This window comes from Bombyx mandarina, chromosome 02 (genome assembly GCF_030267445.1).
Source record: "Bombyx mandarina strain Sakado chromosome 02, ASM3026744v2".
NCBI classification, from domain to species: domain Eukaryota; kingdom Metazoa; phylum Arthropoda; class Insecta; order Lepidoptera; family Bombycidae; genus Bombyx; species Bombyx mandarina.
The window spans coordinates 2,551,534-2,663,293 of record NC_143209.1 but is presented as its reverse complement, the minus strand read 5'-3'; the positions used below and the strand labels follow the sequence as shown (position 1 = coordinate 2,663,293).

The window sequence follows — 111,760 nt, the reverse complement described above, 5'->3', positions numbered from 1 at the left end:
CACAGCCCATCAGGTGTTAAGTGGTTACATTACCTTGAGACATGAGTTCTAAGGTCTCACTTATTACCACCAGTAAATTGTAATAGTGCAAATTGTTGTTTGAGGACTATGAATTTCAGTTGTATTACCGCATGATTGCTTTTGAAATTATAAATTCGTGGTACCTATTGACGATTACGTCGCTTCCATGAGTTTACAAGATTCTTAAAAACTAGTCCCAAGATTTAGTTATGCAGTGCAATCTTCTAAAATTAATGAATAAATCAATATTAAGACATAAAAAAATTGTTTTATTGTTCTAGACGCTTCCATCGAGACACGCATCAATGTATAAAGAAAACTCATATAATTGCTCTAATATTGCAATTTCATTTCGCGACTTAACCTTGTTCGTAACAACCACGCGTATTCGGAACCAAAACGGCAATAGGCGTTTGAAAAAGTCATAGCACTTTCGACGTTTTTCTTCTGACACCGATGTCGGTTAAGACTTTTCGTGAACGGAATCAATAAACAACCCAACTTAGGTTACTCGTTTTAACCAATCACGTGTCGCGTTGTTTTTTCGTTACAGCCAATAGCGTTGCAGAAATAAGCGCCGTATTACGCTCGGGCTGCTGTACGTTGCAGGAAAACCGAGGAACCGTAACGCGCAAGCGATTTTGAGCCTTACGACCGCGTATAATCAGCCATCATGTTGCCCAAGGGTGATTCGACATTTTCAGTACCGGAAAAGCGACCATCGCTCGTCTCTTACAGTGCGTTAGAAAGGGACGCAGCATCGACGGGTGCTGGTGTTAAAGTGGGAGAGAAATGTAGGGCGGTTACGACGTTTTCGAACCGTTGTTCGGTGAAGTAATTTTCCCGCGCACATTCAGCTTAAAACGTGTTTTTAACTATAGTACGTAATTTGCTTGTCTTTTCTTTTAATTATATTTTTGATAGTTGCTGAATACGATGCTATTATAAACTGACAATTACAATGTAAGATCTTCTGACCAATAACAAAGCCATAACAGGGAAGGTTCAACAGATCAGCAACCTGAGATTGTAACTATACTGAGACCTTAGCACTCTATATGTCAAGGTGGGTGGCGGCATTTACGTTGTCTACGGGCTCCGGTAACCACTTAACCCCAGGTGGGCTGTGAGCTCGTCCACCCATCTATGCAATAAAAAAGTGGTTAATGCTGCTACTTACCTTGATACACTAGATCGGAGATTCAAGTGTATTGAGCAACTGCTATCTCATCCTGTGAACTGCAGCGTGAATACTTCGCGGCAGAAATAGGTAGGAAGAGTACCAAAAGGGTATATCTGGGGCCTTACAAAACCCCTTCCTACCTGGTCAAAGTCGGTTCGCAATCGCGGTGCGTTGATATAATACTCAAAAAACACTGCTGATAATTATTTAGATATTTTTTTCCTACCTATGCTGATAGCCTCTCAAGGCTATTTATTCAGGTATGTAATTACCGGCGGCCACGACAAGAGGGTTTTCGTGTCGTGCTGCCTTTTCAAAGTGGCGCAATAATGCCGACTGTAGATACTTACTGACTGAGTCAAGCTACAGGTCATCATGGAGACGGTCACGTTCCTTAAAAACCATGGTGCTCCAACGGTTATCCTCGAAAAACGGGTTTGAATGACTTGAAGTGGTTTCAAGTTGGTGTGGGCCACGTGAGCGAACACTATTTAGTAAGCGCTTTTGTAGCCCTCACCCAGGAGAAGAGTTGGATTGGTTATATTCCACGCGACAGATCCGTCATCACCTATCTACACAGGGTAACTCGTTTTCTTTCTATCGTCTCAAGCCAGCAATGAATAGGCACAATATAACTATTTCTCATCAGACTCAGAGAAGTGTTTAGTTGAATTTTAAATTGAAGACACGAGTGGATGAAGGGGATATGAAACGATTTGAAGTTGAGAAAACGGGCAACAAACTTTTGTTACTTGTTCTTCTTGTACTTTTTCTTCGTACATAGCTCCTTCATCACATGCAATTTCTAAAAATAGCCTTAAAGTCCGGAGTTTTAAGGTCTAATATGGTTTATAGGCATTTGACTCTTCATCCACTCATGTCTTCATTTCTGAAACGCGAATGTGTTTTTCGGGATTAGTGGCGTTGTGAGGTTCTTTTTGCGAGTACTTTAGTCTTTACAGGCTCTTTAAAAAGGTGACGATTTTGCCGCCTATTCGTAACGTAGTCAGGACGGGATATAATCGTTTTTTTTTTTTTGTCATTAACGTCTTCATTATCATCATCACTGAACTGCACTGCTGGAAATAGGTATCTCCTACTGCAAGCCACTGAGCACGATCCTTGGTTTCTCTCATCCAGAACTTGCCAGCCACCCAGCATAGATCCTCACCGATAACATATCGAGGGGTGAAAGGCAATTTGGTTTAAGCGACATTTACGAGCTTGATACGCGACATTTATCTTTGTAGTTAAAAGTCCGTTTTATTTGGTATTAGCATCAACAATACGATATTTTTAATGCAACTTCAATTAAATTTACCCCATTCAAATAGCTGAAGAAGTTTTTTGTTAGGTATAGTATTTTTTTAAAATTTTAATCTTTAAATTACCCATGAAGTCGTCGTGGCCTACCGGATAAGACGTCCGGTGCATTCGTGTTGAGCGATGCACTGGTGTTCGAATCTCAGGCGGGTACCAATTTTTCTAATGAAATACGTACTCAACAAATGTTCACGATTGATTTCCACGGAGAAGGAATAACATCGTGTAATAAAAATGAAACCCGCAAAATTATAATTTGCGTAATTACTGGTGGTAGGACCTCTTGTGAGTCCGCGCGGGTGGGTACCACCACCCTGCCTATTTCTGCCGTGAAGCAGTAATGCGTTTCGGTTTGAAGGGTGGGGCAGCCGTTGTAACTATACGTGAGACCTTAGAACTTATATCTCAAGGTGGGTGGCGCATTTACGTGTGGATGTCTATGGGCTCCAGTAACCACTTAACACCAAGTGGGCTGTGAGCTCGTCCACTCATCTAAGCAATAAAAGAAAAAACCCTCCTGTAAAGTTGTAAAAATGTCGCGTAAAACGAAAAATCTTTCACCATTCGACATCAAACTTAAATTGTGCAAAATAAATTGAAACGTAATCATTAACGTTCTACGTCTAAAGTTTTAAGCATTAATAGGAGGCATAATAAAACAATATCGCAGCGTTCCCAGCTCAGGGGCCTCCCGGCTCAATTATGGCCGTTCATTCGCGCGGCGAACGTAAAACGTAGATTACGCGAACGAAAATCTGCGGTGGTTCCGTTTTCAAACGAGTGCGAGCGAGAGAGCTATACAACTTAATTTAGTGCCTCGCATTTATATCGTCCTGGTACTTTTGGTTAATCGTTTTTTTTTAACGCCTGGACTTTATTATTCGTGGTTCATCTGGTAGGAGTGGGTGGACATCACTCTCGAGCTATGAGGTTGAAGTCTCAATAGCGGTGCTCGTGCCCCTGAAATCTTGCCCCCGAATGCTGATAGCCTTGAGAGGCTATTTCAGTTTCGCCCTAACGTGTAGGTGAGCTCACGGGGCTCAAACCGGAGTGTTGCTAACACTGACCCTAGCAAGAGCAGTGCTTTGCAGAATCTACCACCGGGTCGGAAACGCGACCCACTGAGTAGATCCGGCGAGAAACTCAGTGGGCTGGTCCCCGAAATCAGAAACCCACCACAGCACACAGAGTTGCGATCCGGTGGTAAATTCTGCGAAGCACTGCTCTTGCTACGGCTGGTTTTTTTTTTTTTTATTGCTTAGATCTGTGGACGCGCTCACAGCCCACCTGGTGTTAAGTGGTTACTGGAGCCCATAGACATTTACAACGCAAATGCGCCACCCACCTTGAGATATAAGTTCTAAGGTCTCAGTATAGTTACAACGGCTGCCCCACCCTTCAAGCCGAAACACATTACTGCTTCACGGCAGAAATAGGCGGGGTGGTGGTACCTACCCGTGCGGACTCACATGAGGTCCTACCAACAGTGGAAAAAAGTGTGGTGGTGTTAGCAAAAAGAGTGGTGTTAGCAAATTCTCTCAGATTTTCACCCAGGAATTTACAAGACAATTGATTCGAATTTCCATTAACTAAGTTAATAAACCGACAGACATTTACCGAAGTACCGCTAATTGTTTATTATTTTACGGCCAAAGTAATAAATATTGAAGGCGACACCAATAAAGTAATTTTTCGAATGATTTTACAACCTGACCGGTGTCGTGGAAGGTACTAAACACAAAAACAATATGTTTACGGCTTTCTGAATACCGACTTTTGAGTTTAACTTTCTAAGCGATTCCCGAAAGGACGAGATGTGGTAATGGATTTTAAGGTCTCCTTTATAAAGTCGAATCAGGACAGTAATAGGTTTAAATAATCATCGCTTTTTAAATTATTTTTGGTTTCCTTTTTAATAAACATAAACAATGTTCTTCCAATTTGTTATTCAAATTTCTAGAACATTCTAGAGTTGAGGTCGCCCTGTCTACGGAACAACACACTTTTATTTGTAGTTTGTCTTGTAGTGGAATCTTTGATAGTCAGTTTGACAATTTTACTGGTGGTAGGACCACTTGTGAGTCCGCGCGGATAGGTACCACCGCCCTGCCTATTTCTGCCGTGAAGCAGTAATGCGTTTCGGTTTGAAGGGTAGAGCAGCCGTTGTAACTATACTGAGACTTTAGAACTTGTATCTCAAGGTGGGTGGCGCGTCTACGCTGTAGATGTCTATGGGCTCCAGTAACCACTTAACACCAGGTGGGCTGTGAGCTCGTCCACTCATATAAGCAATAAAAAAAAAATCGCACATGCGTCGAGGACTGATGACCATACATTAATTTTATAACTTGGCTCCTAATACCTTGACCGGTATCAGTAAGATAAAAAAAAGATGAAACTATTAGTTAGTTCGGTTTGCATGTTCCCTTTGGAACTGGAAGCTACGACTGCGTCAAAGTTCGATGTATAAAAATAGGCAGCGGCTTGACTCTGCCCCTGGTATTGCTGAAGTCCATGGGCGACGGTAACCACTCACCATCAGGTGGGCCGTATGCTCGTCTGCCTACAAGGGCAATAAAAAAAAAGGAACCGTCTTGTCAACCCTGGCAACTAGGGTTGTTGACTTTTTTAGACAAATCATTGCAAGATGTCCTCGTAAAGTCTAAACGTTTTTTTATATATGCAACTCACCTCGTATAAACAGTTACCGTAGCCCATAGAAATCTACAACGTAAATTCCTCCACTCTTCTTGAGACATGAGTTCTAAATCTCAGATTCCGTAAATCTCATACTCAGTACAACGGATTACTTTTTTTTTTTTTTTTGTTATTGCTTAGATGGATGGACGAGCTCACAGCCCACCTGGTGTTAAGTGGTTACTGGAGCCCATAGACATCTACAACGTAAATGCGCCACCCACCTCGAGATATAAGTTCTAAGACCTCAGTATAGTTACAACGGCTACCCCACCCTTCGAACCGAAACGCATTACTGCTTCATGGCGGAAATAGGCGGGGTGGTGGTACCTACCCGTGCGGACTCCCAAGAGGTCCTACCACCAGTGATTACGCAAGTTATAATTTTGCGGGTTTGATTTTTATTACACGATGTTATTCCTTCACCGTGGAAGTCAATCGTGAACATTTGTTGAGTACGTATTTCATTAGAAAAATTGGTACCCGCCTGCGGGATTCGAACACCGGTGCATCGCTACATACGAATGCACCGGACGTCTTATCCTTTAGGCCACAACGACTTCAAAGTTGTCTGCCCACTGAGTTTCTCGTCGGATCTTCTCAGTGGGTCGCGTTTCCGATCCGGTGGTAGATTCTGCGAAGCACGGCTCTTGCTAGGGTCAGTGTTAGCAACGTCGTCAGGTTTGAGCCCCACGAGCTCACCTACTAATTCGACGAATCTAGAATAACCCTGCGAGGTTACTAGAATAAGTAGGAAAAAAAAGTGATTCACGGAATAAAAAGGCAGGGCGGTGGTACCTACAAGACATCTGGGTATACCGCGAATTTTTACATGAAGTTTCACAAGATAATACGCCCCCGACTTAGAATTTGAATATTTTTAAATTTTGAAGTCGTCGTGACCTGAAGGATAAGACGTCCGGTGCATTCGTATTGAAGCGATGCACCGGTGTTCGAATCTCGTAGGCGGGTGCCAATTTTTCTAATAAAATACGTACTCAACAAATGTTCACGATTGACTTCCACGGTGAAGGAATAACATCGTGTAATAAAAATCAAACCCGCAAAATTATAATTTTCGTAATTACTGGTGGTAGGACCTCTTGTGAGTCCGCGCGGGTGGGTACCACCGCCCTGCCTATTTCTGCCGTGAAGCAGTAATGCCTTTCGGTTCGAAGGGTAGGGCAGCCGTTGTAACTATACTTGAGAACTTATATCTCAAGGTGGGTGGCGCATTTACGTTCTAGATGTCTATGACTTAACACCAGGTGGGCTATGAGCTCGTCCACCCAGCTAAACAATAAAAAAAATATTTACACTAACAACGAGCACCACAATGCATTTACCGAAAACAAAACCAGAACATTAACGCGCCAAACATTTTGACGTTTGGTAAATTCAAAATGGCCGTTTTACAATTCGTGCCCGGGAATTGTTCAAAAGATTTCGTGTTTTCTAGTTTATTGTACACAATAAGTACGCGTTATGTACGGTTCCCCGCTGTCGTTATTTTGTTTATTTAGCTACCGGTAGCCAAATAATTATATTCGGTGGCCATTACAACGTTAAGGATTTTGTTAAATCATTCTCCAAGACGTCTAGCCGTGACGACATGTTTGCTATTGTCTTGCGATTTGTGTTTTATGACCTTCAGTTGTTCGTTTATACTCGGTGAATTCATTTTGAACAATGATAGTTCGTTTTTGAATTCGGTATCTCGGAATTTGTACTCGAATTTTATATGGAAGGGCGTGGATAATTGACGTATCAACATTTCTCTTTGCTTGTTCTTCCAACAAAGCATGCGACCGTAATGGCGTTGAGATCTTAGTCGATAGTCCCAAGCGAGTGCAATATGATTGTGGTGGGTGCTTTGATTGTAGCCCTATAAATTGTGTTAATCCACACCTTAGCTTTCGGAAGGTATTCGATTGAGGATTGCAATCCTTTTGCCATAAGACTTTAAGAACAGCAAGCGGTATTTGGCGTGCCACTTTATCAGCCGATTTTCAACGAAATAAATACTCCCTAACTCACAGAAGGCCACTGAAGCAAGAGAACCCTGATTGTCAGACTAAATCGCACTTGTACCAAACGCAAAACAGAAATGTTACACAGAATAAAACAAATATCAAAGGACCGTCCTCGCCCCGCGGGAGTGATCCGCTATCCGGGAGAAATAGTGGAGATGCCCGGATTATCGCGCCGGTATATCCGTGATGCCCGGCCGGCCCGCGTTTACGACCGGGCCGGATTAAAAAATAAACCGGTTAAAGTAGAGCGAGCACCGGTATTATTGTGCTAAGACTGTTACTTAAGTTTTAGGGTAACTATGGAGGGATTTTTGCAGGGAATTTACTTTTTTGTGGATTTAAATTCGTATGCTGCGCGTTATATGATCCAAAATCTGTATTAATATATTATAATCTGTATTAATATAATCCAGTAACCACTTAACACCAGGTGGGCTCGTCCACCCATCTAAGTAATAAAAAAAAAATTGTCCTGTAGGTAATTGGCTCACGTATCATCCAACAATTGGTCCCCGGACTTATCTTAACCATCACGCGGCTAAACAAATTAGGTTTGTTGTTTGAAAATTTAGTGTCGTAATTTGAAAATGGCGAAAATGTGTAATTTTTTTTCAAATCAAATAAAAACAAAAAATTTCAACATAAATGAAAGTACATACTTGTTGAACGTCAAAAGAACTACCGCCAATTCACAAGAACTAGCCTCCGTCCTGAGAAGAACTGGCAAGAAACTCAGCGGGCATGTCTTTTTTTTTTTTAATATTAGTTATTTTTTTGAATATTCATTTTTACAATGAGTATTATAACGTAACAATTAATTAATTAAATTTCATTATTAAGACGAGTGTATGAGTGAGTTACCGGAGCTGGATATCGATGGAAAAAACAAAATAAAAGCATGACACGTCAGAATGTCAGTTTGGTGGAAATAGGGCCCTTCAACGCCTTGATTGCTACACACGAAAAAGATACAAGAGGATACTACCTACCAGTTAATAAGGCGATGTTCTTCGTCTTATTTTTTAGAATGACAATAGGCTTCTTGCGATTTCATTGTTGCCAGTGTCGAGTTAATAAAGTTCTTCAATTATTTTATTAAGAAACATTGAGGAGTAAAAGTCTATTTGGCTTAATCGACATTTTTGCAACATTACAGGAGAGTCATCTAAAGTTTGAAATATGGAAAAAATATCATAACGAAAAAAGCTTCTACAGCTATTTGAATGGGGTAAACTTAGTTGAAATTCAATTAAAAGCATGGAATTGTTGATGCTAATCTATATAAGTTATATCTATATATGTATATAAAGATGAAATGCTGTTCGTTAGTCTCGCTAAAACTCGAGAACGGGTGGACCGATTTGGCTAATTTTGGTCTTGAATTATTCGTGGAAGTCCAGAGAAGGTTTAAAAGGTAGATAAATATGAAAATGCTCGAAATAAAAATAAAAAAAACTATTTTGTTTTTCCTTTGATGTATCCCCAGTCGGACCGATTCCTTTTGATTGTTTTAAGTTAATTTTATAGAAAAGCTTAGGTCTTTTATTTATCGATTGAGGCACTACGAAGTCTGCCGGGTCAGCTAGTACCAAATAAAACGCACCTTTAATTACAAAGTCGCGTACTAAGCGAAACAAAGGCCGTTGCAGACTCTACATGGAAGAGGAAATGCCACGATCGGGACTTATGACAAGATTTGGGGGAGGCCTTTGCGAAAGCAAAATCTTTGACGATGTCAAATGGTTAAAAAAAAGGATGTACCTAAATATGAATTAAGATTGTTAATAAAAGTTTCTTTATCTTTTTATCCTTATTAAGCGAAATGTCGCTTAAACAGAATAAATAAATAATAAAAATAAGTATTTACTAACAATCACGCCACGTTAACTGGTCCCGTGATAAGTTCGTAAAGAACTTGTGTTACAAGTACCAGACAACGGAAATAAATGTAAGATTTTTATTATACACATACATATATTTAATATAGCCTGGAATATAAATAATCCATAACCCTTGAAAAGACATTTATATTTATCATACAAATATCTTCCCTTGGCGGGATTCGAACCCGCAACCCCCTTGTGTAGTGGCCATGTCACTTACCACTACACCAGACGGCCGTTAATAATAGCCTTTTATTCCTCGATATGAAAAATGAGAAGTCGATTTACTTCGGACTGTAATCAATCGATTTATTGAGGATTCAATAAAACGAGAACAGATGAAATCAAAAAAGTTGACGGTAAAAAAAACAATTAAAAAAAAATTATAAAATATTAATAAACATATTTCTAGACAACAAATGATCTAAGCAAAGAAAAATCGTCGTATTTCGTTAATAAATCCATTTATTATTAATGTTTTAGTTTCAACCCTTACATCTGTTCGGTCCCGGGGCGCTCGTGAAAATAAAATCATGGCGTCGACCCGCGCAGATTGAATTCAAAATTGGAATCAAAGACAATACGTTTTTTTTTCTTCTTTTTTCTCGGCTTTCTTGCCTCTTGTTTATTGCGACGGATTGCGATCGCACGCGACTCACAACCAGGTCGGCCATCTTTGAATATTTTATGAATATTGTATATCGGTTTTAGGGGTCCTTTATAGGGTTGAGATTAGAAAAATAGCGACGAAAAACCTTATTAAGTTAGAAAAACGATTATGGGGTTAATTTTTTCGAGGAAAAAAGCGGCGCGGTTCGATAGCCCTTTGCAGTAAGGCAGGAAGCACCATCCTGTTAAAAAATTAAGAATCTTGATACTTGAGTGACGGACTAGAGGGCAAGTTAGGGAAAGAAATAATTCAATACGTACCAAAAAAACCAAACCGATCTGAATAGAAACAGCATGCAAATCGTTGTTATGAAATGTTTATATTAATATTTTAATTGATTTGTCCTAAATCTTTTATTTATAGTATTGAGCAGGGCCCTGAAACTGCGATACTTTAAGACAAATATATTTTTGTATGGAAACTAGCGACATCTTGTAGCAGATGCCCCTAAAATTATATGCTGTTAAAGTTAAGGCATTCAATTATTGTATAACGAAACACAGAAAATAAAAAAATAATAAATCATACAATTCTTTATTTGTTGTAGAAATATACAAAATCCTTCATTAAAAATAAAATATAGGATAGGTAATATTATGTTACTGCTATCTACAGGAGCAACGAGAGACTAATCGAAGTGAAGCCATCTAGTGGCCGACGCCCGTATACATTTTTGTTGAGTGCTTGAGTTGCTTATCTATAACTAATTCATATGTATTATCTATGGTATTGAAGGTAAAGATTAGGAGTACAAGTCACGTATAGGCGACAAATTGAAATACCTAAATATCGCTAGTGTAGAAAGTGGAAATGGTATGAATATAGCAGTTTTAAGTAAAGTGGATTGTTCTGAAGTGTGGTAGTTTATGGCAACAACTGCCCCACCCATCAAACCGAAACGCATTACTGCTTCACGGCAGAAATAGGCGGGGCGGTGGTACCTACCCGTGCAGACTCACAAGAGGTCCTACCACCAGTAATTAGGCAAATTATAATTTTGCGGGTTTGATTTTTATTACACGATCCTTTACCGTGGAAGTCAGTCGTGAACATTTGTTAAGTACGTATTTCATTAGAAAAATTGGTACCCGCCTGCGGGATTCGAACACCGGTGCATCGCTACATACGAATGCACCGGACGTCTTATCCTTTAGGCCACGACGACTTCAATTTTTTTTATTACACTGAGACAGTGCTCCTTATTACCTTCTATAGTTAATAGGTTAAGAGTCCACAGACAACAGAAACGTCACCAATATTTAGACACTAGAACGAACTATCAAAAGGTTTATGAGAAAGAGAAAAATTGTAATATCCATTCGTAATAAGAACAATCAAGATGTTTTGTCATTTCTTTGACATAAAGGAGTTTTTTTTTAAATATCGAGCTCAAAACCAAGATGTACACGTTTAAAGCCCATGACTAAATTGACAATGGGCACTGGCGTTTTTGTGAACGAAAAATACAAATAAAATATAATAGCTTTATTACTACATTCTCGATTTACGGTAGTAACATTACTACATTTTTACCGCAATTTCTGGTTATGGGAAACGTTTTGAAACAGAACCTTTTTTGTCTTTTGGTCTATCTATGCTCGGCCGGCATTCTGTCATATTTATGACATTTCTGCTTTCTATAATAAGTTACACGGGCAAAACAATCGGCCAGTTTCGCCTCTATTCGATTTGTGAGATTCTGTTGTCCTTAAAAACACAAAATTACGGGTAGTTTGTATTTTATTTTAAAACACGTCTTAATTAGCTTCGTGTGTTTTTTTGTTTTGTTTTTAACGATATCTTTAAGCGTCATAAATTTTTCTATTGCCTTAATGGGTAAAGATCTCGCGGTCCACCTGGTGTTAAGTGGCTACCGGAGTCCATGGACATCTACGACGTAAATGCCGCCATTCACCTCGAGAGATGAGTTCTAAGGTCTCAGTTTTTACAGTACAACAGCCGCCCCAACTATCAAACCGAATCGTAATACTGCTCACGGCAGAAATAGGCAGGATAGTGGTGCTTAACCGTGCAGACTTACAAACAATAAAAAAATATATAGCAAGAGTCTGTATAATAAAATATATACATCAAAAAAACTTAAGGTACGTCCCAACAAAAAGGCTCTTAGTTTGAATAATCGACTAGAAATTGACAAATAACCCGTTTCCGCCGATAGTGATTAATTAACTTTATATATCCTGTACGCTTTTCTTAGACCATAAGGTCTTCAAGACTATCGTAGGCATCGCGATCCAATAATGAAGTGTTCCATATCAACCTCCATACGACCGGGACGGGGCAATGCAAAGCCGCCATCGCCCGAAACATGTCTTGTCGGATCCCCAGGATTCACTCTCGGTGCTTTTAGGTCTTTTAGGGCTCTCAAGCACCGGTCACCGTCTTCGTCGAACCCGTCGCTTGCGACGAAGGACTCGACGAGTGAATTAAGCCATAGACACAGCCCACTGAGTTTCTCGCCGGATCTTCTCAGTGGGTCGCGTTTCCGATCTAGTGGTAGACTCTGCCAAGCACTGTTCTTGCTAGGGCTAGTGTTAGCAAATTCTCTCAAGTTGAGTCCGTGAGCTCACCTACCTTTCCGGGTGTATCTGGAATAGCCTCTTAGGCTACCAGCGAATATGTAGGAAAAATATATATAAGTTTCGTAAAGCTACAGTGCTGCAGAGCTTCCGAAAGCGCAAACGAAACACCCGATCCAAAACGTATACCGGACTCAATAAAGATCACTTAACTAAGTTTCCATTAATGGAATTAAAAAAAAAAACTTTCATTAACAGGAAAATATTTCAAAGAGCAAACAATTTAATAGGAGACATTCATCTTTGGAAGTTGGGATCGTTTAGAGGCGGGCTGCGGATTCGCGTGTACCAGAGCGAAATGCGACATATGCGTTAGTAATTATTTTTACTACCTATTCCTAACCTATTCTAGCTGCGCGTGACGGGTAGGTGAGCTCACGGGCTCAACCTGACAGAATTTGCTAACACTAGCCCTAGCAAGAGCCGTGCTTCGCAGAATCTACCACCGAATCGAAATCGCGATCCACTGAGGCGATCCGGCGAGAAACATAGGATTACTGGTGGCCCGGAGGCCTTTCCAATTTCACCAGGACAGGTGGGTGAGCAAAGGCTCAGCCAGGAGGGGTGGGATTTGCTAACAGCTACTCGAGCGCCTCCGAAGGAGACCTAACAGCTCAAGAGTAGCTGCTTCTCGAATGGATCTACTACCGTATCGGAATCGCGACCCGCTGAGAAGATCCGGCGAGAAACTTAGCGAGCTGATTCATGGGTTAGGTTGCACGGCGAACTCTTTGTCGAGTTCGACGAGTACGGTTACCGGGGTCCCTAAGCCTGCTCCTAGTGTTAGAGCTGAAGGCGTCTAATGCAAAGGTTATTGGATCTGATGGATCCGTAAGGACGTGAGGCGAGAAACTCAGTTGGCTGTGTCTGTGGACTAGCTCGCTGGTCCAACTCTTCGTTGTAATTTCGTTAATAAGAACCTGTATTAATTACAACTTATGTATGTATATTAGACCGTAATAATCTTATTCAATTTTCATGCAGTATTTTCGTAGTTATAAACAAAAAACTGAAGATCATCTAATTCAAATTTACTAAATATTACGGTTTATTTTTTTCGTGTGTGTTTTTGACACTATAATAATATTCTTTCTAACATTGCAAATACACTATTGTTTACTTTATACAATTTGAATCCCATAATTAATAGAAATAAATTTAAGGAAAATACTACTTTGGTTTTATTCTGACTTGGAGTTCGATGAGAGATCGGATTGACGCTAAATGAGTTAAATATGTCGTAGTCTGATAATTAGTTAGAATAATTCCGAAAGGTTCTAATCTAGTCAGGTCTTCTTGTGTGATCCCAAAGTGAATGCCACTACCCACCATTAGGCAGATAAAATTTGGAAGATATGTTACGCATGTCTTAAGGTCGATGGAGGCATAAACACTTAACCTCAGGTGGGCCGTGAGCTCGTTTCATCCGCATATTCAAATAAAAAAATAACGTTATCCGAAAAGTTTTGTGAACACAATTTGTTAATAACTGGATTCAGCTAAATTACGTTAAGAAAAAAATCCATTCACGCCGTTAAAACGCGTGGGGTGCTTTTCAGGATATTATCAAAATAACCCTTCTACTCATATCTGCTCATAAAATATTTATAACTACCGATACCATGCACTCCACGCTATTTTTTACAATAAAATCATTTTTCCTTACACTATTTTTAATTCAAATTTATTAAAATTTATTTTCTATTTTTTAGTTGTTTTTTTTTTAAATATTGAATTGTCATCGGTCCTTAATAAGTATACCAAATTTTGAGTTAATCCGACGTTTTGATAGTCAAAATCATGTTCAAAGATTCCGTTACATACTAACATACGTACGTGGTGGTAGGACCTCTTGGGAGTCCGCACGGGTAGGTACCACCACCCCGCCTATTTCCGCCGTGAAGCAGTAATGCGTTTCGGTTCGAAGGGTGGGCTAGCCGTTGTAACTATACTGAGACCTTAGAACTTATATCTCGAGGTGGGTGGCGCATTTACGTTGCAGATGTCTATGGGCTCCAGTAACCACTTAACACCAGGTGGGCTATGAGCTCGTCCATCCATCTAAGCAATAAAAAAAAAAGCTAATAAAAGCGTATTAAAATAAGCCGGAGCGGACCGTGGCGGCTTAATGACCGCCGAACTCAATTCCCGGACACAGTAGTAGATGTCAGAACATTTTAACAGTGCCACTTAAAATAGTCAAAGCATGCCCCATAACCGCTTCTAATACGTCACGTCGAATAGAGATGTCCATAATGTTATTTTAGGGATAAAATCGACGGATATTTCGTCTATAAATTATCCGCGATGTAGACAAATTAATTTTTAGTGCTTTTTACTGTTTCACCGGTGTTTGTGTTAGTTTCCGTTTATTTGAATGCAAAATCTAATGGTTGTTTTAAGAGACTAGCGGCCCGCTCCGGCTCCGCTCGGGTCTCTATCAAAAATTTCAACGATATTTGACGTTGTTTTATGTTTTTAAATATAAGAACACTTATTGCGGCGTAACTATAATAGTTAGACATATGCTGTCGCGACACTTTTTTGTAAATAATTATGTGTTCTACAAAGTCGTAGTACATTATTTTATTCTATCATCAATAGTTTTCGCAGGGCACGCGATGTAAAGAATATTTTAGGTAATTTTTTTACACCTTAGGTCACATTATTGGAGTTTTAGTAAGGATCACTTTTTTTTTTTTTTCAAAAAATATTATTGCTTAAGAAACTCGGGAACAGTGTAGCTTCCAAACAGTGAAAGAATTTTTCAAATCGGTTCAGTAGTTTCGGAGCTTATTCAATACAAACAAACAAACAAATCTTTCCTCTTTATAATATTAGTATAGATTCATTGTTACGGCGTATATTGAGCCTGCACGATCAGTAACGAGTATCCTGATTACTTTAACCACGAAGCAATTAGCTAATTCAATTTTGTAGTGCATAAAAAGAGCATAATTTCCCCTGTTAACAGTTCAGTGACATTGTCAACAATGTAAGCCGTACCCCTTAAAGGGCCGTGAGCAAAAAAAGTTTTTCGATGAAAAAAAATAATACACTGTAAAAGTATCTCAATCCCGTCCCTATTAAAATAAAATAAAAAAAAAGTTAACCAATAAACAGACAATTAGTTTTCAAGAGTGTCGTTTTTTTTATAAACGCAAATAGAACCGGGGGGCGGTGTAATGTATAAAGCTTGTTAGTTAGAAAACCGACAAAAAACCACTTAGAAAAAATTTTAGATATAAAAAAAAAAGAGATTCGATATTTTTTGTTGTGCAGTGTATCATCACTACATTGTATAAAACAAAGTCTCTTTCTCTGTCCCTATATCTGTCTGTCCCTGTGTATGCTTAAATCTTTAAAACTACGCAACGGATTTTGATGCGGTTTTTTTTAATAGATAGAGTGATTGAAGAGGAAGGTTTATATGCATAATAACATCCATTAAATAGTGGAGAAATCAATAATAAATTACAGTTTCCGAAGCGAAGCGAGAGCGGGTCGCTAGTTTTAATTAAAATTTAAGCACTTATCTTTTTGTCTTAACGCAATGTAGCGAAGATTATTTTAGGTTTGGACCGATTTTCTCTTAATAGATTTGATTTGTTAATAGTTAATAGTTAGTACACCTATACTACGTATGTATATAGGAAACTTATTTTATTGCTTAGATGAGTGGACGAGTTCAAAGCCCATCTGGTGTTAAGTGGTTACCGGAGCCCATAGACATCCACAACGTAAATGCCGCCACCTCCTCCTCCTCGAATCGTGTTCCTCATGTCTGAGGGTCGTGACCACCATCACCTATGAGCTTCAATCTTAAGATGTTTTTCCACTTTCCCCTGTCCACGGCGTCATGCAGCGCGCTGTACACTGTACTGTCCAAAGCGGTGCGGATCTGATCGGACCAACGAGTATGGCTGCGGCCTCTAGATCTGTTGCCTTCAACTTTCCCTGTGATCATAAGTTTTTCCAGGTTATCGCCGTCTATGCCGCCACCTACCTTGAGTTAATAGCTCTAATGTCTCAGTTTTACAGTACAAGGGCTGCCCCGCCCTTCAAACCGAAACGCATTACTGCTTCACGGCAGAAATAGGCAGGGCGGTGATACCTACCCGCGCGGACTCATAAGACTATCACCAGTAAACTTCAAGTAGTGATCTGTTAATCTTTATGTGTTTTTTTTCATCGCCTCCATAATACAGTAATTATTTACTACTTGTTTTGATATTAATTTTATTTCCTTCAGGAGTTTATTATTTGCGATTGCGAGGAATTATTTAAGATACTTTAATATGGTGTCCGATTTTAGTACAGAGAGAGTCCTGGGACATCACCAGATACCGCTGCCCCCTTGGAGACAAGAGTATTTCTATATCTATGAGCCACAATTTTATAGTATAAAGACTCTTGGTTTTAATATCTATATATTGTTTATTATTACATATTATATATAGGCGTATAACTCTATGCATGTGACCAGGTAATGTTTGGAAATGGTAGTGCAAGATAGAGAGGGAAGAGGTCGAACGAAGAAGACATGGATGGAGGGTGTGAATGACGATATGAGAAAGAGAGGAGTGAGTGTAGAGATGACGGCTGATAGAAGAGAATGGAATAGAAAAATTCGCTGTGCCGACCCCACCCAGTGGAACTTTTTTCCTACCTATGCTAATAGCTTTCAGAGGCTATTTCAGCTTTGTCCTAACATGTACGTGAGCTCACGGGGCTCAAACCTGAAGACGTTGCTAACACGAACCCTAGCAAGAGCCGTGCTTCGTAGAATCTACCACCGGATCGGAAACGCGACCCACTGAGAAGATCAGGCGAGAAACTCAGTGGGCTGTGTCTGTGGGTTAATTTACTCGTCGAGCCTTTCGTTGCAAGCGACGGGTTCGACGAGAACGATGACCGGTGTTGTGGTACCTCAAAGCACCGTTAGTGGATCGGGAGAATCCGAAAGGACGTGTTTTGGGCGACGTCGACTGCTTTCCATTCGGCCCACAGGATCGGGCATGCCAGTGGGGTAAGGTGGAGATAAAGAGAAGATTATATTTTATTATATAAGTGCGGGGACGAAATCTCGACTCCGGCGTTCGAGGAACTCCTCGTAAGAGACAGGTGTAGTTCTAAAAAATAAAACATCATCACTTAAACATATCATCACTGATAAATAAACTGTTTAGAGGCGCTAATATTACTGAAGTCAGGGATGAACGCCAAAATAAACAATTAAGCCGCCGAGAGCCGCTTTAATCCACCCTAATCCGGTTCGAACCTGCTAAATCCGGATTAATAGTCTGTCAAATTGACGCCGGGGGTGCCGCGTGCCACCTGAGACCTCCCGCCCCTAGCCGGAACCCTTCAGCGATGCGCTTTTGCCAAAACATACACAGTTAATTGTTGGATTAAATTTTTAATATTTTCAATACGCTTCGAATGTGTTGATCATTTTTATGTTCGTGGATAATTTATTGTATTGTCGATTCTATGAGATGATGAGTCCGTACTATATTAATACACATAAAAGTGGTACTGTCTGTCTGTCTGTCTGTCTGTCGCGTTTGGACGAGCAAACAGCTGAACTGAGTTTTTTATTCGATATCATTTTTATTGCTTAGATGTGTGGACGAGCTCACAGCTAGTGTTAAGTGGTTACCGGAGCCCATGGACATCTACGACGTAAATGCCGCCACGCACCTTCAGATATGAGTTCTAAGGTCTCAGTATAGTTACAACGGCTGCCGCGCCCCTCAAACCGAAACGCATGCTAGATAGGGCGGTGGTACCTACCCGTGCGGACTCACAAGACGTCCTACCACCAGTAATATGTGTATTTACGTTCTACCTAATTTGAACACTCTGTGGTCGATACGTAATAGTCTAACTACAACCAGACTCCATCTATCTCCTTCTCACATCCACTTTCCTTTTCTTATTCCAAATACCCTCTCTTTCCTTTTTCGGCGCCTCCCCCCAAACTCATGAACTGCGGCCGTGGAGCCGAAATTATATTTTAATGCAATAATTCTGTGATCATGCCGCGTTTACGAGATGTCGCTGATGTAAGCGATATTATGATTCAAACATTCTATCTTAAGATATATCTTAAAATAATACGATACTAGATGATGACCGAGCTTCGCTCGTTTTTTTTTTTTGATAACGCCATCTTGTTGTGTTATTAAAGCGGTTAGTTGCCCTCAATTAAGAAAAATAGTATTATTATTCGCCAACAGATGTCGGGAATAGTAGATTATTGAAAACACGAATAAAACAACATTTTCTGAAAATAAATCGTAGCTAGATCGATTTATCGCCCCCGAAATCCCCTGTATACTAAATTTTATGAAAATCGTTGGAGCCGTTTCCGAGATTCAGATTATATACATATACATTAATACTAGCTGACCCGGCAAACGTTGTTTTGCCATATAAGTCGTCTATTATCAAAGGTGGCAATCTGTGCATTTGGACAAAAAAAAATTATTGATATGTCAATACAGATTTATTTGAATATAATGGTCTCCTTCAAAGAATACGGTTCAAAACCTGCATTAAATAAAGGTTAATAGTTAACCTGTTATCTAACTAAGATGTCGTTCCGAAGAGTTTTGTGACTGCCAATGGAATACAAAGTCAATAATTCGTTTTTCTGATTTACCAATCATTGTCCAAAAGTCAGATTGCCGCCTTTGATAATAGTCGACTCATATATAAGATTTCTAGGGAATTTCTAGTGTAGAAAAAAAAACTAACTTATTGTAAGTGTGTAAGAATGTGGTAAAGGAGTGAAAGAGGCATGTAGCGCTGTGAACGATGAAGGAATATAAAAATAACAATACCTCATTTAACCACATACTGTCTCATTATACCAAAAAAAAAATTGTCCAAAAAATAAAAAAATAAATCTTAGGGGTGGACAACCCTTATCACTTAAGGGTATGAAAAATAGATAGTAGCCGATTCTCAGGCTTACTGAATATGCATAAAAAATTTCATGAGAATCGGTCAAGCGGTTTCGGAGGAGTATGGGAGCGAACATTGTGACACGAGAATTTTATATATTAGATATAAGAATTGCTCGTTTAATGGTATATATAAGATTAGTAGTTTAAAAATTAAAGAAACACTTTTATATAGCAAATGGAACTAAAAATTGATTTATTATTTTCTTATCCTGGTGATACCGGTCAAGGTATTAGAGCGAAGTTATAATATTACTAGCTGTACCCGTCCGCTTCGCTGGGCATTTAAAATTAACATTATTATTTCTCACCTCTCACAAAGATTCTCATCATTAACGCCCCCGCAACTGGTGTAGGGAGTCCAACACTCATATAAATATTAGCCTATCCATTAAGTACATGTATTTTCTACATGGATACAAAGTTTCAAGTCAATTGGATGCACGGTTCAGCAGTTATAACGGAACATCCGTAAAAACACTATAGATTTATATATTAGTATAGACTATAGACTATAGATATTGTATAGTCATCGTTCCTTGACGCGTGAGCGAATTGTCAAGTTGATCGGATGTCTACAAGTCCGTCAAAATTACGTTTTTTTTATTGCTCTTAGATTGGTGGACGAACTCACAGCCCACCTGGTGTTAAGTGGTTACTGGAGCCCATAGACATCTACAACGTAAATGCGCCACCCACCTTGAGACATAAGCTCTAAGGTCTCAAGTATAATTACAACGGCTGCCCCACCCTTCAAACCGAAACGCATTACTGCTTCACGGCCGAAATAGGCAGGGTGGTGGTACCTACCCGTGCGGACTCACAAGATGTTCTACCACCAGTAAAAGATTACGTTCAAAGATTCCGTTACAAACAAACAAACATACACGACGACCTAATAAACATGTGGTAAAAAGGATAAATTGGTGACAGCTGAATCTTACAAGCGGTTTCCATGCAGTATCTTCTTTGCGCACCGGGGAATTTCACCCGGATCAAAATTATTAATTTAATGAAAAACATTATATGTATTCAAAACATTTTGCACTTTCCCGGGATAAAGAGTTCCTTGTGTCTATAAGAACGGTTGCTCTTCATCTGTTACCTACCCTCATCCGACATCTTTTGAGGTCGGGGCAATGTGTCTTATCATGCTATATGGTTTGGAATGAGTCTTACGACCCCCCCCCCCCGATCCATTCACGGTGCTTTTAGGTACCACAAGGATCGGTCACCGTCCTCGTCGAACCCGTTGCTTGCGACGAAGGGCTTGACGAGCGAATTAACACATAGACACAGCCCACTGAGTTTCTCGCCGGATCTTCTCAGTGGGTCGCGTCTTCGACCCGGTTCTGAGAAGCACTACTTTTGCTAGGGTCAGTGTGAGCGTCACTCCGGTTTGAGTCCCGTGAGCGCACCTACTCGCTAAGGTTACATTGAAATAGCCTCTCAAGGCTATCACCTTAGGTTGATAAAAAAAAAGACCACCCGCCTCTCTGACGTAAACCCTCCTTGGCGATGCTAGCGTTGGCATAAAATAGTATCCAGTAGAAGTCCTTTAGACGCTTTTCAGGACGCGCAAGGCGTATATATCATCATTATAGTCTTTAACACCAAATTTAGTCTAATATAGACTATCTAAGAGAGAAGATATGGGGGTCTGGAGGTTGTCAATAAGAGAAACGGTAGGGCAAAGCAGTAATGCGTTCCAAAGGCTGAGACGGCCGTTGTTCTTTAGAACTGACACTTAGAACTCTAGCCCGGCGATGGCATTTACGTTGTAGATGTCTATGGGCTCTCGTAACCACTTAACATCAGATGATACTGTGGGTTCATTCACCTGTTAAATACCATGAAATCCTAACTACTATTTTTATATTAAGAATCAGATGTTGTTTAGGTTGTGTGTGTGTGTGAGATATTTAGGCATTTATTTGTTCAGTTGTTATATTTATTTCTATAAGCACCTGTTTTGAATTGCAATCCAGATTGTTATGTTTCATATTTAAACTTATAATTTCTTTTAAAAAAAATGTACCTGGAGACTTATGTTCGAGATAATATTGCCGTGTGCGTCAGATTCGTTCGCATCGTATATAGATTAAATTTTCTCAAATCCGCGCCGAGCGTACATTTACTGTACAATGGAGCGAACAGCTTTCTCTCTTTCGTGACATATACAAAAACAAAACATTTATAACAAGATTTATGCTTAAATTGTTTTAAAAAAAGAATGGCATGCTAATTCGTGAATAATTGAGGAAATAAGTGATAATAAAAAAAAGAATTATTTAATCACAATCTGCCACAATCACCTAATCACAAGATGTCATGTGCTTTTTGTTTTTAGTATGAAAAGTAATTAGAATGAGATAGAGAAATAAATAAATAATTGCTTAAAAAAATTAACAAAAAACGCTTTTATAGAAAATCCAACTAAACGCTTTCTTTACAATAAAATCATTTGTCTTACATTATTTTTAATTCAAATTTATGAAAATTTATTTTCTATTTTTTTAGTGGTATTTTCTATAAAAGAGTATTTTGTTAGTTTTTTTAAACTATTATTTATTTTTCATCTTTAGAACAATTAAAAAATTGTCTATTTTTTTTCTTTTTTTTAAAGATTGTATTGTCATCGGTCCTTATTAAGTATACCATATTTCGAGTTAATCCGACGTTTTGTAAGGGGTCAAAACCATGTTCAAAGATTCCGTTACAAACATACATACGTCTGAAGCTAATAATAGCGTATTAAAAAGGATGAAAGAGCTATAGGCACTACAAAGGCTACTTGCGGTAGGCAGCGGCTTGGCTCTGCCCCTGGCATTGCTGAAGTCCATGGGCGACGGTAACCACTCACCATCAGGTGGGCCGTATGCTCGTCCGCCTACAAGGGCAATAAAAATAAAAAAATATCGCAAAAAGTATTTTATTTAAAGCTGTTAAGAAAATGCAATCGATGTCTCCACGTTTTACTACAGCAATAATTTTAGGTCATATTGACGAAATTAGTTTGGACTACGTAGACATGTGAGGTCTTGTATATTACACTGTCACTAACTACTCTAGTCATTAAATATATATAAATTTCCCAACTTAGCATACTTCAATCACTTAAAAACTGCTCAATTCATAACATACCTACCCTGTGCCTATGCTAGCGCCATTCTGGAGGCATTCCGATTTGAGCAACCGACGCGCGTGGACGTGCTCATTGTTTTGTCGGAAGTGACTACCGGTGATAATAGATCATTGTTCGTGGCACATCTGTGGCCCAAGTGTTTCTCGGAATTTGTACCTGCGCCTAATTGCAAGGCATTGCCGCCCGGGAACTGTGCAGTGGTTCTATTCACTCTAATTCTATTCTACTTGTTCTATTCACTAAAATTTCTAAAATTCCTAGAATCGCTTCGGCCAATTTAGTGTTACCGACGCAGGGGCCTCGCCGCAAGGCGAGCGCGTGTTTAAGTCCCGGGGCCGCCCCCCCCGGGCGAAAATCACGTAAAGATGGAGGAAAAACTTTTCATCGACTTCATTCGGGAAAAATATCCGTCAATCGCGCCCGAATTCGAAGCCTATAGGGCCTCATTTGGTAATTATTCTCCCCCCGCATCTCTCGCCGCCGTCGCCAAACATGCCTCGCAGGCATGCCTCGCGTGCCCCGCCGCCGGTCCGTGTTCAAGCGCACGTACGCACGCCGCCGCCGTAGCGTCTAACGCCCCCGCCCCCGCTACCCCCGCGCCCGCGTCAATCACGTCAGTTTCGTCCGTCGCGACCTCAATAGCGTCTAGTTCAGGCTCCGATACCGAATCGGAGATGGACTTCGAGTCCGCGACTAGCCCTCAACCCGGAACCTCGGATGGGTTCCAAACTGTAACGCGCGGTAAAAAGCGTACTCGCGTCGTGGAGTCCCGGAGCTCCGTGACGAAGCAAACCAAATCCGCGACCGCCTCCCGACCACAGGTAGTCGTGACGCCGGAGTCGGACTCCGCCCGCCGCGTAACCCCACCGCCGCGCCCAAAAACCGCGCCCGCGCCTAAAACAGTTGTCCCGCCCCCGCTGATACTCCAGGAGAAGTCAGCGTGGAATCGCGTATCCCAGGCCCTTCAGGCCAACAAAATTAATTATACCCATGCGCGTAACGTCGCGCATGGGATTCAGATTAAGGTCGCAACGCCGGGCGACCATAGGGCCCTCTCTGCTTACCTCCGAAAGGAGAACATAGGTTATCACACCTATGCTCTTCAGGAGGACCGCGAACTCCGCGTAGTGATACGTGGAGTCCCCAAGGAACTCGACATAGACTACGTAAAGGAGGATCTGATCGGTCAGTCCCTCCCAATAATTAGTGTGCACCGGATGCACAGCGGACGCGGCAGACAGCCGTACAATATGATTCTCGTCGCGCTAGAATCAACCCCGGAGGCAAAGAAAAGAATCTCATGTCTCAAAACGATATGCGGCCTCTCCGGGGTCACCATCGAAGCCCCCCATAAACGTGGTACTCCCGGGCAGTGCCACAGGTGCCAGCTCTATGGCCACTCAGCGCGTAATTGCCACGCGCGCCCCCGCTGCGTGAAATGCCTCGGCGATCACGCAACCACAGAATGTTCGCGTGTTAGGGAAACCGCGACGGAACCCCCAAGCTGTGTCCTATGCCTTAAGCAAGGGCACCCGGCAAACTACCGCGGATGTCCTAGGGCTCCGCGTAAACGCCTGAACCACCCAGCCTCCCGAACCGTCGACCCAAAGACTTCGGCGCCTTCAGTGCCGAAACCAGCCTTCGTACCGGCTGCGGTTCCCACCGTCTCGGCGTGGAAAAAACCGCTGCCGTATACGAAGGAGGGAACACAAAACGTACCCCAGCTCCCGCCTGCGACACGTCACGCGCCTCAGCCCCTGCTCGCACCTCGCCCCGCGCCCGCGTACCGCCCCCCGCAACCCTCAGACGTCAACGACTTCGCGCTCGTGCGCGACTTCGTCACCGCGGTAAACTTTGACCGTCTGCGATCGTTCGCAGATGCTATCCGTAGGTCGGTAACCCCCGAACAGCGGCTCGCGGCCGCTTTCGATCACATGGACGTCTACGAGTCCGTGTCTCGCACGTTATAAAAATTCTTTACCGGTAATCAATGGCGCAAAAAGGTAGAGAAAAACCGTATTCCCTTACGTTAGCATTCTACAATGCTAACGGACTCGCGCGGCAACGCGATCAAATTTTCGAATTCCTCCGCGATAATCTTGTAGATATTTTGTTAGTGCAGGAGACCTGTCTGAAGCCCTCGCGTCGTGACCCGAAAGTCGCGAATTACGTCATGGTTAGGAATGACAGACTCACCGCCTCCAAAGGCGGGACTGCCATTTACTATAGGCGGGCTCTGCACGTTGTTCCTCTCGATACTCCCTCGCTCTTACATATCGAGGCGTCAGTGTGCCGTATCTCGCTGACGGGACACCAGCCGATCGTCATCGAATCCGTTTATCTCCCCCCGGACAAGCCCCTCCTGAGCAGTGACATCGAGTCACTGTTTGGCATGGGAGACTCCGTCATCCTGGCAGGCGATTTAAATTGCCACCACACTAGGTGGAACTGCCATCGTACGAACGTTAACGGTAGGCGTCTCGACGCGTTTATAGACGACCTCACTTTTGAAGTAGTCGGTCCCCCAACTCCAACATGTTATCCGTATAACATCGCGCTCCGTCCGAGCACTATAGACCTGGCATTGCTTAGGAACGTAACTCTGCGCTTACGTTCCATCGAAGCACTGTCAGAGCTCGACTCAGACCACCGACCTGTCCTTATGCAGCTCGGTCGCCCTCACAACCCAGCCACTGTTACGAGGAACATGGTGGATTGGAATAAGCTGGGCACGTGCCTAGCCGAAGCCGCTCCGCCAATCCTCCCTTACGGCCCGGATTCGAATCTATCCCCCGAGGACACCGTCGAATCCATAAACATCATTACCGATCACATCTCTTCCGCGATCATTAGATCTTCAAAAGAAGTCGATGTGGAGGACAGCTTCCACCGCATCAGACTGTCCTCCGAACTTAGGAATCTCTTAAGAGTTAGGAACGCGGCAATCCGGGCCTACGATCGTCTTCCCACGCATTCAAACCGGATTCGGATGCGTCGTCTACAACGCGAAGTCCACTCCCGCCTAAGTGACGCGCGTAACGATAATTGGCATAGTTATTTAGAACAACTCGCGCCCTCCCACCAAGCATACTGGCGACTAGCTAGGACTCTCAAATCCGAAACTACCGCTACTATGCCTCCCCTCGTACGCCCTTCAGGCCAACCACCGGCATTCGATGACGATAACAAGGCTGAGCTGCTGGCCGATGCACTGCAAGAGCAGTGCACCACCAGCACTCAACACGCGGACCCCGAACACACCGAGTTAGTCGACAGGGAGGTCGAGCGCAGAGCTTCCCTGCCGCCCTCGGACGCGTTACCCCCCATTACCACTGACGAAGTTAGAGACGCGATCCACAACCTCCAACCTAGGAAGGCACCCGGCTCCGACGGCATCCGCAACCGCGCGCTAAAACTCTTGCCAGTCCAACTGATAGCAATGTTGGCTACAATTTTAAATGCCGCTATGACGCACTGCATCTTTCCCGTGGTGTGGAAAGAAGCGGACGTTATCGGTATACATAAGCCGGGCAAACCGACAAACGAAACTTCTAGTTACCGTCCGATTAGTCACCTCCCGACGATAGGAAAAATTTACGAACGGCTCCTTAGGAAACGCCTCTGGGATTTTGTTACCGCGAACAAAATTCTCATAGACGAACAGTTCGGATTCCGCTCTAAACACTCGTGCGTACAACAAGTGCACCGCCTCACGGAGCACATCCTGATAGGACTAAATAGGCGTAAACAAATCCCGACCGGCGCCCTCTTCTTCGACATCGCGAAGGCGTTCGACAAAGTCTGGCACAACGGTTTAATTTACAAACTGTACAACATGGGAGTGCCAGACAGACTCGTGCTCATCATACGAGACTTCTTGTCGAACCGTTCGTTTCGATATCGAGTAGAGGGAACTCGTTCTCGTCCCCGTCAACTGACTGCCGGAGTCCCGCAAGGCTCCGCGCTCTCCCCGTTATTATTTAGTTTGTATATCAATGATATACCCAGGTCTCCGGAGACCCATCTAGCGCTCTTCGCCGATGACACGGCTATCTACTACTCGTGTAGGAAGATGTCGCTGCTTCATCGGCGACTCCAGATCGCAGTAGCCACCATGGGACAGTGGTTCCGGAAGTGGCGCATCGACATCAACCCCACGAAAAGCACAGCGGTGCTCTTCAAAAGGGGTCGCCCTCCGAATACCACTTCGAGCATCCCACTCCCTAATAGGCGCGCAAACACCTCCGCCGTTAGCCCCGTCACTCTCTTTGGCCAGCCCATACCGTGGGCCTCGCAGGTCAAATACCTAGGCGTCACCCTCGACAGAGGGATGACATTCCGTCCCCATATTAAAACGGTACGCGACCGTGCCGCCTTCATATTAGGACGTCTCTACCCTATGCTTTGCAAGCGAAGCAAACTGTCCCTCCGTAATAAGGTAACTCTCTACAAAACTTGCATACGCCCCGTTATGACGTATGCAAGCGTAGTGTTCGCTCACGCAGCCCGCACCAACTTGAAGCCCCTTCAGGTTATTCAATCCCGATTCTGCAGGATAGCCGTCGGAGCACCATGGTTCCTGAGGAACGTGGATCTCCACGATGACCTGGAGCTTGACTCTGTCAGTAAGTATCTACAGTCGGCATCGCTGTGCCATTTTGAGAAGGCGGCACGACATGAGAACCCTCTCATCGTAGCCGCTGGAAATTACATACCCGACCCAGTAGACCGAATGGTAAACCGTCGACGTCGCCCAAAGCACGTCATTACGGATCCTCCTGATCCATTAACGGTGCTCTTAGGCACCACAAGCACCGGTCACCGTCCTCGTCGAACCCGTCGCTTGCGACGAAGGGCTCGACGAGCGAACTAACCCATAGACACAGCCCACTGAGTTTCTCGCCGGATCTTCTCAGTGGGTCGCGTTTCCGATCCGGTGGTAGATTCTGCGAAGCACTGCTCTTGCTAGGGTCAGTGTTAGCAACTCTCCGGTTGAGCCCCGCGAGCTCACCTACAAACGTTAGGGTGAAGCTGAAATAGCCTCTCAAGGCTATCAGCATAGGTAGGGAAAAAAAAAAAAAAAAAAAAAAAAAAAATCTGGAGGATTTTGAACTGTTATTTAGTGCTAAAAGTGGGACTTTTTTCAAGCTTCTCCCATAGAGACGGTTCTCCTTACCCCCACCGTCCATTTTTGAGATCCCTACGTGAGAAATGATATAATCTGTGACATTAAATTACCGCCGAAAAAAGATGAAGTGAAAAAAGGTTAATTGCAAAAAAAAAAAGCGTTATATTAAAAAATAAAAGTGTGTGTGTCCGCTCCGACGCACGACTGGAGTTTACTGGATATAAAAAATTAAACGAAACAATACGAGAAATAGTTCTATATTACGACAACACGATACACTACAGATTATTAACAAATTAACGAGACACAAAACAAACGACTAACAAATATATGAAAATACAATAATAAGAGAAACGCGCGATCAGTACGAGGCTTTGTGGCGGACTGCCGGCGCATGTACTAGCATGTCACACGAAATGCGCATAACGCATTTCGTGTGACATGCTAGTACGATTTTGGTCCCCATAATTTTCATACCCCGGGCCTATATATGTAAATCGATTCTAAAGGAGTAAACTCCAAAAATCTTAATCGTTAATCATTTGTAGTTCTATAACTGACTTGTTGTTGCTTGACATTGTATTGACATTTCTTCTTTTCTTTTTGATATGACATGACATTTATTAGACATTTTTATTAATATTTCATCAAAAAGTACTGTTTTTTTGGAGTTTACTCCTTTAGAATCGATTTACATATATAGGCCCGGGGTATGAAAATTATGGGGACCAAAATCGTACTAGCATGTCACACGAAATGCGTTATGCGCATGTCACACGAAATGCGCGCCGGGCTGCTGCGCCGGCAGTCCGCCACAAAGCCTCGTACTGATCGCGCGTTTCTCTCATTATTGTATTTTCATATATTTGTTAGTCGTTTGTTTTGTGTCTCGTTAATTTGTTAATAATCTGTAGTGTATCGTGTTGTCGTAATATAGAACTATTTCTCGTATTGTTTCGTTTAATTTTTTATATCCAGTAAACTCCAGTCGTGCGTCGGAGCGGACACACACACTTTTTTTTTATTATTATTGTATTCCATCTTCGAGCCGATGAATTGCCAATGTTATGTACGCCATTGTTGTCACATGCATCAGGCCATAAATTAAATAGTTTAAGTTTCTTTTCAATGTTAGATTTTTTTTGGAGTTTACTCCTTTAGAATCGATTTACATATATAGGCCCGGGGTATGAAAATTATGGGGACCAAAATCGTACTAGCATGTCACACGAAATGCGTTATGCGCATTTCGTGTGACATGCTAGTACATGCGCCGGCAGTCCGCCACAAAGCCTCGTACTGATCGCGCGTTTCTCTCATTATTGTATTTTCATATATTTGTTAGTCGTTTGTTTTGTGTCTCGTTAATTTGTTAATAATCTGTAGTGTATCGTGTTGTCGTAATATAGAACTATTTCTCGTATTGTTTCGTTTAATTTTTTATATCCAGTAAACTCCAGTCGTGCGTCGGAGCGGACACACACACTTTTTTTTTATTTTTTTTTTTATTGCTTAGCTGTGTGGACGAGCTCACAGCCCACCTGATGTTAAGTGGTTACTGGAGCCCATAGACATCTACAACGTAAATGCGCCACACACCTTGAGATATAGTTCTAAGGTCTCAGTATAGTCACAACGGCTGTCCCACCCTTCAAACCGAAACGCATTACTGCTTCACAGCAGAAATAGGCGGGGCGGTGGTACCTACCCGTGCGGACTCACAAGAGGTCCTACCACCAGTATAGACCACCAGTTTGTTATGTGGCAGTACTTTTTTAAATAAATAAATTAAATAATATAATCAGTGAGTAGTCTCCCCTGTTTGAAATCGAGCCCATTGATCTTCTCGCCGCATCTTCTCAATGGGTCGCGATTTCGAACCGGTCGCAGATACTGCGAAGCACTGCCCTTGCTAGGACTAGTCTTACAAACTCGCCAGTCTGAGCCCCGCGAGCTAGCTTACACGTCCTGTGACGCTAGGAAAACCACACGAGGCATAGGTTTTCCATATAACCACGATCACCATCAGCATTGTCATTCGCGATAATTTCCGAAAACACACCGACGCTTGAAAGGCAAACGTGACTAAGTGACAATAACTGCTTTGTACATAAATGATAGGCAATAACCATATTCGATGCGCAAAAAAAAATATTTCCAGGTCTATTAAAATCATTTCAATCCTACAGCTACTAGCTAGATTCTATTACAGCTAGATTCGTTAAAATAAATTTTGTTTACAGGTATTTCAACTTTAAATTAGTCTATTGTAAAGTTCACTCATTGTCGCTTAGTCACGTTTGCCTTTCAAGCCTTTAAAGCAAGAACTTGAATTTCTAAAGCGAATCCAAAACGTTCTAATTAATAAATAATAGTTTAAAAAAAGCTAAGAAATTACGCTTTTGTAGAAAATCCAACTAAAACATAGAAAACAAATTTTAATAAATTTGAATTAAAAATAGTGTAAGAAAAAGTTATTTTATTGTAAAAAAGCGCGGGATGCTTTTCAGGATATTATCAAAATAGCCCTTCCACTCATATCTATTCATAAAATATTTATAACTACTGATAGCATGCATCGGTCTTTAATAAGTAGGTATGCCAAATTTCGAGTTAATGCTCCAACGTTTTGAAGGGAGTCAAAATCATGTTCAAAGATTCCGTTACAAACATACATACGTCTGAAGCTAATAGCTATATATATAAATAGAAGCCAATAAAGCGTCATGCAGTTTAATATGAAACTGCAAGAACTAGCATTTAAATTCATTAAAACAAAAAAATCGCTTTTGTAATAACAATTTTGTTTGACATTTAGGTCTAAAGCACCTAAATAATTCTAGTAATACTAAACAATGACACAATATAGATTTATAGATTAGGTATTTTATGTTTTGTAATTCGGCCGAGTGAATCCGAATTTAACAGCTAGTTTTAAACTTCAAAGCAAAACTTAAGAGTTGCGCTGTATCACGGTCGAAGAAATAATATTCAATTATTAATGTATAATCCTCGTAGACCCTACAGCGCCATCTAACCAGCTGAAACTAGCAACTGAGAATTCAGCCACTAAAGCGTTTATTATTTTTGATTCACTGCGTCTTCCTTTTTAAACATATTCATGGTTGGTTTTAATTTAAATCAATGTTTTCAGTAGAGAAGTGTAGTTTAATATAGTTTTAATAGTTTCAAAACGTTTTACCGATTTTTTCCTGCTAGCTCTATTTATGAAAGTTGTGTAAATTTTTTTTTTTCGTATAGATGCTAATAAGGTAAGAACTCAAACTAATTACTACATACTAATTGAAACATATTTTGTTAGTGATAAGCTTTGTGGTACTGCCATCTAGTGTAGAATAATTGTTAATAGAAAAAAATCTGATAGTTTTTCTATTTGTCGCTAGATGGGAGTAACAAACTAACAAGTTTACATACAGTCAAAATAAATTGTTACATTAATATCTTACGTTTTATGTAAATGTGTTATTTGTGTAGTAAATCTAATTAAATTATAAATATATTTTGATATTTTTAACCTAGTGTTTTTTTCAACATTTGCTTTGTTAATCTAGAAGTATGACATTTTGACATTTGACATTTAAATCAAATTCCAGCATGTATTAACGTAACAATGTTTTGATTATTTTCGATAAGCAATGAATAACACTTCCGAAATTATGTAATGGAACAAAAAAAGAACGAAGTGTAATAAAATTATGATAATTTAAAACAAATATAAGTTACAGAGTATTCCCGATGGAGCGATTATATGCATTAGGCGTGTCCTGTATTGAATTTGTTCAAGATTGGTAAAAATATAACTTGCTTATAAACTCTGCCGCATCATTGCTAGAGCCATGATTACAACCACCCATTTTCTTAAATCATCAGCACTTAATTTGAACAGAAAAAACCGGATAGTTTTTGTTCTATTTTCACGAACAAACTACAACTTCATGTTTTATTGACATTTTTATTCGGCGTCTCAAATACTGAAGGCTGAAGTTAAATAATCTGTCAATATTTAGACTAGATAGTAAAACGCACTAAGGCTAAATCATATTTTAATGTAATATAAATATTCATATCATATTTTCAGTTTTTTGATTTATGAAATTTAATCTTAATATAAATAAACATTAAAACTTCTTTTGTTAATAAAAAATAAAAAAAATCGCAAATCATGTCAATAGTAAAGTACATTGCATCACAAAACCATACAATATTGTTATAAGTAGGGAGAAAAAATTCAATATTCATCTGGTTGCAAATCAATTATGAAAAGTTAGCTGATGTAGCTATTATTCTAATAAGATTTTTATCTTTTTACTTTTAGTCAGTATTGGGATCACTAAGGAGGCTTTGATCTCATAAATAAATTAGAATATTCAATTAAAATAGCAGTTATATTGATTCCTGACTTGATAAACTTTAAACTGTACTCAGGTTTCACAGCATTCAAGTTAATAAAAAAAGTATAGCCTTAATTTACAATATTTTTCTTGGTATTTGATCTTTTTTATTTCAATACCTAATTTTAGCTGTAAATGACTTAGTTTGTTATAAATGGTTACCAATGTCTGACTTGCAAACAATCAAATGCAGAGGTTTTAAGCTATTTGTGAGACAGTTTCTCTTCTATGCAACACATCCTTGTTTTACTTTGCTCTACATTTCCAGGTTTGAAGGTTCTGAGGGTTACTTTAAACTAGTCAACCATGTCTCAAATCCACATCATATGACCGAGATACTATTCCCGCTGCTCTCCATCGTGGACTCTGTGTTTGCTGCTCAACTATTGCTCTGCATGGCCTTCGGTGGTTGGCTGAACGCTGTTATGAAATGGTGAACAATGATAATGTTTTAATGATACAGTGTAGGAAAATGAGAATGACCAAAAAACTTTTTTTATTTTTTTATTGATTGGATGTGCTCACAGCCCACCTGGTGTTAAGTAGTTACTGGAGCCCATAGACATCTATAACTAAAATGCGCCACCACTTGAAATATAAGTTCTAAGGGCTCAACTATAGTTACAGCAGCTGTCCCACCCTTCAACCCTCATTTGAGAAAGAGGTTTATGACCTACTTGGTGTTCAGTGGTTACCAGAGATCAGAGATCATACAATGTGAATGCATAAAGCTAAGCAATAAATAAATAAAGTTAGAATAATTACTTCCAAGTCATATTGAACATTCCCCTCTGTCATTATTTAAACACATTGAATATGTTTTTTTTATTGCATGCACTAGTGAACAAACTAATGGCCCATCTACTGTTAAGTGATTACCAGAGCACATAGCCATACACATTTTTTTTTGTTTTTTTTTACAATTTTATTCTATAATTAGATTTATTATTAGAACACTGACAGGTGTTGTTCAATATAAGTATAACAAGAGCCTTATCCTTTGGGTTAAGGCGTCTTCTTTGACTTTGATGTGTTCTTTGAAATGAATTATTGCATGCTGATTATACTGTGGGACTGTGTGACAGTTCAGGAAGGTTATCCAGAACAATAAAAATGTGTTCTATACTCTTACTTGTTTGTGTGAATATAATTTAAGTACTTTTTGGTGTAAATTATATATACAGTGAATCCATAGAACTAATATCCCTAAATGGTGGCTTACTGGTGGTAGGACCTCTTGTGAGTCCACGCGGGTAGGTATCACCGCCCTGCCTATTTCTGCAGTGAAGCAGTAATGCGTTTCGGTTTGAAGGGTGGGGCAACCGTTGTAACTATACTAAGATCTTAGAACTTATATCTCAAGTTGAGTGGCGCATTTACGTTGTAGATGTCCATGGGCTCCAGTAACCACTTAACACCAAGTGGGCTGTGAGCTCGTCCACCAATCTAAGAAATAAAAACAAAAAATTGATTTACTGGTTTTAATTATTTTATACTTTTCCTATTTGCAAAGGTGGCTTCTAGAAGACCGACCCTATTGGTGGGTGAGGGAGACTTCGTTCTACGATGGTATCCACCGTCCAAGACTGCGACAATACCCACAGACTTGTGAGACGGGTCCGGGCAGCCCCTCAGGACACACAGCGACCGCTAGTGCTCTGCTTGTACTCTTCTTAATGTGGGCAGAACATTTCATGAATGACAGGTATGATTTCAGAAGGATAGACTGATAAGTGGTGGTAGGACCTCTTGTGAGTCCGCACGGGTACGTACTACCGCTCCGCCTGTTTCTGCCGTGAACCAGTAATGTGTTTCAGTTTGAAGGGTGGGGCAGCCGTTGTAACTATACTTGAGACCTTAGAACTTATATCTCAAGGTGGGTAGTAACCACATAATGTCTAAAAAAAAACTTGCTTCCAGAAAGTTCCGCCTCTGGTGGTGGAAATACGTCGGCTACACGTTGTTCGTGGTGGGTCTTGGGTCCGTGATGCTGGCCAGGATGTACGTGGCCACCCATTTCCCGCACCAGTGTATTCTCGGGGCGCTGATTGGTGAGATGTACTGCTTCTACTAGATTGTACGGGTGGTTCTGAAGGTCAGAACCAGCCACCTCCTCTTCCTCCTTTTTTTTATTGCTTAGATGGGTGGACGAGCTCATAGTCTACCTGGTATAAAGTGGTTACTGGAGCCCATGTTGTTGTAGTCCTAGGGTACCCCGCTGGTACATAGGGCCCTCACAAGTTGTCTCCACTTTACCCTGTCTTGCGCTTGCTCCTTGACATCCCTCCAGGTCACGTTGGCAGTCCTCATCTCACTCTCTACTCTGGAGCCCATAGACATTTATAACGTAATGCCGCCACCCACCTTGAGATATGAGTTCTAAGGTCTCAGTATAGTTACAACGGCTGCTCCACCCTTCAAACTGAAACGCATTACTGCTTCACGGCAGAAACAGGCAGGACGGTGGTAGCTACCCGTGCGAACTCATAAGAGGTCCTGCCACCAGTAATTACGCGAATTATAATTTTGCGGGTTTGATTTTTATTACACGATGTTATTCCTTCACCGTGGAAGTCAATCGTGAACATTTTTTGAGTACGTATTTCATTAGAAAATTGGTACCCGCCTGCGGGATTCGAACACCGTTGCATCGCTACATACGAATGCACCGGACGTCTTATCCTTTAGGTCACGACGACTCTAATAAGTAATTTCTAATAAATAATTAATCTATTTACTAATTGCCTAATGTTATTATTAATTGTCCGAAGACGACGAGATATCGATGGTTAAAACACACTAACTATCCAGGTTCGTTCATGGCCCCGGCCCTCTGTCTGTACGTGTCGGACCCCTGCGTCTGGCAGTGGGGGGGGCGCGCGGGGACCGAGGGGGGCGCGCTGGTCCGCCGCCACGCGCTCGCCGCCGGCATCGCCACTGTCATTGCCATCCTCACCTACTACGGCCTAGTGGCGTGCGGATGCGATCCCCAGTACACCATCAAACTGGTAATGGGACTATGTGACCTTTCTCGTTGTCCAGAGATATTTAGTGATTGTCATTGTTGGTGAGCACACGGCCCAACTGATGGCGAGTGGTTACCGTCGCCCATGGACTTCAGCAATGCCAGGGACAGAGCCAAGCCGCTGCCTGCCGTCAATTGTGAAGTTTATCCTGTATGATGTATCAATTTGCGGTGATACTCACAACGCGAATCGCTACTTGCTCTGAGATCCTAGCAAGTCTTCATTATTTTCAACAACCCGCTTCTGTTAGCTTTGTATAGCTGTATCTAACGGTGTATTTGAAGGTCATTTTCGCCGACTTCTAAATGTCTGATCAACTTGACAATTTTTGCACACGCGTGAAGGACTGACCACGATGCAATAGTTTTGAAACTTCTAATGTACCTCTAACGTCCTCCAGGATCAAGATCGTTTGGTTGGAGTAAGGGGTGTCCATTAATTACGTGAGGTGATCTAGGGAAGGGGGGGGTCAAGCTAAATCTTTCCAAATCTCATTTACGGGGAAGGGGGGTCTTAGAAGTTCTTTTGGGAGCAAGTTTTTTTTTCTCAATAATCCACCACGCGTACCGTCCAAATAGAAGTTTTGAAGAATCTTGCGTGAGATTAGAGGAGTTTTTTTTTTTATTGCTTAGATGGATGGACGAGCTCACAGCCCACCTGGTGTTAAGTGGTTACTGGAGCCCATAGACATCTACAACGTAAATGTGCCACCCACTTCGAGATATAAGTTCTAAAGTCTCAGTATAGTTACAACGGCTACCTCACCCTTCCAACCGAAACGCATTACTCCATCACGGCGGAAATAGGCGGGGTGGTGGTACCCACCCGTGCGGACTCACAAGACGTCCTACCACCAGAGTGGGGGAAGGGAGTTGAGAAAAATCTTACGATATCTCACCAAGGAGGGAGAGGGGGTCAAAAAATTCTCAAAAACGCCTCACGTAATTAATGGACGCCCCCTAAGTAATCAAAAGAATGACGTCACGGTTTTGTTATTGCGCAATGTTTGTTTCCTTCGTACGGGAGTTTCGTAGTTGAAATAGTCAGGACCGTGGAACCTATCCGTGCGGGGTCCAGTTAACTTCTTTTTTTTTTTTTATTGCCCTTGTAGGCAGCCGAGCATACGGCCCACCTGATGGTGAGTGCTTGCCGTCGCCCATAGACTTCAGCAATGCCAGGGGCGCAGCCAAGCCGCTGCCTACCTAACTCAAGAGTAATCTCGTAATCAAATTTTGCAGGCTTTCCGTTGGTGCGAGACTCCTGAAGATATCCACGTTTCCACCACCCCGCTGTATGCCCTGGTCGAATCGACAGCTTACCTCCTCGGCTGGGCGCTGACTGTGACGCCGGCCGTCGCAAGGTACGGCGTTCGGTTCCACTCAATTTATGTTTTTTTTTAGCTGAGCAACCGCCGTTATCGGTCCATGGACATCACTAGGTGGATGCGGTGCGGTTTCCTATACTTCAAAATCGAAACTTCACACCCACTTTGGGTAGCAGTGTGCTCTACCAAAACATTGGAACCTCTAATGATAATAATGATGACCAGGGACAAGTCTCGTACGGTCGTCTGGCCCCAATACGTTTTAATGTATACATAAATAGCAGACAAAGAGCAAAGAAAAGTAAATCATCACAATAATGTTTTTTCAATGTGAAAATCGAAGCCACGACCCTCGGTCAGGTAATTAGAGACGCTAATCACTGCGCCATCCAGTCAATAAAAACTTTATACCATATTTAGGTACCGTAACTTTAAAAAAGTTTAAACAGTAGTTTTCTTTTTCCCAACGCAGATATCGACACAACTCTAAAGACAGATCGATACTGATATCGATATTCGCGACATCCCTAGTCCTCTACGGCTATAAGCACGTGAAAGACAACATATGCACGTCGAATACTCTCCAGTATTACGCTGTGCATTACGCGCTGTGTTTCTTTAAGCCCATGCTGTTGCTCAGAGCGGTCCCGGCGATCGCCATGTGGCCATTTACGAAAAGCAAAAACGATTGAGTGAAGAGATTGAGTTTTCATAATTCGACGCTTGAAAGGCAAACGTGACTAAGCGACGATAACTGCTTTGTACATAAATGATAGGCAATAACCGTATTCGATGCGCAAAAAAATATATATTTCTAGGTCTATTAAAATAATTTCAATCCTACAGCTAGGTTCGTTAAAATAGATTTTTTTTTCAGGTGTTTCAACTTTAAATTAGTCTACTGTAAAGTTCACGCATTGTCGCTTAGTCACGTTTGCCTTTGAAGCGTCGATATGAAAACATGGCGGCCGGGGAATCCCCTATAGCAAAGGAGAAGAAAAAAAACAGCCATTAACATTAAAAAAAAAAAAAAGTTATATTTCATCGGTAGAGTTTAATTGCTTAAAACCCTATTTTCAAAGTTTACTCTCTTTATAAATAGTATTTCGTTTAACACTAAACATACTATAACGGGTCAAATGACCCATTTTGACCCATTTTGTTATTGCACTTTTGACTTCACGACTTTTCTACTACAGTTATTATACTTTTTTGTTTGTTTTGTTTTGTTTATTTTGAGTACTACTTGTCGTATACCGTTATCTACCCGTTATGGTAGAAATAGGTACCAGTAAGTGTTGGTATGATTAGTGTTAAAGACTCAGGAAAATATGATGGTGTAATAAAATGGAGTGCAAAATAAATCTTAATTAAAATTGAGTGCAATTATTATTAATATTAGCACATTTACGTAATAATTATGGAGGGTAGAGGTAAGGAGAACCGTCTCTGTGTGTGAAAAAGTGTCCGTTAAAATCTGCTAAATAAGGGTGGCGCTACGGTAGCAACCGGGTAAATTTTAAAAAAGGCGTTCAAAGTTATTTGAATAAGATATAGAAATAAAAAAGGGCGAAAGAATTGTAAGCACTACAAAATCACAAAAAGTATTTTATTTAAATCTGATAAGAAAATGCAATCGATGTCTCCACGTTTTACCACAGCAATAATTTTAGGTTATATTGACGAAATTAGTTTGGACTACGTAAACATGTGAGGTCTTGTATATTACACTGTCACTAACTACTCCAGTCATTAAATATATATAAATATCCTAACTCAGCATACTTCAATCGGTTAACAACTGCTCAATTTATATCATACCCTGTGCCTATGCTAGCGCCATTCTGGAGGATTTCTGAACTGATATTTAGTGCCGAAAGTGGGACACTTTCAAGCTTCTCCCATATGAGACGGTTCTTCTTACCTCTACCCTCCGTAGTAAAAACTATATCGAATTGCCTAGCTCCATCTAGTGTCGGTTAAGTGAAATGTCTTAACTTATCTCACTTAGTAATGTAATAACATTTGACTGCAAAATTGAGGAAGTAGTACTGAAAATGTACATAGATCACGTTGCGTGAATAATTATTAACGTTATAAATTAGTAGCACAATATTTCGAAATTCGACAATAGATGGCAGCACATGTCTTGTTTAATTAACGCGATTTATGTGTAATACTTTGTCGAATATTCATAAATTTATGCGAATAAAAATAAATAAATGCATTTAGGATAATTATAAGACCGGGTAACCTAGTTTGTTTGTTTTTATGTTCAATGACTTAAAGAGTAAATTCCAATGGCACGTCGAAGCTGATACGCACAATTTCACTATTAATCTATACATATAAATATAATTGGATTGTCTGTTTGTAATATTTAAATAACCGCTTTTTACATGTACCATATGAATATATATAAAGGTACCAAAATAAAATTTTTTTTATAATTTTTATATGTCTGTTTGTTCCGGCTAATCTCTGGAACGGCTGGACCGATTTTGATGAGACTTTCACTGATAGGTAGCTGATGATATAAGGAGTAACTTAGGCTACTTTTTTTAGAGTAGCTTCGCCCTGCGGCGTCACCCGCAGTACGAAAATAACCGCGGGTAACATCGCGGGACTCGGCTATCAATAATAAAATTTAATGTTTCCGAAGCGAAGCAAGGGCGGGTCGCTAATTATATAATAAGTCCACTTTGCGTGTCCGTATCTTTAAATAATTGATCCACAATTCATAATGGACCGAGAACCGCCATTTACATCCACACTGCGACGTTTTTTGCTTCACTAACTTTAAAAAAAATTTTTTTTAATTTTATCACCAAATGTGTATTTTATACGTGGTATAAAATCATTTGTGACCATCATTAAATATTGGGAAATATAATTCAATGTGGGCCTGTAACGATTTTTTTGGTTTTCTGCCAATGAAGCTGACATGAATATCTAAAAGTAAGCAAGACTACCCACACCACAGTTGGTGTAATAATTGTGATTTTCTTTAAATGCGGGTACCTTGAGAAAGTTTTGTTACTTTTTTTTTTAATACAATTAACTACCAAAGATTTTCCCCATAGATTAGAAGATATTAATAAATATTTACTCGAAACATTTTTTTTGTTTGCGGCAAACGGAAAATACACGGAAATGTCATAGTGACAGTGACAGTGACGTAAAGTCCTTTTTGACATTAATCTTGATGGTGATTTTTTTAAGTGTTAATTCTTTGTTTTGTTTTAGGGTACGTCTTTGTTATTTACAAACGGTTTGTTTTGTGTTTGTTGTATGACGGGAAGGAGCACTATCTCTTATAGGGGACAAGTTGAAAAAGTGTTCGCCTTAATGTTCGAAAACTCAGTGAAATAGCGATAGTGTTAGAGTAGGAAGTAAAAACAAGATACAATGACATAGTCAATGTCACTATTACGGTGTAATCGCGCGTTTATTGTTCTCAATTGTAATCATAATCGACGCTTGAAAGGCAAACGTGACTAAGCGACAATAACTGCTTTGTACATAAATGATAGGCAATAACCGTATTCGATGCGCAAAAAAAAAATATATTTCTAGGCCTATTAAAATCATTTCAATCCTACAGCTAGATAGACTCATTAAAATAGAATTTATTTTCAGGTATATCAAATTTAAATTAGTCTACTGTAAAGTTCACGCATTGTCGCTTAGTCACGTTTGCCTTTCAAGCTTCGATATTATTTTCGATTTTTTGAAATGCTTTACAAAACAGTCGAAAAAATAGTTTTCAATTGTAATAATAAAGGCGAGCTTAAACTGTGAAAGTATTTTTTTAATTTTATGTTTTTGACGCATAAAATACGATAAAAAATCAATGACATGCTTTTTTTTGTTACGCCCTGGGCTTCGGGATAAATAAATTTTTTACCGAAATACAAATTGGAAACTTAACGAACATTTTAAAATTTTCAATTCACTTCTTCCGCTTCGCTTCAGGTGATCCGTTGGCTGTTTCGTGTCGAGTAGAATCGCTAACTCACTGACTGCGTGCCATCTCTGCAACGCTTTTATAGTCGATACGACATTCCTAGATTTATCGAGAACATTCTGGGCAGGTCGAGTAGCTTCGATGTATGTTTCCGCTATCTGACAATAGATGACGTTGTACACATCGAGCTTTCTCGATTTTACGAGTTTCTTCGATATTCGTTTCGGCTATTCGGCGATAGATGGTGTTACTTTTACCGGCGTAGCACTTTCTTCATAAGGAATTTGTGCACTAATAATACATGACAGAGACCTGGCGGGAAGTGGGACACTTTTTCAAGCTTCTCCCATATGAGCCGGTTCTCCTTACCTCTACCCTCCATAGTTAATACGTTTTATTTGGCAAATTAAATAAATGGGTAAAATAAAGTTATTCAAATAAATTTCTTGTTTTATTTCGTTTAAAAGAACGTTATGTTTTTTTTTTGTATGTCTTAAGTAATCAATTTGATTCATTGTAATCAATGAAGTGCGCCTTATTACCAATTAATACGGGTATTATACGCGTTTGATTTTAATCTTGCTATGGGGCAATGCTGCCGATGTCGAAACGAATTTCTTCCAGCAGAAGGGGGCTATTCGTGCTATTTATAATATGCACCCGAGGGAATCCTTGAGGGACAAGTTTAAGGAAATCAAAATTCTAACTTTAGCGTCCCAATACATTTTTGAAAATTTATTGTACGTGCGTAAAAACATTGAAGAATTCCCCAGAGTCTGCGATTTGCATAATGTGAACACTAGGAACAAACATAGGCTTGCGTTGCCGGCGGCTCGGATTAAGAAAATAAGCAACTCTTTTAGGGGGCTGGGTGTACAACTTTTCAACAAGATGCCACTAAACGTTCAACTACTACCTGTTCATAGATTTAAGAAAACTGTCAAGGAACGTTTGTGCAACAAGGCATATTATAATGTTAAGGATTATTTACTAGATGGCACTACGTGGGAATGAGGCCTTCGCTCCCGGCCTTCATTTTTCTTATTTTTTATTTTATTTTTTTAATTGTACTTTTTGATTTGTTTTTTCTTTTATTGTAAATATTTTAACGTATTTAAAAAAAAATAGAGATAATACAAAAAAAAGCCCGCTGAGTTTGTTTAGCCGGTTCTTCTCAGGACTGTGACTTTTTTTGGAACCGGTGGTAGAGTTAACATTGTTATTTATATTTTGACATTCAACAAGTGTGTCATACTGACATCTAAGTTGAAATAAATGATTTTGAATTTGAATTTGAATTGTGAACAAAAATTGGTACCTACATGCCTGCGAGATTTGAAATTTTTCCCCCTACTTACCTTGTTGGTAGCCTAAGCTACTAGTCGTGCTCGGTTTGTCAGAGGTTCTTTACCTCACCATAACCCAACTCCCGATCAAAATTCCCCCCAAAATACCTTTTTTTTTATCACTGGGGAATCTATTTACGGATACCCGGTCGAGGGGGATAACGGACTCCGGCGCCACCAGAGAGAAAGAGAGAGGGGGGCCAAGGTAAGAATAATAATTATAACAAAGTTTACATAGTACCAATAGTCATTTCCACCACTGGCGTTGTCCCTAAGCACCTCCACCACAGCCTGAAGTTAATTGATCTGAAACCTTTTTTTCCTACCTAAGCTGGTAGCCTAGAGAGCCTATTCCAGCGTAACCGTAACTAGTAGGTGAGCTCACGGGGCTCAAACCTGACAACGATGCTAACACGAACCCTAGCATAAGTCGTGCTTCGCAGAATCTACCACCGGATCGGAAACGCGACCCACTGAGAAGATCCGGCAAGAAACTCAGTGGGCTGTGTCTGAGAGTTAATTTACTCGTCGAGCCCTTCGTCGCGAGCGACTGGTTCGACGAGAACGGTGGCCGGTGCTTGAAGTACCTAGAAGCACCGTTAGTGGATCGGGAGGAACCTCTGAAACCCAACACTTTCATGCAACTACAAAAAGCTGCTACCTATATTAAATACCCGTAGAACTGTTCGTAAGTTTTTAGAAACAGAAGAAAACTCAACTAGCGGCCATTAAAATCTTTATTCCTTATTATTTACTTGGCTTAGGGTCGATTCGACCACAGAGCATGAAGACGCTCCTGGAGACGCTTGACCAAGATCCTTGGGGGCGCCCGTACCAAACGGTCCGCAAGAAATTGCGGCCGTGGGCGCTCCCGGTGACGGAACGTCTCCAGCCTCAGCAGCTGCGGGAGATTGTCTCCGGGCTGTTCCCGCGGATGGAGAGGAGCTTCGAGCCCCCTTCCATGGGCGCGCCACCACGCAGTAGCGTGAGCGGTGATGCCCCTGCTGAGGTGGTCCCTCCGAGCATCTCGGAGGAGGAGATTCGTGCGGCCGTGTCGAGGATGCGGAGGAAGGACGCGGCCCCCGGCCCTGACGGTGTTCACGGCCGGGTCTGGGATTTGGCCTTCGGTGCCCTTGGGGACCGACTCGTGCGGCTCTATGAAGCCTGCCTCGAGTCGGGACGGTTTCCGAAGCAGTGGAAGACGGGCAGACTTGTTCTGCTAAGGAAGGAGGGACGCCCCGCGGACTCACCTGCGGGATATCGTCCCATCGTGCTGCTGGACGAGGCTGGAAAATTGCTCGAGCGGGTGGTGGCCGCCCGCATCGTCCAGCATCTGACGGGGGTGGGTCCCGATCTGTCAGCGGAGCAGTTCGGATTCAGGGAGGGCCGCTCGACCATCGACGCGGTGATGCGCGTGCGTGCCCTCTCTGATGAGGCTGTCGGCCGGGGCGGGGTTGCACTGGCGGTGTCCCTTGACATCGCCAACGCGTTCAACACCTTGCCCTGGTCGGTGATCGCAGGGGCGCTGGAGTATCACGGCGTCCCTGCGTACCTCCGTCGGCTGATCGGGTCCTACCTCGAGGACAGGTCGGTCGTATGCACCGGGCACGGTGGGGCGGTGCTCCGCTTCCCCGTCCAGCGCGGTGTTCCACAGGGGTCGGTCCTTGGCCCTCTCTTGTGGAACATCGGCTACGACTGGGTCCTGCGTAGCGCCCTTAGTGCTCCTCTTCCGGGTCTGAGCGTAGTTTGTTACGCGGACGACACTTTGGTCGTGGCCCGGGGGAGGGACTTGCGAGAGTCTGCCCGTCTTTCCTGCGCGGGGGTGGCCTTCGTCATCGGCAGGATCCGAAGGTTGGGTTTGGAGGTGGCGCTCGATAAATCCCAGGCCCTGTTGTTTCACGGGGCCCGGAGAGCGCCGCCTCAGGGGGCCCACCTCGTGATCGGAGGCGTTCGCGTCGAGATCGAGGCAACCGGGTTGCGGTACCTCGGTCTCGTACTGGACGGTCGTTGGAGCTTCCGCGCTCACTTTGAAAGATTAGGTCCCCGACTGATGGCGGCTGCCGGCTCGCTGAGTCGGCTATTGCCGAACGTCGGGGGGCCTGACGTGGTGGTGCGCCGCCTCTACACGGGGGTGGTGCGGTCGATGGCACTGTACGGGGCTCCCGTGTGGTGCCACGCCCTGACCCGCGACAACGTTGCGGCGTTGCGACGTCCGCAGCGCGCGATTGCGGTCAGGGCGGTTCGTGGATACCGCACCGTCTCGTTTGAGGCGGCGTGCGTGCTAGCTGGGACGCCTCCCTGGGACCTGGAAGCGGAGGCGCTCGCTGCGGATTACGCGTGGCGATGCGATCTCCGCTCCAGGGGGGAGCCGCGTCCCGGCGCGGCGGAAGTTCGAGCGCGGAAGCTTCAATCTCGGCGTGCCGTGCTCGAGGCGTGGTCTCGCCGCCTGGCGGACCCCGCCTACGGGCGACGGACCGTCGAGGCGATCCGCCCGGTCCTCTCGGACTGGGTGAATCGCGACCGAGGACGTCTCACCTTCCGAGCGACGCAGGTGCTCACGGGACACGGCTGTTTCGGTCGCTACCTGCACCTCGTCGCCCGGAGGGAGCCGACGCCGAAGTGCCACCACTGCAGTGGCTGCAACGAGGACACGGTGGAGCACACGCTCGGGTACTGCACCGCTTTCGCGGAGCAGCGCCGCGTCCTCGTTGCAAAAATAGGACCGGACTTGTCGCTTCCGACCGTCGTGGCTACGATGCTCGGCAGCGACGAGTCCTGGCAGGCGATGCTCGACTTCTGCGAGTCCACCATCTCGCAGAAGGAGGCGGCGGAACGGGAGAGGGAGAGCTCTTCTTCCCTCTCGGCGCCGTGCCGCCGCCGTCGAGCCGGGGTTCGGAGGAGGGCGTTTGTCCAGCTCCAGCCCCTATGAGGAGGCAGTCTCCTCCCGGTGATGGTCACGGGGCGACCTAAGGGGGTTGAGGCTGCGCCGCACGCTACCGTCACTCTAGCGCGCTGGCACCAGGAGGACGGGACGGCGCGTCGGCGGCTGCGGACTGCGATGCGGTCCGCATTTTCGTCGTCGCTGTCGTCGCCGAACATACTGTTGAAGAGCAACCCGGTCGGCGGTGTATCGCGTTCCGACCCGGCAGGCTGGTTCTGGCCCAGCGGGGTATCCCGGAACACCAGCGGCACCGCCCGGGCGGCCTGGTAGGGCCGCCGTACCGCGGAGACCGACGTCGTTGGTCGTCGACTATCGCCTCGACGACCCGTCGGTCGGGCGTCCTCGGGGTGGCGCCGCGTGTCTGGTTGTAGTGTTGACCGCGGGAACCCCCCTACTCTGAACGGGTTCTGACCCCGGACGGAGATCGGACGTCGGGTGTAAGAGTGCAGGGGAGTCGTTTAGTGGGTGGGCCCTAAAATCCTTGGGCCCGCGATCTGCTCTCAACACCTGCAGATCGTTGAGTCTCACATACCCCGCGCGCCCCCTAGGCGCGGGGACCTCGTAGGAGGTTCGGCCCCCGGCCCGAGAAAAAAAAAAAAGGGTCGATTCGACCAAACAAGAGTAAATCTTATTCTTAGAATAACTCGTCAGTTAATCGAGAGTAAATCAATTTTACGTTTTACCATCTACAATTCTAAGAATAGTGGGCCTATTCGGGAATTGTTACTATACCGCCCTTTCGCACGGAATAACGGAGCTATTCCTAGAATAAAGTAATGGCGTCAGTCAGTCCAACATCTGATTTCTGTCATTTCATAAATATTTATTCTGTTTTATATTCAAGTCAACGCAATGCACTAAATTATTATTAATAGTCTGGCATTGTATAATGCAACGTTTAAACGAAAAAAGATAAAACCACACGACAAAACTTGACAATTCCCTCAAACAAACAACAAATAAAATTAATACGTTTGACAACTAGATATCTTGATAATATATCGAACTGTTTATTTGTTTTTTGGTGTACAATAAAGAATACTCTCTCTCTCTCTCTATCTTACGGCCTGGCCACGGGGATCGGCGGTGCGAACAGCGAAGCGGTGGACGAGGCGACCATTCGCGCAGCACCGTTTGCAGGCCACGGGTACTCACGTTCGCCGCCGCGACTAGTAAGGAAGTCCGACAGCGAAATGTCTATATCGAAATTATCTCGATATTGCTTACAAATTAATAGTTTTTTGGTTCAGGACCTATCATTTGGAAAAGATTGTGAAGTACATGATTTGAATAAGAATCGGAGTATACCTATAGATGGAGAATTCCACAAGAAGTACGAGAAATACTTTGGGTGGCTAGACTTCCAAATAGCTGGTCTAGCTATTCTATTTCAGCTATATATATTTTTTATTGCTTAGATGGGTGGATGAGCTCACAGTCCACCTTGTGTTAAGTGGTTACTGAAGCCCATAGACATCCACAACGTAAATGCGCCACCCACCTTGAGATATAAGTTCTAAGGTCTCAAGTATAGTTACAATGGCTGCCCCACCCTTCAAACCGAAACGCATTACTACTTCACGGCAGAAACAGGCAGGGTGGTGGTACCCACCCGCGCGGACTCACAAGAGGTCCTACCACCAGTAATTATGCAAATTATAATTTTGAGGGTTTCATTTTTATTACACGATGTTATTCCTTCACCGTGGAAATCAATCGTCAACATTAAAATTTGTTGAGTACGTATTTCATTACAAAAATTGGTACCCGCCTGATATTCGACTACCGGTGCATCGCTCAACACCGGACGTCTTATCCGTTCGGCCACGAGTTTAAAAATATAAAAAAAAAATTTAATAAAAAATATAAAAATTTCGGCGTTCATTTTTCGCGGCGAAAACAACTAAACTCATTTAATCACTGCACTATTCGCCGCGACTACCGCTCGACTCCGTGGCTTGCGCCGTCCTTATTCATGCATTTGTTTTGCTCGCCCGCCGCATCGTAAGTCGCCCGCGCGATTCGCTCGGTACAGTCCGCCGGTCGCTTAGCCGGTCGCCGGTGCGCGTGGCTTGTTAGGTACATTTCTATGTTCTTATTTTAGTCGCTAGACGCTTCGCCGTTCGCACCGCGCGAATATTCGTATCGGCGAATGTCCCGTGGCCAGGCTGTTACACTACAGCTACTTTTTCACACTAAAATACGGCAAAATCGAGTTGACGCGGTGTATGCTCTTACGCTATGCCGTTGTACAACAACATTTATTTGCCGGGTTTTATTTTTGTTCACCATTCACTCTGCTATTCGCGTATTGTTATTCCCAGCGTAAGTATACTCTCGTTTACGTGGAAAAACGACTATGGATTTACTCGAGATTAAAATCATGGAATAGGTTATTCCTCGTATAGTTACTCGAGTATAAATTTAAGTTTGGTCGAATCCACCCTTACAGCCTGGCCACGGGACATTCGCCGATACGAATATTCGCGCGGTGCGAACGGCGAAGCATCTAGCGACTAAAATAAGCGCATAGAAATGTACCTAACAAGCCACGCGCACCGGCGACCGGCGAAGCGACCGGCGAAATGTACCGAGCGAATCGCGCGATGCGGCGGGCGAGCAAAACAAATGCATGAATACGGACGGCGCGAGCCACGGAGTCGAGCGGTAGTCGCGGCGAATAGTACAGTGATTAAATGAGTTTAGTTGTTTTCGCCGCGAAAAATTAACGCCGAATTTTTTTTATTTTTTATTTATTTTTTATTTTATATTTTTAAAGTCGTCGTGGCCTAACGGACGTCCGGTGCAATCGTGTTGAGCGATGCACCGGTGTTCGAATATCAGGCGGGTACCAATTTTTGTAATGGAATACGTACTCAACAAATGTTCACGATTGATTTCCACGGTGAAGGAATAACATCGTGTAATAAAAATCAAAACCCGCAAAATTATTGCGTAATTACTGGCGGTAGGACCTCTTGTGAGTCCACACGGGTGGGTACTACCACCCTGCCTATTTCTGCCGTGAAGTAGTAATGCGTTTCGGTTTGAAGGGTGAGGCAGCCATTATAACTATACTTGAGACCTTAGAACTTATATCTCAAGGTGGGTGGCGCATTTAGGTTATGGATGTCTATGGGCTCCAGTAACCACTTAACACCAGGTGGGCTGTGAGCTCGTCCACCCATCTAAGCAATAAAAAAATAAATAGCTGAAATACTAGCTAGACCAGCTATTTGGAAGTCTAGCCACCCAAAGTATTTCTCGTACTTCTTGTGGAATTCTCCATCTATAGGTATACTCCAATTCTTATTCAAATCATGTACTTCACAATCTTTTCCAAATAATAGGTCCTGAACCAAAAAACTATTAATTTGTAAGCAATATCGAGATAATTTCGATATAGACATTTCGCTGTCGGACTTCCTTACTAGTCGCGGCGGCGAACGTGAGTACCCGTGGCCTGCAAACGGTGCTGCGCGAATGGTCGCCTCGTCCACCGCTTCGCTGTTCGCACCGCCGATCCCCGTGGCCAGGCCGTTAGGCCGGTAAATAATAAATACGTACCAGCGACTCCTGAGAGAAAAAAAGTGAAGCATAATAATAATAATCGATTATATGTATGTATGTATGTATATATGTATGTATATTAATATGTATATGTGATTTTGTATATATGTATATGTTACCGGAAATGTATGAAATCTAGGAAATGTATAAATTTCCTCGCAATTGTATATAATTCCAATATCGTATTAGGAAATGTATAAAGTAAATGCTTTCTGTAATAAAACACGTTCTTATAATAATATTTTTTTATTATAACACGTATTGAGACAATCGGGTAACAGTCATACCGTAAAATAATAACAATATATTCATATTATCTTACTAATTAAAACTTCTAAAATCAACTATCTATTAACTTTTAACGTATCACAAAATCAACTTATATTTATTCTTATAAAATCAAATTTTCATTTGGCAAGTAATCAGTCTGTTAATTAAATAATTATAAATGTCAAAGTATAAAAGTAAACCTTTATAATACTTTTTCAGTCCATATAGCTATTTATTTTTGCAGGGTAAGCTCGAATGGCATTTGGAAGTACATAATACTTTATTTTTAAAACACAGACATCTTGATGTAGCACAGTTTTTCTTGCAAAGGCACTTCTTAAATCCCTGACCGGTTCCAGTGGATTGCAAGTTGGCAACAGACCGTATTGCAAGACTCGTCCCGCTGTCCCCGCGTACCCACCAATATCTTAAATGTTTTACATTTCCGATTGCTATTTAGGAAATGTATAGATTTCCTAGGAAATGTGTAATGTGTAAGTATAATATAATTTATTTCACACATTTCCTTGCGATTTTAGGAATTACATACACTTCCTAGGTATTGTATACAATGACGGATTACATACATTTCCGTTAACATATATATTTTTTGTATGTATTCGCAACTTAATATAAATTTCATTGCACCTACCACTATTTACTCTGCACTACCTTTGGTTGACTGGTAGAGAATGCCTTAGGCATTAAGTCTGCCAATGTAAATTTTACATGAAGTGTAATAAATAAATAAAAAATTAAATTAAAAAAATAATCCCCGCAAAATGCCTGTACTTAACAAAAGCCACTACTTATATTAGATTTAGTTTTAATAGAGCTTTTTAATCAAGTCAAGAGCTCAGAGATAAGAGCGATAAATAAATCAAATTAATTTAATGCGATAAGTGATCGAAGCTTCTGTGCTTTGTGCTTACGGAACGATAAAAGCATTCGAGCTTGACATTTCGATGGAATTGAAGCTTTTCTGCTAAGCTTTTGGTATTTCCTTGGTGGGTTGGCCTAAATTAATTCCTTAAGGGCGCTGATGCGTGAGTAACTTTGGGTAAAAACCCTGAGAGGAAGGATACCGCAGAAGCTGCCGTAACCTCACTGGCATCACGATATATTTAAAGTGTAAGTACCTTTTTTTTATTGCTTAGACGGGTAGACGAGCTCACAGCCCACCTAGTGTTAAGTGTACCGTATGTTCCATGGGGAGTGCTCTGAGGAATTGTTCGAGATGATACCGGCATCTCGTTTTTACCATCGCACCGTCCGCCACCGGAGTAGAGTTCATCCATACTACCTGGAGCCACTGCGGTCATCCACAGTGCGTTTCCAGAGGTCGTTTTTGCCACGTACCATCCGGCTATGGAATGAGCTCCCCTCCACGGTGTTTCCCGAGCGCTATGACATGTCCTTCTTCAAACGAGGCTTGTGGAGAGTATTAAGCGGTAGGCAGCGGCTTGGCTCTGCCCCTAGCATTGCTGAAGTCCATGGGCGACGGTAACCACTCACCATCAGGTGGGCCGTATGCTCGTCTGCCTACAAGGGGAATAAAAAAAAAAGCCCATAGACATCTACAACGTAAATGCGCCACCCACCTTGAGACATAAGTTCTAAGGTCTCAGTACAGTTACAACGGCTGTCCTGCCCTTCAAACCGAAGCGCATTACTGCTTCACGGCAGAAATAGGCGGGGTGGCGGCACCTACCCGCGCGGACTCACAAGAGTTCCTACCACCAGTAAATTAAAACCTAATTATCGCTATTTCCTTAAGTGTCTTTGTGCTGAGAAACACTAATGAAATTCTCTGCAACGGAAGTAGAAGAGAAGCCAATATCGTATCGTTGTATCTATAGGACTTAATTTGCGAAAGAACGAGATAAAATCATTTTGAGTTTCACTTTTATATTGTCAGAAGATACGGTAGGCAGCGGCATTGCTGACGTCCATGGGCGACTGTAACCACTCACCATTAGGTGGTCCGTACACTCGTCTGCCTATGAGGGCAATAAAAGAAAAGAAGAAGAAAGATATGCCGGATAACTAAGAAAATACTTAAAAAGGGGAGTTTGTTCCAAAGTTTTAAATTGATTAGGTTTGAAACTGCGTTAATTCTTGATCTAGGATTGAAGCACCAGTTAAAGTTTGTTTTCGCCTTATCAGATCAGTTGCAGAGATTTTACTTGAGATATTCCAGGCGGCCACATCGCTGAGCTGGACATGTCTAAAGAATACACATGGAACGATCTGCTGAGACAGGTAGGTCATCGAAATAAGACAAAAATTAGAATCCGTGGGCATCAAATTGTTTTTATTGCTTGAATGAGTGGACGAGCTCACAGCCCACCTGGTGTTAAGTGTTTACTGGAGCCCATAGAGATCTACAACGTAAATACGCCACCCACCTTGAGATATAAGTTCTAAGGTCTCAGTATAGTTACAACAGCTGTCCCACCCTTCAAACCGAAGCGCATTGCTGCTTCACGGCAGAAATAGGCGGGGTGGTGGTACCTACCTACCCGTGCGCATTCAAGAGGTCCTACCACCAGTAATTACGCAAATTATAATTTAAATATCTCACAATAATGGCTATTTAGAAGTTCCATATTTAGTCACCGCAAAATCAAGGAAGATCTCGGACGAACCTTATGGCACTCGAATAATATTTCGATTTACTTGTGTAATCGATTACGACAAACAAAATCGATTATGGAATCGTTTTCCTAACACGTAGGTGTACCTACTCTCAATATATATTAGACTAGCGACCCGCCCTCGCTTCGCTTCGCTTCGGAAACTGTAATTTATTATTGATTTCTCCAATATTTAATGGATGTTATTAACCTTCCTCTTCAATCACTATATCTATTAAAAAAAAAGTGCGTGCGTACAAAGTACACATGTCAGAAGTGAAACTTTTTTGGCGAACTAATTTATAAGTCTTGCTTATATTTATACAAATCTAAAACTTTAGATTTCCGAGACTTAGAGGAAGGGAAAAAGGAAGATAATATGTTCCCGCCAAAAGTCTGTCAAACGTCAATCTCAAATCTCAGTGTTGACAGTCACATTATGTTTAGATTTCTAAATTGTAAATGACTAATATTTTGCCAATTGAATTGAGTAATTTAATTTTATGCTATTTGGTTAATGTTCCAAATTCATTTCATTTCATTTCAATTCATATTAAAATTTTTCACAAAAAAAAATTAAAATAATAGGCTGTATGGTATGATATATTTGCCTTTCCAGTTGGAAAAATACAACAACTACTACTACTGACATTTGACAAGTACTTAATTTCAATAGTAGTTTGACGTCACTTCCGTTGCATACCTGCGTGACGTTCTGTAAAAATTTTACCCACATGCGCCTAAAGAAGTTTCACTTCAAAAACCGCATCAAAATCCGTTGCGTAGTTTTAAAGATTTAAGCATACACAGGGATATAGGGACAGAGAAAGCGACTTTGTTTTATACTATGTAGTGATACCGTGTCCCGGGTCGTCTGTTCGTATCGGCGAGCATAAAAGCTGTCATAATATTTACATTTACAAATCATTACAATGATTACGATATGTATTATTTACCGTATCGCTTGAGCCTCTCTTTTTACTCCGTATCAAATAGCTGACGTTCTTGGCCTGTATATGTAAATTGCGCGGACGGAGGAGTATGAAATTTTCCACACTTATAGAGAATATAGAGAAGAAGTGCACAATGCATTTTTTTTTTAAAATAATGCATAAAAGATACATTAAATCAATAAAGAAAACATTACACACACTACATACCATGTATTTGACGCACACACGAATGCATATTATTTATTGTCAAACTTTTGTTCTTGACGTCTGTTGTCAAATTGAGATTAGATTATAAATAATGTTTGTCTTTATTAATATTTTTTTATAGCGTAGTCTTGGCGAAATTTGTGATTATAGAAGAATAAAATACAATCATAATAGTGTACAAACTTACAATTCCAATTAATTATTGTCGAATTTCGACTACTGCGGGACCTCTAGTATTTAATAATTATGTGCATAAGAATAATTGCAAAGTTTTGAAATATTTTGTTACAGAGATAGGGTTAATAAATATATATATTTGTAATTCCTTTGTTCCTTTTTTTTATTATTTGTAGGCAGACTAGCACCACCTGATGGTAAGTGGTTACCGTGGTCGTAGTGGCCCACGGACGTCAGCTATGCCAGGAACAGAGCTAAAACACTGCTGTCCATTAAGCACTCTCCTCAAACCTCGTTTGAAGAAGGAAATGTCATCTCTCTCTTCGATCGGTCCGTCACTGCTGAGGATCGTGACTCCGTCCGGTTCCGTCGACCATCTGTCTCCATCGATTCCGTTTTGTAGCTGGGTAGAGTGCGTCGCTGACAGGTATCCCCAGCTCCTCTGCTATTACACTGACACTGAGACACTGAGACGATCCGGCGAGAAATTCAGTGGGCTGTCTGTGTGACTATGGTTCTGGCATTGTATATATTTAATATTAATACGTAAAGCAAAAACTTTGTATCCCTTTTTACGAAAATTGCGCGGACGGAGGAGTATGAAATTTTCCACACTTATAGAGAATATAGAGAAGAAGTACACAATGCTAATATTTTTTTAAGATAATGCATAAAAGATACATTAAATCAATGAAGAAAACATTACACACACTACCATGTATTTGACGCACACACGCATTCATACTATTTATTTATTGTCAAACTTTTGTTCTTGACGTCTGTTGTCAAATTGAGAATAGGTTAAATATTGTTTGTCTTTATTAATATTTTTCTATAGTGTAAGTCTTAGCGAAATTTGTGATTATAGAAGTATGTATAATAGTCTTTGAAAATAGAATCTTAATAGTGTACAAACTTATAATTTCAATTAATTATAGTCGAATTTCGACTACCGGGCGACCACTAATATATTTAATAACGCAGCTCTTAATTCTCAAATGCCATTCTATTCAGATGGAGGCTGCAGTGAGGGAGTCTAGAACAAATACAACCGAGAAATCGAAATACAGCTGGTTAATTTCACGCAAGCCGAACACGTATTTACAAGGGAGTCAGAGTATGGATAAAATCACGCCGATCCTACAGAAGGTGAGTCACGAGGGAATCGCTTCAGGTCGCGGTTTGGTGCTTTTAGGTACCACAAGCACCGGTTATCATCCTCGTCGAACCCGTCGCTTGCGACGAAGGGCTCGACGAGCGAATTAACCCATAGACACAGCCCACTGAGCTTCTCGCCGGATCTTCTCAGTGGGTCGCGTTTCCGATCCGGCGGTAGATTCTGCGAAGCACTGCTCTTGCTAGGGCCAGTGCTAGCAGCACTCCGGTTTGAGTCCCGTGAGCTCACAATTTTTCTGATGAAATACGTACTTAACAAATGTTCGTGATTGACTTCCACGGTGAAGGAATAATATCCTGTAATAAAAATCAAACTCGCAAAATTATAATTTGCATAATTACTGGTGGTGGGACCTCTTGTAAGTCCGCACGGGTAGGTACCACGAGCCTTTTTTTTTTTTTTTTTTAACGCTGGGGAATCCATTTACGGATACCCGGTCGAGGGGGGTAACGGACCGGGTTATGTCGGACTCCGGCGCCTCCTGAGAGGAAGAAGGGGAGAAGAGAAGGGCCGAGGTCCTTCACCTCCCCCAATTTCTCACAGGAGACTACGCCTTGAAAAAGGCGCGCGAAGCACTTGCCCCGCAGAACGACAACCGACTAAACCCCATCGAGCTCCACCACACCGACTACACTAAACTTACGGTACCGCGATGCGCGCCGAAAGTCTCGCCTTAGGCGGTACCCGTACTAATGTTTAGACGGGATTTCATCCCCGGGAAAATCCCGTAGAACCTCGTCTCGGGAGACACACCGTGAGCGGCGCACAGGAGCCACCTTGCACCGCTTCACCACCGGACCAACAGTCGAGTGCCAGGCCCCCCGCACCCGGCACTCCATAGTCCCTACGAGGGCTGAGCGGCGACCTCTCGCACGTGCCGTCCAGGTACCACCACCCTGCCTATTTCTACCTTGAAGCAGTAATACATTTCGGTTTGAAGGGTGGGGCAGTCGTTGTAACTATAATGAGACCTTAGAACTCAAATCCCAAGGTGGGTAGCGGTTTTTACGTTGTAGATGTGTATGGGCTCCGGTAACCATTTAACACCAGGTGGGCTCTGACCTCGTCCACCCATCAATGAAATAAAAATAAAAAAAAACACGTGTGGCACTCGGGGACTGCCCTGGTAAAGCTATTGCATAGCATTTTTTATCAACTTATGCAATTATAATTAGATAATAATAATTTAATATTAAAACAATAATAAAATAGACCACGCTATATTTATAAACATGAACAAAAGCAAAACATTAACTGTCCCCTTCACACTCATAAGCTAGACCGCGCGAGAGAGAGATGGGCAGACTTTTCATGATGCGCATGCAATGCGACGTCACGCCGCGCGCTTATTCGCAAACACTACACAAGCGAACGTGTGAACGCAAGCTACATGGTAGACGGAGTGGGGGCGTTAGGTTTTATTTTCGTTACGGAATTTTTTGATTCGGTCGCCGTAGCGTAGTGTAGCGTCGTAGATGTAGCCCTTCTAAAGTGATTCCATTACCACCCAAAAGCGTTCTGATTAATTCATGTTGAATTTCAGTTGACACCGGAGAGCTGCGCCATGATAGCTGTCAAAATTGACAGACTGTCAAAAGAATCAACGCATCAGGCCTTTGCGGCCTTTGAAAAATTTGTCACGGAGCAATACAACATCCAAATGTTGTCGGAAAGCATCGGGCGAGCGAAAGCGACAAAAAAGAAAACCTCGAACAAGATACATCCGTATTCGGGCAGAGAAAGAGGGACAGAGATATCTTATGTGACCTGGTGAAATAATTCATAGATGTAATCATGTTGGATGTATTGACGATGCTCGTGGAATTAAATGCACCATTTGAATATTGAATTTCATCATTGAATATCAACAACAAAAAAAACAATATTATTAGGGTATCCTCACAATCCCGGTGCGATATTTACTAAAGGGGATATTATCTCTTGTTGTCTGAGCTCTTAGCAAACTTTATACCCAATTAAAGCTTCAATCTTATCGAATGTCATATTGTTTACGCCAGTCGTGAGTGAAGTCTATTTAATTTAGGTCTGCTAATTGCATTTAATAATAATAATTGAGTTTATTAACTCCACAATACAAATACATTTTCAATTAATATGACATAAAAATTCTAATCCTAAACAATATTACAATATATTAATTATACTGACACAGTGGAGATAAAAAGGCCGCGGCTCAGCTTTGTGATAGCTGAAACCATCGCTGTTATTCTGCCGTTGCCTGTAATCTTAATCTATAAACTTAAATCTAAAAAAAATATGTGAGCCGTCACGGGACGCCTGGCAGATGTGAAACATCGACATTATTTTGTAAAAGTAATATGCAGAAAAGAACAGATTGTGATAGGAACTAAATATGTCATAATGATAAAATAAAATATTACGAAAAAATAATTTGTTTTCAAATAAAACACAGGCTATGTGTACTGTAGTAAACAACACTGTATACACTACTACACTATAGGTATCCGAGCTCAGTGTAGCGAGAGAGATGGCTTAACGCCGGATCGAGTGGGAGAGAATCGCACAGTCGATTGCGCATGGCGACGCGTCGCCACACCGTACACACTACTGCATATAGACTGTATATATATACCATCATATAGCGTGGCGACGCGTCGCCACGGCATGCGTCGCCACGCCAGAAATCGGTTTTACGTGCGGCTATAGATGTTTCACATCAATAATACCTAAATTTAAAATTATGTGGCGTAATCTACAAAATCCCTGCCTCCGCACTTTGCTATTTAAGTAGAAATTTCCGGCATTTACATATCGATGTCTATAGGCTTCTCTGCCCAGAAGAGGGCCGCGAGTAGTTCGTCTATATACATAATAAATAACAACTATGAATGCAGCTCATACCCCATTAATGTGTCTTAATGTGAGCAAAAAAAATCACTTCCTAGTCGGACTGTGGTTTGAACGCGTTTCTTCAATTCTCCGATCATTTCTGCCGCTAAAAAACTAAACTTTTTTATTTTATTTTTTTATTGCTTAGTTGGGTGGACGAGCTCACAGCCAACCTGCTGTTAAATGGTTACTGGAGCCCATAGACATCTACGACGTAAATGCGCCACCCACCTTGAGATATAAGTTCTAAGATCTCAAGTATAGTTACAACGGCCGCCCCACCCTTCAAACCGAAACACATTACTGCTTCATAGCAGAAATAGGCAGGATGGTGGTACCTAATGGGGATAATTATTTTAATTGAAAGAGTCGCTATTAAGCAATGAAATTTTCGAACCACACAAGACGGATGAAGTCATGCGAAATGTTTACGAGCTAAAGTTAAGAGAAAAATCAGATTATCATAAATTCATCTGTCTTTGGACATCTAACTATATAATAATATATAAAAATGAATTGCTGTTCGTTAGTCTCGCTAAAACTCGAGAACGGCTGTACCGATTTGGCTAATTTTGGTCTTGAATTATTTGTGGAAGTCCAGAGAAGATTTAAAAGGTAGATAAATATGAAAATGCTCAGAATTAAATAAAATTAACAATTTTGTTTTCCCTTTGATGTGTCCCCTGTCGGACGGATTCCATTTGTTCGTTTTAAGTTTATTTTATACAAAAGTTTAGGTCTTTTATTTATCGATTGAGGCATTACGAAGTCTGTCGGGTCAGCTAGTTAATAAATAAAATCAGAACGACCTAATAACGTCATGGATATTCATAAAGTTTCTTAAAATGAAAACATAAATAAACCATAAAGTTAATTGTGTTGGTGATAATGATGCAGGAAGGGACTCTGAAGTGCATCGAGAAATGTATCGAGTTTTGGTCGGCTTTATGCATTAAGTCTTAAATTTTTTTTCTTCTTCTGAACAACCACCCATCCATCGGAGACTAAACTTATACGGAACATTGGACAGTTTTACGAATTTTGTCACATTAAAAACTAAAGGTTTTTGTGGGATTCGTTCGATTATAAGCTATTAATGGTTTGTGGTTTGAGCTAGCTTGCCCAAAGATATCTCCCGGTCACCGTCCTCGTCGAACCCGTCGCTTGCGACGAAGGGCTCGACGAGCGAATTAACCCATACACACAGCTCACTGAGTTTCTCGCCGGATCTTCTCAGTGGGTCGCGTTTCCGATCCGGTAGTAGATTCTGCGAAGCACTGCTCTTGCTAGGGCCAGCGTTAGCAACACCTCCGGTTAGAGCCCCATAAGCTCACCTACTAGTTAAGGTTACGCTGAAATAGCCTCTCAAGGCTATCCTTAGGTAGGAAAAAAGAAAAGATATCTCTAGCCGGTGTAGCGACCGTGTGCAATAATTACCCTAACGCCCTCTAGTAAGAGCGTGGTCAAAATAGAATAGGTACAAATGTAACAGCTTCATTGAGAGTTCCGAGATCAGTGTTCCTTAACACCACTGCAGCCACACCCTGAACCATACCTAAAGCCACCTCTGACCATCTTGGGAAAGTATTATCACAATTGGAGTATTCTGGTATGATATCAGAAGATGCTATCAGTAAAAATGTTTTTTTTTAATTGACTTAACAAAATGAGGATTGGTCTCGACGGTCAGACGAGCACATGGCCCACCTGATGGTGAATGGTTACCGTCGCCCATGGACTTCAGCAATGCCAGGGGCAGAGCCAAGCCGCTGCCTACCGCAAATGTGTTATGTGTGTGTTTATGTGTGTTAGCTGAGAGCTTTTCTAGGTGGACTGATTTATGTGATTCTTAATACAACTCGCCTTGTCTTGTTGATCAATCTTGGGGATCAATACACTTTGTGAGTAACTAAAAAACATTTAATCAATATATAATATGTAATATATAATATAATATGATTATTTTAAAAATATAATTTAAATTACTGGTGGTAGGACGTCTTGGGAATCCGCGCGGGAAGGATTTAATATTGGGATCTTAATATTGGTCCAGCAGGAGATAGAGTAAAGCCGAATCAAAGGCAATGAAAAGATATGCAAGCATATTTTTTTTTAAATGGCGTCTTAATTTCAAAATTGGTTGAGAATGTATAAGTTTATTGAATTCATTGGTGGTAGGACGTCTTTTGTGTCCGCACGGGTAGGTACCACCGCCCTGCCTCTTTCTACCGTGAAGCAGTAATGCGTTTCGGTTTGAATGATGGGGAAGCCGTTGTACTGTGAAAACTGAGACCTTAGAACTCGTGTCTCGAAGTGGGTGACGGCATTAACATTGCAGGTGTTATATGGGCTCCGGTAACCACTTAACACAAGGTAGGCCGTGAGCTCGTTCACCCATCTAAGCAAAAAAATATATTGTATTTGTCACATATTGCATGGCCACGTCTACAAGGCGTGTGCACCGGACCTCATCTCGATCGAATGTTGTCGAAGGCTATATTCAATACACAATAAAAATAACATATTTAACTGCATTATTCTTATTGAAGTTCGCGACCATTAAATTGATTTAAAATACGGTAAGGCCTTTTATGTCCTCACCTGGAACTCATTTTAACAAAAACTCCTCGTAAAAAATAAATAATTCCGCGCCGGATCTTCTCAGCGGGTCGCGATTCCGATCCGGTAGTAGATTCATTCGCGAAGCAGCTGCTCTTGAGTTGTTAGGTCTCCTTCGGAGGCGCTCGGGCAGTTGTTAGCAAATCCCACCCCTCCTGGCTGAGCCTTTGCTCGCCCACCTGTCCCGGTGAAACTGGAATGCTTCCAGTAATAAATAAATAATAGTTGAAAAAAAACTAACAAAATACGCTTTTATAGAAAATCCAACTAAAAAATAGAAAGTAAATTTGAATTAAAAATAGTGTAAGAAAAAATGATTTTCTTGTAAAAAAAACGTGGGGTGCTTTTCAGGAGATTATCAAAATAACTATTCTACCCATATCTGTTCATAAAATATTTATAAGTACTGATACCATGCACCCCACGCTTTTTTTATTTATATTCTATTTATTTTTTATTTTTTAGTTGGGATTTTCTATAACAGCCTGGCCACGGGACATTCGCCGATACGAATATTCGCGCGGTGCGAACGGCGAAGCGTCTAGCGACTAAAATAAGAGCATAGAAATGTACCCAACAAGCCACGCGCACGGGCGACCGGCGAAGCGACCGGCGAAATGTACCGAGCGAATCGCGCGATGCGGCGGGCGAGCACAACAAATGCATGAATACGGACGGCGCGAGCCACGGAGTCGAGCGGTAGTCGCGGCGAATAGTACAGTGATTAAATGAGTTTAGTTGTTTTCGCCGCGAAAAATTAAAACCGAAATTTTTATATTTTTTATTTATTTTTTATTTTATATTTTTAAAGTCGTCGTGGCCTAACGGACGTCCGGTGCAATCGTGTTGAGCGATGCACCGGTGTTCGAATATCAGGCGGGTACCAATTTTTGTAATGAAATACGTACTCAACAAATGTTCACGATTGATTTCCACGGTGAAGGAATAACATCGTGTAATAAAAATGAAATCCTCAAAATTATAATTTGCGTAATTACTGGTGGTAGGACCTCTTGTGAGTCCACACGGGTGGGTACTACCACCCTGCCTATTTCTGCCGTGAAGTAGTAATGCGTTTCGGTTTGAAGGGTGAGGCAGCCATTATAACTATACTTGAGACCTTAGAACTTATATCTCAAGGTGGGTGGCGCATTTACGTTGTGGATGTCTATGGGCCAGTAACCACTTAACACAAGGTGGGCTGTGAGCTCGTCCACCCATCTAAGCAATAAAAAAAAAAAAGCTGAAATACTAGCTAGACCAGCTATTTGGAAGTCTAGCCACCCAAAGTATTTCTCGTACTTCTTGTGGAATTCTCCATCTATAGGTACACTCCGATTCTTATTCAAATCATGTACTTCACAATCTTTTCCAAATAATAGGTCCTGAACCAAAAAACTATTAATTTGTAAGCAATATCGAGATAATTTCGATATAGACATTTCGCTGTCGGACTTCCTTACTAGTCGCGGCGGCGAACGTGAGTACCCGTGGCCTGCAAACGGTGCTGCGCGAATGGTCGCCTCGTCCACCGCTTCGCTGTTCGCACCGCCGATCCCCGTGGCCAGGCCGCAGAAGCGTATTTTTTTAGTTTTTATAAAACAATTATTTATTTTTCATTTTTTAGTTGAATTTTAATATTACAATTTTTTTTAATATTAAAATATTATCGATCCTTAATAAGTATACCAAATTTCGAGTGAATCCGACGTTTTGAAGGGGGTCAAAATCATGTTCAAAGATTCCGTTACAAACAAACATACATACGTCTGACGCTAATTAAACCGTATTAATAAATAAATAATACCGCGTAAACTTTTTCGTAACTCTGATATAAATTGCACGCATCAAACAGAGCGCGAATCACAAATGTAGCTAAAGGCGAATGAATTGTTCCTTATCACCAATAAATTATCGGACTTCTGATAATATCACGAGCCCTTCATCGTGTTTTATTAAAGTAATATTCTGTGTTTCTTACCACGTTCACTGGAGTAATTATGTATTTTTTTTTTGCTCAGATGTGTGAACGAGCTCACAGCCCACCTGGTGTTAAGTGGTTACTAGAGCCCATAGACATCTACAACGTAAATGCGCCACACACCTTGAGATATAAGTTCTAAGGTCTCAGTATAGTTACAACGGCTGCCACACCCTTCAAACCGAAACGCATTACTGCTTCACGGCAGAAATAAGGGGGGTGGTGGTACCTACCTGTGTGGACTCACAAGAGGTCCTACCGCCGGCAATAGCTTGACGGATTTGAATGAATTATCTCACAAAAATTGTTTAAAATACAATATATATTTTAGCGCGACAAGAGATATTACTCGACGGCAATTATTGAAATACGACTATTTCACGAAGGAATCAAGATATCGACTATTAGCTTATGGACAACAGCGTAACAGTTGCTTCTCTTTTTATCCCAAGAAAATGTAACATGCTAAATTCTTTATAAATTACGAGAAAACACGAGTAAAGTCACGAGGCGTACTTAGTATTTTAATAAACGCAATCAAGATACTCGTACGAACAAACAATGCATATATTATTTTGAGAATAAGGTAAGTCCTTGACATTCATCTGTAATGAAGTGTGTTTGATATGTCAATGAATACATGTGGACGGTTTCATGCCATAACTCACTATTTTATAATTCAAGTGTTTTGAAATACGGCTTCCAAGCCAACTCAGGTTGGGAGGTACCGGGGTACTGATACCAAATAAGATTAAGTCTCCAATCAATATTACCTATAGTTAAAGTCTCCAAATCACAATGGAATTCTGAGTAATGATTTAAATTAATGGTGCATCATTTTTGGTTCCGTTTGGTTGGAGTTCTTTAACGAGTCGACACCTGTATTAAAAATTCTTCGGTAGACTAGGAGCTGATATATATTTTTTACCGAGAATTTCTTTAATACTTCTTTGATCATGGAGTATTTTTTTTTAAATCCTACCTTTGCTGATAGCCTTGAGAGGCTATTTCAGCTTCACCCTAACATGTAGGTGAGCTTACGGCGCTCAAGCCGGAAGTGTTACTAACACTGCCCCTAGCAAGAGCAGTGCTTCGCAGAATCTACCACCGGATCGGAAACGCGACCCACTGAGAAGATCCGGCAAGAAACTCAGTGGGCTGTGTCTATGGGTTAATTCGCTCGTCGAGCCCTTCGTCGAAAGCGACGGGCTCGACGAGGACGATGACCGGTGTTTGTGGTACCTTAAAGAACCGTGTCTTAAAGGCATGTGTCAAATATCTTGTGTTCAATGATCCGGTACTAGTCAATCGTTTTAATAAGTTTTTTTTTATTGCTTAGATGGGTGGGCTAGCTCACACAGCCCACCTGGTGTTAAGTGGTTACTGGAGCCCATAGACATTTACAACGTAAACGCGCCACCAACCTTGAGATATAAGTTCTAAGATATCAGTATAGTTACAACAGCTGCCCTACCCTTCAAACCGAAACGCATTACTGCTTCACGGCAGAAATAGGCAGGGCGGTGGTACCCACCCGCGCGAACTCACAAGAGGTCCTACCGCCAGTAATATAGAGTAAACGTGGTAGTTTTGTGTGCAGTATACTTTTAAAATATATACCGTAATCATGTGAGCAGTCCGTCTGCTGACGTATACTTTAAAAGCCACCCACCCAATTAAAGCTTCCTGCTTGGCGCCGACGCAAGTACACGCGAGCTTTTGTGTACAACTTTGAACTGGTTATTTATTTAAATCGTACCAGACACGTTTCCATGCAAAGGCGAGGAATCGTATTTATGTTATCTATACTAATATTATAAAACTGAAGAGTTTGTTTGTTTGAACGCGCTAATCTCAGGGACTACTGGTCCGATTTGAAAAATTCTTTCAGTGTTAGATAGCCCTTTTTTTTCCTACCTAAGCTGGGACTATTCCAGCCTAACCGTAACTAGTAGGTGAGCTCAGGGGGCTCAAACCTGACGACGATGCTAACACGAACCCTAGCAAGAGTCGTGCTTCGCAGAATCTACCACCGGATCGGAAACGCGACCCACTGAGAAGATCCGGCGAGAAATTCAGTGGGCTGTGTTTGAGGGTTAATTTACTCGTCGAGCCCTTCGTCGCAAGCGACGGGTTCGACGAGAACGGTGACCGGTGCTTGAAGTACCTAAAAGCACCGTCAGTGGATCGGGAGGATCCGAGATGACGTGTTTTGGGCGACGTCGACTGCTTTCCATTCTTTCCGCAGGATCGGGAATGTAGTTAGCGGCGGCCACGATGAGAGGGTTCTCGTGTCGTGCCGCTTTATTGAAGTGGGGTAGATAGCCCATTTATTGAGGAAGGCTATATGCTATATAACATCACGGTAAGGCCATTACAAGTGGAGCACCAATAAAGAATGTTTCAAAATAGGGGTTTAAATAGCTCCTTAACATTCTATAATTCAAAAATATTTTCACTTTCTACGTAAATGAAGTGGGGGGTAAAATTTAGCGTTATGCCAAAGTAACAATTCCACGCGGACGGAGTTGCGGACAAAAGCTAGTACTTTATAATTTGACTGATCCGGTGGCGCAGTAGTTAGCGGCTCTGACTATTGCGCCGAAGGTCGTGGGTTCGATTCCCGCGTCGCGCAAACATTCGTGTGATAAACAGGTTTGTTTGTTTTTCGTCTGGGCGGTTATTATTTATATATTTTTACTGGTAGTAGGTCCTCTTGTGAGTCCGCGCGGGTAGGTACCACCGCCCTGCGTATTTCTGTCGTGAAGCAGTAATACGTTTCGGTTTGAAGGGTGGGGCAGCCGTTGTAGCTATACTGAGATCTTAGAACTTATATCTCAAGGTGGGTGGCGCATTTACGTTGTAGATATCCATGGGCTCCAGTAACCACTTTACACCAGGTGGGCTGTGAGCTCGTCCACCCATCTAGGCAATAAAAAAAACACACATATATATATATATATATAGAATATACGTAGGTAAGTGTTTTCGATTTGAAACTTTTTCAAATGTCATTTATTATCTTTGCTTTGTTCTGAATTTACGATTGTAAAACCGATTTTTCGCATGTACTTACTGGCCTGATCTTTCGTTACAAATTCTATTCTACTCTCTTTATTGACGTGTGAAAACTATTTGATTTAAGCTAAATTTCGCTTAGCACTCAACATTTATCTTTGTAATTAAAGGTGCGTTTTATTTGGTAATAGCTGAGTCCCGCGACGCTACCTGCGAATATAGTCGCGGGTGACGACGCGGGGCGAAGTCAGTCTAAAAAAAGTCCAAGCCCAAGTTACTCCTTATATCATCAGCTACCTATCAGTGAAAGTCTCGTCAAAATCGGTCCAGCCGTTCCAGAGATTAGGCGGAACAAACAGACAGACAGACAAAAAAAAATTCTATATGTACTCTGGTATATATACTTACGCATTTAGTAAAGAGTGCTTATTTTATTATTACAAACAGACACATCAATTTTATTTATTTGTTTTAAAGATTAGCATCAACAGTTCGATGTTTTTAATTGAGCTTCAATGACGTTTATTTCATCTATATATTAATACGTGAAGCAAAAACTTTGTATCCCTTTTTACGAAAATTGCGCGGACGGAGGAGTATGAAATTTTCCACAGTTATAGAGAATATAGAGAATATAGAGAAGAAGTGCACAATGCTAATATATGTATTAAAATAATGCATAAAAGATACATTAAATCAATAAAGAAAACATTACACACACTACATACCATGTATTTGACGCACACACGCATGCATACTATTTATTGTCAAACTTTTGTTATTAACGTCTGTTGTCAAATTGAGAACAGATTCAATATTGTTTGTCTTCGTTAATATTTTTAATAGCGTAGCCTTGGCGAAACTTGTGATTATAGAAGTATAAAATACAATCATAGTAGTGTCCAATCTTACAATTCTAATTAATTATAGTCGAATTTCGACTACTGCGGGACCTCTAGTTCAAATAAATAGCTGGAGATGTTTTGTTTTCATTACAATATGTTTTCCAAATTTCAATCTCTAAACGTGCTCTCCTGTACAGTTGCAAAAGTCGATTAAATCCTTTCATCCCTCGATATATTCTGGTTAGAATACTATTACAATCATATTAAGTCATCGTTTTCCACACAGAGAAACGAAGTCTTGTTATGGTCGGTAATTTCCATTGGGACGTAGTCGGATGGGCAGTTTCCGGATCCGAGGACCGCACCGACGTCTTTGGGCATCCTTAGCGCGGGCGCCAGGACCAAATCGATTAGATACAGCAGAAGATCAGAGTCGCTGGGATGAGGCTGGGTTTCGTGGCAGCGCGCTGGCCACAGCATGCTTGCGCCCAGCCAGATTAGTAACAACGCACACCCCATCTAGAAAGAACGATTAGCTTATTAATAAATAATAGTATAAAAAAAAATTAAAAAACAAAAAAGATTTTAATAAATTTGAATTAAAAATAGTGTAAGAAAAAAATTTAGTTATTGTAAAAAAAGATTTTATTATAATTCTTTTTTTATTTTTAAGTTGAATTTAAATTTTTTCAATTTTTTTTCTAAATATGGAGTTATCGTCGGTCCTTCATTATAAGTATGCCAAATTTCGAGTTAATCCGACGTTTTGAAGGAATCAAAATCATGTTCAAATATTCCGTTATTAAATTAAATTGTTTAGAGAGATACTTTATTGCACACCAAAACACAATTAACATCAGAAAACTGTCAACAAGCAGATACGTTTGTACAATAGGCGGTCTTATCGCTAAAAGCGATCTCTTCCAGACAACCGTTTAATTACCTTTAATTAAATTGTGGACAGATGAAGATACAGCAGGTATGTTGCGGTGTACTATTAACAACACATTCAAGACATTATATACATACAATATAACCACAATATGAAATCACCATATGATTTATATTCCAATATACTTATATATCTATATATTAATACGTGAAGGAAAAACTTTGTATCCCTTTTTACGAAAATTGCGCGAATGGAGGAGTATGAAATTTTCCACACTTATAGAGAATATAGAGAAGAAGTGCACAATGCTAATATTTTTTGAAAATAATGCATAAAAGATACATTAAATCAATAAACAAAACAATACACACACTACATACCATGTATTTGACGCCCACACGCATGCATACTATTTATTGTCAAACTTTTGTTCTTGACGTCTGTGGTCAAATTGAGAATAGATTAAATATTTTTCGTCTTTGTTAATATTTTTTATAGTGTAGTCTTGGCGAAATTTGTGATTATCTTAATATATATAAATCTCGTGTCACAATGTTTGTCCTCAATGGACTCCTAAGCCACTTAACCGATTATAATAAAATTCGCACACCATGTGCAGTTCGATCCAACTTGAAAGATAGGATGGTTTTTATTTCGATTAATGGTCGCAATATTTACTAATTAACAATAAAATGATTTCTTATGTTGATTTTTGTTATTAATTGTAAGTTTCATAAGTCTAAAACAGATGGCGCCTTAAATCAGTTTTTACAGATAATTGTAATACTGTCTGACATTAATATCTCATAGATGGCGCTGTGTTAAAAATACCAACGTTTCACATAAGCTACAATTTAATGGCATAAACACCATGTGTTGCTGGGGCTAAAGTATAAGTGAAACTTATTTCGTAGTAAACGCAATACAGTGAAATGCAACTGTTGTTACTTTGGCAATTTTTGGTATTAGCATAGCCGGCCGCGTTTTATTTAGAAACAAAAACCTTAGCCACAGCAACGTGTGGCCGGGTCTGCTAGTATAAGTATAAAATACAATCATAATAGTGTACAAACTTACAATTTCAATTAATTATAGTCGAATTTCGACTACTGCGGGACCTCTAGTACATGATAAATTAACTAATTAATATTGAAATAGAAAATAAAATTAATTAAAGGTCCTACCACCAGTAATTACGCAAATTATAATTTTGCGGGTTTGATTTTTATTACACGATGTTATTCCTTCACCGTTGAAGTCAATCGTGAACATCTGTTAAGTACGTATTTCATTAGAAAAATTGGTACCCGCCTGCGAGATTCGAACACCGCTGCATCGCTAGATACGAATGCACCGGACGTCTTATCCTTTAGGCCACGACGACTTCACTTCTATGTAAGTATATTAGTATTTAAGTATGTATATTGGTATATAAATCAGTTATATATTTCATATCATATGTAAACGGTATATATCTGTTTATTGTATGTATATATTTTCTATAATAATGTATTGTGTATAGTACACCGCAACATACCTGCTATATTTTTATTATTCCAGAATTTCTGTAAATTAAACGGTTGTCTGGAAGAGATCGCTTTTAGCGATAAGACCGCCTATTGTACAAATGTATCCGCTTTTTTACTGTTTTTTTAATGTAAATTGTGTTTTGGTGTGCAATAAAGTGTATTCTCTCTCTCTCTCGTCTCTCTCTCTCTCTCTATCTCTCTGTCTCTCTAAATACTCAAATACTCACGACGTTCGACACAATCGGTGTGGTGGACCCTGGTAATTGGCGACAAACTCCCACTGAGTTACTTGCCGGTTCTTCTCAGTAAGTCGCGATTCCGATCCGGTGGTAGATTCTGCAAAATACTGCTCTCTATGTTGAATATGTTATTAGAAAATAAACAAGGTCTCTTGACCCCGAGTTAGGATCCCAAAAGTAATCTAAAACTGATACACACATTTGTACCCAAATATATCTATATATTAATACGTGAAGCAAAAACTTTGTATCCCTTTTTACGAAAATTGCGCGGACGGAGGAGTATGAAATTTTCCACACTTATAGAAAATATAGAGAAGAAGTGCACAATGCCAATATTTTTTAAAATAATGCATAAAAGATACATTAAATCAATAAAGAAAACATTACACACACTACATACCGTTTATTTGACGCACACACGCATGCGTACTATTTATTGTCAAACTTTTGTTCTTGACGTCTGTTGTCAAATTGAGAATAGAATATGGTTTGTCTTTGTTAATATTTTTTATAGTGTAATCTTGGCGAAATTTGTGATTATAGAAGTATAAAATACAATCATAATAGTGTACAAACTTACAATTCCAATTAATTATAGTCGAATTTCGACTACTGCGGGATCACTAGTTATTTTAAACAGTTGTATTTATTATATGTACTCTTCCAGTGTTCGCTTATTTGAAATCTAACACGATTTTCCTCTACGTCCGCTATTTATTACGGCACTATAAACATTATTTTTACCTTATATGTAAGTGTGTACGTGTTGTTGTAATTATTTTTAGTTGAAACCATAAAATTTTGCCTGTTGACAAATTCAATACGGAAAAATCCACCTAAAGTTGGAGCGCTCTGGAAAGGCACACAGAGGTCATTTATGCGACTAATCAAATGATGAAAATTCATATTTAAAAAAAAAACTAATATTAAAAAATTAATAAATAATAATTTCTTATTAAAAAAAAAAATACATGCCCGCTGAGTTTCTTGCCAATTCTTCTCAGGACGGAGGCTAGTTCTTGTGAATTTGCGGTAGTTATTTTGACGTTCAACAAGTATGTACTTTCATTTATGCTGAATAAATTTTTTTTGATTTGATTTGATTTGATTAAAATGTAATAGCTCCTTCAAAAGAGCCGTGAAAAGAGTCCTCGAAGCTCCTTTTTTACTGGTGGCAGGACCTCTTGTGAGTCCGCACGGGTAGGTACCACCGCCCTGTCTATTTTTGCCGTGAAGCGTGCGTTTCGGATCGATGGGCGGGGCAGCGGTTGTAACTATACTGAGACCTTAGAATTTAACATCTCAAGGTGGGTGGCGCATTTACGTTGTAGACGTCTATGGGCTCCAGTAACCACTTAACACCAGTTGGGCCGTGACAATAATATTGAAAATTTATTGCTAAAAAAACGAGTTGTTAGTTGGTTACGATTAGCTATGTGTGATAAAGGATTTATTAAGGCAAAGTCTGAAGTTTTAGGATTATCACGGTGCACAGCTTGAAACCATTTATTTCGAAGTTTCTAATTTTTTTTTGTTTTTTTTTTCATTGCTTAGATGGGTGGACAAGCTCACAGCCCACCTGGTATTAAGTGGTTACTGGAGCCTATAGACATCCACAACGTAAATGCGCCATCCACCTTGAGATGTTAAAATCTAAGGTCTCAGTATAGTTACAACGGCTGCCCCACCCTTCAAATCGAAACGCATTACTGCTTCACGGCAGAAATAGGCAGGGTGGTGGTACCTACCCGTGCGGACTAACAAGAGGTCTTACCACCAGTAAAACTAATATAATATGATCTTTCTATGTAGCACAAAAATTTTTTTTTTCAAAAACCCAATTGCTTTTTGATTGATGAGCTATGTGCACTAATAAAATTATATATATTCTATTCCTACTTCGCTTCAGTGGCCACCGGTGCGGTGGTAGGACCTCTTGTGAGTCCGCACGTGTAGGTACCACCGCTCTGCCTATTTCTGCCATGAAGCAGAAATGCGTTTCGCTTCGAAGGGTGGGGCAGCCGTTGGTACCGCCGCCCTGCCTATTTCTGCCGCGAAGCAGTAATGAACTTCGCTTCGAAGGGTGGGGCAGCCGTTGGTACCGCCGCCCTGCCTATTTCTGCCGCGAAGCAGTAATGAACTTCGCTTCGAAAGGTGGGGCAGCCGTTGTAGATGTCTATGGGCTCTAGTAATCTATTAGCACCACAACAATTTGACTTCGGATACTTGGGATATACTTGAACTGCTTAAGGGCTTAGTTTCATCAGGCCGTTTAATCGTGTTGTATTAGAACGATATTTAGACTAGTTTTTTTATTGCCCTTGTAGGCAGACGATCCAATGACCCATCGGTTGGTGAGTGGTTACCGTCGCCCTTAGACTTTAGCAATACCTACCGCTTAATACTCTACACAAGCCTCGTTCGAAGAAGGACATGTCATAGCGCTCGAGAAACACCGTGGAGGGGAGCTCATTCCAAAGCCGGATGGTACGTGGCAAAAAAAGTACTCTGGAAACGCAATGTGGATGAACGCAGTGGCTCCAGCTAGTATCGATGAACTTTACTCCGGTGGCGGGCGGTGCGATGGCTAAGACTAGATGATGGAATCATCTCAAACAATTCCTCAGAGCACTCCCCGTCACGTCCCTATGGATCCATCAGAACCAATAACCTTTGCATTAACACTAGGAGCAGGCTTAGGGACCTCGGTAACCGTATTCGTCGAACTCGACAAAGAGTTCGACGTGCAACCTAACCTATGAATCAGCTCGCTGAGTTTCTCACCGGATCTTCTCAGCGGGTCACGATTCCGATCCGGTAGTAGATTCATTCGCGAAGCAGCTACCTTTGAGCTGTTAAGTCTCCTTCGGAGGCGCTCGGGTAGCTGTTAGCAAAATCCCACCCCTTCTGGCGGAGCCTTTGCTCGCCCACCTGTCCTGGTGAAACTGGAATTCCTTCGGGCCACCAGTAATCCTTCAATCATAAAAATAAAAAGCACTCACCGTGGAACATATAAAATATTTCATCGCATTTGTTCAAGCGCTATTGAACAGACGCGAATACAGTTCTGCGCCGATATCGACGATCCTTGAATACTTTTAAACATGCTAATTTGCGATATATAATTTTTTTTTTCTTTCTTTCATTTATTTCGAGTTTTGGTTGTTTTTCTTCGGTTTTGACGACTCGCGGCCAAATTAAAACAACGTTTCGTTGATATTAATGTTGGGAATATACTTTTTAATGTACGGTACGTTGTATCTATATATTAATACGTGAAGCAATAACTTTGTATCCCTTTTTACGAAAATTGCGCGGACGGAGGAGTATGAAATTTTCCACACTTATAGAGAATATAGAGAAGAAATGCACAATGCTAATATTTTTTTTAAATAATGCATAAAAGATACATTAAATCAATAAAGAAAACATTACACACAGTACATACCATGTATTTGACGCACACACGCATGCATACTATTTATTGTCAAACTTTTGTTCTTGACGTCTATTGTCAAATTGAGATTAAATATTGTTTGTCTTTGTTAATATTTTTTATAGCGTAGCCTGAGCGAAATTTGTGATTATAGAAGTATAAAATACAATCATAATAGTGTACAAACTTACAATTCCAATTAATTATAGTCGAATTTCGACTACTGCGGGTCCTCTAGTACATTTTAATGTACGGTACGTTGTATTTTGATTATTGCCTTCGTGAAACGAGCCAATGGACATAGCGACGTCAAGTGATTTAAACTTTTAAAGGAAAATATATACGTGAAAGGAGAGATTCTGAATCAAGTCGCCGATTGAAATTAATACTAAAAATTGCATTCACAGGGCGTTTCCAGAGATCTTTCCGGTCACCGTCCTCGTCGAACCCGTCGCTTGCGACGAAGGGCTCGACGAGCGAACTAACCCATAGACACAGCCCACTGAGTTTCTCGCCGGATCTTCTCAGTGGGTCGCGTTTCCGATCCGGTGGTAGATTCTGCGAAGCACTGCTCTTGCTAGGGTCAGTGTTAGCAACTCTCCGGTTGAGCCCCGCGAGCTCACCTACAAACGTGAGGGTGAAGCTGAAATAGCTTCTCAAGGCTATCAGCATAGGTAAGAAAAAAAAAAGAAAGATATCTTTTTTGCCACGTACCATCCGGCTTTGGAATGAACTCCCCTCCACGGTGTTTCCCGTGCGCTATGACATGTCCTTCTTCAAACGAGGCTTGTGGAGAGTATTAAGCGGTAGGCAGCGATTTGGCGCTGCCCCTGGCATTGCTGATGTCCATGGGCGACGATACCACTCACCATCTGGCTGTAGATATATATGGGTTCCGGTAACCACTTAACACTAGGTGGGCTGTGAGCTCGTCCACCCATCGAAGCAATAAAAAAAGTAAAGTTTATTCTAAAATAATTGAACAATAATAAAATATTTAATTGCGTTTTCTGTAAAATATTAAGAAAATAACATTTAAAACCTTTATTTTCTTTTTAAATTATTATTTTACAGAAGTATTATTGAATTATGTGAAATTCAACTTCTCTTTTTTTCTCAACGATAAACAGTTCAGTAAATCTATCTAAGAAAAACATTTTATTTAAAACTAATAACTTTCAAAGGTTGGTTGGTTTCAAAAGGTCTTGTGAGTCCGCACGGGTAGGTACCACCGCCCCGCCTATTTCTGCCGTGAAGCAGTAATGGGTTTCGGTTTGAAGGGTGGGGCAGCCGTTGTGACTATACTGAGACCTTAGAACTATATCTCAAGGTGTGTGGCGCATTTACGTTGTAGATGTCTATGGGCTCCAGTAACCACTTAACATCAGGTGGGCTGTGAGCTCGTCCACACAGGTAAGCAATAAAAAAAAAAAGGTTTTATTTATTTACTAGCTTTTGCCCGCGACTCTGTCCGCGTGGATACTTTGGCATAATGCTAAATTTTACCCCCCACTTCATTTACGTAGAATGTGAAAATATTTTGAAACATTCTTTATTGGTGCTCCACTTGTATTGGTCTTACCGTGATGTTGTATAACCTATGGCCTTCGTTATTAAATGGGCTATCTTACACTGAAAATTTTTCAAATCAGACCAGTAGTTCCTGAGATTAGCGCGTTCAAACAAACAAACTCTTCAGCTTTATATATTAGTACATATTTATTTATGACTTTATATACTTGACAGTATAAAGGCGGACTTAATGCTGCATTCTCTGACGGTCTGCCTTAGGGGAGTGTAGAGATGAACCTTTGAATATAAAAACTATTACTCAACTATTACATTATTACAAATTACAATCATTGCCTATTTATTACATACTAGTGTTCCCGCAGTAGTCGAAATTCGACTATAATAATTAATTGAAATTATAAGTTTGTACAATATTATGATTCTATTGTCAAAGACTATTTTATTTCTATAATCACAGATTTCACCAAGACTACACTTTAGACGAATATTAATAGATAAAAAATATTAATATTTTTTTAAGGGATTTTACGACCTGATAACTGAGACCTTTAAGTCATGTCTTATTTTAATTTATATTCATATTTTTATGAAAAATGATATTATGCAGTGAAATGAAATGAAGATGATTAATTTGAGACATTAATCAACTGGGATGAAATTAAAAGAAATGAAATATAATCTCAGTAAAATGGTGGTCGTTTACTAAGATTTTTTTCAGTGGACTTTTTAGAGGATCCCGAAAAGTTACGTCCAACAGCTTTGTTTCATTTTCCCATATTTGTGCACTTTCACAGATATTAAACAGTTAATAAACCACCATTATTACACATTTAAACTCGAAGAAACACTAAATAGACAAAATAAAACAAATCACACAACTTCACTCCTCGCGTTCCCGCCAAAAAGTCACAATATTAATCTATTGTCAATTTGACCACAGACTTTAAACAATAAGAAAAGGTTGACAATAAACAAATATGCATGCGCTTGTGTGTCAAATACATGGTATTGTGTGTAATGTTTTTATTTATTGATTTAATGTATTTTTTATGCATAATTTAAGAAGATATTAACATTCTGCACTCCTTCTCTATATTATCTATAAGTGTGGGAAATTACATTATCCTCCGTACGCGCAATTTTCGTAAAAAGGGATACAAAGTTTTTGATTCACGTATTAATATATAGATTAAAGAAGTAGGATTTATTTTTGGGACAATTGAGGCTGCGACCTCATGTCTGATCGCAGCGTGGGTTCTTCGACGCGCTAGCATTTAGCGAACAGTTTTTAAAGCGAAAAAATTGTCTTCACAACCGAGAAACAACTAGAAACTTGCCAATTCACTTCCAACCCTACGCGGGCTGGAGTATAAAAGGCATCAGACTCCGGGCATTAGTATCAGTCTCAATTTTAACGTGAGAGAATCAACATGTACGGAAAGCTGGTAAGTGATTTTTTTTTTCGAGCGCTTAAAGAATGTGATATATCTATGAATTAGGCAAAGATAAAAACGTTGTACTGGGTTCTGCTGTGTATGTCATAGCGTTTTACGGTAGGCAGCGGCTTGGCTCTGCACCTTGGATTGGTGACGTCCATGGGCGACGGTAGCCACTCACCATGAGGTGGGCCGTATGCTCGACTGCCTATAAGGGCAATACAAAAAAAAGTTTCTTTTTTGTTCACTGACTATAGACAGGTTTAAAAAAAACAATTATAATGGAGACTAGCTGTACCCGTCCGCTTCGCTGGGCACTTAAATTTGATAATATTAATTACATGTATTTTCTACATGGATACCAAGTTTCAAGTCAATCGGATGCACGGTTCAGTAGTTATAACGGAACATCCGTAGAAACCACTGTAGATTTATATATTAGTATAGATAATCAGTTTCATTTATAGACATATTAAAAACAATAGAAGAAATGGAAATATTACATGATATATAAGTGAGTCTAGTTTATAAGCTAAACACGTTGAAATAGTAAGCCTAACTGAAAATCAAAATATATGTTTCTTCTATGTGAAGGTTAGGCTAGGAAAAGTTATAAAATTATCGGTATTGTCATCAGTTCTTGATACGAACCGATAATTTCAAGGAAATCAGACGTCTTGGAGTCGATAAAAATTCGGAAAGAGAGAATATACTTAATGCACACCAAAACAAAATTTACATTAGAAAACAGTCAACAAGCAGGTACATTTGTACAATAGGCGTTCTTAGCAGAGTGCCATCATTGTGATTGCGACTTGGACACGGCAGAGCATACGCTCGTCGCCTGCCCCGCATGGGAGGGGTGGCGCCGTGCCCTCATCGCAAAAACAGGGAACGACTTGTCGTTGCCAAGTGTTGTGGCATCGATGCTCGGCGACGACGAGTCGTGGAAGGCGGTGCTCGACTTGTGCGAGTGCACCATCTCGCAGAAGGAGGCGGCGGGGCGCATTAGAGATGCGCAAGCCCGCCGCGTTCGAGCGGGGGCCAGGGAGGCGGATCTCGCCCAAGCCCTGGCCCTCTAAGTGTTTCGGGTCCCCCTCACATGTCAGTCTGGGGACCGGCGAGGGGGACCTAAGAAGACGACGTGCAAGCTGCTCTGAACGCGTTTTACGCAAGAGCATCCGGGTGATGGAAGGCCGGCTATCCTCGACCCACGCTGGTTTTGACCCAGCGGGGTATTCCGTAGGATAAGTCACTCTAACCGGCGCCATCTAGGCGGGCTCCGGATAGCCTGCCGACCGAGAGGGCTGGTGGTCGTGGCGCCGACGACCGCCAGTCCGGCGTCCCGAGAGGGAGGGTGATGGGAGAGATGTGCTCTGCACTAAGCACTTCACTTTCCCCCCTTTGCCTTTTCATGAGTTCTGTCTCATGTGAGGTTTGGACGTTGGTTGTTGAGCGACAGGAGGTTTTAGTCGGTTCGACTCCGACATGCTCCGCCCGCCGTCCCCAGTGGAGGGCGGAAGTCCGGCTATTTCCTGGTGACCAAAAAAAAAAGGCGTTCTTATCGCTAAAAACGAGTTCTTTCAGACAACCGTTTAATTAACAGATATTCTGCAAAAGATAAAAAAATGCAGCAGGTATGTTGCGGTGTATTTTATTGAAAAAAAAACATCAGCGAAAAAGATCAGTGGAGATCAGATCAGATATCAGTGGAAAGGAATAGAGGAGGAAGGTCCCAAGGGGGTCACCCAATAACAAAAACTAACTCTTACTAACATTTAGACAATAAACAAAACATTAATAACTAACTAAAAATTAACAAACAAATATCACATTTGAAATTTAAGTTAAGGATAAGGAAATACAGGCTTATTTATATATTTATTTACTAGCTTTTGCCCACGACTTTGTCCGCGTGGAATAGTTACTTTGGCATAACGCGAAATTTTCCTCAATAAATGGGTTATCTAACATTGAAAGAATTTTTTAAATCGGCCAAGTAGTTCCTGAGATTAGCGCGTTCAAACAAACAAACTCTTCAGTTTTATAATATAAAGAAAAAACATAGGTTATACAAACAAATAGGCCGCGCAGCTATGCCCCAGGTGTTTGCTGATATCCATAGGCCGTGATAACCAATCGCCATCAGATAGACCGTTTGCCTACGACAATCCCCGATGCTATTCCATCATTATGGGAGTCGTTCACGGCGAGCACGTGTTTATTACTACTAGAGGTCCCGCAGTAGTCGAAATTCGACTATAATTAATTGGAATTATAAGTTTGTATACTATTGTGATTGTATTTTATACTTATATAATCACAAATTTCGCCAAGACTACACTATAAAAAATATTAATAAAGACAAACAATAATTAATCTATTCTCAATTTGACAACAGACGTCAAGAACAAAAGTTTGACAATAAATAGTATGCATGCGTGTGTGCGTCAAATACATGGTATGTAGTGTGTGTAATGGTTTCTTTATTGATTCAATGTATCTTTTATGCATTATTTAAAAAAAAAAATATCATTGTGCACTTCTTCCCTATATTCTCTATAAGTGTATAAAATTTTAATACTCCTCCGTCCGCGCAATTTACGTTAAAAGGGATACAAAGTTTTTGCTTCACGTATTATTAATATATAGATTGTTTTCTCACGTGTATTTTTTTTATATTTTCATCATAATCTGGCTTGTCTAATGAATCGCACGCCAGACGGTCGCGTGTTAAGTATTGACAAACACACTCGTACTTACGCCTAGCTGTGTAATTAACAATTGAGCACGTTAATTATCGTTTTGAATTTGAGCAACGTATTTGACGAGTTCTCGTTAAAAAAACTGTATATTCGACTTTACAAAACTCCACTTGGAAGCGTCGATTGAGACGGTAGCGGGAGTCCCAGACTGCCGGGTCGTGGATTCGATTCCCACATATTTTTTTTTATTGTTTAGATGGCTGGACGAGCTCACAGCCCATCTGGTGTTAAGTGGTTACTGGAGCCCATAGACATCTACGACGTAAATGCGCCACCTTGAGATATAAGTTCTAAGGTCTCAGTATAGTTACAACGGCTGCCCTGCCTTTCAAAGCGAAACGCATTACTGCTTCACGGTAGAAACAGATGGGGTGGTGGTACCTACCCGTGCGGACTCACAAGAGGTCCTACCACCAGTAAAACCACATCGGGCAAGCGTGCGTGATGAGATGAATGGGTTTATTTTCACTTTATATAGGTATCAAATATCTATGTATGTAGTTATTTAAACTTATTACCTATTGCTTAGATGGTTGGACGAGCTCACAGCCCATCTGGTGTTAAGTGGTTACTGGAGCCCATAGACATCTACAACGTAAATGCGCCACCCACCTTGAGATATAAGTTCTAAGGTCTCAGTATAGTTCCAACGGCTGCCCCACCATCTACCACGATCCTGCCGAATTCTACAGCTAAGCAGCCCCGAATGACTATTCGAACGGTAGCCGGTGAATGTGACTCAAGCTTCGTGTCTCAAAGTGGCTCTCGGTTCGTGACGCGGGTCATAATAACGGCTGCCAATAAATCAAACTATGTAAAGTCCGTTCGCAATACAACATTATCGCAACTGACCCGTTGCGTGCGTTCTATTACTACAAGTAATATTTTTTTAACAAATTGAATATTTTTTTTTGGAACAATTAGTGCGTGTTAGTGTTGCGATCGCCACCGGTCAAATTTACGGAATAGTGATCCGATCAAGAATGTATTTAGGTCTTTTTTTTTCCTGGACTTCCACAAATAATTCAAGAATAGCCAAATCGGTCCAGCCGTTCTCGAATTTTAGCGAGACTAACGAACAGCAATCTATATATTAATACGTGAAGCAAAACCTTTTTATCTCTTTTTACGAAAACTGCGCGGACGGAGGAGTATGAAATTTTCCACACTTATAGAGAATATAGAGAAGAAGTGCACAATGCTAATATTTTTTTAAAATAATGCATAAAAGATACATTAAATCAATAAAGAAAACATTACACACACTACATACCATGTATTTAACGCACACACGCATGCATACTATTTATTGTCAAACTTTTGTTCTTGACGTCTATTGTCAAATTGAGAATAGATTAAATATTGTTTGTCTTTGTTAATATTTTTTATAGTGTAGTCTTGGCGAAATTTGTGATTATAGAAGTATAAAATACAATCATAATAGTGTACAAACTTACAATTCCAATTAATTATAGTCGAATTTCGACTACTGCGGGACCTCTAGTACATTTAAATCTGTATAGATTATTAAGGTGTTTTCAATTTACAGTTCGCCATCCTCACTCTGGCCGCGGTAGCTCTGGCCCGCGAGTACCCAGCCGGACTCCACCCAGCCATTTGCCCAAACTACCCGTTCTGCGATGCCGACGCCCTGGCCAAGTACACCCCTCAGGGAATGCCGATACCAGAATGGGTGCGCAACCCAGCCATCCTGCCGATCGCTCGAGCTGCGTAAGTACTAATCCAGATCTTATCCAACCACAGAATCAATGTCATTTACGTTGGCTTACGTAGATGGATGAATTATGTAGGTCACTCCACATTTGATGTTAAGTTACCTGAGCCCATAAAAGCCACCTCGATGATATAATGTTGAAGTCTGATACATATAGTTTAATGACTAATCCATTCTTCAAACTGGAACTCATGACTCCTTCGTCACAGAAAAAGAGAGGATAGTGCTAAATCTGGTCAAAATGCTCGGGTTCTTTATAATGTCACGCTATTTCTTCATCAGACCCGTTAATGTTATTCGCGTCTGGTATTTAAAGTCTTGAGTTAAACTAGTGTTTTTTTTTTAATTCTAGGTCGAATCCTGTGCCCAAGTATCCGGCTGATTTCCCGGCTGCCCTATGCCCTAACTACCCATACTGCTGGTGAATACACAAGCTACCTACGCTAATCAACAACAAGTCAACGATTTTTGCGGATGTACACTTTTTATATATATAATTTAGAAGATTGAACACATCGATCAGCCATGTTACTGTGGAATTATCATCTTATCAGCAATAAAACACTGACCGCCCAACACGGGTTGGGTATCACTATGCATGTCCAAGTTGCCTCCTTTATAAGTCCATCAATCTGTGGGCACTCTGCTTAAATGCGTGACCTCCATTCATTATGATAGTCCTGATATGTATTCCGCGAATAATGACCTCCCAAATAACAGATTTTCTCCTAGTCTTTGTCAATGAAATATTGCGGTGAACCACAATCAGCTTCCCGCTTATAGGAAGACCTCAAAAAGTATCCCAGTTTCGAGAAAAGGCTGGGAAAAATAGAAATGTGAAAGCAGGAAAGTTAGTTGATCGAAGGCTAGCCTTGTAAATTACCACCTTCGTTGGGATATAGAGTTAGGACAAGATTTTGCAAAATCTTCTAATGATGCAGTAGTAACCGGAAATGGAAGTTTTGCTTTTTGCTCAATTAGCTGTTATGATGTTCTGGAAGATGATCTCTTGAGTTGCCACTAGTAACATGGTTCAGGTCAATTAATCGCCAAACTTTGGACGGTGTACTTACTAACTAATGTTTAAAGATGTCTAAACTGTGTGTGTTTGTAAACAATTTCGTTGACTTTGCCACTGCAACGTCCGTATGCAACGCTTATGAAATTCAATAGTGAAATCAGGTTCAGGCCTTCGTCACGCAATTACGTATAATATACAAATATCACCAATATTACAAAAGCTTAGCGTGTAGTTTTGACGTAATTGTATCATCCACAAATGCCTGTCTATAACCACTATTAATTGAATAAGCGACATTAAAAATGTATTAATTAGATGCGAAATACGTTTGAGCTAAATTTTAAGTCACGTCAGATTTTCGTTAATTTTTTTTATTTTTGTATATAAATAAATTGTAAATAAAAGACAATTTCTTTTACTCTGTATGTTTTTACTTATTCGTTATACCCGACTCAAGTTATCATCTAAGACTATTTTTATTCTTATCTACATGTATCTAATTATAACTACTTTTACGGATTGAGCTGGCGTATTGAAATCGTAAACAAAAAATAACAATGAAAATACCAAACTTCAGATCACTACATAGTAAAAAAAAAGTCGCTTTCTCTGTCCCTATATCTGTCTGTCCCTATGTATGCTTAAATCTTTAAAACTACGCAACGGATTTTGATGCGGTTTTTTTTAATATATAGAGTGATTGGAGAGGAAGGTTTACATGTATAATGACATCCATTAAATAGTGAGGAGATCTATATATATATATATATATAAAATAAAATGCTGTTCGTTAGTCTCGCTAAAACTCGAGAACGGCTGGACCGATTTGTCTAATTTTGGTCTTGAATTAATTGTGGAAGTCCAGAGAAGGTTTAAAAGGTTTAAAAGGTAGATGAAAATGCTCTGAATTAAATCAAAATATCAATTTTGTTTTTCCTTTCATATGCCCCCCGTCGGACGGATTCCTTTTGTTTGTTTTAAGTTTATTTTATACAAAAGCTTAGGTCTTTTATTTATCGATTGAGGCACTGCGAAGTCTGCCGGGTCAGCTAGTCAATAATAAATTACAGTTTCCGAAGCGAAGCGAGGGCGGGTCGCTAGTAAGATTATAAAAATTGCCTGTCATATGTACAACACGAGAATATATAAATAAAACAATTATATACCTCGATCGGTTGCATGAACTCCTAAAGTTGCTCTATAATCTTGATTTACCAGCTCTGTAGTAAAAAAAATTGAAACTAAGATATTTTATTAACGCGCGAATTTCAATTAAATCCATTCTTAAAAACATGTTTCAAAACGACGCGAACAAATTACTTATATTTTTTTAAAACCAAAAAGAATCAATTGATTTATTATTATATCGAATAAATATCTGAGTATGCCTTTTTTATTGCTTGGATGGGTGGACGAGCTCACAGCCCACCTGGTGGTTAAGTAGTCACTGGAGTCCATAGACATCTATAACGTAAATGCGCCACCAACCTTGAGATATAAGTTCTAAGGTCTCAGTATAGTTACAACGGCTACCCTACTCTTCAAACCGAAACGCATTGCTGCTTCAAGGCAGAAATAGGCGGGGTGGTAGTACCTACCCGTGCGGACTCACAAGAGGTCCTACCATAAGTAAAACCTCTGCCTACTGCGGGACATAGGCTTTCCCCAATGCCATCCACAGAATGCGGTCCTCCGCCTTCCGCGTGCAACGACTTCCCGCCGTGCGCACTAAGTCGTCTGTTCACCTGGTTGGAGGACGCCCCACGCTGCTGGTACCCATCTGTGGCCTCCATTCGAGGACTTTCCCACCTGGCGTCGCTGGTTCGACAGATGTGAGCGGTCCATTGCCACTTTAGTCTGCTAATTTTGAGAGCTATGTCGTCCACTTTGGTTCTCCGTCGAATTTCTTCGTTTCGGATTTTGTCCCTTAGAGAAATACCGAGCATAGCTCTCTCCATCGCCCGCTGTGCGACTCTTAATTTATAGGCCAGCTCCGCGTCAGTATCCAGGCTTGCGCGCCGTAGGTCATCGCGGGGAGAACTCACTGATTAGAGACTTTTGTCTTCAGGCATTGAGGAATTCTCGAGGAACTTGCGAGGTTTTTTTTATTGCTTAGATGGGTGACGAGCTCACAGCCCACCTGGGTTTAAGTTGTTACTGAAACCCATAGATATCTACAACGCAAATGCGCCACCCACCTTCAGATATAAGTTCTAAGGTCTCAGTATAGTTACAACGGCTGCCTCACCCTTCAAACCGTTATTTCTCTCAAGTACATATAGTGATATTGAGGTAAGGATTTCACGTAATTTCCGAAATGCCGACCAGCCCAGTCGTATGCGTCTCTCAATCTCTGTATTGAAGTTACCCCGGCCAAGCTGGATAGCCTGACCGAGGTAGACAAAGCCTTTTAACTCTTCAAAGGCTGCGTCAGATGGTAACTTGGCTCTGGACAGTTTGATCATTGAACATGACTTTCGTCTTGTCAAGGTTCATCCGCAGTCCCTTGCATCGGGAAGCAGCATTGAGATCGTTAAGCATATGACTGAGGTCCTTCAGCGATTCCGATATTACAGCACCAATGATTCAAAGTCAAAGCTTGTAAGTTTACTTTTAGAATTTACTAGCTGTACCCGTCCGCTTCGCTGGGTATTTAAAATTAACATTATTATTTCTCAACCCCACAAAGATTTTCATGATTAACGCCCCCGCAACTGGTGTAGGGAGTCGAATACTCATATAAATATTAGCCTATCCATTAAGTACATGTATTTTCTACATGGACACCAAGTTTCAAGTCAATCGGATGCACGGTTAAGTAGTTATAACGGAACATTCGTAAAAACCACTGTAGTTTTATATATTAGTACAGATTAATAAGACGCTTAATTAAGTAGAATGCAGAGCAATTAATTATTGAAATCAGCCTACGTACGTTTTTATAGCGTGAATTTTATTGCAATACATTATTACTTATATTATTATACATTCGTCGCGTGCAAAAATTGATTTCCTGTTAGACTAGTTATGTTTGTGATCTAGTTCTAAAATACAGTTTTTTTTCTCTTAAATTTTTGAGTGTTTCTTTTAATAGTGATATATAATTTTATGTGTATTGTATACTAGCGGACCCGGCGAACTTTGTTCCGCCACACGGTTTGTTTCAAACACATCAACCGGTCAATTTCAAAATTCTACTATAATTAACACAATTAACCTTAGAATATATTACGTTTAGCTGTCAGTTGCGTTTTGTTATAGTTACCACGTTTTATGTCAAGTCCCACGGGAATGTGATAAAAAGTATCCTATGTCCTCCTCCTGGTTCTAAGTTACCTCCTCACCAATTTTCAGTCAAATCAGTTCAGTCGTTCTTGAGTTATAAATAGTGTAACTAACACGACTTTCTTTTATCTATATATTAATACGTGAAGCAAAAACTTTGTATCCCTTTTTACGAAAATTGCGCGGACGAAAGAGTATGAAATTTTCCACACTTTTAGAGAATATAGAGAAGAAGTGCACAATGCTAATATTTTTTTAAAATAATGCATAAAAGATACATTAAATCAATAAAGAAAACCTTACACACACTGCATACCATGTATTTGACGCACACACGCATGCATACTATTTATTGTCAAACTTTTGTTCTTGACGTCTGTTGTCAAATTGAGATTAAATATTGTTTGTCTTTGGTAATATTATTTATAGTGTAGTCTTGGCGAAATTTGTGATTATAGAAGTACAAAATACAATCATAATAGTATACAAACTTACAATTCCAATAAATTATAGTCGAATTTCGACTACTGCGGGACCTCTAGTATATATAGATGTCGGAGAAACCGCATTATCAAGACTCAACGTCAGACATCATAGGGGCGAATAGGGTGATCGAGTTAAGAGAAACATTGAGTACACAAATCACGTTTTTTATTTTAGAACAATATAGAAATCTTCTCTTGACGTTAGCAAACGAAAACGAATGACAGTTCTTAGGACGGAGGCACCGCTCTTCAAGAAGACCGTTGGTAATCATTCTCACGGATCGTTTGGAGCCTCTGGGTCTGTGGAGGGACTTCGGTTCCCTCTGTATTTTGTACCGTATGTTCCATGGGGAGTGCTCTGAGGAATTGTTCGAGATGAGATGATACCGTCATCTCGTTTTTACCAGCAATGCCCGCCACCGGAGTAGAGTTCATCCAAACTACCTGGAGCCGCTGCGGTCATCCACAGTGCGTTTCCAGAGATCTTTTTTGCCACGTACCATCCGGCTATGGAATGAGCTCCCCTCCACGGTGTTTCCCGAGCGCTATGACATGACCTTCTTCAAACGAGGCTTGTGGAGAGTATTAAGCGGTAGGCAGCGGCTTAGCTCTGCCCCTGGCATTACTGAAGTCACTCACCGTCAGATGGGCCGTGGGTTGTCCGTCTGTCTTGTCAAGGGCAATAAAAAAAAATGTGATGGCGTCTATGCGCCTCCATCGGCTAGGCTCTGTCGTAGCACGAGGTTGGCCGAGTTCCGACGACATTGCGATCGTGTTGTCACCTCTCGGGCATCTGTGCTTTGTTTTGATACCTAACTAATGACCGTCTCCGACATTTATATATGGGATTGTGGGGCAAAATTTAATGGATTATAACACTAAAATCTTTATTTCAATAAAACACTCATAGCCTAGTAATCTCAATCGATGACTGAGATTGAGATTCATTTTCATTTAAAACACATCTAGTGTGCCAGTTTGAACTAATTAAAAATACCGATCTTCCCGTATAGTAGTTTTCTTATTTAACAACGTGCTTAAAGGTTTGGTCTATTTTTGATTTAATCCCTCTAAATATTGTTAATAGTAGATAATATTATTAAACACCGTATTAAACCCGCTGTATCTTTGTTAAAATTTCTCTAGATACAAATTGTCTAAAAGATATCGCCTTTAGCGACAAGACAGCCAATTGTACTTTTTATTTATTTAATATTCCGCATTGTTTATTTGGTGTACAATAAAGAATACTCCCTTTCTCTCTTCAATATTTATACATTGCAGTACGGAAATTGTCTGTAGGCATTATTATTGATGGCGAACAAACAGACAAGAGATTATTAATATTTATTGTGCCGATGCCGGTACGTTTGTATAATTTTTTTTTTTAATATTTAAGTACTTTAACGAGATTACATTCCTGAACGAACCAGTTACTCAACTTTTTTTTTTAATATAGTAAAATGACGTGAGCGTTAATTTATATGCAGCGGTGCATTGTATTTTAATGAAGTGTCTACGTAATGTCACACAGCAAGGCCACACGTCGAGTTTCCCGCGCTGTCACTTTGACATCTGACGTGTGTAATTCAAGGCACCGGAATATCATTAACTGACTTCCTATCAAATAAAATACTACGGGTTTATTTATTTATTTATTGATTATCAGAAAATAATAATCCATCAATTCGCACGTATAGAAATCAAAATAAATTAAACAATAAATAAGAATGATAATATACAAGTAAGTTCTTTCGAATAAGATTTTTACTGGTGCTAGGACATCTTGTGAGTTCGCACGGGTAGGTACCACCGCCCTGCCTATTTCTGCCGTGTAGCAGTAATGCGTTTCGGTTTGAAGGGCGGGGCAGCAATTGTACTGTAAAAACTGAGACCTAAGAACTCATGTCTCAAGTTGGGTTGGCATTTACGTCGTCCATGTCTATGGGCTCCGGTAACCACTTAACACCAGGTGGGCCGTTATCTCGTACACCCATCTAAAAAAAAATGTTTATGTTTATGTTGTGAGTGCTCTGAGGAATTTTTTGAGATGAAACCGTCATCTCGTTTTTACCATCACACCGCCCGCCACCAGAGTAGAGTTCATCCATACTACCCGGAGAGACTGCGTTTATCCACAGGGCGCTTCCAGAGGTATTTTTTGCCACGTACCATCCGACTTTGGAATGAGCTTCCCCTCCATGGTGTTTCCCGAGTGCTATGATATGTTCTTCTTCAAACGATGCGTGTGGAGAGTACCTAACAGTAGGCAGCAGGTTGGCTCTGCCCTTGGCATTGCTGAAGTCCACTGGCGACGGTAACTACTCACCATCAGGTGGGGCGTATACTCGTCTGACTACACGGGCAATAAAAAAAAATGTAACCATGAAATACCCAATGGTTTAATTACTGACGGTCGTTAGGGTTTGCTGATACCTTTAAGATGCTGTCAAACTATTCAGTTTTTTTTTATTGCTCTTGTAGGCAGACGAGTATACGGCCCACCTGATGGTAAGTAGTTACCGTCGCCCATAAACTTCAGCCAGGAGCAGAGCCAAGCCGCTGCCTATTTCTGCCGTGAAGCAGTAATGCGTTTCGGTTTGAAGGGCGGGGCAGCCGTTGTAATTATACTGAGACCTTACAACTTAGGGTGGCGCATTTACGTTGTGGATGTCTATGGGCTCCAGTAACCACTTAACACCAGGTGGGCTGTGAGCTTGTCCACCCGTCTAAGCAATAAAAAAAAGAACTCTCCACAAGCCTCGTTTGAAGAAGGATATGTATTCAGATTTGCTGGCCTTGTGGTTTGAGTGCTTCTAAAATGAACTACTCAGGCGGATGCAGGAGGTCATGGCGCAGCTGGAAATTAGTGAGTCAGAGCTGATGGTGAGAATCCACTGTTAGACGTGAGATCAGAGCTTCGGTTGAACTGACTTTGGAGCCGGGACGCCCGACAGTTTTGCAGTAGAAATAGGCAGGACAGTGGTCCGTCCTCGTGAGGACTTTCAAAAGGCCCTAACACTGATTAAGTAAATTAAATTTTTGCGAGAGTTATGTAGCCATAATCAGCCTATTACACAATAGCCGCTTTATAACCCGATAACAATAATAAGAACTCCATTGCTTAACTTTAGGTAATTAAGGATTAGATAACAAATATAATGCTCCTTGTATTCCATACCCTGAAATAGAATAAGATAAACATCCCTTGTTTGTAAGATGGTATATAAGCAAATCATGTTTATGAATAAATTAGTCTTAAACCATCCTCCGTTTTGAACGGTAGCTCTGTAGTTTCTTTTTAAAAAGCCTTTTGCTCCACCCCGCATTCGATTCGATTTCGATTTTTTTTTTTTTTTTTTTATTTATTGCTTAGATGGGTGGACGAGCTCACAGCCCACCTGGTGTTAAGTGGTTACTGGAGCCCATAGACATCTACAGCGTAAATGCGCCACCCACCTTGAGATATAAGTACTAAGGTCTCAAGTACAGCTACAACGGCCCCACCCTTTAAACCGAAACGCATTACTGCTTCATGGCAGAAATAGGTGAGGCGGTGGTACCTACCCGTACGGACTCACAAGAGATCCTACCACCAGTAAAAGGAACCGAAAATATTGAAGAAAGAAAAATTACACGATGCTATTCCTGACTGACTCGGTGGAGCAGTAATTAGCAGCCCTGACTGTTGCACTAAGGGTCGTGGATTCGATTCCCACCTCGGGCAAACATTGCTGTGGTGAACAGGTTTGCTTGCTTTTTGTCCGGGTCTTAATTATGTAATATGTATATATTTAAACATATATAAGTACGTATGTCAGCCTCTGGTACCAATAACACGGGGAATCCCAATTTGGGTCCGGATGGCCGTGCGTGATTCTTTCCAGTTATTTACACTTTGGAAGTTAACCGTGAACATTTGTTATGAATGTATGTATTTCAGAAAAATTGGTCTACCCGCGGGATTCCGGAACGCCCGGCTCAACCCCAACCCTCGTTACGTATGTACGTAGTCTTATCCATAAGGCCATGACGATTTCAAAACTTAACACGTATGTACGTAGTCTTATCCATAAGGCCACGACGATTTCAAAACTTAACACGTATGTACGTAGTCTTATCCATAAGGCCACGACGATTTCAAAACTTAACACGTATGTACGTAGTCTTATCCATAAGGCCACGACGATTTCAAAACTTAACACGTATGTACGTAGTCTTATCCATAAGGCCACGACGATTTCAAAACTTAACACGTATGTACGTAGTCTTATCCATAAGGCCATGACGATTTCAAAACTTAACACGTATGTACGTAGTCTTATCCATAAGGCCACGACGATTTCAAAACTTAACACGTATGTACGTAGTCTTATCCATAAGGCCACGACGATTTCAAAACTTAACACGTATGTACGTAGTCTTATCCATAAGGCCACGACGATTTCAAAACTTAACACGTATGTACGTAGTCTTATCCATAAGGTCACGACGATTTCAAAACTTAACACGTATGTACGTAGTCTTATCCATAAGGCCATGACGATTTCAAAACTTAACACGTATGTACGTAGTCTTATCCATAAGGCCATGACGATTTCAAAACTTAACACGTATGTACGTAGTCTTATCCATAAGGCCACGACGATTTCAAAACTTAACACGTATGTACGTAGTCTTATCCATAAGGCCACGACGATTTCAAAACTTAACACGTATGTAAGTCGTCTTATCATACGTTGTCGTCGTATATTGACTTGTTTTTTCGTTTATCTATACTAATATTATAAAGAGGAAAGATTTGTTTGTTTGTTTGTTTCGAATAGGCTCCGAAACTACTGGACCGATTTGAAAAATTCTTTTTCCATTAGAAGCCGACATTGTCCCTGATGAACATAGGCTACTTTTTTAAATTTTTTTTTTTGTTTATTTTTTTTGGTTTCATGTGTGTTTTAATGTTTCCGAAGCGAAGCGAGGGCGGGTCGCTCGTTATTTATATTTTGACATTCAACAAGTGTGTTTATACTGACATCTAAGTGGAAATAAACGATTTTGAATTTGAATATCCATAAGGCCACCACGATTTCAAAACTTCATAATGAAATATATCTACATCAGTACGTAAATGCCACTAGAACTGAGGTTTAAGCCAGTTAAACCGTCGCGTGGGTTCATAAGTCTCGAAGTATGCGTCGCGATATGATTTGCGTTGTTGTGAGCTCCCGTAATCCCTTAGCTCCGTTAGCGCCGTGAACTGACTCACAGCAGAAACCAGTTCATAGTAACAATGCGGAATGCCTTACCTTAAAGTGAACTAGCATCGGACAAGATGTTTTAGTAGGAAAAATCGATCAGGCGCAAAATATTACTATTGTTAGAGAATTTGTCACTACCCGGCCCCTCTACTCAGTGACGTCAGGCGGTGGGGCGAGAGTCAGGTCATCGCGCCAGGTGCCTATAAATAGCAACGCCTTTGCTCGAAACATTCATTCGATCGGTGGCATTCGTGAGAGAAGGTAGTCGTGGACATGGTGTGCGTGAGTCATTGTTTTAAGTCTCTGTAAACGTGTCCCAACTGTAATTTTTTTAAATGGTTCTTCTTCTGATTTTTAATATCAGAAGTGGGATAAAGGACTCAAATAGCCCACAGTAGAGTAAAACTCTGAACTTTGTTTTGTTTTACAATTACTGCTTACTTTGATGCTTTCATACTTTTCTCAATCCGTGGACCTTACCCAATGGTGAGGATGGTGCCTCACGGGCATTGTCGCCAGCTCGGGCCCTCAATGGTTCCTGCGGCAGTAGCACGCAAGCGACGTGCCGTTGCCTACGCGCGCCCATCTACTTTTGGCGTGCATACTGCACGTGTTGCTCGCGTGCCGTAACTGTGCGCGTTTGCCTACTTCTGGCGTGCAAAATGCGCGCACTGCTCGCGTACCGCTGCCTGCGCGCGCTCGCCTGTTTCTGGCGTGCATACCGCACGTACTGCTCGTGTGCACACTGCACGTGATGCTCGCGAGCCGCCAACTTCACGGTGCCGTACGACTGGCAGTGACGCAGAGGGCGATGTCGCTTAGTCTGCGGCCTGCTGCTGCGGACTACCCAACGGATTATCTATCAGGACGGTCGAGCGGGACGCCCGCCACACGTGGTGCAGCCTCGCATCGTGTGAGCAGATTGGAGCTGGGACGGCTGCCCTGCTTCCACATCATCCTTACGAGTGGACCCTGGTGACATGCAGCCTTTTCTTCGAAATTAATATGTGAAGGTCGAGGTGGGCACTTCGGTGCTTTACTTCCCATTTTTGAGGTTGAGGTGGGCACGACGGTGCTTTACTTCCCGTTTATTTTTTTGAGCAGTATGGTAGATGCGGATTCGGCCGGATCTTGCGTCCCTACTGTTTAGCTGTGTTGTGTCTGTAATGTTCAGTATCTGTATCGGTGAATATTGCCGACAACAGCGCGCTACTGTTTTAGACGTTTCCTGACAGGCTAACTCAGTAAAGGAATCGTGCAGGTGTTTCAAATTGCGCAGTTTGGGACAGTTGTGCGATATCTATTCTTCTCACTTCAAATGTTTATCTTTGGCTCGTCCTCGCTGCAGATGTAAGAGTGCACGCTTGCGTCTGTAGTAGGGATTGAGGTCTGGGTGTAATTTTTTTTGTTACGTTGCAGAGGGTGACCTTGTTGATGCAAGCTCTGACGTAGCTGGAGGAGATATGCTTCTGCTGAGGGATGAAGCGGTCGGGACGCCTCGCCGTCGGGAGTGGCCGTGTTACAGAATCCTGGCAAACCCCGACATTGTGGCAATGCCCCGACATTGTGGCTGTTGTTTTGCCCCGACATTGTGGCAATGCCCGACATTGTGGCTGTTGTTTTGCCCCGACATTGTGGCTGTTGTTTTGCCCCGACATTGTGGCTGTTGTTTTGCCCCGACATTGTGGCTGTTGTTTTGCCCCGACATTGTGGCAATGCCCCGACATTGTGGCAATGCCCCGACATTGTGGCTGTTTTTGTGCCCCGACATTGTGGCTGTTGTTTTGCCCCGACATTGTGGCAATGCCCCGACATTGTGGCTGTTGTTTTGCCCCGACATTGTGGCAATGCCCCGACATTGTGGCTGTTGTTCTGCCCGACATTGTGGCAATGCCCGACATTGTGGCTGTTGTTCTGCCCCGACATTGTGGCAATGCCCCGACATTGTGGCTGTTGTTCTGCCCCGACATTGTGGCAATGCCCCGACATTGTGGCAACGCTTCGTAGTTGATATTGCCCTCTAAAAACCCCGATAGTGGTTATTGGATGGTAATGCTAACGGTTATGTTTCAATGTTTGTTGGCATTTGGCAATTGACCATGACGCAAGTGATTGTTTACTCAGTGTCTGAGAATCCGGACTCATTCATTGGCGAAACAATTAACTTTAAGCGTTTTTCTATACCGTATGTGCCTAACGTATACGGATATTGGTGGCCGCCTATTCTGATATGATCACTTGAAGTGCACACTTGTGGTCTGGTTGGAGTGGGTGACTGCTAATAATGGCAAGAACAAACATTGAGCAGCTTACTAAGAGTTTTCTGTTTTAAATGACGATGAACACGATGGGCACTTATCCAATGAGAATGAGTCCCATGGTGATCGTGTTGAAGAGGAGCAGGAAGACCAGGTTGGGGTGGTCGAGGGAGACCAGCCTGAAGGGAACCAAGCTGACGAGGCCGTTCAGCTGTCAGGAGAGGCCGTGTTAGAGAATTTGTCACTACCCGGCCCCTCTACTCAGTGACGTCAGGCGGTGGGGCGAGAGTCACGTCATCGCGCCAGGTGCCTATAAATAGCAACGCCTTTGCTCGAAACATTCATTCGATCGGTGGCATTCGTGAGAGAAGGTAGTCGTGGACATGGTGTGCGTGAGTCATTGTTTTAAGTCTCTGTAAACGTGTCCCAACTGTAATTTTTTTAAATGGTTCTTCTTCTGATTTTTAATACTATTATGAGAGTTTTGGTAACCGATGATATAGATAATATGTCAATCACCATTACCTACCTGTTGTCTCAAAAAATAACGCTATTTCTCAATTAATATCTTACGAACGTGATCTAATAAAGAAAAATAGCATTATAACACACTTTCAGACTTCCTCTAACATATTCATTCCGTATTCTATCCATTCTCGTTACTCCACACATCCATCGCAACATTCGCATCTCTGCTGCACGCAATCTATGCCTACCCGCATCATCTAAGGCTCGCTTATATTTTGATGCGATAAGCTTGTGTGTGTACTGGCTAACGAATTTTCAAGTTAAGCTTGCATATATTCAAGTTCCGAATATCAACATTCGGACCGTCGCTCTACCGAGCAATACCACCCATTCAGCAAAAGATCTTTCCTTTGTCATATTTACCTCCCAAGAACAGAAAGCATTTTTTTATTTTACACAAAATTTATAGTTTGTTCTTACAATTTTATATACCTACCCGAAAAACGACAGCATTGTTAGTTCAGTGCTGAAGTTATGCGTTTTAAAATATTTTCATTCGCCCCACCATAGACCAACGTCAAGCAACAAAAACACTTTACCTTATAGATGACGGTGCGATCACAATTTGAAACATGTCTAGTGAAGCACCCTGAAGCACTTAAAAACTGAAAATACACCCGCCTTGTGCTATATCTTACAACTATCATATTGGTGTGCCCATCTGTCCGCAATGTGCATGAACGCTTAGGAATAAGATTGGCTATGTTAGCCAAACATGAGCACACCGTGGCTATTAGAAATGGAGTTAAAGTTATCGCCGTGGCTGAAATCGGCTAAGGAGTCGGCGAAACCGTTGTGGCCTAAAGGATAAGACTTATCTAACTAGTCAGGTCATAAGTATTGTCACACAGTAAAAACTTTTCTTTTAGAATGCTGGCCACAAAAAACTTTATTGAATTCGAATTTCGAATTGTTCATGAAAATAAAAATGTATACTTTTAGAATTTTACTCATTTTTAAATATGGAGTGGACGCTTAAAGAAGACCGTGTTGCAGTTATTGCGTTGCATCGTTGCGGTTACGCGACAATTCAAAATTTTACATACTGAAAAATTTGAATATAACCAAAAGATTCGTTTATCGTACTATCAAACGATACAATGAAGACTCTAGTGTAGATGACAGGTCAAGAAGTGGTCACCCTCGGTCTGTTAGGACTCCAGAAGTGATAAAAGTTGTGAAGGCGCGAATTCAAAGAAATCCCAAACGTAAGCAGAAACTGTTGGCCCTTCAGATGGGGTTAAGCAGAACCACGGTGAAAAGGGTGTTAAATGAAGACTTAGGGCTTCGGGCATATCGAAGAAAAACAGGACATCGTTTGAATGCTCGACTAATGGACCTAAGACTGAAGAGATGCCGCGCTTTGTTGAAGCGGTACGCGGGAAAAAAATATCGGGAAATTCTTTTTTCGGATGAAAAAATTTTTACCGTAGAAGAGAGCTACAACAAACAAAATGATAAGGTGTACGCACACAGTAGTGAAGAAGCGAGCAACCGTATTCCGCGTGTTCAACGAGGTCATTTTCCATCCTCGCTCATGGTATGGTTGGGAGTTTCTTATTGGGGCTTAACAGAGGTACATTTTTGTGAGAAAGGTGTAAAAACGAATGCAGTTGTGTATCAAAATACAGTCCTGACGAACCTTGTGGAACCTGTTTCTCATACCATGTTCAATAACAGGCACTGGGTATTCCAACAAGATTCGGCGCCAGCTCATAGAGCGAAGAGCACACAAGACTGGCTGGCGGCGCGTGAAATCGACTTCATCCGGCACGAAGACTGGCCCCTTCTCCAGTCCAGATTTGAATCCGTTAGATTACAAGATATGGCAACACTTGGAGGAAAAGGCGTGCTCAAAGCCTCATCCCAATTTGGAGTCACTCAAGACATCCTTGATTAAGGCAGCCGCCGATATTGACATGGACCTCAGACAACTGGCCGCGCAGATTGAAGGACTGTATTTTGATACACAACTGCATTCGTTTTTACACCTTTCTCACAAAAATGTACCTCTGTTAAGCCCCAATAAGAAACTCCCAACCATACCATGAGCGAGGATGGAAAATGACCTCGTTGGACACGCGGAATACGGTTGCTCGCTTCTTTACTACTGTGTGCGTACACCTTATCATTTTGTTTGTTGTAGCTCTCTTCTACGGTAAAAAATTTTTCATCCAAAAAAGGATTTCCCGATATTTTTTTCCCGCGTACCGCTTCAACAAAGCGCGGCATCTCTTCAGTCTCAGGTCCATTAGACGAGCATTCAAACGATTTTAACACCCTTTTCACCGTGGTTCTTCTTAACCCCATCTGAAGGGCCAACAGTTTCTGCATACGTTTGGGATTTCTTTGAATTCGCGCCTTCACAGCTTTTATCACTGCTGGAGTCCTAACAGACCGAGGGCGACCACTTCTTGACCTGTCATCTACACTAGAGTCTTCATTGTACCGTTTGATGGTACGATAAACGAATCTTTTGGTTATATTAAAATTGTTCAGTATGTTAAAAATTTGAATTGTCGCGTAACCGCAACGATGCAACGCAATAACTGCAACACGGTCTTCTTTAAGCGTCCACTCCATATTTAAAAATGAGTAAAATTCTAAAAGTATTCATTTTTATTTTCATGAACAATTCGAAATTCGAATTCAATAAAGTTTTTTGTGGCCAGCATTCTAAAAGAAAAGTTTTTACTGTGTGACAATACTTATGACCTGACTAGTTAGATAAGTCTTATCCTTTAGGCCACAACGGTTTCGCCGACTCCTTAGCCGATTTCAGCCACACTTTAGACACAAGTTTTGATCGTCTCTCTTGCACCACGCTCCGTGAGAGACTCTGATGGCCGATATATCGCGCATCCTCCGTGTTGTCTCCGCATAGCAATGCATGCCATGAATAAACAGCATGTCATTGATATACAAGATGAAAAGCGTGGGGGAGAGCACCGAACCTTGTGGAACGCCAGCGTTAATGGTCATGGTACCAGAGCATTCACCGTCTAGAACGACCGTGATGCTCCGCCCATCCAAGAAGCTAGCGATCCACTTGCAGAGCCCCTCGGGGATTCCGTAAGCTGACAGTAGCTTCGATACAAGTGCCCTATGCCAGACCTTGTCGAAGGCCTTCGCGATATCAAGGTTCACAGCAAGAGCCTCGCCCTTGCTCTCCAAGGCTTCAGCCCACCTGTGAGTAAAGTATACAAGAAGATCGCCAGCTGAAGGTGGACTCGCAGAAGTCGAGCATCGCCTACCAGGACGCTTTGCAAAAAGATAGGTTCAAGCTATATCACTCATACGATACCTTAAGAAACACAGTTGTGTATTCGCATAAATATCCTAATGTCTACCATATTATTTAATTATTATCGAGATATTTGTTTTCTGAGAAGGAAACACAAAAATTCGATTGCATCTGGTAAAAATTTACTATAGCGTTATTGTTTTATTCACAATAGTTTAGTAGTATCCAGCCAGGCCACGTCCACAGCCGCAGGTGGGAGCGCAGTGTCCGCAGATAGAGACAGCACCAGCGGCGCAGGCGGGACCTCCGTACTCGACACCACCGATGATGGGCACGCGACCACCGACAGCGGTGACACCACCGACGGGCAGCTCACCGGCGACTCCCACGTTGCCAATGCCCTCGCCGCCGTATGTACCACAACCATCGCCGTAGGCACCGTCGAGTCCATTCCAGCCGGCACCGAGTCCGTTCCAACTAGCTCCATAGCCGAGTCCGAGGCCACCCAGACCAGCTCCGCAGCCGCAGCCGCCTAGACCTCTACCCGGGTACTGACCGCACACAGTCTGTAACAGTGACATAGTTCTGCTTAATACTTGAGGATCCGGCACTAATATACAAGTCAGCATTGTTTATACATAAATAGTAAACAAATCAAAAACACAAGATGACTTACTTGGATCAGGCAAGCCTGGGCGCAGAGGAGGAGAACAGCGAAGATAGACATGGCGTGGTAATGTATTCACGTGCTGGAGACAGAATGCTGCTACTTCCACACACCAACCCTTTTATACTATTATTTCTGCTCCGCTAAGGCTCGTCATCCACTAAATGTCGACACACTTAATCAAAAACAATTGCGAAAGATATTGGCACTTTCTGAATCGACACGTAAAATAGTACCATTTCCAATTTCCCGATTACCACACTATTTACTGATACATAATAAAATTTCTAATACCATAAATTTATAGGTCAAAGTCACGTCTATGTGATAATGCGGTTACCAAGTTTTCTGTATAAAAACAGGCACATCTTACATTAAACTCATTCTGAAGTCATTCAGTGAAACAACATGGCCGCTAAACTCATTCTCTTCGTCTGCGCCTCCGCCCTCGTGGCACAGGTACGTGATACAAGTTGATCGACTGTTACTACATAATTATGTTCCTTCACTACTTTGAACACAATGACACTGATAGAGCTGATGGTGGCGTGCCTCTCGTGTGGAGCCCCTAGCCGTGAAGACACTGAACTGACTGACTATTGAGAAACCAATCCATTGGTATTGGAGACACACAAACAACTAAACAGAACTTCCTTCGATTGTTGTGAAGATCCAAAATACTTGGACGCATATTTTGAACAAACTGATTGAATTCGACTTGTAATTTCGTGTTTCTTCAAAGCATTTTAACATAATTTTAATTATTCTGTTCTTTCAGGCTGCTCTAGGCCAGTACCTCCAACGTTTCGGCGCTGGACTCGGTGGTTGTGGCTGCGGAGGTCGCGGCTATGGCGATTACGGCTACGCTGGTCTGGGCTACGACATCGGCGCTGCTTCTGCTCTTGAAGCTTCTCGTGGAGGATGTTTGCCCGTCGTCACTTCCTCGGCCGCTCCTACTGGTCTAGGAGTATCATCAGAGAACTCGTACGAGGGCACCGTCGGTGTCTGCGGTAACCTGCCTCTCCTCGGTACCGCCTACGTGGAGGGCGTCTTCCCCACTGTCGGTGAGGGTGGCATCTACTACGGCTGTGGCGACGGCGCTGTGGGCATCATCGCCGAGGACCGCGCCGGGCTCGGCTACGGCACTGGTTACGGGCTCGGCTACGGCGCTGGTTACGGGCTCGGTTACGGAGGCTACGTCGGGCGCGGTTGCGGCTGCGGTGGCATCTAGTCATGTGATTTAATGTAAATCCCGAACCCCCTACTGTCGAACTGAAATAAAATATGGCAAAAGTGCGATTGAGTTTGTTATTTGTTTCGAAGTTTTAGTAAAAAAGAAATGTTTATGATCCTACATCGGTTCGTCGTGTACATTTGAATTCTTTAAATGTTTAGTGTAATTTTTGTGTAAGCTGGCTTTCAAAGTTTAGCTTTTCGTTAGTGTTGCCGGTTGGCTTGCTGCTCTGCTGGTTTTGCTGCTCTGATACCATGACCATTAACGCTGGCGTTCCACAAGATTCTGTGCTCTCCCCCACGCTTTTCATCATGTATATAATTGACCTGTCGCTTATTGACGGCAGGCGCGATATATCAACCATCAGAGTCTCTCTCGGAGCGTGGTGCAAGAGAGACGATCAAAACTTGTGCCTGAAGTGGAGACCTCTCTGGGGCGAGTCTCCGAGTGGGGTGAATTTAACTTGGTTAAATTCAACCCGTTAAAGACACAAGTTTGCGCGTTCACTGCTGAGAAGGACCCCTTTGTCATGGCGCCGCAATTCCAAGGAATATTCCTGCAACTTTCCGAGAGTATCGGGATACTTGGGGTCGGCATTTCGAGCGATGTCCAGTTTCGGAGTCACTTGGAAGGCAAAGCCAAGTTGGCGTCCAAAATGCTGGGACTCCTCAACAGAGCAAAGCGGTACTTCACGCCTGGACAAAGACTTTTGCTTTATAAAGCACAATTCCGGCCTCGCGTGGAGTACTGCTCCCATCTCTGGGCCGGGGCTTCCAAATACCAGCTTCGTCCATTTGACTCCATACAGAAGAGGGCTGTTCGGATTGTCGATAATCCCATTCTCACGGATCGTTTGGAACCTCTGGGTCTGCGAAGGGATTTCGGGTCCCTCTGTTTTTTGTACCGTATATTCCATGGGTATGTGCTCTGAGGAATTATTCGAGATGATACTATCATTTCGTTTTTACCATCGCATCACCCACCACCGGAGTAGAGTTCATCGGTACTACTTGGAGCCACTGCGGTCATCCATAGTGCGTTTCCAGAGGTATTTTTTGCCACGTACCATCCGGCTATGGAATGAGTTCCCCTCTACAGTGTTTCCCGAGCGCTATGACATGTCTTCAAGCATGGCTTGTAGAGAGTACTGATCGATAGGCAGCGGCTTGGTTCTGCCTCTTGAAATTGCTGAAGTCCATAGGCGACGGTGACCACTCACCATCAGTGGGCTGTATGCTCGTCTGCCTACAATGGTAATAAAAAAAAAGACAGACGATGCACCCACCTCGCGGTCAGGGGTTACCGTCCCTTACGGACGTCAGCAATGCCAGGGTTATACCAAGCCGCTGCCTGCCGCAAGTACTAGGTCAAGGACCTAGGCGTCACCTTCGACAGAGGGATGACATTCCACCCTCACATTAAGTCGGTACGCGACCAAGCCGCGTTCATACCAGAACGTCTCTATCCGATGATTTGCAAGTGAAGTAAATTGTCCCTTCGTAATAACGGTGACAATCTACAAAACTTGCATACGCCCGGTCATGACCTATGCAAGTATAGTGTTCGCTCATGCGGCCCGCACTAGCTTGAAGCCCCTCCAAATCATACAATCACGTTTTTGCAGGATAGCCGCCGGAGCTCCGTGTTGCATGAGAAATGAGGACCTCCGCGACTAAATGGGCCTGGAGTCCATCAGTAAGTATCTCAGTTGGCATCAGTGCGCCATTTCGAAAAAGCGGCAGGGCACGAGAACTCTCTCATCGTGGCCGCCGGTAACTACATCCCGATCATGTGGGTCAAATGGAAAACAGTCGACGTCGCCTTAGGTACGTCATTTCGATTCTTCCCGATCCACTAACAGTGATTTTAAGTACCTCAAACATCGGTCATCGTCCTCGTCGAACCCGTTGCATTCGACGAAGGACTCGGCGAATAAATTAAAAGGCAGACACAGCCCACTGAGTTTCTCGCCGGATTTTCTCAGTGGGTCGCATTTCCGATCCCGGGGTAGATTCTGCGAAGCACTACCCTTGCTAGGGTAATTGTTAGCAAGGTTGTCGTCATGTTTGAGCCCCGTAGTAGGTGAACTATTTCGACGATCTAGTATAAACCCTTGAGGTTACTAAAATTGGTGGAAAAAAAATCACTAAGTACTCCGTATGTCTCGTTTGCAGATGGGCATGCTTTAGCGCTTTGTGTAGCGAAAATGGTCCCTGGAAACGTGTTGTGGATGACAGCAATGGTCCTAGACAGTTTGAATGAATTGTGGTCCGCCGGTGGGATAGACGATCTTAAAAACGACATGGTGGTACAAAACATAGAGAGAACGGACTAAGGCCCATCCTAAATTTATGAACAGAAAATAAAAAAGTATTTTATATGTTTGCATTGATTAGAATTTTATTGAGAATCGATCCGTTCTTTAGTTTACAGTATTTCAGTAGTATCCAGCCAGGCCACGTCCACAGCCGCAGGTGGGGGCGCAGTGTCCGCAGATAGAGACGGCGCCAGCAGCGCAGGCGGGACCTCCGTACTCGACACCACCGATGATGGGCACGCGGCCACCGACAGCGGTGACACCAACGACGGGCAGCTCACCGGCGACTCCCACGTTGCCGATGCCCTCGCCGCCGTATGAACCACAACCAGCGCCGTAGGCACCGTCGAGTCCATTCCAGCCGGCACCGAGTCTGTTCCAACCAGCTCCATAGCCGAGTCCGAGGCCACCCAGACCAGCTCCGCAGCCGCAGCCGCCTAGACCATTACCCAGGTACTGACCGCACACGTTCTGTAACAGTGACATAGTTCTGCTTAATACTTGAGGATCTGGCAATAATATACCAGTCAGCATTGTTTGTACGTAGATAGTAAACAAATCAAAAAGACAAGATGACTTACTTGGATCAGGCAAGCCTGGGCGCAGAGGAGGAGAACAGCGAAGGTAGACATGGTGTGGTAATGTATTCACGTGCTGGAGACAGAATGCTGCTACTTCCACACGCCAACCCTTTTATACTATTATTTCTGCTCCGCTGAGGCTCATTGTCCAGTAAATGTCGACACACTTAATCAAAAACAATTGCGAAAGATATTTTTACTTTCTCAATCGACATGTAAAATAGTACCTTCCAATATCCCGATTACCACACTATTTACTGATACATAATAAAATTTCTAATACCATAAATTTATAGGTCAAAGTCACGTCTATGTGATAATGCGGTTACCAAGTTTTCTGTATAAAAACAGGTGCATCTTACATCAAACTCATTCTGAAGTCATTCAGTGAAACAACATGGCCGCTAAACTCATCCTCTTCGTCTGCGCCTCCGCCCTCGTGGCACAGGTACGTGATACAAGTTGATCGACTGTTACTACATAATTATGTTCCTTCACTACTTTGAACACAATGACACTGATAGAGCTGATGGTGGCGTGCCTCTCGTGTGGAGCCCCTAGCCGTGAAGACACTGAACTGACTGACTATTAAGAAACCAATCCATTGGTATTGGAGACACACAAACAACTAAACAGAACATTCTGTTATTCCTTCGATTGTTGTGAAGATCCAAAATACTTGGACGCATATTTTGAACAAACTGATTGAATTCGACTTGTAATTTCGTGTTTCTTCAAAGCATCTTAACATCATTTTAATTATTCTGTTCTTTCAGGCTGCTCTGGGCGTTGGACGTTTCGGCGCTGGACTCGGTGGTTGTGGCTGCGGAGGTCGCGGCTACGGTGGTTACGGCTACGATATCGGCGCTGCTGCTGCTCTGGAAGCTTCTTGCGGAGGAGGTCTCCCCGTCGTCACCTCCTCTGCTGCTCCTACTGGTCTGGGTGTAGCTTCCGAGAACAGGTACGAGGGTACCGTCGGTGTCTGCGGTAACCTGCCGTTCCTGGGTACTGCTGATGTCGCTGGTGAGTTCCCCACTTATGGTTTCGGTGAAATCGACTACGGTTGCGGTGACGGCGCCGTCGGCATCACTGCTGAGAGAGGCATCGGCTACGCTGGTGGTCTCGGCTACGGCGCTGGATACGGGCTCGGCTATGGAGGCTACGCCGGACGCGGTTGGGGCTGCGGATGCGGTGGCATCTGAAGAAATGATTCAAAACGACTCCTGGACCCCCTCCTCCAAACGAAATAAAAGAATATCAACAGCATAAATGCTTTTTCTTGTTGCTCAGTAACTGTAGTTAATTGGGACAGAAGTGCTTGGATAAAGTCGAAAGCACTAATAAATATGGTTCTCAATTCAACCCTTCCTGAATACAAATGTAAGCTATTGCATCTTTTCATTAAATGCTAGTCCTCCAAAGAGCCGGTATTTGTCGTTCATAGAATACTTGTACCAAATTACCACCAGTCAACGGACCGATTTTGGTTAAATCTATACCTCTAAGTTCCAAGGGAAAAAATTCCCATCACCCTTTACTATAGCACCATCCGACACCAAAGCAGAGTTCACTTTGAACCACTGCACTTATCGCCAGTGCATTGTAAGGCATGATTTTTGCCAAGTACCATCCGTCTCTAGAACGATACCCTGGGCGCAGCAAGATAAGGTGTAATTGAACTTAAAATGTGGTCCGAAAAGAGTTCTTAATGAACAGTAGAAAAATCATCTTTGGTAGCTCGTCTAGTATGGACATAAAAATGCAGTACCGAAAAAATCTTTCATGTGCGTTTCACTAAAATATCACGAGGAGGAATTTAAAAGTTAATTTAGGTTGTTTTTATGTTTATTTATAATATTGACATTGTACAAGAGCTGTCGCGAAACACAAGATATTTGACAGATGCCTGAATCTCGCCAAAGATATTTTCAAGATAAGCTTACATACATGTAACTATAAAAGTTCAGAAAAATAGCATTCAAACTCAATATCTGGGACACGAGTGAGCTGTGTCACTAGCTGGGAGAAACCGTAAGCCAAAGCGAAACTATAGCAGCCCGACCCGGGAGGTCAGTGGACCCCAATCCCTCTTGGTGGTGAGCGTTAAAGTCTCCAAGAACCACCACCTCCGCAGATGGGTACTGCTCAAGCACGCGGTTAGTCCCCTCTTACACATGCTCAATCAGAGCTGAGTCTGCATCACTGCTGTGGGACCTGTACAGGCAGACGTAGATTCGGGTACAACCCCCCTGATCTACGTGCAGCCACAAGAGGCACAGGTTCCGTTGTTCGAGGCCCCGAAGACGACGACAACAGATATCAGCCCGGACGAATACACACACCCCGGTTTTACGCAGGAGGTTGTGCTCCAATACCCAGCCAGGGTATTCAAGGTACGTGGTATCATCGGGAGTAAATATCTGCATCTGAAAAAGTAGAGCAGGCAGGCAGTCTCAAGGTAGTCGTGTTCAGCGTTAAGGTTGCTACGTAGGCTCCTAGCATTGCGGAAATCCGCATTATGTGGATTGGGAAATCGCCGATACAACCCTATTTCTTATCTTGTCTTTCATGATATTATTTTTGGAGAGTGGCATTGGGTGAGGTTGGTTGTTTGAAGTGAAATCATGACAACAGCTGATTAAAGCGTGAAACACAGTTCTTGGAAGGGTCTCCAGCCCACCCTGCGTACGATCGCCGGGATCCACTTTGGTGTCCGACTCCGGCACGATAACCGCACGACAGGATTTTACACCGGTTGGCGGGACAGCTTCCCGGGCGGAGTTCAGTAGTGGCATCCGGGTTCAGATCCCCTACTAACTGGCGGGCGGCGGCGAATACCGCTTCACTGGGTCTCCCCATGCCCCCGTCACACAATCACGTCCCGCGAGCCCGCACGCTAGTCTGCTCCGCATATTCCAGATATCATCAAGTCCTCCAACACAGAAAAGGAAAGGGAAGGAATAGAACTGGCTCTCTAACCCACACGCCGGAACACGACTGGGCTATTTGGCGACATACTCGAGTTGGAGGGTGGTCGCCAGCCAGTTGGACTAGGTCCTACCACCAGTATATGGTACCAAAACATTAATCATGAACTCTTCTACCGTTCTTAAAGCAACTAGAGCATTAGAAAACCCCGTCAAACGAATGTAAAGTATATTTTGTTAATTCGTGTCTTGTAACTATGTTAGCATCGCTTGTCTTCGACAATCTCATCACTAGTCACTAGATCTAGCAATCATCGAAATAGTATATATAGGTAGCGTTTATACATTGTTTTTAAATTTGAATTATTCGTGTGAATAGAATTTGATTGCGTCGTCAGAATGAAAAAAAATAAACTTCGCAAATACAATTTAAAACTTTTTATTTCAATTTGAAGTCAAAAGCCCAGGGTTATGTTGGAGTATTTCATCAGATGCCACCGCAGCCGCAGCCGCGTCCGGCGTAGCCTCCGTAGCCGAGCCCGTAACCAGCGCCGTAGCCGAGACCGTAACCAGCGCCGTAGCCGAGCCCGGCGCGGTCCTCGGCGATGATGCCCACAGCGCCGTCACCGCAGCCGTAGTCGATGCCACCAAGACCATAAGTGGGGAACTCACCAGCGACATCAGCAGTACCCAGGAACGGCAGGTTGCCGCAGACACCGACGGTACCCTCGTATCTGTTCTCGGAAGCTACACCCAGACCAGTAGGAGCAGCAGAGGAGGTGACGACGGGGAGACCTCCTCCGCAAGAAGCTTCCAGAGCAGCAGCAGCGCCGATATCGTAGCCGTAACCACCGTAGCCGCGACCTCCGCAGCCACAACCACCGAGTCCAGCGCCGAAACGTCCAACGCCCAGAGCAGCCTAAAAGAACAGAATAATTAAAATGATGCTAAGATGCTTTGAAGAAACACGAAATTACAAATCAAATTCAATCAGTTTGTCGAAATGTGAGTCCAAGTCATTTGGATCTTCACAACAATCGAAGGAATAACAGCATGTTCTGTTTACTTGTTTGTGTGTCTCCAATACCAATGGATTGGTTTCTCAATAGTCAGTCAGTTCAGTGTCTTCACGGCTAGGGGCTCCACACGAGAGGCACGCCACCATCAGCTCTATCAGTGTCATTGTTTTCAAAGTAGTGAAGGAACATAATTATGTAGTAACAGTCGATCAACTCGTGTCACGTACCTGTGCCACGAGGGCGGAGGCGCAGACGAAGAGAATGTGTTTAGCGGCCATGTTGTTTCACTGAATGACTTCAGAATGAGTTTAATGTAAGATGCGCCTGTTTTTATACAGAAAACTTGGTAAGCGCATTATCACATAGACGTGACTTTGACCTATAAATTTAATGTATTAGAAATTTTATTATGTATCAGTAAATAATGTGGTAATCGGGAAATTGGAAGGTACTATTTTACGTGTCGATTGAGAAAGCACCAATATCTTTCGCAATTGTTTTTGATTAAGTGTGTCGACATTTACTGGACAATGAGCCTCAGCGGAGCAGAAATAATAGTATAAAAGGGTTGGCGTGTGGAAGTAGCAGCATTCTGTCTCCAGCACGTGAATACATTACCACACCATGTCTATCTTCGCTGTTCTCCTCCTCTGCGCCCAGGCTTGCCTGATCCAAGTAAGTCATCTTGTATTTTTGATTTGTTTACTATTTATGTGCAAACAATGCTGAATTGTATATTAGTGCCAGATCCTCAAGTATTAAGCAGAACTATGTCACTGTTGTAGAACGTGTGCGGTCAGTACCTGGGTCTAGGCGGCTGCGGCTGCGGAGCTGGTTTGGGTGGCCTCGGACTCGGCTATGGAGCTGGTTGGAACGGACTCGGTGCCGGCTGGAATGGACTCGACGGTGCCTACGGCGCTGGTTGTGGTACATACGGCGGCGAGGGTATCGGCAACGTGGGAGTCGCCGGTGAGCTGCCCGTCGTTGGTGTCACCGCTGTCGGTGGTCGCGTGCCCATCATCGGTGGTGTCGAGTACGGAGGTCCCGCCTGCGCCGCTGGTGCCGTCTCTATCTGCGGACACTGCGCCCCCACCTGCGGCTGTGGACGTGGTCTGGCTGGATACTACTGAAACACTGTAAACTAATCAACGGTTCGATTCTAAATAAAATTCTAATCAATGCAACGATATAAAAATATATTTTTTATTTTTTGCTGGATGCCATAATTCCGTTATTGTTGTCAAAGTCAGATGGGCTAAGGTTTATTTGTTCTGATGCTGACGAAACTCAATAAGCCACTGCCTTAACAGCAGCTTCTAGCGTTTGCATCAAAACAATATAGGTTTATTTGCGTCAAATGGGCAGGGCAAAAAAATTTGATAAGTGGACACACACTGAACGATTGACGAACGCGTCAAGGTTTGCCTTGCGTTGCTTAACAGACACAGAAACCAAGGGATTTTGAAACGCATTGTGACTTGCGATGAAAAATGGATTCTTTTAGTACGCTTTTATTAGCTTCAGACGTATGTAACTATGTTAGTATATAACGGAATTTTAAACGTGATTTTGACCCCCTCCAAACGTCGGATTAACTCGAAATTTGGTACACTTATTAAGAACCGATGACAATTCAATACAAAAAAAAATTGAAAAAAAAATTTGATACAAATTAAATTTAACTAAAAAATGAAAAGTAAATAATTGTTTAAAAAACTAAAAAAAATACGCTTTTATAGAAAATCCAACTAAATAATAGAAAATAAATTTTAATAAATTTGAATTAAAAATAGTGTAAGAAAAAATGATAATATTGTAAATGCATGTGCATCAGTAGTTATAAACATTTTATGAACAGATATGAGTAGAAGGGTTATTTTGATAATATCCTGAAAAGCACCCCACGCTTTTTTTACAATAAAATCATTTTTCTTACACTATTTTTAATTCAAATTTATAAAAAAATATTTTTTATAATAGTAAGCGGTCATCACGTTGTTTCTACCCTGATTCAGCAATTAAGCTCTTAAGGAAAACTTACCCCTAAAAAAGTCACTGTTTGTTGATCTAGCTAGTGCCAGTATAATTCATGACGACTTCTTAACAAATGGGTACAGCATTATTCTAGGTGTGTACTGTGAGGGACTGGACTGGAACAATGGAGAAGCTAGCGAATATCCGGTTTTTTTTTATTATTGCAAATGTGTGGACGATCTCACAACCCACCTGGTGTTAAGTGTTTACTGGAGCCCATAGACATCCACAACGTAAATGCGCCACCCACCTTGAGATATCAGTTCTAAGGTCTCAAGTATAGTTACAACAGCTGCCCCACCCTTCAAACCGAAACGCATTACTGCTTCACGGCAGAAATAGGCAGGGTGGTACCCACCAGCGCGGACTCACATGAAGTCCTACCCCCAGTAGTTAGGTAAATTATAATTTTGCGGGTTTCATTTTTATTAGGCTCCTCCTACACGACAACGCTCGACCTCATTCTGTACAACAGACCGTCTCTAAGATTCCAGAGCTACAGTTGGAAGTTTTACGTCATCAACTCTACTCACCAGACCTTATGCTGATAGGTTTTTATCTTTTTTCAAAGCTTGGACAACTTCTTGGCAGGGAAAAATTCAATACTTAGGTATGGCAGCGGTACAATATGTCATTGAAGAGCATATTCCCTTCGGTACACTTGATTTCTTCGAGAAGAGAATCGAAAAATTACGACTGCACTGGCAGAAATATATCGATATAATGGGTGCGTATTTTGATTGATAGAAAATAATGATTTTATACATAATATTATATTTCTATTCTTCTCCATAACTCCCTCATTGCTGAGGATCGTGACTCCATTTCAGCTTTGCGACTGCCAGTCTCCATCGGTTCCGGTCAGTTGCCTGGTGTAGTGCAGCACTAAGTGGTCCTCTGGTTTGCTCGGAGATCTGGTCGGACCAACGTTTGGGGCTCCGGTCTCTAGGACGTTTTCCTTCTTCTTTTCCAGTGACCATCAGACGTTCCAAGTTGTCTACACCTCTGCAACGTGGCCAAAGTAGCGCATTTAGCGTTGCAGATAGGTGGTAGACAGGCGATTTTTCTATAAATATACATAATATTATATAAGCGGCATTTTTCTTTTCTTACCCTAATATCGTGTTAATGTTGTTAGGCCACATAGAACTGATTAATTTAAATAAAAAGTCTTTAAATTATTTAGGTACACCGTTTATTTTCCGGCAGGGAGCCGAAACTCATACGAGGATTTAGCGTTAAGGAGGTGCATGGCGCATGTTGGCCTTGTGACTTTGCAGATATTGGGAGCAGATCGCGGGTCCAAAGATCTTTATAGGGCACCACCAATAATTTTTTTTTTTTTTCTTTTTTTTTTTTATTGCTTAGATGGGTGGACGAGCTCACAGCCCACCTGGTGTTAAGTGGTTACTGGAGCCCATAGATATCCACAACGTAAATGCGCCACCCACCTTGAGATACAAGTTCTAAGGTCTCAAGTATAGTTACAACGGCTGCCCCACCCTTCAAACCGAAACGCATTATTGCTTCACGGCAGAAATAGGCAGGGTGGTGGTACCCGCCCGCGCGGACTCACAAGAGGTCCTACCACCAGTAATTACGCAAATTATAATTTTGCGGGTTTCATTTTTATTACACGATGTTATTCCTTCACCGTGGAAGTCAATCGTGAACATTTGTTAAGTACGTATTTCATTAGAAAAATTGGTACCCGCCTGCGGGATTCGAACACCGGTGCATCGCTTCAACACGAATGCACCGGACGTCTTATCCGTTAGGCCACGACGACTACTTTGCGGGTTTCATTTTTATTACACGATGTTATTCCTAATTACTAGATTACTAGATAGTCTACATAATCAACACTTAAGATACTCTTTTTCAATTATATGAAATAAGAAATTGAATTATAATAATTGAATAATAATTGAATAAGAAAATGATCGGAAATGCCTTTTTTATCTGCATTCAAAGTTCTAGGTGTATATGACTTTTTTTGTATCCCTAATAATGGGTACGGGAAATTGCATGTCCTTATTTAAACTGGGTTTCGAAGCTTGCAATGCCTCATGCTGATGCTTGTAACTGTGATAGCTTCACATCAGATTCTAGTTCTAGATGTTACTAGATCCTTTGATATACGTTACGGCTAGTCGCCGATAGATGGCGTTACTCTTACCGGTGTGATAATATTTGTCAACAGGTAAACTGGTGTGCTTAGCGCGAGTTTTATAACTTCTCGATTGCGTAAAAGTTAATTCAATTTTGTACGGTGCTGGAACAGCTTCCTTTCGTTTCCCACTACGGGCAAAGTTAACAAAGTTAAAAACTCATTCTAAGCACACAGGAAGTTAAAAAGCTTGTACTAAGCACACGTCACGTCCTGCGATGATAATTGTATGAAAAACATAGATTTTTTTTTAGCTATTCACACGCCATTGTACTTTGACGGTACTATGATAGAAATCTTCGTTAGAGCACAAACCACAACTGTAAGTATTAAGTTTCGTCACCATTGAATCAACATAAGGGACCCAAAGATGGCATAAATTTATGCTCGAAAATTTTTGAGAACATTTATTTCGAGAAGAAGTTATATTTATCATTAAGGTCATTTTCGCAGCAAAATCCATTATCAACAAGTTTTATGCATAATGAGGGGATTCGCAGAAGAATCAAGGTAATTGACGTAGCCTGAAGAATTGCAAGATTTAAGTGCCAGTGGGCAGAGCACCACCCACAAATCAAAGTAATAATAAAAAATAATTAAATAATTAGAGTATAAATGAAATGTTGAAACTTTGAATACAGCGCCATCTATTAGATACTTACCGCAACATCTTGATAGCTCTCTTACAATACCATCTATTATAAACATAAAAATCTATATTAATAATCCTTTGACATAATATATTAAACAATTAATTCGCAATAATAAATATGTTTTTTATATTATGTTAAAATCCTATCTCACGAGTCGGACCTAATTAAACACAGTGTTAGAACTTTTATTAAATTACGATCTTGTTGTCACCTCTCGGGAATCGTGCTGCGCTTTGTTGTGCTACTAAACTAATATCCGTCTCAGACATATAGATTTATGTAAATACAATAGATATAAGTAGATTTTTCTCCACAATTATATATGTATATATATTTTTTTTTATCAGTGAGTGTAGAGTCGTAGCTTCATAAACAAAAAACAAAAAACAAATGTTACAGTTTCTTTTTACGAATCTTCACGAAAGCGACAATTTAACAAATAAAATGTATATGGTATATGAGTCATCTATTATCAAAGGTGGCAATCTGTGCATTTGGACAAAAAAATTTTATTGATATTTCAATACAGATTGATTTGAATATAATCGTCTCCTTCAAAGAATACGGTTCAAAACCTGCATTAAATAAAGGTTAATACTTAACCTGTTATTTATCTAAGATGTCGTTCAGAACAGTTTTGTGACTGTCAATAATTCAATTATTGACTGTCAATTATTGACTGTCAATAATTCAATAATAGTCAATAATTCGTTTTTCTGATTTACCAATAATTATCCAAAAGTCACATTGCCGGCTTTGATAATAGTCGACTCATATTGATTATGGTTAAGTTTCAATGGATGGGCGAACGCTAGTCGAAGTCGTCGTGGCCTAAAGGGTAAGACGTCCGGTGCATTCGTATGTAGCGATGCACCGGTGTTCGAATCCCGCAGGCGGGTACAATTTTTTGTTATGAAATACTTACTTGACAAATGTTCACGATTGACCTCCACGGTGAAGGAATAACATCTCTGTATATAATAATGAATTGCTGTTCGTTAGTCTCCTAAAACTCGAGAACGGCTGAACGGATTTGGCTAATTTTGGTCTTGAATTATTTGTGGAAGTCCAGTGAGAAAATATAAAAAAGCTCGGAATTATATAAAAACAAACTATTTTGTTTTTCCTTTGATGTGTACCCTTGATGTGTCTTTTATTTATCAATTTAGGCACTACGAAATCTGCCGGGTCAGCTAGTCGTGTAGTAAAAATCAAACCCGCAAAATTATAATTTGCTTAATTACTGCTGGTAGGACCTCTTGTGAGTCCGAACGGGTAGGTACCACCACCCTGCCTATTTCAGCCGTGAAGCTGTAATGCGTTTCGGTTTGAAGGGTGCTGTAGCCGTTGTAACTATACTTGAGACCTTAGAACTTATATCTCAAAGTGGATGGCGCATCTACGTTGTAGATGTCTATGGGCTCCAGTAATCATTTCACACCAGCTGGGCTATGAGCTCGACCACCCATCTAAGCGATAAAATAAAATAAATACGTGACAATCTCGATACTACCTAATATATTTCTAATTCCCAGTGCCTTACATCGATAAGGATTGCATAACTTAAAACAATGATGTTTTCAACACCAATTTCGATATGATTAGGTATATTATAAGCCTGCAATAGCTAGTAGTGATACCATATCGATTGATGTAATATATCCGTATAAAAGACCATACACTTAGTGTTGTATTCAAACAAATTTGAACAGCAAACAAAATGGCCGCCCTATTCGTTTTATTCTGCGCATCAGCTGTCATGTTCCAAGTGAGGATAAATCAATTTTTTTTCGTTCAGAATTGTTTGTTTATTTACGATTTAAACCTATCACTCAGCGGGATTGAGGTCTTAGAATGGTTTCAGGGTCGAAACAGCTTTATTGTCATGGGGAATTTAATCTAATTTATGGCTATTACCTTATTCATACTTTCAGCTTACAGATGTCAACTGCTAGATATTTGTGGCCTGTATAAGGCCTCGTTAACTGCTTAAAAGCGGAATGACCGCTTTCACATGCCCATTTAAGCCAATATTTTTGAGTCTCTATATCGGGCAAGGATTAATAAGACATGTCTTCAGTTAAGTGACTAACGTATATTGGGATTACAACCTAACGTGCTATCGACAGCCCGACAATCCCGAGACTGACGTAGCATCATTGCAATATAATTATCGCTAACACATATTATCTTTTCAGGTTTGCAACGCCCAATGTTACGGTCGGGATCCTCTGATCGGAGGATTGGCTGGGCCGTATGGCTCTGGTTGGGGACCTTATGATGGCATTGGCCCGTATGACGGTCTGGGCTATGGCACGCAATTAGGAGGAGGATTCATCGGCCTAAGCCCGGGCAATTTAGCAGCATCGTGCGGCGGCGGTCTCGCTGTTTCCAGCTCTTCTCCCATCACCCCTACTGGACTCACATTAACTTCTGAGAATACAATCGAAGGTACCGTTGCTGTGATGGGACAGCTGCCGTTCTTAGGTGCAGTGGCTACCGATGGGGCGTTCGCTACTGCCGGCACTGGTGCTGTGATTTACGGGTGTGGTGATGGCGCCATCGGCATAGTTTCCGAAGCTCCTATTGCCGCGCCACTGCCGCCCAACGTCGGACCCGGTTACGGTCCGGGACCAATCGGATATGGACCCGCTAGAGGCGGATATAAAGGATGCGGATGCAACAGTGTTATCTATTAAGTAATTTTTGTTGTATTTTAAATTGTTTAGTTGCGTTATGAATATAAAATTTTAAAAGTTAGATTTTCTTTTGATTTGGTAAAAAAAATTGGTATCTTAAATAACGGTTTGAAGGGAGAAGGCAGCTGTTGTAACTATACTGAGACCTTAGAACTTATAACTAGTCAGGTCATAAGTATTGTCACACAGTAAAAACTTTTCTTTTAGAATGCTGGCCACAAAAAAGTTTATTGAATTCGAATTTCGAATTGTTCATGAAAATAAAAATGTATACTTTTAGAATTTTACTCATTATTAAATATGGAGTGGACGCTTAAAGAAGACCGTGTTGCAGTTATTGCGTTGCATCGTTGCGGTTACGCGCCAATTCAAATTTTTAACATACTGAAAAATTTGAATATAACCAAAAGAATTCGTTTATCGTACCATCAAACGATACAATGAAGACTCTAGTGTAGATGACAGGTCAAGAAGTGGTCGCCCTCGGTCTGTTAGGACTCCAGCAGTGATAAAAGCTGTAAAGGCGCGAATTCAAAGAAATCCCAAACGTAAGCAGAAACTGTTGGCCCTTCATTTGGGGTTAAGCAGAACCACGGTGAAAAGGGTGTTAAATGAAGACTTAGGGCTTCGGGCATATCGAAGAAAAACAGGACATCGTTTGAATGCTCGTCTAATGGACCTGAGACTGAAGAGATGCCGCGCTTTGTTGAAGCGGTACGCGGGAAAAATATATCGGGAAATTCTTTTTTCGGATGAAAAAATTTTTACCGTAGAAGATAGCTACAACAAACAAAATGATAAGGTGTACGCACACAGTAGTG

General features: G+C 41.6%; 10 protein-coding genes and 1 long non-coding RNA gene across 14 annotated transcripts; 7 read left to right on the top strand and 4 right to left on the bottom strand.

Annotated features, from left to right (window-relative positions):
* The first annotated feature begins 31,247 nt into the window (after positions 1 to 31,247).
* Positions 31,248 to 37,792, top strand: G6P (Glucose-6-Phosphatase). Of its 2 annotated transcripts, none has more exons than XM_028172888.2 (7): positions 31,248 to 31,463; positions 32,335 to 32,499; positions 33,580 to 33,771; positions 33,987 to 34,117; positions 34,878 to 35,074; positions 36,331 to 36,452; positions 36,889 to 37,792. In XM_028172888.2, exons 1-7 carry the CDS (start codon positions 31,411 to 31,413, stop codon positions 37,106 to 37,108), a joined length of 1,080 nt encoding a protein of 359 aa, XP_028028689.2. In that variant the 5' UTR covers positions 31,248 to 31,410; the 3' UTR covers positions 37,109 to 37,792. The 2 variants fall into 2 exon arrangements, with proteins under 2 accessions (XP_028028689.2, XP_089591072.1); XM_089734946.1 differs by having other exon boundaries at positions 31,270 to 31,359.
* An 11,676-nt stretch (positions 37,793 to 49,468) lies between these two features.
* Positions 49,469 to 56,093, top strand: LOC114241993 (uncharacterized). The gene is made up of 4 exons (XM_089734938.1): positions 49,469 to 49,641; positions 50,677 to 50,772; positions 53,498 to 53,632; positions 55,204 to 56,093. The coding sequence occupies exons 2-4, from the start codon at positions 50,734 to 50,736 to the stop codon at positions 55,432 to 55,434; spliced, it is 405 nt and encodes a 134-aa protein (XP_089591064.1). The 5' UTR covers positions 49,469 to 49,641; positions 50,677 to 50,733; the 3' UTR covers positions 55,435 to 56,093.
* Positions 56,094 to 64,601: 8,508 nt separating this feature from the next.
* On the bottom strand, positions 64,602 to 68,402 carry LOC149503393 (uncharacterized). Of its 3 annotated transcripts, none has more exons than XR_016324507.1 (3): positions 68,238 to 68,388; positions 67,643 to 67,761; positions 64,602 to 65,513 (listed from the first exon to the last, which is right to left on the bottom strand). It is a non-coding gene; the product is annotated as an uncharacterized LOC149503393 (long non-coding RNA). The 3 variants fall into 3 exon arrangements; XR_016324506.1 differs by having other exon boundaries at positions 67,643 to 67,751; positions 68,238 to 68,385; XR_016324508.1 differs by lacking the exon at positions 67,643 to 67,761 and having other exon boundaries at positions 68,238 to 68,402.
* Positions 68,403 to 73,951: 5,549 nt separating this feature from the next.
* CPH1 (cuticular protein hypothetical 1) lies at positions 73,952 to 79,987 on the top strand. The gene is made up of 3 exons (XM_028172941.2): positions 73,952 to 74,071; positions 78,377 to 78,558; positions 78,915 to 79,987. The coding sequence occupies exons 1-3, from the start codon at positions 74,057 to 74,059 to the stop codon at positions 78,985 to 78,987; spliced, it is 270 nt and encodes an 89-aa protein (XP_028028742.2). The 5' UTR covers positions 73,952 to 74,056; the 3' UTR covers positions 78,988 to 79,987.
* Positions 79,988 to 94,834: 14,847 nt separating this feature from the next.
* Positions 94,835 to 95,387, bottom strand: LOC114241899 (chorion class A protein L11-like). The gene is made up of 2 exons (XM_028172882.2): positions 95,315 to 95,387; positions 94,835 to 95,204 (listed from the first exon to the last, which is right to left on the bottom strand). The coding sequence occupies exons 1-2, from the start codon at positions 95,363 to 95,365 to the stop codon at positions 94,854 to 94,856; spliced, it is 402 nt and encodes a 133-aa protein (XP_028028683.2). The 5' UTR covers positions 95,366 to 95,387; the 3' UTR covers positions 94,835 to 94,853.
* Positions 95,139 to 96,598, top strand: LOC114241898 (chorion class B protein L12). Its single transcript, XM_089734929.1, has 2 exons — positions 95,139 to 95,764; positions 96,084 to 96,598. The coding sequence occupies exons 1-2, from the start codon at positions 95,714 to 95,716 to the stop codon at positions 96,534 to 96,536; spliced, it is 504 nt and encodes a 167-aa protein (XP_089591055.1). The 5' UTR covers positions 95,139 to 95,713; the 3' UTR covers positions 96,537 to 96,598.
* Positions 96,599 to 98,781: 2,183 nt separating this feature from the next.
* LOC114241869 (chorion class A protein L12-like) lies at positions 98,782 to 99,594 on the bottom strand. Its single transcript, XM_089734367.1, has 2 exons — positions 99,438 to 99,594; positions 98,782 to 99,327 (listed from the first exon to the last, which is right to left on the bottom strand). Exons 1-2 carry the CDS (start codon positions 99,486 to 99,488, stop codon positions 98,977 to 98,979), a joined length of 402 nt encoding a protein of 133 aa, XP_089590493.1. The 5' UTR covers positions 99,489 to 99,594; the 3' UTR covers positions 98,782 to 98,976.
* A 200-nt stretch (positions 99,595 to 99,794) lies between these two features.
* On the top strand, positions 99,795 to 100,639 carry LOC114241997 (chorion class B protein L11). Its single transcript, XM_028173013.2, has 2 exons — positions 99,795 to 99,885; positions 100,214 to 100,639. Exons 1-2 carry the CDS (start codon positions 99,835 to 99,837, stop codon positions 100,637 to 100,639), a joined length of 477 nt encoding a protein of 158 aa, XP_028028814.2. The 5' UTR covers positions 99,795 to 99,834.
* A 2,212-nt stretch (positions 100,640 to 102,851) lies between these two features.
* On the bottom strand, positions 102,852 to 103,661 carry LOC114241999 (chorion class B protein L11-like). Its single transcript, XM_028173016.2, has 2 exons — positions 103,611 to 103,661; positions 102,852 to 103,283 (listed from the first exon to the last, which is right to left on the bottom strand). Exons 1-2 carry the CDS (start codon positions 103,659 to 103,661, stop codon positions 102,852 to 102,854), a joined length of 483 nt encoding a protein of 160 aa, XP_028028817.2.
* A 346-nt stretch (positions 103,662 to 104,007) lies between these two features.
* LOC114241868 (chorion class A protein L12-like) lies at positions 104,008 to 104,513 on the top strand. The gene is made up of 2 exons (XM_028172837.2): positions 104,008 to 104,058; positions 104,169 to 104,513. Exons 1-2 carry the CDS (start codon positions 104,008 to 104,010, stop codon positions 104,511 to 104,513), a joined length of 396 nt encoding a protein of 131 aa, XP_028028638.2.
* Positions 104,514 to 109,960: 5,447 nt separating this feature from the next.
* Positions 109,961 to 110,939, top strand: LOC114241867 (chorion class CB protein M5H4). Its single transcript, XM_089734350.1, has 2 exons — positions 109,961 to 110,008; positions 110,439 to 110,939. Exons 1-2 carry the CDS (start codon positions 109,961 to 109,963, stop codon positions 110,937 to 110,939), a joined length of 549 nt encoding a protein of 182 aa, XP_089590476.1.
* The last annotated feature ends 821 nt before the right edge of the window (positions 110,940 to 111,760 follow it).

Excerpts from the sequence above, each read along its gene's own strand:
- G6P (XM_028172888.2), top strand. The coding sequence starts at position 31,411 with ATGGAGCGATTATATGCATTAGGCGTGTCCTGTATTGAATTTGTTCAA. Across the intron at positions 32,500-33,579 it reads CTGAACGCTGTTATGAAATG|GTGGCTTCTAGAAGACCGAC; the intron begins GTGAACAATGAT and ends CTATTTGCAAAG. Across the intron at positions 36,453-36,888 it reads GTGACGCCGGCCGTCGCAAG|ATATCGACACAACTCTAAAG; the intron begins GTACGGCGTTCG and ends TTCCCAACGCAG.
- LOC114241993 (XM_089734938.1), top strand. The coding sequence starts at position 50,734 with ATGTCTAAAGAATACACATGGAACGATCTGCTGAGACAG. Across the intron at positions 50,773-53,497 it reads GGAACGATCTGCTGAGACAG|ATGGAGGCTGCAGTGAGGGA; the intron begins GTAGGTCATCGA and ends CATTCTATTCAG. Across the intron at positions 53,633-55,203 it reads TCACGCCGATCCTACAGAAG|TTGACACCGGAGAGCTGCGC; the intron begins GTGAGTCACGAG and ends GTTGAATTTCAG.
- CPH1 (XM_028172941.2), top strand. Across the intron at positions 78,559-78,914 it reads CTGCCGATCGCTCGAGCTGC|GTCGAATCCTGTGCCCAAGT; the intron begins GTAAGTACTAAT and ends TTTTAATTCTAG.
- LOC114241899 (XM_028172882.2), bottom strand. The coding sequence starts at position 95,365 with ATGTCTATCTTCGCTGTTCTCCTCCTCTGCGCCCAGGCTTGCCTGATC. Across the intron at positions 95,205-95,314 it reads CCCAGGCTTGCCTGATCCAA|ACTGTGTGCGGTCAGTACCC; the intron begins GTAAGTCATCTT and ends TCACTGTTACAG.
- LOC114241898 (XM_089734929.1), top strand. The coding sequence starts at position 95,714 with ATGGCCGCTAAACTCATTCTCTTCGTCTGCGCCTCCGCCCTCGTGGCA. Across the intron at positions 95,765-96,083 it reads CCTCCGCCCTCGTGGCACAG|GCTGCTCTAGGCCAGTACCT; the intron begins GTACGTGATACA and ends CTGTTCTTTCAG.
- LOC114241869 (XM_089734367.1), bottom strand. The coding sequence starts at position 99,488 with ATGTCTACCTTCGCTGTTCTCCTCCTCTGCGCCCAGGCTTGCCTGATC. Across the intron at positions 99,328-99,437 it reads CCCAGGCTTGCCTGATCCAA|AACGTGTGCGGTCAGTACCT; the intron begins GTAAGTCATCTT and ends TCACTGTTACAG.
- LOC114241997 (XM_028173013.2), top strand. The coding sequence starts at position 99,835 with ATGGCCGCTAAACTCATCCTCTTCGTCTGCGCCTCCGCCCTCGTGGCA. Across the intron at positions 99,886-100,213 it reads CCTCCGCCCTCGTGGCACAG|GCTGCTCTGGGCGTTGGACG; the intron begins GTACGTGATACA and ends CTGTTCTTTCAG.
- LOC114241999 (XM_028173016.2), bottom strand. The coding sequence starts at position 103,661 with ATGGCCGCTAAACACATTCTCTTCGTCTGCGCCTCCGCCCTCGTGGCA. Across the intron at positions 103,284-103,610 it reads CCTCCGCCCTCGTGGCACAG|GCTGCTCTGGGCGTTGGACG; the intron begins GTACGTGACACG and ends CTGTTCTTTTAG.
- LOC114241868 (XM_028172837.2), top strand. The coding sequence starts at position 104,008 with ATGTCTATCTTCGCTGTTCTCCTCCTCTGCGCCCAGGCTTGCCTGATC. Across the intron at positions 104,059-104,168 it reads CCCAGGCTTGCCTGATCCAA|AACGTGTGCGGTCAGTACCT; the intron begins GTAAGTCATCTT and ends TCACTGTTGTAG.
- LOC114241867 (XM_089734350.1), top strand. The coding sequence starts at position 109,961 with ATGGCCGCCCTATTCGTTTTATTCTGCGCATCAGCTGTCATGTTCCAA. Across the intron at positions 110,009-110,438 it reads CATCAGCTGTCATGTTCCAA|GTTTGCAACGCCCAATGTTA; the intron begins GTGAGGATAAAT and ends TTATCTTTTCAG.